Source organism: Hemibagrus wyckioides, linkage group LG02, assembly GCF_019097595.1.
Source record: "Hemibagrus wyckioides isolate EC202008001 linkage group LG02, SWU_Hwy_1.0, whole genome shotgun sequence".
Taxonomy (NCBI): Eukaryota; Metazoa; Chordata; class Actinopteri; order Siluriformes; family Bagridae; genus Hemibagrus; species Hemibagrus wyckioides.
In genome coordinates, this window is record NC_080711.1 from 8052790 (window position 1) to 8171427 (window position 118638).

The 118638-nt window shown below is 37.9% G+C and overlaps 3 protein-coding genes and 1 long non-coding RNA gene across 7 annotated transcripts; 3 read left to right on the forward strand and 1 right to left on the reverse strand.

Moving 5' to 3' along the window:
• Window positions 1-29462: 29462 nt before the first annotated feature.
• LOC131343995 (uncharacterized) lies at window positions 29463-52767 on the reverse strand. The gene is made up of 3 exons (XR_009203269.1): window positions 52641-52767; window positions 50342-51395; window positions 29463-30308 (listed from the first exon to the last, which is right to left on the reverse strand). It is a non-coding gene; the product is annotated as an uncharacterized LOC131343995 (long non-coding RNA).
• itga2b (integrin, alpha 2b) lies at window positions 39594-57453 on the forward strand. Of its 2 annotated transcripts, XM_058375892.1 has the most exons (30): window positions 39594-39866; window positions 40357-40475; window positions 40813-40910; window positions 41303-41468; window positions 41627-41676; window positions 43158-43203; window positions 43686-43808; window positions 43959-44003; window positions 44131-44174; window positions 44263-44334; window positions 44437-44489; window positions 45224-45435; window positions 46176-46355; window positions 46963-47008; window positions 47296-47397; window positions 48124-48179; window positions 48594-48739; window positions 49205-49309; window positions 49409-49476; window positions 49576-49723; window positions 50170-50262; window positions 50379-50458; window positions 50636-50716; window positions 50949-51054; window positions 52663-52815; window positions 53582-53710; window positions 55947-56060; window positions 56292-56393; window positions 56510-56632; window positions 56778-57453. In XM_058375892.1, exons 1-30 carry the CDS (start codon window positions 39703-39705, stop codon window positions 56886-56888), a joined length of 3135 nt encoding a protein of 1044 aa, XP_058231875.1. In that variant the 5' UTR covers window positions 39594-39702; the 3' UTR covers window positions 56889-57453. The 2 variants fall into 2 exon arrangements, with proteins under 2 accessions (XP_058231875.1, XP_058231882.1); XM_058375899.1 differs by lacking the exons at window positions 40357-40475; window positions 40813-40910 and having other exon boundaries at window positions 39735-39866; window positions 56778-57450.
• A 1159-nt stretch (window positions 57454-58612) lies between these two features.
• fam171a2a (family with sequence similarity 171 member A2a) lies at window positions 58613-99152 on the forward strand. The gene is made up of 8 exons (XM_058406224.1): window positions 58613-58841; window positions 74221-74448; window positions 79152-79244; window positions 88783-88941; window positions 91022-91201; window positions 94544-94657; window positions 94946-95072; window positions 95494-99152. Exons 1-8 carry the CDS (start codon window positions 58751-58753, stop codon window positions 96986-96988), a joined length of 2487 nt encoding a protein of 828 aa, XP_058262207.1. The 5' UTR covers window positions 58613-58750; the 3' UTR covers window positions 96989-99152.
• Window positions 99153-100939: 1787 nt separating this feature from the next.
• On the forward strand, window positions 100940-117949 carry syngr1a (synaptogyrin 1a). 3 transcript variants are annotated; one of them, XM_058406254.1, is made up of 5 exons: window positions 100940-101221; window positions 102540-102657; window positions 109913-110150; window positions 111525-111670; window positions 113167-115354. In XM_058406254.1, the coding sequence occupies exons 2-5, from the start codon at window positions 102562-102564 to the stop codon at window positions 113266-113268; spliced, it is 582 nt and encodes a 193-aa protein (XP_058262237.1). In that variant the 5' UTR covers window positions 100940-101221; window positions 102540-102561; the 3' UTR covers window positions 113269-115354. The 3 variants fall into 3 exon arrangements, with proteins under 3 accessions (XP_058262237.1, XP_058262228.1, XP_058262219.1); XM_058406245.1 differs by lacking the exon at window positions 113167-115354 and adding an exon at window positions 115361-117949 and having other exon boundaries at window positions 100941-101300; XM_058406236.1 differs by lacking the exon at window positions 113167-115354 and adding an exon at window positions 115361-117949 and having other exon boundaries at window positions 100943-101221.
• The last annotated feature ends 689 nt before the right edge of the window (window positions 117950-118638 follow it).

Genomic DNA, 118638 nt, shown 5'->3' on the forward strand with positions numbered 1-118638 from the left:
ATGTTGGTGTTATTTAAAGAATAGACCTGCAGGCTGAAGTGAAAGGCCAAAAGTCGGTCTAATTACAGTGATTACAGTAAGTGGCAATCAAAAAGCAACCTTTCAGCTAATGCGTGTTCCTCTACCTCCCAATAGCCACACCTACAGTACACATGCCCAAGCACTTCAGGCGACATTCACACTCGGGGTGTGTAAGTACTGCTAATGGGTGTCTACACATCGGGACAGTGTCGTGACAACAGGGAACACAAACCACACACGCGCATACACACAGACACACACACACAGCCTTAGATTAGCTCATTGCTCATGTCACATTAAATCTGCTGTTGGCCACAAACATCCATCAGTGTCTTCTGACTGCAGGATTCACCCACACCATGCTAATCTGTTACAGTTCTTTACATCTTTTAACATGCCATGATATATGAAAGAGAGGTTGATTTTTACAGTATAAATGAATAATTTTTGATGTATTAGAAGCCTAGCACATTGGCATTTGAGTAAGGACACACACATGTGCATAACAAACTGACTTCTCAGCTACGGCAACTGTCGTTTTCTGCTGAAGACAAAGTGCTAGCTCTTAGAGGAAACCTTTTCATCTTGCATTATTTATGGTGCCATGTTAACAACGGCACACAATTGACAGGCCACCATTTTGTCCATCCAAACCACAAGGCTTTTCTCCATCTAACTGAGCTCCAAATATGAAAAACTGCTTTATTCTGAGCTGGTGTAAGAGGGCACGTGTGCAAATTTCCAACTCAAACTCGTACAGATCCAATAATAATAGAGGTGACAACATTTACGCTTCAGCCATTTAGCATTTACATACATTTGTTGAAGCTGCATTGCCTGATTCACTGCATCATGGTTCCCATAGCGACAAGCACCATGTGCTCAGGTTTGATTAGGGGTTTTGTTGTAGTCCTGTCTATGTCTCTGTCCTGTCACTGGTTTGTTATATGACTGTGTTCACCTGTTTCATGTTACTTTTGGATTACTTTGTCTCTTTATGGATTATTTTGATTATTTTGTCGTGTCTAAATATTTTCATATTATGTTTTATGTCTAAAACAGTGCCCTGTTTATTTGTTCTGTAATCCCGGTTTTGACTGCTTTTATGATTCAGGATTATTAGGTGATTCACTGAAGAGGAAATGACACAGGAAATGAACGATGCTTCCACTAGCAATTACATTCGCTTGGTTTTGATTTTGGTTTATTAAAAAAAAAAATTGTCCAGTGAATTTTGAGATGGTTGGTTTTGTAAACCAGTAGAAAACAAGACGATGCCCTGTCTGTGGCCTCTGTTTAGTAAAAGCACATGGACAAATGAGCTGTTTATCATTTGTGCTGTTTATTCATGCCGTTAGCATGGAGTCATCCTATTCAACAACATACGCTAGGCTTTTTGTGGTAAACGTCTGCTTTTTTCCTCTCTTGCTGCCTGCATAGATTTTCTCTGTAGTCATCATTGTCTGAACCTGCTAAAGGTAAATACTCTTTACAATTTAGAGCTGGATGAGCATTTGTGTAGGGATTATATATATAGCACATAGACTTGTCATGATTGTTGCTAAAGGCTAGATCGTTGTTTGCTTGTGGGTTTATCTTTGAAGGAATTCAGTATGGCTTATTGTCTTACTGTTGTTAATGACATTCATGTATTCAAAAGCCTTAAAGAAAATGTATTATTTTTAGTGGGTGTTTTTTGGTTTGTTTGTTTTGTTTTTCGCTTCAGGTCATTCGAAGTAAAGACAGATGTCTGAGTTTTGATTGGAGAGGAAATTATACTAGTGCTCTTGTCAAACTAAGTGATAAAACAGGGCACTGTTAGAGAATTTATAACACGCAGAGAACAGGACATAGGCAATGTTAATGTGAGGTAAGCTCTGCTATGCTTCCTCAGTATCACGGTAGGAGGGTTAAATTCTTTGTGCTACTAAATGTTTTAGTATCATGCAAACAATTTCTGCACAATTAACAGCACTATTTAAAGTGTCTGCAAGGTACTAAATTGTTGTTATGAACTAGTACAGACTCCGTTTCACCACCGCCAACAAATATGGCCGCCACAGACCACAACGCTCACCAACTACCAGCACTCGGCCGTTTACAGTCGCCAGCCTTTTAATTGTTTTCACCCGTGTTCAATTATATATGTTTTGGATTGAAGCATGTTGTTTTTAAATCCTCATTGTAAGACATATGTTTGGTTCCATTGCTTTTACTAATTACATTACTAACCCTGTTTAATAATTCGAGTGAATATCCAATTCATGACTCTGTTTGGTTTCTCAATTTTGCTCCGTTTTAAGTATGATATACATGTTTGATCCTGTTAATGTTTTTGGATTGTTCTGATTTTGACCTGTTCCTGTTTTGTGACTGTCCTGATACTTTCGCCCTGTTCCTCTTTTTATGCCTGTTCTGATACTTTTAGCCTGCCCCTACTTTTTGTGGCATTTATCATTACATTGCCCTTCTGTTAATCTCTGTGAGTGATATATTGACACATTACTAGTACAGTAGTCATTCCTAAATGGCTTATAATTTGAAATGATCATGTTTCTTATTTTTAAAACACGAGCTAGGTGTGTAACTCCTGTATTGGATTGAAAGCATCATCATTTTTTGGATGATTTTTGGGGAGTGAACAGATCAGTATTCAGTAAAGGGCTGTAAAATGAAAAAGGGATGCCCTTATAAGCCTTTTTTTTTATTATGCTTTAATTACACAGTGTATATTTAAATAGGGCACAAGCAAGGTTAATTAGTAGAGGTACTGATATTATTAATAATGGTAAATTAGTAGAACTAGCAGGCAAATAAACATTCATAACATTTGAAGGTAGGAAGAGTCTGTAGCTCACTTCACTTTAACATCATGAAACTCAGTCAATTTTCTGTAATTAGCAGATATATGTCAGTTCATCGAGCCCCTGCTGTAATTATGTGTCTTTCCCTTCATCAGTTTGTCATCATAATGTGAAAACTGCAATTCAGCATCATTAGAGATGGATCACGCTGCCAAAATGCAACCTCAGGAAACCAGTTCTGCTTAAAAAAACTTTTCGAGTTTAGCTGCTGAACCAAGCTCATGAATCATATTTGTGCCATAATGACAGTGAGAAGCCTTTTTGTGCCATAGTAAAAGAGCTCAGCCTAAGTGGCAAAAATGCACGTTTAGAAGCTGCAACACTGCATGCTTTGATGAACATGGACATGCTGGATATGAAACAAATTACCGACCCACCTGCTGGAACAGCTCTCAACTATTACTGACATTTTCCAGGTGATGTCTGTGTGAGAAATTTGAGAACTTTATTTTCTACATGTCAAGTTTGGTGGTATAAACTGTCATGAGATACACTATATTGCCAAAAGTATTTGCTCACCCATCCAAATAATCAGAATCAGGTGTTCCAATCACTTCCATGGCCACAGGTGTATAAAATCAAGCACCTAGGCATGCAGACTGTTTTTACAAACATTTGTGAAAGAATGGGTCGCTCTCAGGAGCTCAGTGAATTCCAGCGTGGAACTGTGATAGGATGCCACCTGTGCAACAAATCCAGTCGTGAAATTTCCTCGCTCCTAAATATTCCACAGTCAACTGTCAGCTGTATTATAAGAACGTGGAAGTGTTTGGGAACGACAGCAACTCAGCCACGAAGTGGTAGGCCACGTAAACTGACGGAGCGGGGTCAGCGGATGCTGAGGCGCATAGTGCGAAGAGGTCGCCAACTTTCTGCAGAGTCAATCGCTACAGAACTCCAAACTTCATGTGGCCTTCAGATTAGCTCAAGAACAGTGCGCAGAGAGCTTCATGGAATGGGTTTCCATGGCCGAGCAGCTGCATCCAAGCCATACATCACCAAGTGCAATGCAAAGCGTCGGATGCAGTGGTGTAAAGCACGCCGCCACTGGACTCTAGAGCAGTGGAGACGCGTTCTCTGGAGTGACGAATCGCGCTTCTCCATCTGGCAATCTGATGGACGAGTCTGGGTTTGGCGGTTGCCAGGAGAACGGTACTTGTCTGACTGCATTGTGCCAAGTGTAAAGTTTGGTGGAGGGGGGATTATGGTGTGGGGTTGTTTTTCAGGAGCTGGGCTTGGCCCCTTAGTTCCAGTGAAAGGAAATCTGAATGCTTCAGCATACCAAGACATTTTGGACAATTCCATGCTCCCAACTTTGTGGGAACAGTTTGGAGCTGGCCCCTTCCTCTTCCAACATGACTGTGCACCAGTACACAAAGCAAGGTCCATAAAGACATGGATGACAGAGTCTGGTGTGGATGAACTTGACTGGCCTGCACAGAGTCCTGACCTCAACCCGACAGAACACCTTTGGGATGAATTAGAGTGGAGCCTGAGAGCCAGGCCTTCTCGTCCAACATCAGTGTGTGACCTCACAAATGCGCTTCTGGAAGAATGGTCAAAAATTCCCATAAACACACTCCTAAACCTTGTGGACAGACTTCCCAGAAGAGTTGAAGCTGTTATAGCTGCAAAGGGTGGACCGACGTCATATTGAACCCTATGGATTAGGAATGGGATGTCACTTAAGTTCATATGCAAGTCAAGGCAGGTGAGCGAATACTTTTGGCAATATAGTGTATCTCCTTGGGGTTTTGCCATTCTGTTGTTAAACATGCTTGTGGTCATCTCTCTACTGAATGAGTGCAAGAATAGGCTTCAGCATCGGTTCTGGATTTCTTCAGGTATGATGTTTCATTCAGATGTTCATGTGGGTCATGATGGGTTTGAGGTCACTCACTGATGGAATAAACATTGGTGTTGATTGTTTATTATTTAAAAAAAGAATCAATTTATACCTAGAACTTAATGTCACATTCCCCATAACACCTCACATACTGCTTACACACCTATATTCATACACTCACACCACAGTTTATAAGGATCTGTTAGTCACTGTGGTGTTTATCACCAATTGATAATCACCTGTCTTTGTGTTTGATCATCTTTATTTTGACCTCACTTCTGTTTTCCACATTTTGCCTAGCTCTCATATTGTTGTTTGCCGATCACCTGATCTGTCCCTTTCCTTGACCTTGATTTTTTTTTTCCTCATGTTTTGGATGTCTGCCTTAACTTCATTAAAACTGCTTTTGCACCCTCTCAGTCTTTTCTTACCTGATGCTTGCTTTGTTAAAGTAATCTAATGTGTATTGAATGTATGAATGCATTAATGTCGCTTAGGAAATGTAACTACAAAGTATTACCACTTATGGAATAAACATGCTAAAGATATCTGTTAACATTTTGTGATGGTGCACACCATTATGATTATGATTTGACAAACAACAAAACGGTTGGGCAATATTTAGGAATGTGAGGCAAGCTAAAGGGGAGGGATTAGCAACCACACATAAACTCACCATCTCCATGTACTTAATTTTAGAAGAAGAAGCCTTGATTTGTCACATATACATGCACATATGCATGCTTTTCTTTATATGTCTTAGCTCAGCATACCTGGAGCAGAGAGTGTTAAGGGCCATGCTCAAAGGCCCAAGAGTGGCAGCATGAACCCCCAACATTTCGATCAGGAACCCAGATCCTTAATCGTCTGCCCTGGTGTGCCCACTGTAGTCTCAAATCTGCATGTGTCCTTCTACTATTCTAGTCTTTAGGGTTCAGCATGTTATGTATTTTGACATGCTTTTCTGCTCACCTCAGTTGTAAATAATGGTTACTGGAGTTACTGTAGCTTTCATGTCACCTAGAATCTTGAACATTGTCTTCTGACAAAATGTTTCCTCAGACAAAACTGCAAGATGTTTTTGTTTCATCACACCATTTTGTCTACTCTAGAGTGACAATTCCAGGAGATCAGCATCAACCATGTCACAGAGTTCACAGAGATCACATTCTTTCCTGATTCTGATGTCCGATATAAGCATTACCTGAAGCTGTTCAGTAGTCTCTGCTTGCCGGAAGGTGGGTTGGCTACGCTAAATTACTCCTAGATGGAAACTGATGATGAAACTAGTCTAAAAAAACAACCAAAAAAAGAACGCTCACTATTTGTGCTCCCATTCTCTGTGCATGCTCCAGTCCACACGTAACGAGAGCTAAATGGGTGCCAGTAAGTGCAGCTCATGCTAATGCATGTCAGTGTGTGAGGATTATGTGCATGTTTATGGTACAATTTTGGAAGAAAACATGGAGGAAAGTGGAGCATTTATTCACTTATATGAATGACATACACCAGATGGGGCTTTAACCATCTGCTCTGCATTGCAGTAAAAAGAGAATCTCCTGAATAATGCCGACTGGGAAGGTTTCTCTAATAAAATATAGATACTACTAGAATATTTTCCTTTCCGTTAGCTTGCCTGCTCTTATTCCATTCTGTCTTAACACCTTTGATTGTGACTGTGTGAATTTTTCACATTTTTTTTCAGCGAAGTCAGCGCTCTGATGAGGTTGCCAGATTCAACAGTTCAAGCAGAATTCACCTTTTTTTTTTTTTTTTTGAACATGATGGATGCTTATTTTATGATACATGAGATGCTGAGAACAAGATCATATTCTGGACCACTTAGGAAGAAATAACAGAGAATGTTCCATCGCACTTTCTCAAGTTTAAAAGAACACAGTTCCACACCAGACAAAACAAGTGCCTGTGATCATAATGTTATCAAGCGTGCATAACCTTCACGATAAGTCAGCTTCAGATCTCTGTGGGATCCCACATCATTCGGATTAGTTCAGGGGTCCATGTACAAACCCGAGGCATACTTTCAGTGTACTGTACATCATCTCCACCCATGTCTCTTTTTTTTTTGTTGGTTTTGGATGATTCCTTGCTTGACACTGTGCTACTTGTATGCAGGATACATATGCTTACAGACTCATTTCTGAACTCCATTCTGTTATATTTTTGTTCCATCTACAGTGTTTGTCTACAGTAGAGGCAAACAAATCTACAAAAAACCCTTATTAAACTTGCAGGGTTTTGTATTGAAGCCAAGTTAAATCATGCCAGATCATTCTCTACCCTTAATCTGATTCAGCTTTTGCATGTCACAAGACCATGTCACACATCCCATGGATCACTCATACCTGTTTCATGTTATTTCCCATTAGCAGTCCTATTTAACTCTATGTTTTTTTTTTTTTGTTGTTGTTGTTGTTGATGATGTATCATATGTGCCATGATCTTTCTTATAGTCTGGATGTTGCATAGTGTCTTCTTTTTTGACCATATGGTTACCTACACTTTACTATATAAAAAGATCTGCACTTGCATCTGCCTCCTTTACAATTCCTGACAATAGACTATTACAGAGCCACTGAGGTAGTTGACATTGTAGTTATTTTTAATAAAGGATTATTGTGAATAAATATATTAACTCTTTTTTTTTTATCAGAGATCCAAAAATAAGTAAATAAATAAAATTTGTTTGTTTTCTTTATTCCTTTGTCCATGTCTCCACAGTGGTGGTTAATTGCTCAAATGAAACTCAGACACTCAGGGCTTTACGAATTTGTCACTTTTTCATAAGTGTTTCTGGTAGCTTACTAGGGTAAAAAAAATTCTCATAGAAAAGTTCCAAAAAAGGTAAATGGTGATATCAAACCCATTCCTGCTCTCTGCTCTCTCAAGTGCTTGTTCATCTAAAAGCATCTTAGATTTTTCATAAGCATCTAAAATTGTTCATAAGCACCTAAAATAACTGAAGGCGTTATCTTCAGCTACTAAAATTCTAAGGTTATCCAACAGAGGGAAAAAACACACGTCTCACACTGAAATCACTCATTTTATATCAGACTTGCGGCCATTCATTTGTTTGTACTGATTGAATACAACATATAATAATATGTCGATTTCCATTCCAAAAAAAGGTCAAGGCCACAAAATACTTAACTCTTTACAGCGATTGTATTTTAAAAATGAGTGAGACTAAACTGAATGAGACTACTCTGGCCTCAGAAGCATAAACATGGGGACTGAGAATTATTTCAAAATGGTACATAAAAGAATAAGGTGATCATTGAACGCTATTTATAGTATAAAACTCAGATGTTAATGTGTACATTTTGTTATTTCCTGGCTCGAGTAAGTATTATGTAAGCATTACCAAGTTACTAAAGTATTAATATATGGATGCTTGGGGAATACAAAGTAAAGTTTTACTTATATTTTCGGAAGATTTAGAACAGAAAAGGATACGCTCTTGAGTTACCCGAGTAGTAATTACATAAAGGATGCTTTAAACCCTGTTTCACGGATAGGGAAAAAAAAAAATCCTTCGTGTTTGGAGCTAAATATTTCATTGGTTTCAGTTGTTCCATTTGTAGATTTCTTCTTCGGAGAATTGCACAGATGTAGGAGGGGATTTGATTTTTTTTTACATACTCTAGTCAAATGATATAAATACTTCATATTCATGTATTTAATGTCAGTCAAATGCCTAACATCTTTGTCAGCCCAACATATTCACTACATTTCCTTTCTTTTCTTTCATCATTTCCTGAAAGTGTAATAAGGACATTAGAGAAATGTGATGGTCTGATGGTCTCAATTCTGTCATCCTGGCATTGAGAACTTCCTAAGCAAGACTGCAAGCACTAATTTGTTGCTGGCAGTGGAGACGTTTGTTTGTCATAATATGATGACAGAGAAATGGAATGGGGATAATGAAGGACACATTTGGTATTGTATATGTGCTCTGTTCCTCTAACCATATGACCACATACTGGGTCAGATACTCTATCTCTTAAACCAGTGTGCATATTTTTGCATGGATTTTAAAACCATCGCTGGAAATTGCGTTTAGCTTTTCTTGATGGAAATTCAGCCTGTAGGGAATTGTGCAATTATGCATTTGGGTGAACGTTTGAATGAGTTTCCGTTCACTACAAATCAAAACTGTTACTATCATGTCTTCTGACTGTGTCCTAACATTTGGCATTCCCCAAAGCTTCAGTCTAGCACTACTGACATTTCATCATTGTCAATACCTGGCCATCTCAAGCACTTTATTCTAATCACTTAATTATCATTTCCAAAAAGATTATACTACTGAACTTGAAAGATAGAACTCAAAGTGCTCTAAAACACTGGCTATAAAATATAATATAAAATAAAATAAAAATAAATAAATAAACAAACCAACAGATAGATAGATAGATAGATAGATAGATAGATAGATAGATAGATAGATAGATAGATAGATAGATAGATAGATAGATAGATAGATAGATAGATAATTGTGGGTGTGTGTTTGTGTGCGTGTTTTATGAGGTTGATACGTAAGTTAAAGTGGCTTCAGAAAAACATTAGGTGCAAAATGGTCTTCAGCAGCAGAAATGAATCTTAATAAATAAACAAATAGATAAATAAATAAATAAATAAATAATTGCCTGGTCTTGCTTCTTATAGTAGCTATAGATCAAAAACTATATATATATATATATGTATATATATATATATATATATATATATATATATATATATATATATAACTTTTTAATTGTCATCATCCTCAAATATTAATAATCTTTCATTTTGCTTCTCTCTCTCTCTCTCTCTCTCTCTCTCTCTCTTCTCTCTCTCTCTCTCTCTCTCTCTCTCATAGCTTTGTAGATAAATCAAATTATCTGAATTCTTTTTTATTATTCAAATATCAAAACCATGCCCTTGTTGAATATCAATTGTGCATTCAAATGAGCAGAACTCAAACTGTTCCTCCGGCCCAACTCATCCCTGGAAATTGAACAGTAAATCATTAATTTTTCCAATGCCTGGTCATGCTTCTTACAGTACATCAAATGCCAAGAACTAAGTACTTTTTCCACACTTTCTGTAGGTGAAATATTTTTAATATAAATTGTTATCTATCCCCATCTTCAAATAGTCAGTGTGTGCATTTGTCTCTTTTTTTTCTGCTTCTCTATTCTGTTACTGCCATTTCTTTTCCTTTATGTTCTGTATAATCTCTCTCCTCTTGTGCAGCTTTGTGGATTATTCTAATTATCTGAATACTTTTTTTTATATAAAATATCAAAACTATACCCTTCAAGGTAAAGAAAAAAAACACAAGTAAACTTGATCAATAACAGCAAGGGAATACAAAGGGATGGACTTATGAGAAACAAGGGCACAAGCCTAAATTATTGTGGAATCATCCAAGACGTTGCCAAGACCCAAACAAAGGAGTATATATACACTGACTGGAATAGAAAGAAAATCAGGTACAGGTGAGAAGAAACTGGCTACACGTGCGATCAAGGCCTGTGGTTGAGGCTGAGGCAAAGCAGAACCTGTGGAAAAACAGTAGACCAACAGAAGGTTTTCATGACACCCAGGCCTGCAGTTCTCCACTTCATATGCAGATAAGCCAGTCCTGTGACACCACAGTAAAACAGGAGCAGATGGACCAGGAAACAAAAACAACTTCACATCCATTCTTACATGCAAGTATGCATCATTTATTATGTGATATTTTCTTCACTTATTCATTTACAATTCATAGTTGTTCACTGACAACGCACTGGGTATTAAGCAGTCATGGCCAAACACAATTATTATAAAAACAATTCAGTTAAGTTTATATTAAGATTAGTCAACCCTTGAGAACTTACTCATACTATGTAGTATATATCAGTATTTTTATTTCAACAGTATTATATGCAGTTGGAGCTGGATGTTACTGTTTTATTCTTAGTATAAATATAGCTTTGGTTATATATTATATTCCATATTGTTTTTTCACCCTGTAGTTTCTAGGACCTGTACAGAATGCAATCACGTAATCTGTAATAGAAATTTATATGTGCCTCCTGTTTTTATTCCATGATTTATTTATTTTATTCCCTCTATGTTAAAGTTCAAATAATACAAGTTTTTTTTTTCCTGCACTCAATATTTTGTGCATTCTGAGATGCTTTACTGCTCACCAGGTTTGGAAAGAATCTGAATTCCTGTTGCCTTCCTACCAGCTTGAACCATGCTGGTCATTCACCCCTGACCTGTCTTAGCAACATGATGTTTCTGCATGCTGATGATGTTCACCTGCTGCATCTTGCATGTCTTTGTTTTTTTTTTGCAGCACTCTGTGTAGAGACTAGAGATCGTTGTGCATCAAAAAAAAAGACAGACAGTTTATGAAACTCAATCACCAACCTCCAAGTCATCAACCTCAAAACCAAACGAGGCAGAATAACAGCTTATTTCTTTAATTTGCATGTCTAGTTGGGCTTAAGAGACCTTTAAGATGATGAATTGAACCATAATCTGAGAGTTTAAGGGATGAAGATCCATTATCTGTCTATTTCATTTGTTTAGTAAAGCCAGAAATGTAGCTCCCAAAAAAAAAAAAAAGACAAATGCTAAGCCATAGACAAAATTATTGCATTGTTGTCACCATAAATAATGTGATTTGAGGCACAGGGTTTGTGTGTGTGTAACATGAGGTCCATTACAGATTTGACATGTACAAACTCTTTAAGTCTTCAGTCATTTAAACCAGTGTACTTCCTAGTATTCCTGCATTAGGATTTGTAAATGTCCCGAATATGCATGCAGAGATCCTGTAAACAGTGCTGTTCTTTTTTAGTCAACTTCCAACATTGCATCAGTGGTATTACTTCAGCATAATAAAACAATTTTTCCTTGTTTATCTGTTTATCATCCATGATCACAGGCCAAGAGCCAAGTGCGAGACTCTTGAGAACACAAAATGGGTCTTTGTAATTCTTTGGGTTTGGTTGGAGGAAGATTTCCAAAATTGTTGCAGCTTTGTTCTTATGGGTGGTGGTACCTTAAGTTGTTAAGGCTCTGGGTTTTCGATCAGAAGATCAGGGTTCAAGACCCAGTACTGCCAAGCTGCCACTATTTAGGCCCTTGAGCAAGGTCAAGAGCCAAGTGCGAGACTCTTGAGAACACATAACGGGTCTTTTTACTACGGTGACGTTTGGTTTGGGGGGAAAAAGATCCGATTGATCCTGGGATGCTGCATCATGGCTGACCCTGAGGTGAAAGAATCGTGAAGAAAGAATTTCACTGTGCAGTAATGCATACTGTATGTGTCAAATAAAGGCTACTTTACTTTATCTGCTTTTAGACAGTGGGAATAATATTTTAAAATATATAAAGTATTTTTAACTGATTCCAACCCAAACACAACAGACAGAAATGATCATAGATGCATGCATACAGTAGAATTATATACTCAGTGACTGTTCCTACTTCCTTTCCCTCTGTGTCTGGATCTCTACAGCTCCATGCAGCGGATCTGCCTCTGAAGCATTAACCCGTGAACTCAAGGTCCACACATATCTCTGAATGATTCCATATTTTCTCAAATGATATGTCGTCCCTTCATGCTTGAAGTGTGCTTGAAAAAAAAAAGCTGTCATCTTTCGCAGCAGTATTCATGAGGGTTAGTCAAGCACAGACCTTGAGGCACAGGATGCAATCTAACATTGTTTTAAGGCCCTGAGAGTGGAAATCAGGTCCGATTTTGTTGTATATAACACTCAACAACATGTTTCCATTTGTACTCATGCTTCATAGTTTCTTGGGTCTGTAATGCTGAAAGAGACAATATTTCCAACTCCCAGATCCTACCTACCATGATGCATGAATTTTAACACAGGTCTCTGAAACCTTTTGGAACTTCTGCTCAAGCTGCATCAGAGACTACAGTCAGTAAGTGTTGCTTTCATTGACATGGGAGACCATAACACCATCCCCTCCACCCAGAAAGCATAAGCAGTTGTATTCTATTGTATTCATTACCGGAGGTGGCTGAGGCATCATGATTTGATGTTGAGCTCTCCCCATGATAGGAGTTAATGATTTCCTGTTTCACCATTTGGGAGACTAAAAACAAATTTTTTTATAGGAGATTAGACAGTGAATTTTGCCCAGGAACAGCAATGAACTCTGTTTAGACCTACAGATCTTAAATTGGGTCTATGAAGCATTGCCAGGGGGTCCATAATCTTGTTATAGTAGTGGAAATCATAACCTATCAAAATCATCATTATGAAAGTTATTATGCCTATAAATAATGTCAACATTGTTAGGGCAACCTAAGCCATGAACTCCAACTGCCAACATGCACCGTGGCCTACAAGCATGGCCATACCGGACTCCAAGAATACACACACACACACTGCCTCTCTCTAAAGGTGCAGTCACAGTACACTTTCTATTCCACTGACTTAATTCATACACATGTGAATGCTGGAGACCGGAAACACAAGAAGTTTTGCTTTTCACTGCATTCCATAGTTCAAGTTTGCTGAACTCTGACCTGCAAATTCTATCATGTGAAGATGTGTGGTTATAGCTGTGCCACCCCATCTTGTTTTATTTTCATTTCTTTGTCTGTACCGCTTATCCTTATGCCTATCTCAGGCGTCATCGGGCATCAAGGCAGGATACACCCTGGACGGAGTGCCAACCCATCGCAGGGCACACACACCATCCTTTTTGATATGACACAAATTTAAAACAATATAAATTAAACATAAAAAGTGAAGCCGTGTGGTTTGTGGTGCCACTGTGTATGGGAAGAGATGGGGGTCTGATTTCTACCTATAGTTTCCAGTGTTTTCGACTGCCGCTGTTTATCCTGTTTGCCGATCGCCTGACCTGTGCCTGTTCATTAGACTTCGAGTTTGCCTTGTGTTTTGGATTGTTTGCTCAACTTTATTAAATCTGAGCACTTCCATTCTTCTCATCCTCCATCTTCTGACACTAATGACAAATGGTTCTAACTTTAATTAACAAGTTAAGAAATAAGGGAACACCTCTGTGGTTCCAGTAAATAGCTAAAATATTATTGTATGTTTTTAGATCATGCTCCTGTATTGTATTGAGTGGGCCTGAAATGTCTTTTTAAAATGTTCCAGACTCTAAACCATCTGATAAACCTTGGTTTAGATCATTAGATACCGGTTTCAGCAAATGCCAATGAAACCAGGGAAATAAACAAAATATATCTGTTTAATCTCGTATGTTAAGCAAATGAATGAATTAATATATAAATTAATTGTTTGCTAATTAATTATGGTTATGCTTATATATACTTGTCTGTAATGCAAATTGCTGGGTCTAATATTATTTGACTCTTTTCATGAGTGGTGTTAGACAGAAAAGTATTATTCCTCACAATCAGGTAATCAATACTCGTTCTCAATCAGCTTCTATCAAAACAACAAGGGCAACGTTTTTGGCCATGAAAGCACCCCATCAAAAAATCTTTTTTTTTGTTTGTTTGTTTTTAAAAATCATCCAACAAATGGTGGCTAGTGAACAGCATCACAATGTTTAATTATTTTCACCTTTATAGTGAAAGATTTCTATTTCAAAATTTCAACAATGCAAATTTCAGTGCAAATTGTTAAACCATGTGATACCTGCAAATTATACCGTGGCACCTTGTGAAGCAGAAATCATCTCTTAGGCGACAAAGATGGCTGCAGCTACCTGTAATGCTTTTATTAAAGTTACCAAACAATGAACAAATCTGAGACTTGGTTTACACTTGGTCAATGACAGCCAGAAGGTCAAGTGATTTATAACCAGGCAAAGGTGAAATCTCAAAACAAACAAACAAACAAAAAAAAAAACAGGAAGACAGACCGGTTTAAAAACCATTAACGAGAACACTGAAACAAAGGTTTGTACGTTAGATGTAAAAACATAGAAGTGAGAAGGTACTTCACAAGAGTGAGCATATGGAGCATGCTTATATAGGTGATTGGTAATCTGGTGTCCATGAACATGACACTGAATGAGAGATCTCCTCTTTTTAGGTTTACTTTGAGGACAGGGCCTCAACCTCTGGGTGGCAGACATGGTTATCGCTTAAGAGAAGGTGATGAAGCAGTTTGCATGACTTTGCTCTCATCACAGCCTTTGTGATTTCAAATGCTGTAGTAGACTTGGTAAGGGGAACAGTCAGAGTCACTCAGTCATTTCACCGGACAATGATAATTGACCCTGGGGGCATTGTGGGATTGGCAATGGTACTAGTTTTGGCTTGGGTTTTCCTATTGGGACAGGCCTCAGGGTCTTGAAGCCGATAACCTACTAACAAATGTCCCGAAACTGAGAAAGTTGTTATCTCATTATTTTCTCAGTATTAAATATTGTTATCTCAGTATTAAAATAATGACCTCATTGTGCCTCATCGATCATTATTTTAATAAAGTTATGTGTTAAGCAAAACCAAACTAAAAATGGCATTCAGTGATTCCCACAAAGCTCCCTAAAAGTGCACAGAAGCCTGGAAACACAAACTGACTAGAAAATATGAACAAATTAGCATGATTACTTTGCCTAATCTAATTAGTTCATTTGTATATCACTAATTCTTTTGATTATGATTTTTTTCATTAGCAAACTCATCTAATCTAATAGTAATTCTTTGTTCAGTAATGTTGTGTTGGTTGAGGCTGTGATTTGTAGTTTGTGATGATTGTGTTGATCATTGTTAAGCATGGTTCTGTTCATTTGCGCTCTTTTTAATTTAATTGTAAATAAAGTAGTTTTGTTTGGGGGAAAAACCTGTGTTCCATACAGTTTGACTGTTTGGTTCCTCACATTTACATTAGTCTCCTTATATGTAAATCTCCTTATATGCAAATAAAAAAAAACTAATTATGAATAAATCCATTCATATCCCGCTTGATCAATGAAGCCCAATGAGTCAGAATCAGATCTAGTACCAGTCCAGATTCTTAAATTCCAGTCTAGATTTTCCCTCTCACTTTCATATTGATTTTATACACCTGTTCCCCATCTTGGTTCATTAAGACTGTGATTACTTTAAATGAAACATCACTCTCCTACACTCCTTGAGAGATTGTGCCAATTCTCCCTTGAGCATTTCGTTTCCAGTATTTGAGTCCCATTTGTCTGCAGTGCTTCTTCTAATTCTCTTTACTACATCTTTCCTACACTCAGTGGGCACTTTATTAGAAACACTTAATATATATCACTGAGTAGATCCTCCCTTTGCTATAAAACAATTCTTCATGGCATGGATTCCTCAAAGATGTTGGAAACAACGTCTCTCCCTCTCCTACACTCTGATGATTGACATGAAGCTGCTGGGTTATATCTGTTTGATTCTATGCACAGCACTGCTGCCATGCGATTGGCTGATTGCAGAGATGTGTAGGTGTACAGGTGTTGCTAACTTTTTTCATCCATTTTCTACTGTATAGTTCTGAAAACTGCAGAAATTCTGAACTGAACTGAAATTTCATTCCTCTTTTTGGCTTTCAGTAGAGTTTTATTGAAGCATTTCAAAGTCTGTTAAGTGAAAAAGAAAGAAAAATGTATTTAAAGATTTTAATACGTTTGCCTGTGGCAATGGATGAACTGAACCGAAGTCAGCTAATGACAATTTCGCCATGTAGCTAGGCGACGGACTGTTTTTAGCTAAAACGTTGCTTAAACTAGCTCCTTACACAACATGACCTTTATAGGAAAACAAGCTAAGCAATACTAAAACGTCTAAATAAACACATCTCTGTTCTTTCAGCTGAAATACTGCATATTTACAGATTCATATAAAAGTGTCAAAACATGTTATAGGTTATTTTTTTTGTTTTTGTCAGTGATAGCCAACAGGTTTTCCAAATCGGTCATGCATGTCATATCTTTTCTTGCTTGATTCCCAAGACGTGACCTCAGTGACTAGGAGAATTAAAACTGCCAAATGTTACTCAGCACTTTTCTGAAACTTTCTGACAGAAATATGCCGGTGACAGCACTTTTTAAAAGGCAGACTTATTCTGCTCACCTTTCAGCTGCTTCCCATTAGATTAAATGTTAAACATCTAGCAGCTGAGGAAAAAATGTCACATGTTGAAGCAACCTAACAGATATGGGGGAAAAGCTTAGAAAAAGGCCATGAATGTAGTATAAAAAGAAAATAAAAAGAGACAATAACCACATGAGAGGTACACTATATTGCCAAAAGTATTCGCTCACCTGCCTTGACTCGCATATGAACTTAAGTGACATCCCATTCCTAATCCATAGGGTTCAATATGACGTCGGTCCACCCTTTGCAGCTATAACAGCTTCAACTCTTCTGGGAAGGCCGTCCACAAGGTTTAGGAGTGTGTTTATGGGAATTTTTGACCATTCTTCCAGAAGCACATTTGTGAGGTCACACACTGATGTTGGACGAGAAGGCCTGGCTCTCAGTCTCCGCTCTAATTCATCCCAAAGGTGTTCTATCGGGTTGAGGTCAGGACTCTGTGCAGGCCAGTCAAGTTCATCCACACCAGACTCTGTCATCCATGTCTTTATGGACCTTGCTTTGTGCACTGGTGCACAGTCATGTTGGAAGAGGAAGGGGCCAGCTCCAAACTGTTCCCACAAAGTTGGGAGCATGGAATTGTCCAAAATGTCTTGGTATGCTGAAGCATTCAGAGTTCCTTTCACTGGAACTAAGGGGCCAAGCCCAGCTCCTGAAAAACAACCCCACACCATAATCCCCCCTCCACCAAACTTTACACTTGGCACAATGCAGTCAGACAAGTACCGTTCTCCTGGCAACCGCCAAACCCAGACTCGTCCATCAGATTGCCAGATGGAGAAGCGCGATTCGTCACTCCAGAGAACGCGTCTCCACTGCTCTAGAGTCCAGTGGCGGCGTGCTTTACACCACTGCATCCGACGCTTTGCATTGCACTTGGTGATGTAGGGCTTGGATGCAGCTGCTCTGCCATGGAAACCCATTTCATGAAGCTCTCTGCGCACTGTTCTTGAGCTAATCTGAAGACCACATGAAGTTTGGAGGTCTGTAGCGATTGACTCTGCAGAAAGTTGGCGACCTCTTCGCACTATGCGCCTCAGCATCCGCTGACCCCGCTCCGTCAGTTTACGTGGCCTACCACTTCGTGGCTGAGTTGCTGTCGTTCCCAAACACTTCCACGTTCTTATAATACAGCTGACAGTTGACTGTGGAATATTTAGGAGCGAGGAAATTTCACGACTGGATTTGTTGCACAGGTGGCATCCTATCACAGTTCCACGCTGGAATTCACTGAGCTCCTGAGAGCGACCCATTCTTTCACAAATGTTTGTAAAAACAGTCTGCATGCCTAGGTGCTTGATTTTATACACCTGTGGCCATGGAAGTGATTGGAACACCTGATTCTGATTATTTGGATGGGTGAGCGAATACTTTTGGCAATATAGTGTAGCTAGCTAACTACCTGATGTCCGGTAGCAAGCTGATTTTCTTTCTTTCTTTCTTATAAATATCAGTTATCAGCTGTAGTGAGATAAATTAAGACTTAAACATTACCATGATATCAGTGAAGATAGAACTCTATTGTAAATGGTAGGAAGATTGGAGAATTCCATTGTAAATGGTAGGAAGTTATGTTTACTGTTGCTGGCGCCCTTGAGAGAAGTAGATCTCCAGCTCCATGGGAATGTGAATTAAAAACCCTGCATGTCCAGATGTAGCACATGCACTTCCTGCTCAATAACACAGTATGAAGGAGCAGTAAAAGTGCCAGATCACAAACTGGGAACAGTTCTTCTGGCACAAGAGTGATTGAAGGTTCCAGCAGAATTATGTGGTAAATGTTATTTGTGTTTATTCACACCAAGACCACAACTCATTCTTATTCTACTGCAGTAAGAGTGCCGTGTACTGATGATGCTGATATTCATATCCATCTGAATCTGTTCTGTACTGGATAGTGCTACTTTCAACATAGGGCTTGATGTTAGCAATACAATAATCAACATTGGGGTGGTGTGATGCTGCTTAAGGCAAAGAAGACTCAACCACAGAGAGTATGACATGTAGCGACATGCGTTATCAACTGTCTGCATCAATAAAATAGAATCAATCAATAAAAAGAAATAAAAAAGAATAAAAATATACAAAGAATAGAATTTTGATAAAAGTACCAATAAAATTTAATTTACACCATTAAAAATATAATTTTCGAAATATAATTTACACAATTTAAAGAAGATAATTTACACAATAAAAATAATAAAATTATTTTTATTAATTAAAATAAAATTTACAAATCAAATGTACATAATAAAAATAAATAACAAATAGAATTTACATCTAACAAAAAATAATTTATACAAAAAATGCACAATTAAAAATAAAAATAAAATTTTATCCAAACTCCCGATAAAAGTTTCTCTACAGCAATTATTTATGGAAATATATTTTAAAATTAAAAAACTATATTAAAATTACATTCATACAAACTGTGATTTGCAGAACTGATGTTAGTAACTGATTAAGGTTAGTAACCGAGTAATAAATGGCTCAGCTAATAATATTATACTTAGTGAATGAGCAATATTCTGTTCTTTTAACTATGCAGGAAAGAAATCTGGGAATTTTATGAGTTTTTTTTTTTTTTTTTTGTTCAGCATAAATTCCACACTTTTTTCTACGCATCAAATTTTCTATGGTCCTGTAGTTAGAGCATCTGCATTGTGTGTTGCAGGTGTTTTAATAACTCTGCTGATTGTGCTGTGGACAAGCAGACAGAGCAGAAAGCATCGAGTGCAGACAGGAGTGAAAAGATCACTGAGAATGCCAAATAGTCGCACTGACAAATAGACTATTCTGCAGTTGTTCAGGAAATGTGACATAATGAACATCTTAATTTAATCTTAATTTAATTTAATCTTCACATTTTATTCAAAAAGCATTTTGTGTGTAATTTTGCTGTCAAATATGAGGCAAATATGTGGAACACAGTGGAGGCAACATGAGCTAAACTTGTCCACAGAGCTTAGAATAGCCTTCCTTCTTTCCTTCCTTCCTTCCTTCCTTCCTTCCTTCCTTCCTTCCTTCCTTCCTTCCTTCCTTCCTTCTATAGAATAATGTTATTTTTAATGGATTCGGCTGTATGTCAGGTTTGTCAGAGGCTTCACTTATGTATCTATACAAATTTTATCAGATGGGTGTGTGTGTGTGTGTTTGTTTTATGGGGTTGATACATAAGTTAACCTTTCAAGACCCAAGCTTTAGTTTTGTATGATTTATTTATTTATTTTATATATATATATATAGGTGTTTGGGGTTAGTTAGACCTAATAAGTATAAAAATATAAGCAGTGTCTTTGAACAGGAAAAAGTTTTTGAAAAAAATGATGTCCTCGTTTGGGGACATTAGGTTTATTTTACTGCATAAGACAATAATAAGACAATAGTGGCTTTGGAAAAAACATTAGGTGCAAAATGGTCTTCAGTAGCAGAAATTAATCTTGTTCATAAATAAATAAATAAATAAGAAATTATATAATAATAATAATAATAATAATAATAATAATAATAATAATAATAATAAGTAAATGGAAAGTAACTAAAAAAAACAAGTAAGCAAATTAAACATTGTATTTAGTTTGAATTTTGGTGAAGTGGCCTATTTATCTATTTATAATGAAGGATCAGACAAAAAAAACCACACACAGACACACACACACACACACATACACAAACACACAATCCTGAAACCTGAAAAGGCTGATTAAGTTTCTGCATGGGCTCAGGTGAGTTAAAAATATTGTTATATGCTTGTGGCTGCAGTATATTGGGACAGTAACATGCAGTTTTACCAAAGAATATCTTTTAAACTAACTTGTGTCCTCGCTATGCTCATTCATGACCACAAAAATAAAAGTATAATGCAAATGGAGGGGAAAATGGCTTGTGCCCAACTAAAATAGCACTAGAGTGGCATTAACCAGCTAATTACTCTCTCAATTGTATGAAAACAGAGCCTCAAGCTGTTAAGCCCTTATGAGCTTTTCCAGTAAAATATATATAATACATGTGTAACATATACATACAGCAGCACAGCATGCAGCAGTCCAAAATACTTCTTTAATAACATTTAAATTGACATTACATACAGATAGGAAAAAAATGTGAGACATTATGTGTGACATTGTTAGATAAGATTAGATTAGATTAGATTCAACTTTACTGTCACTGCACATGTGGGTACAAGGCAATGAAATACAGTTAGCATCTAACCAGAAGTGCATTTTCTCAGTGCAAATAATTAGCATATATAATCAATATATAAACAATAAATAATTTGCATATATGAACAATATATAAAAATATATAATTTGCATATATAAACACTATATAAATAGTATACAGAGCGAGGTAAATACAATGAGTGCAAATGAGCAAATGATTATAGGTGGTGCAATAAAGAAGGTATACCATGAAAATAATTTAATATGTAAACAGTATTCAGAGAAGGAGTTATGTACAATGAGTGCAATGATTTAAATGTATGCAGTGAGGAAGATATTATATACCATGATAAATATTTGCATATGTAAACTGTACACAGAAAGGGTTATATACAGAAAAGGTTATATACACTGATAATGTGCTCAGTCAATGTGTGTGTCCCAGAAGGCAGGAGGGCAAAGAGCCTATTGGCAGGGTGAGAGACGTCCTTTATGATTTTGCGTGCTCTACTGAGACAATGCTTCCTGTAAATGTCCTCGATCTTAGGAAGTGGAACTCCTACGATGCGTTGGGCAGTTTTCACCACCCTCTGCAGCGCTTTCTGGGCTGACACAGTGCAGTTCCCATACCAGACAGTGATACGGTCAGGATGCTCTCGATGGTGCAACAGTAGAAGTTCACCAGGATGTCTGAAGAGAGATGGTTCTTCCTCAGAGCCCTCAGGAAGAAGAGGCGCTGGTGAGCCTTCTTGACCAGACTGGAGCTGTTGGTAGTTCAGGAGAGATCCTCGGAGATGTGGATACCCAGGAATTTGAAGCTAGTGACATGGTCCACCACCTCTCCATTGACATGAATGGGTGTGTGTGTGTCATCTTTCTCCTTCCTGAAGTCCACTATGAGCTCCTTGGTCTTCGTAGTGTTGAGCAGCAGGTTGTTGTCAGCGAACCACGCAGCTAGATGGTCTACCTCCTCTCTATACACTGACTCATCGTTGTCTTTGATGAGTGCAATCACCGTGGTGCAATCTGCAAACATTATGTAATATACATTGCACTTGTGTTATCTTGTCTTCATCCTGCCTGTGTGTGTGTGTATCAGACATGTACACGTATGAGATTGTGTATTTGCGTACATATCAGACGTGTGAAAATATCAGACTTGCGTACATATCAGATGTGTGTATGTATCAGACATGTGAAAGCATCAGACATCCGTATGTATCAAGTATGTGTAGGTATCAGATGTGTGTATGTGTGTGTATCAGACATGTGTGTGTATCAGACATGTGTATGTATCAGACATGTGTATGTATCAGATGTGTGTATGTATCAGACATGTGTATGTATCAGATGTGTGTATGTATCAGACATGTGTATGTATCAGATGTGTGTATGTATCAGACATGTGTATGTATCAGATGTGTGTATGTATCAGACATTTCTATGTATCAGATGTGTGTATGTATCAGATGTGTGTATGTATCAGATGTGTGTATGTATCAGACATGTGTATGTATCAGATGTGTGTATGTATCAGACATTTCTATGTATCAGATGTGTGTATGTATCAGATGTGTGTATGTATCAGATGTGTGTGTATCAGACATGTGTATGTATCAGATGTGTGTATGTATCAGACATTTCTATGTATCAGATGTGTGTATGTATCAGACATTTCTATGTATCAGATGTGTGTATGTATCAGACATTTCTATGTATCAGATGTGTGTATGTATCAGACATTTCTATGTATCAGATGTGTGTATGTATCAGACATTTCTATGTATCAGATGTGTGTATGTATCAGACATTTCTATGTATCAGATGTGTGTATGTATCAGACATTTCTATGTACCAGATGTGTGTATGTATCAGACATTTCTATGTACCAGATGTGTGTATGTATCAGACATTTCTATGTACCAGATGTGTGTATGTATCAGACATTTCTATGTACCAGATGTGTGTATGTATCAGACATTTCTATGTACCAGATGTGTGTATGTATCAGACATTTCTATGTACCAGATGTGTGTATGTATCAGACATTTCTATGTACCAGATGTGTGTATGTATCAGACATTTCTATGTATCAGATGTGTGTATGTATCAGACATTTCTATGTACCAGATGTGTGTATGTATCAGACATTTCTATGTACCAGATGTGTGTATGTATCAGACATTTCTATGTATCAGATGTGTGTATGTATCAGACATCTCTGTGTATCAGATGTGTGTATGTATCAGACATTTCTATGTACCAGATGTGTGTATGTATCAGACATTTCTATGTACCAGATGTGTGTATGTATCAGACATTTCTATGTACCAGATGTGTGTATGTATCAGACATTTCTATGTACCAGATGTGTGTATGTATCAGACATTTCTATGTATCAGATGTGTGTATGTATCAGACATTTCTATGTACCAGATGTGTGTATGTATCAGACATTTCTATGTACCAGATGTGTGTATGTATCAGACATTTCTATGTATCAGATGTGTGTATGTATCAGACATTTCTATGTATCAGATGTGTGTATGTATCAGACATTTCTATGTATCAGATGTGTGTATGTATCAGACATTTCTATGTATCAGATGTGTGTATGTATCAGACATTTCTATGTATCAGATGTGTGTATGTATCAGACATTTCTATGTATCAGATGTGTGTATGTATCAGACATTTCTATGTATCAGATGTGTGTATGTATCAGACATTTCTATGTACCAGATGTGTGTATGTATCAGACATTTCTATGTACCAGATGTGTGTATGTATCAGACATTTCTATGTATCAGATGTGTGTATGTATCAGACATTTCTATGTACCAGATGTGTGTATGTATCAGACATTTCTATGTACCAGATGTGTGTATGTATCAGACATTTCTATGTACCAGATGTGTGTATGTATCAGACATTTCTATGTATCAGATGTGTGTATGTATCAGACATTTCTATGTATCAGATGTGTGTATGTATCAGACATTTCTATGTACCAGATGTGTGTATGTATCAGACATTTCTATGTATCAGATGTGTGTATGTATCAGACATTTCTATGTATCAGATGTGTGTATGTATCAGACATTTCTATGTACCAGATGTGTGTATGTATCAGACATTTCTATGTATCAGATGTGTGTATGTATCAGACATTTCTATGTACCAGATGTGTGTATGTATCAGACATTTCTATGTACTAGATGTGTGTATGTATCAGACATTTCTATGTACCAGATGTGTGTATGTATCAGACATTTCTATGTATCAGATGTGTGTATGTATCAGACATTTCTATGTATCAGATGTGTGTATGTATCAGACATTTCTATGTACCAGATGTGTGTATGTATCAGACATTTCTATGTATCAGATGTGTGTATGTATCAGACATTTCTATGTACCAGATGTGTGTATGTATCAGACATTTCTATGTACCAGATGTGTGTATGTATCAGACATTTCTATGTACCAGATGTGTGTATGTATCAGACATTTCTATGTATCAGATGTGTGTATGTATCAGACATTTCTATGTACCAGATGTGTGTATGTATCAGACATTTCTATGTACCAGATGTGTGTATGTATCAGACATTTCTATGTATCAGATGTGTGTATGTATCAGACATTTCTATGTACCAGATGTGTGTATGTATCAGACATTTCTATGTACCAGATGTGTGTATGTATCAGACATTTCTATGTATCAGATGTGTGTATGTATCAGACATTTCTATGTATCAGATGTGTGTATGTATCAGACATTTCTATGTACCAGATGTGTGTATGTATCAGACATTTCTATGTACCAGATGTGTGTATGTATCAGACATTTCTATGTATCAGATGTGTGTATGTATCAGACATTTCTATGTATCAGATGTGTGTATGTATCAGACATTTCTATGTATCAGATGTGTGTATGTATCAGACATTTCTATGTATCAGATGTGTGTATGTATCAGACATTTCTATGTATCAGATGTGTGTATGTATCAGACATTTCTATGTATCAGATGTGTGTATGTATCAGACATTTCTATGTATCAGATGTGTGTATGTATCAGACATTTCTATGTATCAGATGTGTGTATGTATCAGACTTGTACTTGTTCCTGATTCACTATAATGAAGTGACTCTCGAACTCTTGCCCCTCAGTTCTGCCCTTGAGGCTTGAAAATGGTTTACTGTGAAACTGACCATGTATCTAAGAGCAAATCACTGGAAAATGGAGTCAAGGAGACATTCAATAGCTAAAAAATGGATATCTGCAATGACTTCATGTGAAACAACAATATGACACAATAAACTGTTTGTCTAGTGACTTTTGACAGGTAATATTTCTTTTAATAAAAGACTAAAGGTCAGAAAGACTGTAGATGTAGAATAAATGGTTGTGACTGCAGCTGACAACCGTGCTAATGTTAGCCATCAATATTTAGTGTATATATCGAGCTACATCATGTACACAAGGCATATGTCCTTAAGTCATAAAGTGTTTAATTCATTTATTGCTGCACTAAGCTGAAGTATTGAAGTTGACCCCTGTGTGTCATTTTAAATTTTGTTAGGTCGGTTTATTAAAAATTGAGTTCTTTCATGGATTGACATTTTAATTTCCAGGCCATATATTTGGTTATAATTATTTAATTATTTCTGGAGTCCTTAAATCTCCTCTGCTTGCTCTTTTACAAAGGACATACAGTATATATATATATATATATATATATATATATATATATATATATATATATATATATATATATTGCCTCACACCTCCAGCGTCCTGGGTCTTGCTCCCGCTCACTGTGTGTGTGGAGTTTGCATGTTCTCCCTGTGCTTGATGGGTTTCCTCCAGGTGCCCTGGTTTCCTCCCACAGTCCAAAGACATGCTTCTCGGCTGATTGGAGTCTCTAAATTACCTGTAGTGTGTGTGCCCTGCAGTGGGTTGGCACTCCGTCCAGGGTGTGTCCTGCCTTGATGCCTGTTGACACCTGAGATAGGCACAGGCTCCCTGTGACCCGAGGATAGATCAGATAAGCGGTACAGACAATGAAATGAAATGCCACTGATGCACTTCTGTTTAGATGCTAACTGCATTTCATTGGCTTTGTACGTGAACTTTGCACAATGACAAAAAAGTTGAATCGAATTTAATCTAATCTAAAAATTATGCTATTTTAAATGTGAATACCACAAAGATGTAATGATGGACATGAGTGTGTGAGACACAAACAAGTAAGCTTAGTATATCTATACACTCCAGGTTGTATTAAATGAGCTGATTCATTATGAGATTAATCTAAACAGAAAGATGAACATTTTATGCACTTTATGGGAAAATGACACCTTAATGAGGGGAAAGGTTTATTTTTTTTTTTTATCTTTACTTTTTTTTATAATATCATTTTTAACGTCAGAGCAAACACCCTCCAGCACCAGCAGTATACTAACAAGGCTTTACTGGCATCTTGGGCTTAGTAAGCAGCAGAAAACTGGAAATTATTACATGATCAAGCACTTTTACTGGCTTCTCTCTAACACAAAGCTAAATTCTGCTCTATTCTTCAGGAGTCACTCTGACTACAACTTATAATGATTGCATTCTTGACGCATTGCTTTGCAGCATGTCTGCGTGATCATTTGCACCTTTCTGTCAGTGGGTGTGGATGGTGTAAGTGTGAAGCACCTGGTGTGTGGCTTCTTGGTCAAACTCATGAGTCATCCAGTCGTTATTGGAAACTACATGGTCCAAAACTAATTAGCAGCAATAAGCATGTACTCGAAAAATAAACATTGTGCAAAGAGAGCCATGAAATGTTTGTATTGTTTTGTGTGTTCGTTATAATTCACTACTGTATACCTCTAAGAGTTTTTATTCGACAGTATTGTTCTGCCTAACAGCTGTTTTGGACTATTCGTCAAAAGCTGCCTCGATTTAAGTACAGCAATTATAGTTAGATGAATTAGCTACAATCATTGTAGCTACTCTTGTTAATCAGAAATCAGGCTATGAAGTTGAATCATCTGCCCATTACCATCTTCTGCCTAGAAATGAATGCTCTTGACTTTTAATAATTATACACTAGGACTGCAAATCTTTTTAAACTGCTTTGTTTTAGAGTTCTCAAATGCAATCAAAGTCATGGACATGATAATTGAAGTTCATATGGTGTACATATTTACTTTAATATCGACCAATGCTCTCTTGGCCATGTTGGATTAGTTCAACAGGAAGAAAGAATAATACATTTCCACAAAATGGCGACCATTGAGAAGGTGAAGGATTGCATAAGGTTCATATTAAATGTAATACAGAGTTTGTTAAATGGTTTACGAGTATGAAGTGGTAGCCAGGACACATTTTTAAAGGACAAAGTTGTAAAACAAAATATTCACCGCTTATGCAGAGTGCTTCGAAAGTCTGAGATCGCTACTAAACATGCTGGCATTCTTTTTCAATTTAGCACATAGGTTTTTGCTACAAATGATATTATCTAGTGAAAAGTAGAATCTTTGAAATGTTTATCTAAATTTCTTACTTGGTACATCCATATTTTTTGCTTTAACTTTGTTTTTACCAGAGGGTTAAAAATGGAATTTGCACCAGTTTTGTTATGTCTGTGTTCAGCAATGAATTTCTTTGTCATGTCACACTCCACAGTGGTGATTAATGGAAATATGAAAGTAGACATACAGCACTTCACCAAGATTTTTATCATCAGTATTATTGTTTTTACCTAGCCTACTAGGGGTAATATATTCATAGAAGAGTTCCAGAAAAAGTAAATTACTATCTTCAAATTAAATGCTGATATCAAAACCCATTTCTGCTCTCCGAGATGCCCCCAAGTGCTTGTTCATAAGCATCTCAAATTTGAAGCTATTATCTTCAACCACTAAAATTCTGAGTAAGGTTATCCAACAGAAGGAAAAACACACGTCTCACACTGAAAGCCAACAGAGTCCTGACTCATTTTATATCAGACTTGCGGCCAGAAAATAATTCATTTGTTAACACTGTTTGAAAAAGTCTGGCAGATGTCATGGACTCCACAAGTTTATACAAAACCTTATGATCCATTTTAGTTCAAATCCACCAGCGTGAGCACATGCTTCAATTGAAGGGTTAAAACTCACAAAAAAACAACAGCAAAAAAGAAGTTAACATGGCCAAAACCAACGAGTGTTGCAAATCTTTCTGGTCTATCAAAAACACTGCAGTTTCACCAGAAGCAAGATGACTGAAGAAAGATACACAGAAAGATGATTTGACAATCCAAAATAGTCAACTTTTATATGGAGTTGCACAAGCAAAGAGCACACTTCAGACCGTATAGATAATACTTGAGGCTAAGTGAAAGACGGAAAAACATGAACAATGACAAAAACATCATGACAAGTGAATAAAAGACAGATGCGTCTACATCATAAGTCAGCAAAGATCCCATTTAGTTGATCTTAACTGATTAAATCATGTACCTTTCATTACATAATCAAGTAAAAATAGAAATAAATTCCATAGTCGAGGCCCTCCTTTCCCTTTGGATTAATCTAAAATCATCCATTACAGCAAGATTAAACTTTCTTTACTTATTGTACATATTATCTCCACTATAACCAATGGCTAGGTGATTATCCATGGATGGCGGATGGTGATTATCCATCTACATGGACCTAGAAACTTTACAGCATCTTGAATATTGAATATACAGTTTTTACAGTTTTGAAACTTTCTGTTTATTTCTACAACTTGAAGTGATTATGGTTTTTATTGGCATTTCGTGTTTCCACTTATGGATGTGAAACACTGTGGATTCTGAACAGATGAGAAAACTATTTCGAGTTTGGCCCAGAAAGAATAAATTCATATTTCTCGGTCCAATCATGTTTAAACATCAGGGTCTTTTGTTTTCTTTTAAAAGACTATGAAGGCAGAGAGAAGGAAAATAAGATGAAAAATCTATGACAAAAAATCTTTACTAATGCTTAGTAGTGCTGAGAATTTTTTGTTTCTTTTTGTGCAGCGTGATTAAGGTAGATATTTATGGCTACTGGCTTCATCGAGAGCAAGCGTAGAAAACAAAATGACACATTTAGGAATGCATTCTGGACATTATCTAGTGCGTGTCCTGTTGAATGTTATTGTTATTATTCCAAGGCATAGACTTTTAGTGTGACATGGACATTTTAGCACGAGGAACATTTCAGAGTAGTAAATCTGTTGCTTTGCGGGCCTGGAACACTTACCAAAAAGCTTTGGACATGTTGGGATTTCAGCTAATTTATTTATTTATTTATTTATTTATTTATTTATTTATTTATTTATTTATTTATTTATTTATTTATTTATTCATTTTTCTGAGAACCCATCAAGTCATGTTGCACAACACAGAGACTGTGACAGAAGGGAGGTGAGGCCTGGATTGTCACCCAAAATAAATAGTGTTTTATGGTGTTTGGTTTGGTTTCTACACTGCAACATGTTTTAATACAGCAATTTCTTTTGTGTCATTCCAGTAGCAGGGTACTACTGAGGATATGGACATGGACAGTTTAAAAGGCAGCAATTTTCTGATGAATTTCTGAATTTCCTGATGAAGATTTGTGCAGTGTCAGTATCTTCTCAAGCAGCTTCAAAAGGGAGCTTCACCGGGGATTAAAAAAATAAGCCACATGACATCTACTAAAGTTAATTGAAAGCTTTATTCTTTTAATGGGGGAAGTTGTTTGTTTGTTTGTTTGTGGTCATTATATTGTAAATCTATTTTGATTTGGCTCATGATTGCGTGATTGATATTAAAGAAAACCAAAAAAAAAAAAACCTCGCAATTCCAATCATTTATTTATAAAGCCCATTTGTCGGCTAAATGAACTATTTTAATGTCCTCAAATTGTAAACAAAGGTGTAATTAAAAGTCTTACACTGTCATGAAGCGCTAGACAAATTTTAGAACTTTCTTGGTAAAATGACATAACATCAAGACCTTAACCATTTTGAACTAAGCCCTTTAGTACGTCTTAAAAATTAAACCTGATTTTTCACAATTTACCAAAATTGAATGCAAGTAAACATGCTAAGAAAACACGAAGCTAGTAATGAGCACATACTACTGCTTTTTAAGAAGTAGCACAGCCGAAAATAACAAGGCTTTTTATTATTATTATAGATTGATCATTTACTTTCAATCTATAATTTTAAAGAATGGCAGTGCAGACGATTCTCTTTTGCTGGTCTTCAGGAAACTCCCTTGACTTCCTGCTGACTTCCTGTTGACTTCCATGAGCTAAATGGACCCTGAAATGAATGCAAGCATAATACAAATTTGAATCACTTTGGATTTTAGGAATTATATTTCAAGGTCACATGTAGTTATAGGGGTCTTGGAGAGGACATAGTGCTGTTTTCTGTAGAAGTGTTCTAGGTTTAAATCATTGATCTGAGACATTTTATTTGTAAATATAAAATCAATTGGACATAAATGGCACCCTAATCATGGATTCACCTCATTACTGCTATTGGATTATCTGCAATAATTTAAAAAACAACCCTCATCATAGATATAACATATAAGCTTCTGATAAGACAGGATTGTTTTTGTAATGTTTTATTGCCATTGGATGAAATGCCCTTTGGACAACTTTTATCTTCTTTTCAAAATGGTAAAATAGAGCTGCACGATAGTGGAGTCAGGGCATTAGCATAGCATAAGCACCAGCAGTTCAATCTACACACTGCTGTATGCATTTGTATGCATGTGTGTTTCCTCCTTGTAGACACCAGATGCCCATAGAATGGTCGAATAATAATGAAAATACCGCACTGAGGACAATTTGCTGGTCTTCTCCATGATTTGTGGAGTTCCAGGGCTTGCCCATGTGGCACAAATCACTTTTTATCGCGTGAAATTCTCCAGATTCCCTCCCCGCACTAATCCCACAGTAAATTCAGACCGTCAGCACTAAACGTATGACTGCCGCAAACACACGCCTCATGTGTAAGTAGAGCCTGCCACTTTATCCTGTCTCTTTATATTATGTCATATTATATCCAGTATCTCGACCGTCTTCTCTCAGGTTGCTTCTCAGCAGGTGGTTCTCCAGTGTTAATGGCTACAGATGTTCCAAGGCAGCATGAGTGTTACCAGTTATGAACCCACTAGTAGCATTTTCTGCAGGAATTGTATGTGAGACAGTGCTCTAATCATCTTCTTATTTGATCAGATCAATCTTCCACAAAGCTAATGGTCCAAATCTCCAGAGCTCCAAGCAGGCAGGTGCTCAGCTGGGTTCATCGTCTCCGATCAATGTTCATCTACAAACAATGTCCAGAGAAGAATCTGTTGACAAATTCCTCCTGTTTGTGTGTGCCACGTTTCCCAGTACTCTGAGTGCTGCTTTGCTGTTTGTTCTTTGTTCTACATGTGCTTTTGTTTTTGTTACGGCCATGCACCTTTGTTTCTGGCTTCAGTCATTTCCCTTACTCCTTTCTTATCATTCGTCTGTTATTCTGATGTGTGTCACATGGATTATTTTCCTTATTTATGACCTGTTGTGTCTGTTTCTGATTAAGTCTTCGTTGCCAATGATCCCTGTGCTTTGTTTCTTGTTGTACTTCTTGGTTTTGACCATCGCCTGTTTCCCTCAGTTCTGATGATAGGGTGCCTTGTGTTGCCCAGATGCACCCAGTGGACACTGACTACGGTGCTTGGGTCTCGACTGTCATGCTGAGTTTATCTTATGCACTTGCTTGCTATGTTATTTAAATGAGATGTGTTTCACCTATAAGGAGTGCTTTGAATTATTCCTAGTGCCACTGGAGCATGTGTAATGCTGCAATGTTGCCATCTTGTGAGTCAAAATTGAAACTGCAAATGAGAATTGGGAAGCATATACAGTATTTTTTACATAATTAGACAATTTTTATTAGTTTATACCTTTGTTTTTCTTATAAGAAACATATTGTACATGTCAAATATCCATTTTATGCCCCCACTCAGTGCTTCCTCGTGTCTTCTTTTTTGTCCGTGAGACTTTTTATATTCACAGGAGCTCCAGTGTTACGACTGAATAAATCTTTTATGCATGCCATCAGCTGACCATTAACAAGCACCCAAGCATATTTTCTGCATGCCTTTCAGAACAATGCCTATCTAGCAAGCAGACATTTGAGTCTTTAAGTCTTTCAGCCAGAGTGGGAAACAGACTCAAGGTCAAACAGTCAGCAAATGACACATATCTGACCGTTCATCATTGTGACACATGTTTCACAAGACATGAGCGATGTTCAGAGAGCCGGGGTGTGAAAACTGATCTGTCATCACTTTCGATCATCACTGAGACTCTTGTGTGCAGGATTATCCTCTCTACCCATTATTTCAGCTGTAACTCAGAGTACAAATTTGATGAGAAGAATGTTCTATAGTGAATGAGGTTCTTCATTTCTCAGTATTTCAGAAGAATAATTTTCGGAAATCTGAATGTCAAATATAGGACAACGCTGTTGGATATTAGTGGTTCCAGGTGCATGGTTTATATTAATGCTCTGGTTCTAATACATTACTGTTTCTATAGGAATAACATCACAACACAGTGACTTGTATGGTGCACACTAATCAGATCAAAAAAAAATGTGTACAATGATGTTTTTTATGAGGATACAATTAGCATTTCTAAAAATTTTACAGTTCTTCTCTTAGATAAGAAAGACAGCATTTTGTTTTGTTATTAAAAGGTTATTAAAGACACTCACCAAAAACTGTTTAGCAACAGTTTCCTAAAGAAAACTGCAAGAAGACCAGGTGATTTTTTCTCTAATCTTCTCCTGTCCATGTTGGGTGAGTCTGAGTTGCTATATCTTTCCTGGCAGCTCGATCACTGACACTCTGTCCATTTTTTTTCTCAGTCCTCCCTTATCAACATGGCGTTTTCACCCGCTTTACTGTTGCTCACTCGATGTTTTTGTTTTTTTGCATAATTCTGTCTAAACAGATTATTCTGTGTGAAATTCCCAGAAGATTATGAAATACTCAAAACAGCCCATCTGGTAGCAACGACCATGCCATGATGCCTCTAAAGTCACAGAGATCACACTTTTTCTTCATTCTGATGTTTGATGGGGAACATTTACTGATTTACTCATTTACTCTTGATCTGTGTTTGTATTCATTTATACAGTGTGCTGCTGCCACATGATTGGCTGATTAGATAACAGCATGAACATGGAGGTGTTCCTAATAAAAAGGATGTTGAAGGTATACTGCCAACCTGGTAGAGTAAAAGGTTTTCTCCTCATGTGATCTACTGAGTGGGCAAATGGATTTTTGAGAAAGTGAGATATTATTTAGAATCATTTGATTATGAGTTTATTCACATTTGAAACAAAATAAGTTCTAAAGCATGGTGAGAATTTAGTGAACCTTATATTCAGGAGTTTCATGCCTCACAACAACCCAACAACCAGTAAGCAAAACCTAATGCTTCCATTTCCAGTGTATTACTGATACAAAACATTTAACACAGTTCAGTTCGATCACTGAGGTCTCACTGAAATATTTAGCTTCATTTCTTCTTTTGTGATGTTCAGTTATATGTGCCAGTTGGAATTTGTGCACACTTCCTTATGCCAGTTAAGTCAGAGAAAACAAATTCATTATAAATCCTTCATTTTGTCTACACTTTATTGATTCATCTTCTATATTTTGTTACACAAGTCTCCTTTCTTTTCCAAGCTGCCAATCCCCCAATCTAACCTTCAAACAACCTTCTTCCACGTCTCTTACAATTACCAGCACACAGTAGCAGAATGGGGTAATATATTAGGCCTTGATCATCACTTGTGCCATATCACCGTTGTAACCTTGTGACATTATGAAAATATAAATTTTCTTGCAGTCAAGACTTTAACTCTATGGCCATTATTACCGCCATTATTATCTAGATTGTGCTGTAAAAGACTTTTTTATTTTTTTCGGTCCAGTTCTGGGTTAAAAATTGATTTCTTTATCAACCTCATTTCTGACACACTTAAAACATTGCAGGCCATTTTATTTCTGTGTAATGGATTTTTTCCAGTAGGAATGATCATGTTTCATGGCTTCCTTTGTCAGGTATGGAAGATCAGAAGTCTGGATAAGAGTTAAGTAATCCCCACTCAGCTTTATCACCTAGAATCTTGGCTTTCACAGTTTAAGAGACTAAAACGAACATTAGCTGTTTGACACTCTTTAATCCCTCTCAGGCTTCAGTATCTGGGAGCGAGCTCAATTTGAGAAAGAGCACTAAATTGCATCAGACCTTTGGCATGCCGCCACTTGATGCTTAAATCAAGTGAGATGCTGCTCACTGAGATTTCAGAATAAGAGAGAAAGAGCTGACATGAAGTTAACCTTAGTTATCATCTTGAAGGACACTTTCAGTGAATTTGTGTGCAATGTGTTTTAGTTATTTAGCTTTGCTTTTTTTTTTTGCTGTTGCCAGATTTAAGACCTACCCTCTGAGGATTAGTGGCACATCTGCCGTGTGCCATGGTGGCATGTGGCATACTGGAGGGTATGGTGGCATGTGGCATGCTGAACCATGTGCTATGAGGGCAGGAATGAGACAGGAGCCACCTCCTTCTTTTCCAAGCTACATTTAGTTGGAAAAACTATTGTTTTAATTGACATCAGACAAAAACGCAATATAATGCATTCAGCAGAGTCCAAAACTCTTTCAAGAAACTGTTTTTAAATAATTGTTCAATTATTATAAAAAATTGCTTCCAATCTGGAAGAAGTAGGAATCAAAACTCATATTGACATGCAGTTTATCTAATCAGCCAATTATGTAACAGCAGCACCATGCTTAAAATCGTGCAGGTCAAAGGTTTCAGGTAATGATCTCATCAAACATCATAATCTTTGGATTTTATAAAGACACATTTACTTCACTAAATCTCTGCACACTGCACACTGTACTGTAACTCACCTGCATGTTAATATATCCTTTTCCATTCTGTAATGTTTGCACATTCTAAGCTGGTACTACATGTAACATAAATTCTACATCATATTATTACATTATATGTATACATAACATTCTAGGGTTAGGGAACATTACATTCTAATACCTATTTTTCTTTATTATTTGCATTCATACCTGATGTTTATTTCTTTCTACATTGTAAAACAATGCTGGAGGCGGCCGAAATACACAACAATGTCCTTTGAACAGTTGATATTGAGATATGTCTGCTACTGATGCTCTGTAAATCCTTCATAACGGCTCTAATCTGAGGTGCTGTTAATTGGTGATTTCTGAGGCTGGTCACTCTAAATGAACTTCTCCTCTGCAGCAGAGTCTTGCTTCATGTGAGCCAGTTTCATCATGGTGCTTGATGGGTTTTGCAAATGCACTTGACAATACTGTTCTTGCAAGAACTATTCCAGAACACCTGACCTTCGTGTCTTAAAATAACAACTGACTGTTTTTTGTTGTCATTACATATGGATTACTTAAGTCCATGTGTGTTATTTCATAGTTTTGAAATCTCCAGTATTGTTCTAGAATGTGGAAAATAAATCCCTAAACAAAAAACATTGAATTAAAAGGTGTGTCCAAACTTTTGACTGGTAGTGTATCTATACATTTGTTTTATCAGAGGAACTAATGAGGAACTATTGCTATGGCAGAAACCTTTTGCCTTCCTGTTTATGTTTCTTTGTGATTGCATTATCTCAATTGCATTATCTCAACAGTGAAAACTAGGCTTGTCTTTATCATATGCCTGTTATCAACATGATGAATCCAATTTTCCCTGAATTAATTAGACCTAGTTATGTAGCCTAATATAATAGTTCAAGTGATTTTAACTAGCTTGACATTTAGCCTAAGAGTGTAATTATGTTATGGCCATTTAGTTCACAATATTCAAGAAGACCCACATGCGTTACAGTAACATGTACAATTAAAGTCATGTTCATGAACAGGACTATATCCTGTCCTACATTTTGACCTGTTTCTTGTTTTTTCACAGGTGAACCTGCATCTGAAGGCATTTTTAAGAACCACACAAATGAGTCTGTTAGAAAAACCTGACAATCTCTAGGATGTGTGGCATGAGCAGACAGTGTGAGGATGGACTACCTGGGCATGTGGAGCAGTATTGGCAAGTGTGATAATCAGAAAAGTGTATGGGGAAACTGTAAGCGTAAAGCACCAAGATCTGCATGTTTAGTTTCATGTACAGTATCTCACAAAAGTGAGTACACCCCTCACATTTTTATAAATATTTTATTATATCTTTTCATGTGACAACACTGAAGAAATGACACTCTGCTACAGTGTAAAGTAGTGCGTGTACAGCCTGTATAACAGTGTAAATTTGCTGTCCCCTCAGAATAACTCAACACGCAGCCATTAATGTCTAAACTGTTGGCAACAAAAGTGAGTACACCCCTAAGTGGAACTGTCCAAATTGGGCCCAAAGTGTCAATATTTTGTGTGGCCACCATTATTTTCCAGCACTGCCTTAACCCTCTTGGGCATGGAGTTCACCAGAGCTTCACAGGTTGCCACTGGAGTCCTCTTCTACTCCTCCATGTTGACATCACCGAGCTGGTGGAGGTTAGAGACCTTGCGCTCCCCCACCTTATGTTTGAGGATGCCCCACAGATGGGTTTAGGTCTAGAGACATGCTTGGCCAGTCCATCACCTTTACCCTCAGCTTCTTTAGCAAGGCAGTGGTCGTCTTGGAGGTGTGTTTGGGGTCATTATCATGTTGGAATACTGCCCTGTGGCCCAGTCTCCGAAGGGAGGGGATAATGCTCTGCTTCACTATGTCACAGTACATGTTGGCATTCATGGTTCCCTCAATGAACTGTAGCTCCCCAGTGCTGGCAGCACTCATGCAGGCCCAGACCATGACACTCCCACCACCATGCTTGACTGTAGGTAAGACACACTTGTCTTTGTACTCCTCACCTGGTTGCCGCCACACACGCTTGACACCATCTGAACCAAATAAGGTTAGGTTGGTCTCATTGGACCACAGGACATGGTTCCAGTAATCCATGTCCTTAGTCTGCTTGTCTTCAGAAAATTGTATGCAGGTTTTCTTGTGCATCATCTTTAGTAGAGGCTTCCTTCTGGGACGACAGCCATGCAGACCAGTTTGATGCAGTGTGCAGCGTATGGTCTGAGCACTGACAGGCTGACCCCCCACCCCTTCACCCTCTGCAGTAATGCTGGCAGCACTCATAGGCTAAGTCACTCATTGTCTTTTTTCCAAAGACAACCTCCGGATATAACGCTGAGCACGTGCACTCAACTTCTTTGGTGGACCATGGTGAGGCCTGTTCTGAGTGGAACCTGTCCTGTAAAACCGCTGTATGGTCTTGCCCACCGTGCTTCAGCTCAGTTTCAGGGTCTTGGCAATCTTCTTATAGCCTAGGCCATCTTTATGTAGAGCAACATTTCTTTTTTTCAGATCTTTGCCATGAGGTGCCATGTTGAACTTCCAGTGACCAGTATGAGAGAGTGTGAGAGCGATAACACCAAATTTAACACACCTGCTCCCCATTCACACCTGAGATCTTGTAACACTAACGAGTCAAATGACACCGGGGAAGGTAAATGGCTAACTGGGCCCAATTTGGACATTTCCACTTAGGGGTATAGTCACTTTTGTTGCCAAAGGTTTAGACATTAATGTCTGTGTGTTGAGTTATTCTGAGGGGACAGCAAATTTACACTGTTATACAGGCTGTACACTCACTACTTTACACTGTAGCAGAGTGTGATTTCTTCAGTGTTGTCACATGAAAAGATATAATAAAATATTTACAAAAATGTGAGGGGTGTACTCACTTTTGTGAGATACTGTATTATACTAGGGTATACACTTCAGTCCCGAGTCAAATTAACTTAGGGTAGGGGTAAGATGCCTCTGTTTTCCATAACACTTTCTCATGCATGAGCACCAGCCTCTTATTAATGAATTAATTCATGCAAGATGAGACAAACCACCAGCCACATGAGTGTATTCTCTCTCTCTCTCTCTCTCCCTCTCTCAGGTCAGTCTATCCTCACACTCTCTATTAATGGAGCGATTTAAATGCCACAGAGTTTTGAACTATTTTCAGGTCATTTCAATGAATATTCTGCTCAGAAATTTGTGTGAAACTCCTACATAGCACTGAGTCTGAACCTTCTGAATCTACTCTCATATCTTTGCAAATGGAATATGGACCGTGAACTCAGTCTGAAGTGTAAATAGTGCTCTTAGGAAGAACCAATCTTAGATGGAACCAAAGCCAGACTTATATTTTCACTTTGTCTTGATGTCCTGATCTCTTTCTGCTTCTCTGTGTCCTCCCTCTCTTTCTCAAACCAGAGCACTACTCTCAAATCTTCTGCCTGAAACTTTTCTTTTTTTCTCTCGTTTCTTTTCTTCTCTGCTCTTCTTTTCTCTTCTCTACACTGTCCATTGAAACCCTTACTCTATATTCCATCTGATAAAACCATCAATACTTTACAGAAATTGTTCTAAAATAGTTGGAAATTATGCCATGGTATCACTTTCATCTATTTTCTTCACCACAGCCTCCACCTCATTGTTGTTGTCTCACTGTTGATCTGGAGCTTGTGTCTTCCTCTATCTGTTTCTTCTTGATGATATTCTTTCTGGAGCTTCTAAAAGCTCTGAATGTGTGGGTAGGATTTTCTGTTTCTTATTAACTTTGTTTTGCTCTTCCATCACCTCAGGCTCCTTCAAATCTGCTTCCTTTTAAAGTTCTTCTGCAGTTCTTTTCAGGTTCTCAGTCTCCTCCAGCATTTATTTATAGAACCTTCTGCAACATTTCATCCCTCTCCTTTGCCTGAACCTCCATCTGTGACCTTAGCTTCTCTGGCCTTGCTTTCTCTCAGCTGGAGCTTAAAACTCTTTTTCTTTTCTCCATATTCCCCCATTCTTCCTTAGGTTTGAGCACCAGGCTTTCATTGTCTTCCTGTCTTCTAGATTATCAATACAAGCTAATGTATGCAACATTATATGAATTGTATTAAACGTCATGGAAAATGAATATATTTGCATTGTTTCATATAAAATAGACCATTTGTGTCCAGTTCATGTATATAACACCACTCTGTATGAATTTTCAGTGATACAGGAAATGATACAGTTCCTGTTGGTTTTTGTTTAACACCAAGAACACAATTCTAGTCTAGTGGTCTGGGTTAATCTCTAAGCAGCAGGGGATCTCATCTTCCTTCCCAGCTCAACACTAGAAAGCGCAACACATTCAAACACTACATGCTCTTAATAATGTTAATATAATGTACTAGCTACTATATGTATATTATTTATTTATTTATTTATATTTATTTATTTATTTACTTAGTTATTTATTTATTCTTATTCTTATTCTTTTTTTCATTATTATGTCATTGCCTGTTAAAGCATTGCACAGAGGCATGGACTGTACACTGGGTCACTTTTAACTACAGGAAGCAGATTGACACATACAGGAAAATGAGGCTAGCACTATTTTCTGCCTGAAATGCCCAATATATTCATCATTCCTTTCAACATGGTGAAACCTTTTATCGGATTAAAGCAGCAGATATTACACAAGTACATACAAAACATATCACAATGAGGAAGCTTCTCCCACTCAAACACAATTGCCTGTAATGAGCAGAAAGCATTTGTAATGGAGGGAATCATTTTCATCTTTGCTATATGTCTCACAGCCAGTGTTCTCCCACAGCAGGGCTATTGTTTTAATTTGGATCTGGATAATTACACAGAGCTTTCAGGGCCAGATGGGAGTTACTTTGGCTTTTCTGTGGACTTTATTCAAACAAGGAGCCAAGGGTAAGTAGACATGTTATTCATAGTGTTTCTGTCATTGCAGTGTAAAAAATTAGACACACATTATTGGGATTATATATAAGACTGAAAATAAACAATTGCTTGAATACGGTTCATGATGTTGTTTTGCACTTAATACAATCCTAGGCTTTAACCTGCCCAGTAAGCAAATGGAAAAAGTGGCTACAGATTTGATATTAAAGCTTATTCCATCAATGATATTCAGTACTTTACAAATAGTCTGCAAGAAATTGTACAATTCAATTCTCCATGTGGTTATACACACTCCCAGGGTTAGTGCTACACTGTAAACTATAAACTGTACCCTTTCTTGTCACCTTTTGTACCTTAATTAATAATCTTCTAGCTAAATATGTGTATATGCTGTACTGCATCTATCTTAAGGTACAAAGAACATGGCTACAATCACAGCAAGAAAAAAAGGAAGGAAATTTGACCTTTTCTGTAAAACATATTGTAATTTGTTGTAAAGTGTCATAGTCGGTGCTCCAAGACACGATGTAGGACCTTCAAGAGGCGGCTCTGTCTTCCTCTGTCCCTGGAATTCATCCAAACGAGTTGAATGTCAAAAAATGAACTTCGACCAAACAGGTCAACTTTGGCTTTACATAACATTAAAATGATTGATTATTAATTTCAAACTGTAACACATCTGAAACTTTTCCATAGGTTTTTACATAAAGGTTTCTGTGTAAAAAATAATTTTTGTGTCTTGCTATTTGTGCTATAGTTTTTCTTTTATATGTCTGTAACGCTGTTTAGAGACAATGTGCTTCGTTTATGAAGCTGGATATTTATTTGATTTAATTTATTTTTTGTGTAATTCAGAATGATCTTAATATATACGTGAAACATTTCTAAGTAACAATGCACACTGTACAGTGTCTATATTAATTGTAAGCTTTTGGTGTATATTGATTTTTCATAGATGATGTAAACATCACATATCTCAATATATATTTCGTAAGCCATAAATCTAACCAGTGGTTTGGAGCCATGGTACGGGCCTACAACGACTTTGTCCTGGTGAGCAGAAAAAAAAAATTTTAGCACTCAGTTTCGGTTACAACCATTTCTCCCGCTTTCCTCATAATGACATTTCTCCAATCCCAGTTTCCACAGCACCCATGCTGACCTTGAAATTATGCTAGTTTCAATCAAAAATCAACAATTATCTTAACAATATAGAAAATCACACAATTTAATGAATGCTAATGTATTTAAAGAGATGGTTATGCTGAAACAGTTTTATTTCCAGTAAAGGGAAATTTCAAAGACATGCTATACAATTGTGTGCAATAGTTTTAGAAAGAACCACATATAGGTGTCAGATGTCCATAAATATTTAGCCATATAGTGTATATATTTTAATGGCTGAACATTATAGTACTAATCTGTGTTTTATTTTTCCTAAACAGGCTTGTGCTCCATTATTCCACTGGAATGTGTATATGGACAATGATGAGGCCATGAACACACCAGTGGGAAACTGTCAGCTATTGAACATGCTAACTGGAGAGATAGCTAACTATGCCCCCTGTAGGGGAACAGAAGTGGAGAATATTTACAACGCTAGGAAAAATTGTAAGAACATGTAAAGATCACACCACTTTTAACAGGTTACCACTTTGTGTCCTTTGTTCATGGGACCAAATGCTAACGATGGAGGCTACACTACATCTATACAACATCCTCCACTCCATATTTCTGAGAACACTAAGTTGTTCTTTCATCTGTTCCAGTTAATGACAGACGTTACTGTGAAGCAGGATTTAGCTCGGACATCACAGAGGTACAAATTCCATGTAAAAATATGAATTCTCTTTCAAGGGAACTCAACGCTGAATGCTTAAATGAGAAAGTTGTGTCTGAAGCTGTGTGTGCACACACCATTTTAATGACTTCAGATAGGACACATAAGGAGCTATTCAGTGACGCAATGAGCATTGTCATCAACAGGCACCAGGAGGTAAAGCGCCAGTCTGCATCATTCAGAGAATTTATTCCTCACCTCAGTGAGCAGCTCTGGGCCTGGTCCCTGAGGGGGACCAGTTCCTGGAGGCAGGCCTCTCATCTGAGGTAGTGGAGACTCTGTTGAACACAATGGCTCCCTCCACTAGAAAGCTGTACAATCTGAAGTAGAGGCTTTTTTCACCTCTGAGTCAATCAACACTGTCAGGACCCAGTTCATTGCCTGGTCTGTACAGTGCTGCAGTTTCTGCAGTTTCACCTTCTCGGGGACTGTCCCCCTCTACTTTAAAAGTGTACATGGCTGGTACTGCTGCGAACCACGGACCTGTCTTCTGGGCCTCCTTGGGTAGGCACCCTCTGGTATCTCATTTTCTGCATGGTGCCAGGAGGCTGAGGTCATCCTGCATACCCTGCCTCCCCTCCTGGGACTTCTCTGTGGTCTTGATGGGCTGCTGGAAGCTTCTTTTGAGTTTCTGACCCCAAAGACAGCTCTGCTCTTAGCCTTGGCCTCCCTTAAGAGGCTAGGAGATTTGTAGGCTCTATCAGTTGCTTAGAATTTGCTCCTGGTATGTCCAAGTCTATCCTGTGTGGTATAGTCCCCAAGGTGCCCAGGATGGCCGGTCACCCAGTCATCATGCAGGCCTTCTGTCCTACGCCCCAGGAGAGGATGCACTTGCTTTGCCTGAGATGTTGTCCACCTCTCAAGTTCTCCTCCCTGAACAGAAATTTGTGCTGCAGCAGGCTGGTCCTCTCTGCACACCTTTATCAGGTTCTATAACCTGGACCTGGACCACACTCCAGGTTCCCATGTCCTTCAGGACTAATCAATGTTCTATTCCCGGTTCAGACATTGACTGGTGTGTGGCGGCGTGGGTATTGACGTTCCCATAGCGGCAACCATGACGCAGCATTGAGTTCCTTCGAAAGGGACTTGTTGGCACATATTCCCTTTGTCACGTGTACTATCCGAGCCATTAGTGTGGTGTTTGTGCACACAGAGCTTCAGACACAACTTTCTCAATGGACCCATAGTGTCAGCCATGATGCAGTGTCTCGCTCCCTTCTCAGGGAACCAGGTTACATACATAACCTGGTCTAGTTTTATAGAATATTCTAGATTTGAGATAAAAGTCATGAATTATTAATCATTTCATGATTTTATTAAGGATTCATGGCTAGTCATATCCTTAATATTAATAGCTTAATGTTAGAGTTCTAGCACAATTCTACTTTGATGGATTTATTAAAGCAAAACATGTTAAATAAATTCAATACAGATTTCATTTTTTTTTTCTGCTTTAGCATGGAAGAGTGATTCTTGGTGCTCCTGGAGGATATTTCTTCCAAGGTAAAATGCATTTCAGATGATGTAAAAGACAAATTTTGTCCAAATAATCATCTGCAGCTGGTTCTGGTTTGATCGTTAATGTAGTGTTTCCTGTTCATGTTAAATAGAGGTTCTGATTTGCCAGTGACAGTTATACAGTTATATTAGTTTTAACACACAAAACAACGTGGCTTAAATGTATGTGGAGCATCACATATGCATCAACTTTACTTAGGATTGACTTTATATCCTGACTTACAGTTGAACGTACATTCAAATAGTACTGGCGTATTATGAATTTCATCCAGAACAACTATAATCATACATAAATGTACTGAGAAAACCAGAAAAATGAACATTGGATTATTTTAAATGTTAATATCTCAGTCTGTTGATTAGATTGATTGATGACTGGTTATGTTCTCTGAACTAAGATATGATTCTGAAATAACTCATACTTGAGCACAGTGTAAAAGTTGTAAAGAAGCTAGATTGTGTTCCAGGTCAGATCATTACTACATCTCTTCAGAACATCATGTCCAGTGGTAGGACATTCAGTCCAATCCACAGTATGAAAGATGAGCAAGCATCATATGAATTGCCGAACAAGTATGATATTTATCTGGGTAAGACATCGAAAACAAAAATGGCACCTATGTAATATTCCATTAATTGCACATTAGTGTTGCTTTGCTGCATTGACCGAAACTAAAGTTTCAATAAATTCCATTTCTTGGTTAGTTTAGTTATAAAATTTTTGTATGTTTCATTCCCAGGCTACTCTGTGGCAGTAGGTCATTTAACTGCAGACAACGTCCCAGGTAAGAACTACGATTATGAAATATGCTTTTAAGACCATTACCTTCTTCACAGAAAGTTGTCCATTGGCTGTTTTAAAAGTCCCCATGATATCCAGGAAGATGTTTTATGATTCATTTTTGTTTGTAGACTATGTAGCTAGCGCCCCACTTGACCAAAATGCAGCAGGTTCTGTAAGTACATGCCAATTCATTCTTGCAGATTTGTCATTTTTTCCTAATTAATATCAAACTGTCTGATTCCTAACTTTCTTTTTTGAAGGTCAAAATCTATGATGGAGCTTATGCACTTAGATATAACTTCAGATCCATTATGACTCTAATGGGCTCTCAAGTAAGCACATTTTCCAACTTATTACTTTAATATTTTTTAGAGCTGATCTTTTCTGAGCAGCTTAAATAGTGAAATTGTATGGTTTTTGTATGTCCTCCACAGGTAGCTTCCTATTTTGGCCACTGTGTTGCTGTGACTGATGTAAACAGTGATGGGTAAATGACATTTACTGTGTGTCAGCAGGCATTCTTAAATAAGGAACATTAAATTGTTTTGTATATTATAAACTAATATGGATTTTTTTTTTTCTTTTGTAAAATATTGCAATATTTAATTCATTTTACCTGATACATAATTTTAATATATTATGTAACATGTATTGTATAAACATATATTTTTCAATATTTATTCATTATTTGATCAATTACTCATCAATTTTTAAGCAACTAGTACTTCAGCAGTACACCAGTAGTACTTCAGTACACTATGCCTAAAGGAACACTGTAATGAATGCCCTGAAGCCAAGGATCTAGGATCCATGAGTGGATCTTAATAACGAGCAAAATCTAGAGCAAACAGTATCCAAATCGTAATCCAAAAGCAGGGTTAAAGAACAGGGTTAAAAACGAGCAAAGAGAAAATCATAGTCAAGGGATTAACAAACAGGGCCATACACAATAAAACTAGACAAAATCAAACGGCTTGGTATGTAACACTAGGAAATGATACTTTGCGTAGAAAGCAGCGTGCATGCCGCGTAAATGTTTATGCAACCAGGAAGTGGCTCAATATTCGGGCAAGGGTTCCTTATGGCAGTCGGGAGATGCTGAAGTGGTTTGGGATATTAGACACTCTTACACCTTAATATTTACGTAGTTGATTTTAAGATCTTTTTTAGCATTGGATGGTAATATTCAATTGAAACTTGTGTAATTTTGTGTTAATGCAGGAGGGATGATATCCTGGTAGGTGCTCCACTCTTCATGGAGCACTTGTCCACACATAAGCTGCGTGAGGTGGGCCAGGTGTATGTTTACCTCCAGAAGGAAGGTTATCGCTTCTCCCAAAAGCCTGATCAGACCTTATCAGGCACACACAGTTATGGACACTTTGGCATTACCATTGCTCCTTTGGGAGACATTAACTATGATGGCTTCAATGGTAAGGAGCTACTGCTAACTGTATAGTGCTAGAAAATTGCATAGCAGAGGGCAGCAGCTTGTGACCGTATATTTTTGTGGGGCAGGATGACATTAATAAGGCTATCAAACAAAATTATCTTCAAAATTTAACTACCCCTTATTGATGAGCTGCCACTTTTTTGCAGAAATTTAATATTCATCACTTACCAATATTCATTCATCAGTTACCAATTCATTGCACACTGCACTTATTACAATGTTCACAGGAATAATATGAGGTAAAAACGCCTAGTCTTTAGGCTCTGTAGAAATGCTCTGTACAAATTCTACAGCTCGAAATTCATTTGGCATTCCAGCAGCTCATTTTTCCTCCTTACACATATTATCATATCCACTGGACAAAAAGGACTTCTTCAATGATCTCATTTTTCTCACTTTCAGGTAACCACAAGTGTATATGTAATAAGCAGGGTTTCAGATGTTCAACTCTCTGTGCCAACAAGATGCAATTCAGAAACTGCATGCTTTCCTCATCATCTGCAATTATTGATTTGGTGAAACATAAATCAGAAAAACCACATGGGAACATTAAACTAAATAAAATCTACATATCATGAATAATATTTTTTTTTTTTTAAAAAAGCATCTTAAAGTGTGGACACGGGCACGGTGTAGGAAAGTCATTAAAAGTGCTTTAAGTGTCTTAACTGAAAGGTCAGCTGTGAAAAACTCTAAATAACTGAAATGATCTGATTGCAGATGTGGCTGTGGGGGCACCAGGTGCAGGTGATGGTGGTTTGGTGTTCATCTATATGGGACAGAGTCATGGTTTGAACCCACAGTATGGGCAAGTCATCAAGAGCCCTTTCCAGTCTCTTGCACCAGCTTTTGGTTTTAGCATAAGAGGAGGCACAGACATCGACAACAATGGATATCCAGGTTTCTATTCTATTCTGAATCCCCCCCTCTAAATTTGTGTATTCAATTTTGGGTTCTTTAAATTAAACAGTAACTCAACCATCTATTTTCTTCTCTTGGCAAGTCATTTTAAAGCTGTATTTTCAGCAAATTATTCTCTTATAATGCAACTTTTATCTTCATCTAGTCCAGTATACCTTTACTTATTATTCCATTGCTATTCAACCATCCAACCAAGCTAGAAGCAGTCACCATGCTTTACTATAGTTCCCTGCTCTACTTAGGGTCAAATTCTACAGAAGTCACAGCTGAATGCAGTTTCCAATAAAAGCTTGTTTCCATCTGTCTCATGGGAAACACTGATAGTGGTTTGAGCAACTGGTGGAAAAGAGACAAGTATTAGAAAAGACCATGACCCTCAGTTGTGCCTCTTGGGCTTGCAATGGACACAACAATGCTTTCTGACAGACAGCACTTTTGTCTCAGGAGAGCTATTCTTGAGAGTTAGCAGAGAGTTGTCCATTAGACACACTTGTTTACTTATAAAAAAACAAACTGGACTGAAGTTGTTTTGCTGAGATCGAACTGTTTTGTCTAGATTTTCACTTCAGCTTTCTTTGCTCTGTAGATGTTATTGTTGGTGCATGGGGAGCAGATAAAGTGGCTATATACAGGTAGGGGGAAAAAAACAACTGAAAAAAGGTTGGGACTGTTTATTAAGAGGCACAGTATTAATTATCTGATTTAATAATTACACAAGTACATAATGTACATCTTCTCAACTCATTGTGGGTTTCCTTGATGTTCTTCAGTTTTGGCCTACCTCCCTGTGTGTGTGTGTGTGTGTGTGTGTGTCCTGACATCCTGGTTACTGCATACATAAATAAGTAATTGTGTCACAGAAAGGTCCTCACAAGGAAAGTATGTCATATGTGTGTGTGTGTGTGTCTGTCTTTAACAGGTCAAAAGCAGTAGTGATGACCAAAGCCCAGCTTTCCTTCCTCCCTGATTTCCTACAGCCTGATGAAAAATCCTGTCAGCTGCAAGGCAGTCCTGTCTCCTGGTAACCATTTAGTACATATTAAGCCTTTTCACACTGTGCTCAACCCCCAGGTTATGGTTGTTCTAAACCCGGCATTTAACCCCTGTTCGAGGAACAATTCACACTTGTGATTTAGAGGCGGGGTTAACACCACTTATTACCTAAGGTTATGAAACATTGCTCTGAAGCAGACTTAATTGAACAGTGAATACCTTATATCACACGAAAACCATGATGTAGCAATACTTAACAAAATCAGCATGGTAACATCATGGAGCAAAACACTAAATATCAGATAAGCGTGCGCTGTAGCGCGAGGGAAATACGTCACACTGAAAATTTGAGAAAATTGTGTATCAACGAACACCTATTCAAGTAAGTGACAAACTTAAAGACCAAAAACAGTTAGAAATGGACCATGATTTTGGTGATATTGAGGTAGAATGCTTTCATCATTTACATATGAAAAGGATTTTTTGCCAAACTTTTTGCTAGTCAATACCAGGACCCTGAGTGTTGTCCTTTTCTAGTTCCCAGTCCATGTACTTAGCACATGCAGCATTTGACATTGCAGTTCTGTGTGTCAAGGGTAGAAATTGAGCCACTATAACCACTCTATACATCTTTACCTGACAAGTGAGACAAAATTTATAACTCAGGCTTTTTGTTGTTAGGCTCATTTACATAATGAAAGTTTAACGATTCTCAATCTGCCATTTGCAATTCTGTCTCTTTTTCTTCTTTCAGCTTTAAAATCATAATGTGCATTAGTGTCTCTGGGTACAGAATACCAGAAGAAATCGGTAAGAATGTCATGTTCTACATTCTCACTCCTGTAAATCTAGCTTCCTGCATAATTATGTGCAATACAGCTGAAAGCTGAGAGCAAATGTAGCAAATTAGGAATGAATTGAATCTCTTTATGGCTGTAGGAGGAGTATTGGTTACAGCGCTAATAGAGTTTCTGGAGTTATTTTATATCAATCGTTTTGATTTATTTGAGAAATTCGCATTAGTACTGCTTACAGAAGTATCAGCATGTATGATATGCTCTACCTATATGCTCATTTGCTCTACCTATTCATCATCGGCCTAATTTAACCATGCTAAATACAATGCAGTAGATAGAACAGTCTTAAAATTAAGTATTAAAATAAAGGACTTTCACTACTGTATTCAAGTCTTATTAAATTTCTTTGTAAATTGCCTTCTTCCAGTATTGAATGTAGAGCTCCAGCTGGATAAACTGAAGCCAAATGTGGCAAGACGGACCCTCCTTCTCGACTCTCATCAGCCATACAGCCACTTTCAGCTCACTATCAGGAGAGAGACATTTTGTAAGAACCTCACTGCATACTTGCTGGTAGGTTTACTCCAACATATCTGATTTTTTATTTTGTATGAACTTTTTCCAGTCTAGTGTTCAAAATAGTCAAGGTGGCCCATTAAGGGTATTAAATTTCTTTCAATTCTTACCTTTTTTTTTACTTCCTAATCTTTTATTCAAACTCTTGATGATTTTTTTCTGTTGCATCACATTTGTGTGTGATTGTAAGGCCATCCTTAGCTACAAAATTAACACTAGGCTACAAAACTTGTATTGCCAATGAATTTTTAAACAGCCATTGGGCCATAAGGAAGAGAGATCTGCTTATAAAAAGCGAAACTTTATTTACTCATATAGTTCCACTGAATTCCTGATGAATTCATGAATAACTTCTATTTTGTTGTTTGTTAGAAACTTAATATTTAATTCGGCCTGAATTGATTTGAGTCTTTCACATCTGCAAAAAGTCTCTTTAAGTATTTATTTTTTATATAACTTCAGCCAGACTTCAAGGACAAGCTGAGTCCTATCTTGATGTCAATGAGCTACAGCCTGGTGAACACCCATGAAGCAATGCTACAAGGACAGAATGTTGTAGTTGGCCAGGTGGGAAATGCAAGTCTTATAGAACAGAAATATTCTTCTTATTTTAGGTACAGAAAAAAAATATCTCTTACACACACACACACACTCTTTCCCTCTCAGACACAGATAGTTCTTGACTGTGGTGAAGATAACATCTGCATCCCTGAACTAAAGCTTGCAGCCAAGGCGTAAGCATTAAAACCTCTTTCAAATGAACACTATTACAGTACTAATTTTATTTCCATGATGAAAGTTATCCTTACTTTGGTCCTGATCTACACTGACAGGCGAACAGATCCTCTCCTGATTGGGGATGAGAACCCGGCTCTCCTGATCGTCACTGCTGAGAATCGTGGTGAAGGAGCGTATGAGACAGAACTGTATGTCCAGCTTCCACCTCAAACCCATTATCATGGTGTGTTAAGTGATGAGGAGGTGAGGGCTGTTTCTCTCACTGCTGAAGTGCACTTGGCTGTACACATAATTAATGGAAGGAAATACATGAGAAATGTTTTACTTAACCTTCACATTGCGTTTGGGCTCCTAAAAATACCTGACTTCTATACCACAGTTTCCATGGTTTAAAATTGTAAATGGTTTTATTGTAAATTTTGTTATCTGTGACTTATGTTATAACAGCTGTAAACAGCCCTTCCATCGACACGCATTCGTTTTCTCTCTTCTTTTAAGTGACTGAGACAAAAAAGAAAGCTTGTCATATTGCTAAGAAGCCACAAAGTCTTCAGTCCTGAAGAATTCATGTCAGAAAACACTTGCTGTTTTCAAAGCACTGATACTGAAGACTCTTTTCATAAAACTCCTGTAAACTTTCTATAAAACCTAAAACACAGCAAATTCTGATATTTTGGTTCATTTTGCAGGGCTTTAGTCGTCTTCTTTGTGGTCCAAAGAAAGACAATGGTTCTGTCATTGTGATTTGTGAACTGGGCAACCCAATGAAAGCTAATCAGAAGGTAAGAAAAACAGGGCTCATGCTGAGATACACATACTTTTTCCCCCAAATCATTTTACCATACACTTACTGGAACTTACTGTCAATTCTTTAGTGTCTCTTTGAACTCTTTTGTAGATCATGGCCGGTCTGTATTTCAGCATGGGTGGACTGGAGGAGGTCGAGACCCATGTGTCCTTCCATTTACAAATTAAAAGGCAAGAGCATCCTTTATGCACCATGTTGCTTGGTTTTCTGACGTGAATTCTTCATAGTAATTATCTTGCTTCCTTCCCAGTAGTCTGTTATCTTGACATTGTTGTGCTAATAATTTTTTTTTCCCGAAGATCATAGCAGCAATGCTTGAATGTTTGTTCTCCTTCATTAATCATTAGCAAGAACAGTCTGAAACCAGACAGCAACAGAGTGGAAGTGAAGATCAATGTTCAGGCTGTGGCTTTGCTGGAGATGCGGGGGTGAGTGAGCTTAGTTTGAACTTCTTGTTCTTCAAGCTGCGTTTTTGTTTTTGTTGTTGTTGCACCTAGCCCTGCAGTTCAATGTATGATATTCACTGCACAAGTGTATTAATTAATGTGAATGTTATTATTAATATGACTGTTAAGAATCTTATCTATGAATGCTTTGCTGGTATAGGTAGCAGATTGTAGTTAAGAAGCATTTTAATTTTATTTATCTTCTTAATTGCAGAGCCTCCTCTCCTTCCGAGAGCGTCATGCCAATTGCCAAATGGGAACCAAAAGATTCCCCAAAGGATTTGGAAGATGTGGGCCCCCTTGTAGAGCATGTTTATGAGGTGCCAAAGAATGTGCAGTACAATATCTTTTTTCCTTTTAGCAAATCTGTTCAGTCTTGCATGGCCGTTTATCGTCACCAACAAGAATTTCAAAACCAAAAAATCTGGTTTCTACAATGTCAAACATGTTTACTCCAAATCTCAGGGTTCCTTTGGGTTCTACGTTCACCTCTTACCTGACAAATACACAACAGAGGATGGATTGACTAGGTGTGAATGTTTGTGTGAATGTCTGTGTGCCTGTGGTAGACAGGAATCCCATCAGCACTCTATTCTCCACTGTTTCTTCAAATCTGATAGATTCCAAATCCACCTTTCCCCAGACCAGCATGAAGTGGTTCCTGAAGATGAATGAATAAACATGTTCAAAATTTTAGAAACAGTTTTAAGATGCGTAGTAAATATCCTGTGACACTGATACTCTGGTAGTCAGTTCAATACCAAGAACTAGCAGATTATAATTCTTATAATGCTCCAGGACTCCCATAAACTCTTGGAAAAAGATGTTCCTGTCTGCGCCCTGATGGGTTCTTTGGTTTATCTTTTCCTTAATTTGTTCTATGAAGAACTATACAACAGGCAGAGTCTTTTCAGTAACACATTCTTCAGTGGGTCTTTGGATAGTTATCTTTCTAACATGGGGATACAATTTGAACCTTTTCTAATCAATTATAATACTGTAAAAAAAAAAAAAGATAATATTCTATATTGAATTTTACAGTTCTACAGTTCTGCAACACTTACAGTTCTACATTTTTTGTTTTTCAAGAATGTTGAAATGCTGTAGATTCGCCTGTAGATAAGTCGTTTACCAATGTGAACCTAGTTAATGAGACAAAGATTGTAAAAGGTCATTGAGGGATCGTTCTGGATAAGGGCATCTGTCAAATACTATGAATGTAAATGTGAGCTGATTATATAAGCCTAATGAGTTATGTTTATACAAATGGATTCGAAGTAATTGCAAATAGTCAACATACCATCCATCCATCCATTGTCTATACCCGCTTATTCCTAATTAGGGTCACGGGGGTCTGCTGGAGCCTATCCCAGCGCACATAGGGCAAAAGGCAGGGGTACACCCTGGACAGGTCGCCAGTCCCTCGCAGGGCCACATATAGATAGATAACCACACACACCTTTTTAATTTAGAATTACCGATCAACCTGATGTACATGTTTTTGGACTGTGGGAGGAAACCGGAGTACCCCCATGCAGAACATGCAAACTCCACACAGACAGGCCCCTGCCTGTTCAAACCCAGGACCTTCTTGCTGTAAGGCAACAGTGCTAACCACTAAGCCACCCTAGTCAACATGCCCTCTAGGATTTTAAGGAAACCATTTTGAGGTGCAACATTTTGACACGTTTTTCACCCGCCTTTCAAAGGAGAACTGGTTTGCTCATGACTGTTACTTGAAGAACGTTTTGATTCAGAATGGAAACTCTGACTCCAGCTTCCTGCCTAGTCAAATGTGAACAGATAATAATACGGATTCTGCCCTATGGCTAAGTTAAGGCAAAGTGTTGTTAGTGTTGATATCGTTGTGTGTGCTGTGACATTTAAAGAAATTTAAAGAACTTACCCATGCTCCTTTGTGCTGTTAGTTGAGGAACAAAGGGCCAAGTACAGTCAAGGTGAAGCTGGAGCTACATTTCCCAGTACAACAGAATGGCTCTTATGTGCTCTATGTGTTCAGCAACGCCTCAGAGGAGCTTCTAACATGCAGCACAGACCCTTCTGAGATCGATCGCCTCGGGGTGAGAATGCCACCTGCTGGCCAAAGCTTATGATGCATTATACATTTCCCATCAATTCAAATATTTTCTATTTATTATAATTACAGTGTATTGCAATTTAAATTCCTTTTTGACTCGATATTTTGATATAAGTTTGTATTAACACATTGCATTTTCTGACAAATATTTAATTTTTCCCATTTTGGAATCTTAATTTCATATCTAGACATCCAAACATGCTTTACATTGGGGTGATTTTCTTTCTTTCTTTCTTTCTTTCTTTCTTTCTTTCTTTCTTTCTTTCTTTCTTTCTTTCTTTCTTTCTATTACATGACTGTAGATTACCGGAGAGAAAAAAATTTATAGTATTGACTCCATGTCAGTGTGAAAAGCAATCACATCTGTGAAAAAATGAAAGAGAATAGACATATTTCTTTCATTAGTGACAGGCAATGTGCCACAAAGAGAAACAAAGCTCATCTTATGTCATTTGATCTCCTTTATTAAATAAATAAATAAATAAATAAATAAATAAATAAATAAATAAATAAATAAATAAATAAATAAATGAATGGAAGAAAAGAAAACAATCAGGGATCTGGGATCAAATTTAAGTGAAAATAACAATCCATGAATCTCATGTCTGACACCAATGCTGCCACAAACGACAATACAATTATATATCTACACATTCTCTGTATGCTAGAACATCTGTAACAGGCACAGAACTGAATAATTTTAGTTTCTTGTTGATTCCTTAATGCATTTTTCCTGTTCTTATCCATAGCTTGTGAAGCCAGACTTTATTAATACATCTGTGGTTCCTGTTCATCATTTTAACAAACGGGAGGCGGAGGCAGAGGAGCAGGAGGAGCAGGAGGTGCCTGAACAGCATCACCAAGCAACCGTGCATGTGGTAAGGACTTGTTAACCTTAGACACATTGGAAAGTACAATTTTGGATGACTGAGTTGTAGTTATAAATCTATACCATCAGAGGGGGCTGTTGTCTAAAACATAAAAATGACATGTCACGTAGCATACCAAACATTGTGGATAAAACTAAGAATGTTATGTATTTGCTTTTAAGATTATGTTAAGTGCTTATTTGTATGTTAAGACGACCAGTACTGGGAACAATAAATATCAGTTTTTTGTTCCCTGTGGGAGAGCCTATGCCAGGTTAAACATGCACTACAGCTCGTGTTTTAATGTAAAATGACTGAAAATAGACTGAAAGTTCTGTATAGAACTATATATTGTTTACAAACAATACAAAAAGGCACTCTGCTCAAATTTAAAATTTAAAATTTAAAATAATATAAAATAATACATTTTTACATGCAAATAATATCCAGCTGCAGGTCCAGGCAAGTTTCAACTTGCAAACTAAGCCTCATTATTGTCAAAGACCCCTGCTGAGCAAAAGTCCTGTGATGGACATAGAGCCTGGTAGAGCAGAAACCACTGATTTGGCAAATCCCATGGGTGAATTAAAGCTTCCAACTAGGCAAAGTTCCAGGCACCACTTCTGGGCAAAGCCCTATATAAAACAGAAGCTCTTGTTGGGAAATGTCCTATTTGGGCAAATGCAAAAGCCTCCTGTTGGGCAAAGTCCCATGATGGGTTTTAGCCTGCTTCTGGCAACGGCCCAGTGTGGCTAAGGCCTTGTGCTGCGCAAAGCCCAATTTAGAGCTTCCTGCTGGCTAAAGTCCTATGTAGAGCAGAAGACCTTTTTTGGGCATTGTCTGGTTGCTAAAATCCCATGCTGGTCATAGTCTGCTGCTAGCCAAAAGTCATATGGTAAACCAGGGACAAATGCTGGTTTCTCTAAGTATGAATGCCCCTGGTAGGGCAGAAGCCTCCTAATGGGCACAGTCTTGTATTGCACAGGAGCCCCCAGCTGGAAAGGGCCCCATTTTAAGTATAGGCCCTGGTTGACCAAAGGCCTCCCAGTGGGCAAAGCCCTACTGGACAAAAGTATTAAATGATTTTAAGGAGTATTAGAGAATACCCACAGTAGACCCCACAGGAGAGCAATTTGCAAATATCCAAAACAAACCATAGGAGACTTTTTAGATGCCCCTTGTGGTTGGATATTGCAAGTTTGAATCCTGTTGACGTGATAGCCGTCTGTGTCCAAGAGAGCAAAACTGGGTATGCTCTTTGGGTGGAGGGATGACAACTTTCTCCCCTGTCAATTACAGCAACACTAGCAACTCATGGGCATCTGTGAACTCTTGCAAGTAAAAGAGGGCAAATTCCTCTGAGGGTTATGCTGCCCTATGATGCAGCATAAGCAGCAGTTGTGGTTGCCTGGCTTCACATGTCTCCAGAGAAGCATATGTTAACCCTTACCCTCCCTGGTTAGTAGCTGTTGAGTGATAGGGAAAAGCTGACTGGACCAATTTAGGGAGACAGTGGAAAAAAAGCTTTATTTATTTATTTATTTATTTATTTATTTATTTGTAATGTCCATAGCATTTGAAAGATCATTTTGAACAATCATTTTGATACTGAATTATTTAAAAAATAATTCAATATGTTTCAATATCAATATTCAAATTAATATCTGTTAATATATTTTTTTGTATATACACTTTTATATTTGTTACTTGTAATAATGAAGGGGCATCTGAATACTTACATTAAATTTTAAATCATTTCGATAAAGGCATGTGAACTATTGTATACAATTGTATAACTCTTTTTACCAGAGGCCAAAAAAATGGCACCTGTTTCAGGGTGTCGATATTCAGCATTGAATTTCATTGACATGTCACACTCCACAGTGGTGGGTAATGGCTCATATGAGAGCAGACACTAAGGGTTAAGCACATGTTTATATTTTCAAAGTAAATGGTGTTCATTAGCATCTAAAACTTGAAGGCATTACCTTCAACCATTAAAATCCTATGTAAGGTTATCCCAACAGAGGTACAAAAAGTCTCACCCTGGACACCAACAGTGTCCTGACTAATTTTATACCAGACTTGCTGCGATAAATTAATTCATTTGTTTATACTGATAGAAAATGTCTGATAAGTTGATTTCCATTCCGCTGGCAGACTGGGACGCCAGTGTACTGGTAAATGAAGGTGGAAATTGCTTGTGTAAGGTCCAGTAAGTAGCTGTATTTTTGTCTCGGTTCAGAATTGCTCCACTGAGCCTTGTTTGGTGTTCAGCTGTGAAACTACAGAACTACAGAGAGATGCCAGAGCCATTGTGAGAGTGGCGGCACGCTTATGGGTTAAAACCTTCTTACAGGTGAGGAAACGAAAAGTAATTTCACATCAGTTTTAGTTTCAGTTCTGGTATGTTGATTCATTTTTAATAAAAGCTGCTCTGAGAGTGCTGCTCAGGTTCATGTTCGAATGAATGCACTTATTCTAATACTGGGCTGTTGATTATAGCTAAAAAAATTATTAAGATGATACAGTTTTAATGATAAAAAAATCAAAAAATGGATTTATGAATTATTCACTTAATTTTTTTCAGAGCCCTAATGTGAACTACGTCCTCGTGTCCACTGCTCACTATGAGGTAGTAAGCATGCTGTCCAAGATCCAACCAAGTGTCTTGCCTAGTGGACAAGCAGAGGTAAGCATGTATAACACTAAGTACACACTAAATATATTCATATTTTCAGTAAAGACAAACTTATCTCCCAATCTTCAATGAAAAGAATGTAAGAAAAGACCTGTGCTCTGTATTAGACAAACACCAGTGTGGTTTGGAGGCGTCCTGGTGGCCTGGAGGCAGTGCCAGTGGGGTGGATTGTGGTGTCCATAATTGCTGGCCTCCTGCTCCTGGCTTTGCTGAGCTTCATCTTCTGGAAGGTACATGTATGATGTAAACACTAGAGAGCATCTTGTGATCACTTTGCATGCCACACAGTAACAACATATGGAGAGATGGTTCCTTTTTATGAATACGTATGTCCTGCGGTTCGAGATGGTGTCCTAAGGTGCATCTGTTTTGCAGATTGGATTTTTCAAACGCAACCGTCCACCAACTGATGATGACAGCAATGAGACATGTCATGAGCTGAATGAAGAAGAATCACAGTATGCAGATGTCTCACTTAAAGACTAGTCCTGAAATAATTACAGCAAACACAAAGCATATACCAAATGATATGTTTTTATTGTGTAATGTGTGCCCTACTATTCAAAAGTGTGTGAACACCTGTATGTTGTCAAGTTGTTGTTTTTTTCCCCAACAATATTGTTGAATTCTCAATTGGTCAAAATGTGTTAATTCAATTTCTATCGCCTCAGCTCGGACAGTAGACCTAACTTCAAGGCAAATCACAGATTTGTATCAATGCGCTTATTCTAACGTTGCAATATTAACAACATAAACACGATTCGTAGGTGGAAACAGACTGTAACTGTTATGTAACTGTAGATATATTGAAGTTGTTTGTGAGGAGACATTTCGTTTTTATTATGTTTTTGAGTCTGAAGTAAGTCAGAGGCTAAACTAGTTAGTGTGGGCAAACTGATGGTGGTGTAAAAGGAATGAAACACTTCAGGTTGTGATGTTATTGGAAAATAAGCTTAATAAACTTCAGGGTGGTAACAGTACCTCTTCTCACAGAATAACAAATAAAACAATATTAAACAAAAAGTCTTTGTATTAATTGATGGGTTCATGGGTTAATTGATGGGTTCCCTTCTGAGCCTGGGGTTCCTCTCTCTCTCTCTCTCTCTCTCTCTCTCTCTCTCTATATATATATATATATATATATATATATATCCCTATATATATATATATATATATATATATATATATATATATGTTACTGCTGATCCTGCTGTTAATCCAGTCTTGGTACTGAGATGTTCTGGTGTACACATCGGGACTTTTTCACTTCTTGTTCTTGAATTTTATTATATTAGTGTATGTGTGTGTCTGATTTGCATCTTCATATAAAGTTTCAGGATTGTAACTGATGCTGTAGGTTATTTATTCAAATCTTCTTCAACTTGAAGCCCAAGGACACTTAAATGTTTCACAGTAATTTACTGGCCACCGGACCACATTGTTCTACTAGCCTGCACTGATTCAATAAAATCTTTAAGTGCAAGTTAATTCAGTGGATGAAGTGGCTTGTAATAGCTAGTTGAGCTAGAGCCTCAGTTTAATTACAGAGGAGAAGGTTATCCCTATATATATATATATATATATATATATATGTTACTGCTGATCCTGCTGTTAATCCAGTCTTGGTACTGAGATGTTCTGGTGTACACATCGGGGAAATTGGGTAAAATGCAGCCATTGCCAATGCTCAAAATCCCACCCTGAATCCTGACTCCACTGACCTTGACCACGAGTGCACCTCCAGAATCACCCTGCATGGACAACAAGCTGTTAGCTACATATCTGATTGTTCTATTTTCTTTGACACTGTACTGTGAGCAGAAATATTATGACCTTTCTTAAGTTGAGTTTCTTACCTGTATAAAATTTTTTTCCTTCTCTGTTTCTCTGCTTCTGTAAAGCTGCTTTGAGAGACAATGTCCATTATACAAATAAATTGAATTGAATTGAAAATTGCCCTTCAAGTTGGCCAAGGCTTATAGATTTAAATAGATCTGATTAGTTTTACTGTGGCAATTTAAAATAATTCACATTAATTTTATGTCAAAAATAATTTCACGTAAGAGAAATGAATAAATCAGATAATGAGGCTCTATAATAGCTTTAGGTGTAACAGCAGAGGGCGCGTGAGCGCTCCGCACCAGTACGGGAGCGCGCCTGCCTGCGCCTGAACCGCCTGCGCGCGCACAACCTCCCTCCCTGCACAGGACAATAGAGGCGCGGAGAAGGGAAGGGAAGAGAAGGGGGCAGAGTGGGCATCTCCGGATCAGCACTTCTCTGTGCTTCATCCAGAGCAGTAAACATGGACGAAAGGGCGCCTCGGGCACTTCTGTGATGTTGCTGTAAGAATGCCGCCGCCGCGGATTTCCCGAGTCTTCGCCTTTTCGCTTCTGTTGTGCGGCGTTTGGCTGAAATCCGCAGCGGAGCGAGGAGCAGTTGGTGAGTTGTTCAGCTGCACTTTATGGCATTTCGGGGCTTGTAGCATCGATAACGCGGTGTGCGCGCGCTAGTTTTTAATCTTGAACCCAGGAATTACGAAGGAACTTTGTTGCGGGTTAAAGAAAGATCAAGATCTCTTCTGGCTCGGAGTTTAAACAGGGTTCAGGATGTTCACCTTCTGAGCTTCTGGGTGAGGGTCACATTTTTCCTGATCAGCTATCACAGATATGATTTCGTAAAACTTACTGAACCCTAGATATACTCCAGAGGCAACTATAAATGGTACAGCAAACAGCTGTTACATATTCACAGTAAAGTACTGTGAGATCATAGTTACACATCTGTACATAGTACAAAAGAACGCATAAGCCGGTAGATCTGATCATTTGGCTAACACTTTTTCATGCAGTACAGCTAATGTGAAGCTTAAGGACCCAAACATGGCAGATTGGTGGTGTTGGGATTGGAACACATAACCTTCTCCTCTGTAATTAAACTGAGGCTCTAGCTCAACTAGCTATTACAAGCCACTTCATCCACTGAATTAACTTGCACTTAAAGATTTTATTGAATCAGTGCAGGCTAGTAGAACAATGTGGTCCGGTGGCCAGTAAATTACTGTGAAACATTTAAGTGTCCTTGGGCTTCAAGTTGAAGAAGATTTGAATAAATAACCTACAGCATCAGTTACAATCCTGAAACTTTATATGAAGATGCAAATCAGACACACACATACACTAATATAATAAAATTCAAGAACAAGAAGTGAAAAAGTCCAAAATCAAGCAAACTTCTTCACAAAACATATAGTTCTCCGGGATGCATTCAACTCAGTCGAAAATCTGTGGTTAAAAGTGTGACATGGTTAAATGTCTCAACTTGTGCTTTGATTTAACATCATCCACCATGTTCATATCCGAACACGTACATGTACACTTAACGGATCAAAAAACGTGCAATATTTTATCGTGTCTATTATTCCGACACACTGGAATTCAGTTCCAGACAAACATTATTGCCACTTTATCTGCATCCACCGTTGAACAGCTGCCTCGAAAAGTCACACCCAGTCCATCCATACCTCTGGATTGATTCCTGACCAGTTTTCTGTCCAGATCTGTTATAATAATAATAAAAAAATCTTCATCAATGCTTTGATAAAGTTTTGTAAAGTTTAATCTCCGTCCAAAAATTTCACATTTTCACTAAACATTGCAGCGTGTCAGATGATCATATCCATTGTATTATATTATGGTAATGCAGCAATAATACTGATGCTGATGAACAGATACCCTGGGAAGGACAATGGGTAATATTTAGCTAAATAAAATATCTAGTATCTATTATGCTTCATGTTGCTTTAATCATTAAGCACTAAGTTTAGGGAATCATTTTTTGAGGCGCTGGCCCCCCAGTTCAGTCCGTTGGAGTTGTTTGTGTAAACTGTTTGCAGGAACTCTTTACTTCCGCAGGGACATTAGGGGAATATTAATGTGATCTGTGAGCCTTTCCTCTGCCTCCACTCTGTTTCTCTCTCTCCATGAGCTTATGGCAAGCGACGCTTCTGTGACTCATTTGCTTGCGGTTGCACATGCCACAAAGTAACCACCGGCTCTTCCTAAACGCAGGGCTCTCAGCCTCAGATATTTTGTCCTAATCCTTTGAAATCTTTTCTGGTTTTTAGGCATTACGTGAATCTTTCTTGTTATAAACTTGTAATTGTTAGTTTATTATTTCAAACAGTTTCTAAAAAAAAAAAAAAATCTGGACGTAGAGAAATTTGGACCACTGAAGAAAAGTGAAAACTAAAAAAACGCCATTTGTAGGCAATTAAATATTTTAATAACAAACAGACGAGGATGTTGAATTTTCTAGGTTAAATAAGAGTTATAGGTGTTACACAGTACAGAGTAGTTGCTTTCTTTTATGAATCCAAGGAATTAGTTCTTAGCTGCCTCAGACATTTCAGCCCTGTTCTTTTTTTCTGAGTTTTACTGGTGAAACTACTGAATTTTGGCTGCAGTTTTGGATAACGTTATCTTTTAATCTTTCTTTGTGTCACTGTGGGCATAAAATGCTGCTTGATCAGTTCCTCCAGGATTTTGCAGTCACAGAATTAAGCACAAAATCAACCAAACTCCGCAATATCCCGAGAAGCTTGCAATTTTTTCCGTAGGTTTGGTCCAAGACCAGTCGTGTGGCGTCTTTACAACTCAAATTCAGCTAAAAATCTGTTCCATTCATGTGCGTCAGATATAAGTACAGCTATCATAGAAAGTTATTGCGTAAATTTCTGCAAAAAAATAAAAAAGGATGCATCACGTATAGAATATTCTTTAACATTTCTTTTGAAATTCTTTGGAAAAGAAAGCAGCTGCATGCTGCTGATGGTATAAAGCCATGTTGTAAGTTCGGAAATGTTCTGTTGAAAATAAACCTTTCTGAATACACACGATTTTAATAAAGCGTAGAGCGACAGCAGTTTTTGGAAACCATTTCCGGATAAGCGTTGTCATATCAGCTCCCAGGAGCCCCACTGGTGCATATTTAGTCACGGGTACATGCCTTCTGCAGCTTTAATGACATGATGCCCTGTTTAATTTGGCCAGGAAGCAGCCATGTGCATGCGCACAGTGAGGGAACATTATTATTATTGTAATGTAAATCAGCAGAAAAGCTCATTATTTTATTAGCACTAGGACTGGGTCTTAATTGATTTTCTCTTCTGGTGGGAAAAGAAAAGATATGGCATCATAATACTGAGCTAATTAATGTTATGGATGTTTGAAAACGCAGATATTGTGTATGTAGACATTATTGTGCATTTTTATTTACGGCATTTGGCAGATGCTCTTATCCACAGCGACTTAGACATTTGTCTAATTTATACAGCTAAAACATTTAAGGGTTTAAAGGATTAAGGGCCTACCTCAGGGGCCCAGCATTGGCAGCCCCGGGATTTGAACTCACAACCACTCAGCCCCCAGTTAGAGCTTGTAATTATTAACTTCTGTTACTTGCAATACTTGAAAAGTTTAGCTTAGTAATGAATTTGTAGGGTTAGCTAAACTGCTTTTTCTAGTAGACAGAGAAGTCATTATTTGTCATATATACATTACAGCTCAGTGAAAATCTTTCTTTGCTTATCTCATTCTTGGAGGTTGGGGGCAGAACACAGGGTCAGCCATGATAGGGTCAGAAAGGAATTTTATCTGGAACTAAATTATAAGGGCATAAATGTTGTGCATGGTTTTCTAATCATATGCAACACATAGGCTCATCCATTGACAAATTTACAATCATTTTTGATTGTGTTAATTTTCATTATAAATTTTTCTAGCTTCAGTATAAACTTCCATAAAATTTAATTACTTACATACATTTTTCTTGGTCATCAGACGACACATATATATGTATACACACTCACACCCCAAACAAACATTAATACCACACAAACAACTTGGCTGTTAGTCTTAGACATGATGCAGCATCCTTGGAGCAGGGAGGGTTAAGGGCCTTGCTCAGGGGCCCAACAGTGATAGCTTAGTAATGTTGGGGCTTGAACCCTGACCTTCTGATTAACAAAACAGAACCTTAAACACTTGAGCTACAACCACCCCCTACAGTTAGTTAAGCATGTGTACTGTCTAGTATTACTAGGATTCATGTTATAAAAACATTATTAAACCATGATTAAACAAAATGAAATCTGCTGTTGCTTTATCTCATCTGTTTAGTCAGGGCTTTTCGATGTCAGGTGAATTATTATTATTATTTATTTTATTTTTTTGCAAGGTCTTATGCAGATGCAAGGTGCCTGAGTCATCTGGCAAAGTGTGAAACTGGGTTATTCTTGGCTTTTTTGTCATCTCAGGGCAAGCAAATGGCCATCCTTAATCGTGCTGATGCCCAATGCAGCCTCCTCTGTGTTCTGTGTTTTCACGAAAGGCTACAGAGGAAAAGCTAGGACTGGACTAATGCAAAGTATCTGCATTGGATTTCAGCTTGTTTAGCACTGCCTCAGGCCTGCTCAACTGTGCCACTGACTCCAAAGTTGTATTATTATTATTATTATTATTATTATTATTATTATTATTATTACATTAACAGTTTTGCGGTTTGCCATGGTTGAGAATCAGCTGCTAAAAAGCAAAACAGATTCGTGATCACGAATTTGAGAGATGAAGGTCTACACCAAAGTTTTTTCTGCAAGCTCTAATTCACTCTAGTTGCACATGGCAGAATTCACATTAAGAGCAAACATTTTTAAGTCTTCACTTTTACTGCTCTCAATAAAAAGGAACAAGTGAGCTGTCAAGATTTAAGTACAAATTTTTAGTATACATATAAATGTTATGCTTCTCTACAAAACTTATACTAAACTTATAGAGTGAGCAGGATCCATTCATGCAGTATTACCGAAAACCACCAGGACGTTGGTGCTAATGGGAGCTACACTATAACTATAGTATTAAATTTAGGCAGGTATCCATGTGTTTTAGAATAGTGCAGTGGTAATGCGTCTGCTACAGCACACCAGTGTTGTGGGTTTGCATCTGTGAGTTGGATGGTTGATTTTATTTTATTTATGAAAATACACCCTTATATCATGTTGGTTGTATGGAAACTACTTGTGTTACTGCTACTCAATTCATTCACACGGACCGAACATACACACTGAATGGGGACGTGGTAGCTTATTTTCTTAGGTTGTGAGTTTGACTCCCAGGGCCACCACACTGTCACTGCTTGCTCTTTGCTCAGTTATATAAAAATGAAATAAATTTTAAATTGCTCTCAATAAGGGCTCTGTGAAATGCCAGAAATGTAATTAAGTACATTTTTTACAATTTTTTTGCAGTGTGAATTTAGAAGTGCAAATGTTTTTTCATCAGAGGGGGTTATCACTGTTTCTAGCAACTACATGGAGACTGAAGGAAGATTAGAATTTAAATGCTGGATGTAGGAAAGTGTGATAATGGGTTGAAGCGTCTTTCACCGTGTTTCATCTTCCGCTGGACCGAAAGGCTGAATTTATGTGACTCCATCAGAATTGGTTCTGGATATTGAGTATGTCTTGCAGATCCATGTTCAGCAATAACCTTCTGTAGGACAACTACGTCACCTCTATCCCCAGGGATCCGCTCAATTAGCACTATTTTTAGTGATTGAGTCTCATTGTGTACTTCATCCAGGACTAATTCCTCTGTCTGATTGACTGGTCGATGGGAAGTTCATAAGCCTTGTCCCAGAGGTCAGTGTTCAAGACTGTGTCAGGCCAGTGGATGTTGAGGAGAGACTTCTGATTGAGAGCATTCTAAACCTTTCAGGTACACTGAATTTTGTCTTCACACTGAGGTCAAAATGGCTGAATTTTTAGCTTTTAACATGTATGAACGAATGCTAGCTAAAGATCATGCCTACCTTGTGTCCATGATGAAGAATATTATGGATATTATGGTATGGTATTTTCTGCTAGTATTATGTGTTATTGGCATCCAGCCCAGTGTCATTTCCATCACTGCTGTAGAGTGGGACATATTTTTGCCACTAACAGCCTGAAAACATGGCCATAAACCATCTATCCACAGGCTTAACCACTGCTCCTGGCACAACTTACCCAGACCTCAGAGTGACAGATTGGAGCATAGTGTATGTTATTAAGTCACCACTGCTAGTGGTGCTTATTTTTGTGAATGGAGCAACATAGCATGAAGTTTCAAATGGGAGAGGGACAGGGTCAGTAACAAATATATACATATATATATATATATATATATATATATATATATATATATATATATATATATATTGGTCACCATTCATTTCGGTATCAAGCCAGTCCATTTGTTGGAGTGTTTGATGGTGTGTCTGGGGTTGCATAGCTGATTTTACCGTCAGCACGCAGACTGATATGCAGAGATTTCAGAAATATTGGTCTCTAGTTTTGATCTTTATATTCTGTTTATTAGTTTGATTTTTTTAGTATAGAATACTAAATGTTCCCAATAACACACATTAGCTTAACTACAGGTTTTTTTTACCTTTACATTTAAAATATCTGGTGCATTTGGGTCATTTTTGGTGCCATTTTTGCCTCCATCCCCTGTTAATTTTCAACCCTGGAATATTTACACATCAGCTCATGACTGAAAAGAATAAACCCTCTGACAGGATTCACTGTCTGACTAGGACTAGTACTATATTCCGTTCGTGTTGCTACATTTTTGCATATGGCAATAAAAACACTGGCGACTTTTTGCTGTGACTCTGTTATTTATCCTGCATTGTTTTGACCGAAATGATTTCCATTTGCAAGATTATGTGGATGCAATGATTCATCAAAAAAACCCACAGAAGGCCACATCTGGAACACATGAAGTTGGTTAGTACATTCACAACTAAACAGTTACTGATTAGTTTGATTTTCATATTACATCTCCAGTCTTGGCCAGTTTGCTCAGGTTTCTAGTGGTGTCCAGTTTTACCCCGCTATGTACAGCAATATGTATTTCAGATAAACATTTTGCTGTCACTTTTATCCAAATTATCTTACAGCTGATGCAGGATAAAAGTAAGCAGGTGATGCTTAAGGACCTTCCCCAAAGGCTCAGCAACGGTACCTTGGTGGTTCTGGGATTTAAACTTTCCTCCTCATTATCAGAAAAACCAAACAACTGAGCCACCACTGCCCCTGCATCTACGACATGGCTAAATACAGTTTGGCATACAAAAAGGTGGTTCCTTGTCAACCGAGTGTCAGACTAGAAAGAATGGGATATGTAATTCCTACTTCTGTCATTGGGTCATTGATGATTAAAAGTTTCAGACCCACTTACATGGAATAGAGGAACAATAATTCAAATATTTGACTTTAGTTTACGTTCCTAAATAATGAAATCGCGACTAATGGCATTGCTCATTTAATGAAAACCAAAAGAAGTACAAATGTGCAGTGAGGAAATGTCACAGCCTTCCTCGGGTTCTCATGTCCTGTTGGCACGATGTGCAGATGTTTCAAACCTCGAGGCAGATGCTGCTGACTCAACCTGCTGCTGGGACTCATTTCCTCCCAGAGGAACTGTAAACCCTTTTATGAAGCCTGGAAATCTCTCCACTCAGCGACCCCGTATCCACACCTTCCGAATGAATAGTCAGAGAAGACTGTGTGACATTTTCATTAAGTGATCATGAATAGAATGGACAAAACTGAAAGCCTTGGGCAAAGAACACTTGCTGGAGCAGTTTGGCATAAAGAAAAACTAAATTGTGCATCATTTAATAAAGCTGAAGGTATTCTGTCCCACAAAAGAGACTCAGTAGAAATTTACCTTTACTGCTAATAGAGTATTGTCATCTGTGACCGTATAAAAAGTCAGATCAGAGGCAATGTATAGCTAGTAACTTCCTGTTTTAAGGCTCTAGGCATTTTGTTTATGATAAACAATAAAAATTTATTTAGCAAGATACAGTGGAACCTCTGCATACAAATGCCCTCTGTTACAAATTTTCGCCTTAAGAATTGAAACATTGAAAGAAATTTGCATCGGCATACGAAGCGTTTTTGGCATATGAACAGACCCGAATGGCGGCTAAGTTGCGTGTAGCCAGGGAGCCGCTCAAAACTCGTCAGTGGAAAGCCAAGCAAAGCCAGCCGAAGTGAGTTTATGAATTTTACGAATTTGTTTTAGTCAGCTAAATCTGTTTTGAAAGAGTCAACCCACGATACCAACGATGCTTTTGGCATGTGTTCAAAAGCTATGTGATTTTTCCGCGCGTTTTTTGTTGACAGATTGGTCGTGGGATCTGGTCTATTTTTAGCCCAAGCTTGGTGGCACGACTTCCTGTGAGGACCCTTGACATGGAATGATTGGCTTGGGTCAGTTCTTGGTAAGCAGCCATACAGTTTACACAGGCTTCGTATTGGTAAAATTGGTAATGTTTTTGGGTGGCTGGAACAGATTATCTGCATTTATATTATTTCCTATGGGAAAATTCGTTTCGCAGTATAAATTTTCACCTTAAGAACTCTTATTATTTTCATTTGAATTTTCATTGGAATTATTTTCATATGGTGAGGTTCCACTGTATTTCAGCCTAAAATCTAATTTAGAGATGAAGTCTTGAATTGGAATTCAAGTCTTGAAAAGATTTGCAATTTTTCATGCACAAAGGAGAACTTATATGAACAACTTTGCATGAGGGAATCTATAGAGTGCTGCAGTAAGGATGTATTTTTGGCAGCATCACCTCGCTTTCCTCTGTAAAAAACGTTCCTTGATAAGGATCCACTGTGCTATTTTTGTGGATGAATCTGAATGAATGAAAAGTTTGAGTTAATACTTTACAGAGTTTGAGGAATACTTTACAGAGAGTCACTATAAAAACCTACACTTAGTAGACAAATTTTCCTGTGCGGCATAATAGATAGATAGATATACTTTATTGATCCCATGAGAGAAATTCTTGTGTTACAGCAGCTTAGTTAGTAACAAGATACAACACACACACAAAATATATAATGTAATATTATATATATATATATATATATATATATATATATATATATATATATATATATATATATATATATATACATATAATACATATAATACATATATATATATATATATTCGTTTTATTTATCTTTCTGTGTTAAACACATACCTTATTTCAGGCATTTAACAAAAACACCAATTCAAAACACTTACTGACTTTGGAACGATGGAACCTGAAGTGCATAAAGGCTTACTCATTCCTGCAGGCCTTTTTTCCACATGCAGTCACACCTGTAGCAGTTTAAGAAGTCTTGGCATTTTCTTTGACAGAGTCTTTAAGAAATGCCAACCGATGGAATGTACTATGATTGCTGCCAGTTTAAGCTTCCTGAAGCATTAGACTGAACTGTGTTAACTGTCTAACTCTGCTGTTCAGTGGCAGGATGGGTTTAAAACACTGTCTGAGTTCAAGAATTCATTTATATAGGTTACTGAAGTCTCAAATCTGATGAATTATCTAGAACAGCATGGCTGTAAGGCAAATGACAGGAATATTAACTCGTTTCTATAGTAGATTCAGTAGAAATTCATTGCTACCTTACACATCTGAGGGTACGAGTAAAGTAAGCATCAAGACTCTTCTCTGATCTGTCACCAAGCTGGTGGAATGAACTTCCCCTGGATGTCAGAACAGCTGAATCACTGGATATCTTCAAACAGCATCTATACATCTACCTCTACTTAAACTAGCACTTAAAAACTTTTAAATCTGCATTTGTTATCTCACAGCAAAGTTTTTAGACTGAAGGTATTCTTAGTGACATAGTGTACCAGTATTGTTGTATTCATGGAAAGCTCTTGTTAACTTGCTCTGGATAAGGACATCTGCCAAATAACATAAATGTAAATGTCTAAATATGTTTGCTGAAAGGAGTCTCCAGTGTATGCGCTTGATGTTTCTTTAAGTTTTCCAGCATGGAAGATCTTCTGCAAATTTAACATAAAAGAGAGAAAAGCATGGCTTCTGAGTGGATGATTGTTTATAGCTTTTATCATGTAAGGAATTTAACTTGTTTCTTGGACATTCCACAGCATTAAATGTGAAAATAAATGGATAGAAAAGTATGTGACGTGATTATCTGTTTATATATAAATTGCTGGGGTGTAAAAGAAATAACAAGTTCGCTCTTATTATACTATACTAGATCATTGTTGATTATTTTCCTATAACGGTGATTTATTCCATGCTCTTAATTCTGCCTGGGCTTCTGCTATAATTTCAGGGTCCAGTGCAGCAGTGAGACTCTGATTGCTCTGATTTACTGGAGTAAATCACTGACTTGTATTTGAAGATCAGTTCTTTAAAAACATGTCCAGGTGTGGCTCTGTTTGTTTTTTTCCCCCATGTGGTACAAAGATGTTCCTGATACTCCCTTCCCTCAGCGCACTTCTCCTCCTCAGTGAAAGCTGGATTAGTGAGTGTTGCTGAACTGGAGCTGATGGCTTCCAGCTGGAGCAAAAGTGCTATGAGAAGGCAATCAGGGGATTTATCTGTTGCATGCTCTCCTCCAGGCCCTCCCAAAGAAGAGACGAAAGAATTGGGCTTTGTGAACAGTATGTCCTAAGTATCATTATGAGCTAGGATGAACATTGCTTAACAGGTGTGGTACTGTAATAGCTTGCATAGTGATGACAGTAGGGAAAAAAACGACTTCAACTAACAGACAAGAAGCTCCACCGAGCAATGGTGTAGGATTCATAGACTGTGAATTGCTTTATTTTATCGATGGAGCATGGATGGACAAATCATTAGCCTGAATGCCCAGAACAAGCAGATCTCTGAGCTACAGTTTTTGGGGGTTTGTTTTTGTTTATTTGCCCAGCAGACAAGTAGGTTCAACAACCAAAGCAAAAAATTTGAATTTCTGAATTGTGAACAACATTCAGGTTTAAGATATAAAATAAAGACATTATTTGATTTAAACCTGAGGTTGAGTTGAGGTCGTAACCTACAGAACACAGCCTACAGACAAACATTGGCCAAGGATGCGCTGTCTTTTTTCGAGGTCATAAACATGTGCTACATTAAAAAATTTGTTAGCAGAAGATTTTTTTTAAAAAAGCATACATTTGTTTATTGAGTCTGTATTGATGCCCATAATAAGCATCCTAGCTCACTTTGCTTCCTCTTGCCTGGTGGGCTAGCCAAAATCTAAAAATATAGGGTCGATTACGATAACAGTGTAGCTTTTATCTCTGCTCTCTACAAGGCTGTAAAACAATTTGAGATTTATATACTCCAAGTGAAGACGTGGCATGGAAAAAATCCGGACATTTACAGACGTTTTCACTAAATTGGTTAGACTTTCATTACTGACAATTCCTCATATAATAGTTAATAGTTCAGTGACTCTGAAGGGTTTTTGGATTTTCACATAAAGCAAGCAGATTTGATGCATCAGAAATAAAAGAAAGTACTAACATATTGGTGGGATCAGAGAGAGCAAACGTGCTCCAGTATCTCTTGTAGTCTTCTGAATACGTCTTGCTTCAGTATGTATGGCCATGCTGTCTGTGTGTGGTCAGTGGCTGCGTCCTTCATGATTAAAGATGCTCTGCTACCTGAACAAACAAGAACATATCTTTCACTTGACCTATGATGCTTTGAACAACTGTTGGCAGGCAGGTACAGGTAATATGTAATGATAGCTTTTAGTGTAGATCAAACTATTAGTGCATTGAAGTGATTATGGTTACTCACCAACATCTGGTAATCCACACTGCCAAAACAAGGACACAGTAGAAAGTTAAAACGTCTTGTATGTTGGTAGATTGTTTTGTTTGAATCATTATGAAATTATCATCAACACATTTCATATATAACACAATTCAAACTACACTGTATGGTCAAAAGTTTGTGGAACCATAAAACCTGTGTGCTTCTTCAACATCCTGTTCCAGATTTAGTTTACTTTGCTGTTATTATAAACTCCACTCTTCTGGAAAGATTTCACTAGACCCTGGGGCATGGCTGTGAGGATTCGGGATCATTCAGCCAAAAGAGTATTCATTGCTTAGATTGGGCACTGATGTTAGGTGAGAAGGTCTGAGGTGCAGTTGGCATTCCAGTTCATACCAAAGGTGTTCAGTGGGGTTGAGGTCAGGGTTCTGTGCAGGACACTTGAGTTCCATGTGTTCATGGAGCTCACTTGGTGTACAGAGGCTTTGTCATGCTGGAATTTTTTCCAACCTCTTAGGGCAATCAGAATTATTTTACAGTAGACTGGTGTATAGTATACAATATACAGCATTTAACATTTACATTTATGCAGTTTGGCAGACGACCTTTTCCAGAGCGACTTATAGAAGTGCTTTTGAAGTCAGTCAATGAATACATCGATACTGGTTCACTAGGTCACAGACTAAGAATACCATCAGTACAAAACTGGTGGGAGGAAATACAACAAGAACAAAGCTAGTTGTCAGGAAGAAGTATGTCTTTAGACAGCTCAGCTGGACTTCTTGGAGAAGTTCATTACACCACCTAATTGCCAAGACTGAGAAGAGTGTTGATGCGTACCTTCCTTTGGTTGGATCAATCGAGCAGTGCTGGAGGCTCTGAGGCAGCATGGTACAGTGCAGGGACTGATAATACATGTGCCATAGGATTATAGGATATAATTTTCTTACACAACAGTACAGTTTACCTGCTTGTCCATTTTTTCCTTTTCCTTTTATCTTTATTTTGTTCAGAATTTGGTCTGCAATGTAAGCAAAATATGTCAGTTGTGAACTGTTGTTTCAATATTGACCTTAGCTGTGCTTATATCACAGATATCTTCAGTACGAGTCCTCTAATTAATTATCAGAGGGTTTGTTGTGCACTCTGAGACTCCTGAACAACCGTGCTTGCTCCTGGTGAGAGTCTCTCCTGGTGTAATCTAACATGGTCCAACAGACACTTATTTTATGTCACATCAAAGATTCAGCAATAAGTTTTTAATAAATTGGAAACCATTCCATACTTATTATAGTGGAGTATTACAAATATAAGTGCATTATAGCGTATTGTCTAGATTGGACAGAATGTAAGCAAAACAGGAGCTGATCTTCATGTAAAAGAAGGATCTTGGGAATAACGTGACCCTGGATGATTCAAATAGTGGATGGGAAGTGGATTTATATACAGGAAACTCTGGCTGTGAACGTCATTACAATGAACATTCTTTGAATTCTGCCTTCCTTCCTCTTTATCTGTAAGCAACACGAAAAGCAGCACTGATATCATTGTGTGTAGTTGGTTAATGGTTAAATTCTTTATAATGATGTGCCAATATTCAACAAATCAATGAAAAGGTAGTACATTCGGCTAAGTCACAACAGTAGCCTAGCTAAGATGAAAACAAATGCTAGCCAGCTAACACAACACCCCAAAAATTTTCACTGTGAGTGAAAGTAAAAACCATATTTTATAGCTAATTTAAAGTTTTGCTTCATACAACCATTAGCTATTATTAATAGATTAATAGATAAACTTAGGTCTCATTTAATACTTATTCAAGTTCTACAAAGTAGCAATAGCTGAGCTTTAATTAAAGTAATGTTCTAGATAACTAGTAGATTACTTTTGGCAGATTTCTCATGCGCATAACTATGTTAACTAAATATGTTTATTTTGTTTTCTGTTGTTTATGCTGTTAGCATGGAGTTTTTTGAGGTAAAATTCTTTGCCTCCTAGCTGCTTTCTAGCATGTTCTTGTTGGACCCGAGTATATGAGAATATATAAGATTAAAAAAATATTGAGTAATAAGCTAGACGTGTGGAGGGTTAACATAATATACGTGAAAGTCGACAGTTGCTCTGATCTTTATTTTTATTCAAAGATCAATTGTAAGCCAAGAATCAGGCACAAAAGTGGATGCAGCCGCAACAATGTGCTTTTATTAAAAAGAACAGAATAGCAAACAGGATGTAAACACAAGCAGAGAGAAAAACAGGCTAGGTTTCAGCCAATCAGCAAACAGATGAACAGTGGGGCAGATGAACTGGAATAGGGGATTAAAGTACAAACCAGAACAGTGATAACAATATAAGGCGTCAGGAGAAAGGTTCACTTAACTATACGTCGCGATTTCTGTGAATTTGGAGTCTGTTATTATATCACGTGAGATGTTAGAATCAGGAGTTGGAAGCTGGGTGCTGTAATCTAAGTTTGTACTGAATTTGCAGTATGGGAAGTGGTGTCTGTTGCCAATTCCAGCATTAACTTGAGACCAGGTACGCAGTTTATTACAGTGGCAATAGTCTGCATACCTACTATAATGGTACTTATGTTTCAGCTAATGCACAGTTTACGTGATTTCCTCTCGTGAGACTAAAGAGAGCCAGTAGCAATGAATAATCTTTCTCAGAGTTTGAATAATGAACTCATATTTATTTACTGTTTAAAACAGGTACAATGATCATACTTCTGTCTGTAGGATTATGTAGTCAAAATGTATGAAACTCATACCTGTAGGCTCTTTTTACAAAAGCATTTTGACCTCTAATCGATGCTGGTATAAATCAATAACATCCACCAAAAGGCCAGGGGCAAAGAAATCATCAGCAGTGATCTTGCACACCAGAGTTATTTTTATTTTCCAGTCTATTTCTTGGATTTATACAAGCAGCATGCCTGCTGACTCCATTCGTCTCACTACAGGTTTGAGATCACTATTAACAACGTTGCAAAAAAATAAAAATAAAAAAATGGACCTTTTCTCCATTTGCATTTATTGATTGGGAATGGGCAATGGTGCAGTTTTACTTGCTACTTGCATAAAGACTTATAAAGCTTCTGATTCCTTCAGGGCATTGGAAGAGTACTTCACATGGAGAGTATTTTGATTTGAATAAGTCACCTTCCGAAGCAGAACTGTTCAAACTGTGTATGATAGTCTTCCTAGGGATCTTCTAGGGGAGAACGTTACTTGAAAAACAGTGAAAACAAGCAAATCAGACTTAATCAGACCTAGCTGTGTTTACACCGGGTTGGTCATATCTGACAGAGTAGGGCCCACTTCAGGTGCGATCCACACTGTGTGATCCTCTCATTGTAAACAAGGCATTATTCTTCAATATCCTGCACAGTGAGAAGGTGTCTAAACAGAGAGGCCAGGGAGATGCATTAAGCTTCTTTGCCAAGAAGATTAATGATGAGATATTATGCTCCAATAGTTAGCCTGCTTCGAAATGATGTGATCAAAACATTTTCTTTGTGACTAGTAGACATATGTATTATGTGTACACTATAAGATATTATGTCCAATATTTTTAGTAAGGATTTCAGAATGTCACTAGCAAATGTAATTAATATAATGTAGCCTGATAGGCAATGTATGTCATTTTGGATGTATATATGTATGGATGGATGGATACAGTGAACAGGGGGTAGCTGAAGGGGTGGGATTGTCAATGGATGAATGAATGAGTGGATGGATGAATGAGTGGATGGATGGATGGATAATGAGTGGATGAGCTGTGTGATATGGATGGATGGGTGGATGGATGGACAGTGAGTGATTAGAGTGCCGTGGTGACTGAATGGGTGAGTAGGAAGATGGATGTTGGTTGGATGGATGGTTGATGCATGAACAGTGATTGGTACAGATGATGAATGGATGCGGAACTGTTGGATGGATTGATGGGTGAATAATGGAAGGATAAGCATGCAAATGGTTGGATGAGGTACTGGTGGATTAGCTCTGGGATACTAATTCAGAAAGATGGGCAGAGGGTTGGATTAATAGGATTTTAATCTCATTTGAAATTTATATTAAAGTTATATTGGTTATGTTTAGTACCCTAACAATTGTCTATTTCTTTCTCTATCCCACAGAAGTGTTGATTAAAGTACAGATCTTTGACAACAGTGACCTTTCATCTCTGAAAGAAGCTGCAGTTCAGGTGCATGGGAACCAGTCCATCTTGGCATCTGGCCTCACAGGGGAGAATGGTATTGTCACGGTTAACTTCCTGTACCGCCCAGGAACTTGGGTCATTGTCTCAGCCTCCAAGCATGGATTTGTGACCAACTCCGCTCCTTGGCATGCCAATCGCATCCCCTGTAAGTGCCACTTCTTATTACTATTACACTCTTTCTGGGTTATCACTTTAACTATTCATTACCAAGCATGTATCAGCTTACCTGAGCTATATTTTAGAGCAAGTTAAAATTGTTAGTATTGATATGTTAAAGTTTCACATCTAGGAGATGGAAGGACCTACACAATCACTCAAAAACAGGCAAAGTTATAGCTTAAGTGTGATGTAGTGAGGCTCCTCTGTAAAAACAGTGCTTCAGTTACATGAATCATCTTCACGTGATGCCCATAGGGTACTTAAACTGAACATGTTTTTTTATTGTGTAACTTAAGGATCCCAACATACTGCATGCACTTGGAATGACCTCTTCTGCTGTATCTATGTCTTTCTGTTTACACACTAAAAGTTCCCAGTTAAGATGTACAACCCAGAAAAGGTTATGGAATCTGAGCTTTGTACCTAAACAGGCTTGTTAACAGCACTCTTGTTTTAATGTTGTGAACCCTACCAGCTGTCGTTAGCCTCTCTTTTGTCCAACATTGGCTTTCATGATCGTTAGTCTTTGGCCCATGGGCTGTCCATTTTTTAAAATCTTAAAGGGTGCAGTCCATTTGAATGTCCACACTTTCATGGATTCACGCTGGCTTTGTGTGAAATGGAAAGCAAACTTCTAAATACTTCTAAGTACCATGCCAAATTCTTTAGACCACACTATAATTAATGGATTAAAGTGCTTATGGAGACCAACTTTAAACCGGCTGGCATCATTAATTTTGTTAGTCAATGACAACGTCTCGAATGTTTAGAAAATATATATCAGACTCTAGTTAAAGCTAGATGTCTGGCTTAAAATTCTACCTGATCACTTACTGAGCTCATATTTATATTGAGTTACAGCTGAATTAGGATTTTTGGCAAGTTGAGAATACTTAAATAATAGATATAGGTTTATTAAAGTATATTAAACGAAATATATTTAATGTACATATAAGGTATGTATGTAGGGTATTATACTATTGTCTGAATACTGACAAGGTCATCTTTGCTTCATCTCCATCTAGATTTGACTCCACCCACACTGTGTTCATACCCCATGCCTCTTAAGCAGCTAAATCAGGCCTGGGTTCAGAGCTGTCTACACCACCAGCTGGAGGCCATTTAGTTATACATACTCCACTTTTAGCGGCAGCTAAAAATGCGGCCCACCCTCACAAGTTGGTGTTGGTATAGCCCGGCTGCTGTGTACAAGCATGTCCACTATGGCTGTATTCCCTTGTGGGAAAATTGCACACATTCCCAACTCTAATTTCCACTTCAGTCATGCCACATTAAGCAGTGATGGCCTCAAATGGACATAATGACCACAGGTGGACAAGAGGTTTTTGTAATGTTGGTTGTTTTGGGACTACATGGAAACTGTAGTCTCATTGTAGAAGTTCTAAATGTAATGCTGTCAAATGGTCTAGTGTCATGATGTGTTTTGATCAGATTTGTTTACAGTTAAGAATGCTGATATCCAATATTCATGTGCATATCTGCTGATATGTCAACATAAATGGAACTATATCCAGCTTGATTAACACTACAGATAGATATTTGTTAAACATTTTCATTTTGCAGGCCAACCATTAGTCTGCTTTTAACATTCAGATCCATTTCCAATCCAGGAGCCTGAATCCAGCCCAGACTTTATAACACTCACACTCACCTGACTTCTAGTACATCTGCTTCCTGTTTTCTCTCTCAATCAGTTACTGAAACCGCTTATTCATCAGTATTCTTTTGCAAGCTTTTATCATCTTCTCTGCACGCACCTCTGATTTATTATTTTCCTGATTGCTTACGTGCTTATGGCTTTACTGTATTTTTCCTTTCCTATTTTGAAAAGCAGACCTAGAGGACTGCAGTACAGATGTGTCAATTGGCTGTGTGGCTGCCTGAAAAAATCTCAGTGGGTCGAACTGAACACGTCATCTGCCTTTTGTGGTCTAACTGAACTTCTAAGTAATGCTTATTAGGACACCGTGCTAGAAGTGGATATGACAAGAAATCATGATTCTTGAAGTTTTCCTATATGCACAAGAGATTTACTCACAAACTACCTGCAGTTTACTAATGTTTATTTAGTTTATTAAAAAAAAGGTTATATTTAATAAGCAATGCTATTTTAATCAACATATTAATATAAAATACATACAAGATATATAAATACATAATATAAAAGTATTATCAGATCATGTAAAAATGACTGTTCTGTCTATTTATACTGTATACATATATACAAGAGGTATATTTTTACTGTTTTTTAAGTGTCAACTGCTTCACTTAAAATGTAATTATTAATAAATAAAAACCGGAAAAAAAAAGATTCTTAGAAATTCTCATATCTCAGAATAATAGTATTGTGACAATTTCAGTATTATATCATATTGCCCAGGCCCACAGTCTACCTTTTTCCTTTATTCTCTCTGTGTTTACTTGCTAATTGCCACCCACCCGGTCAGCTCTCCCCTGTTATACAACAGGTTTTTTTCAAGGAGCGTGAAAATGTTTTCCTCAAGACACCTTGAAGCCTGTTGACCACATTTGTTACATCTGCTGCTACTGCTGATTCACATGGCAGCAAAACAGAGCCAGACAAAAGCACCCTATACCCTCTTCCACATACATGAGCTCACAGATGCACATGATTGGCTACCATAGTTCTGACAGGGGAGAAAGAGTAACGCAATCACTCTCACCCAGAAAACATGTCCTGTCTTTCTCCCTTGGCTCTTGGCCGAGGATGATTGTGGCGTGATCTGGATTCAAACTCCTGATGATCAAGCAAATGCTTCTGTTTCATCACTGAGCTACTGTGTACTATATGTAAGTCCATCTAGGCACGACTGAACATAACGTGTTAATTCATGACTGGGAAGTTTTCTGTACCATTAAATGAAAGCCAGCTTCATTTCCAAAGTGGAGTCCTTTTATCTGACGCCCTATTGTTCATCTGCGTGCCACATGTTGGTGTCTGTCAGCTTGATTGTGTCAGCGAATAGCAATGTGCTTTCTGTATTAAAGACTGTTATGATTTGGAAGAATGTGTTGCACTTAAAGCTGCCGTTTCCATGGCAAGATGAACACAGAGAGCCACTGTTGGGGCCGGGATGGTGCAGAGGCAAAAATGGGACAGTGAGTCAGCTGTTCAGAGGGCAGCTTTTTCAGGCTACGTATTTGCACAGGGACACGTGGAGATGCTGCCACCTGCCCTCCTTCTCTTGTCTTTTATTGATGATAGTGGAGGCGGAGTCCTGAAGTGTCCCAATGTCCTAAAGCCTGGAAGGTTCTCCTGCTGTTCTGCAAATCTGTGCATGTCACGCAAAGCCAGGGAGTGAGTCATGCTCAAAGAGGAGGCTTTGCTCACAGAGCTCACTGTTCAGCGAGATCTGATCCCGAGAGCTTTGTTTTAAAGACATGTTTCAACAATAGCATTTCTCCCTTTCTAAGATTGAGGTCCTCTGTGTCATCGGTTCAGTTTCACTTGCCTTCCCTGTTGGTTTTGGAGAACATTTTGTCCTCCCACATCTTGTCTGCCATCCCCCAAAAGCTCTCAGGTTCCTCACTTTGTCTCCTAAGTATCATTCCTGGTTTAGCTAGCCTCAGGTCAGCTTTCTTAATGTCTAATGTTGTATTTCTATTACAGTCTCCCAGTGTACCCACTGAGCATGTTATCGAAGGCAGCACACTCCCTCCTGATAGTAGCATCTGTGCCGTGTGTGTGTGTGTGTGTGTTTGTAACCCATGTCCTGAAGCATAGCTTTAATATCCAAAGTGAAGAAGGTCTTATAAAAAAGAAGGTCTTTTTAACTATTTATTATTTTTAGAATCAAGATGTTATGCAAAGTTTTTTTTTTTTTTTAGATACTGAGGTTTGAATTAAACCCATTTCCGAATCACCCACACAGAGTCTGACTGTGAACATGACTTTAAATATTCCTCGAAAATTATCCCTTTAATATCCCTTGAAATTTGCCTTTTAAATGATTCCTCGATATGATTTTAAAGTGGTTTCCTGTTCTGATGAAATGAACAAGATTGGGAGTTGACTGTCTAGTGAACAGTCTAGTGATTTTAGGTTTCTAGGTTTCTAGACCCGGTGGATGGTGGCTTAGTGGTACGCATGTTTGTCTCACCGGTTTGGGGTTGGGGGTTCGGTTCCTTCTGCTCTGTGTGCACAGAGTTTGCATGCTTTCCTGGGGTTTCCTCCAGGTACTCCAGATTCCTTCCCAGGCTAAAGGCACCTGCTGCTTTACTTGTGTGTTTGTATTTGTGTACGAGTGGTTCATCCGGGTTGTCCCTGAGTCCCCTAGGATATACTCCTGGTTCCCTGCAAGTGGGATAGGATATGGTTTCCTATGTAGGTTAAGCAGTACAGAAAATGGATGAATAGTCTCAGATCAGAAGATGTTGCTGGTTTCAGCTCTCACACAACACATCACAATATTTTACCCATTTGCATGATTCCCAAAACAGTACAAAGTCTCTGTGTTAGCTGTTACTATAGAAACAATCATTTCTAAAAGAAGTGCTTTAATCTAAAACTATGATTTGCCTTGCAGCTAACACAACTGTCAGAGCTGCTGTTATAGTAATTGAATCAACATCATATGACCAATCAAAAAAGAAAATACTAGGTAAAAATGGTTCCCTAATCGTTGTTTCTCTGTATCTGCTGTCTAGTGTATGCTTCAGTGAGCCTGTATCTGCTTCCCCAAAGACCAGCTACACTGCTTCTCTATGATGATGTGGTGCAGCTCCTGCTTGGTTCTCCAGGTGAGTAAAAACCTCCATCTGATGCTCCTTATGTTTCAGTGCTCCAAACTACTCAGATTCCCGTTCTTGGCCACATAGTGTGCATTTTGTGATGCTTTTCAGCTTACCACGAATGTAAAGAGTGGCTATTTAAGTTGGTCTGGTCATTCTCCTCTGAACTCTCTCATCAGCAAGGCATTCACGCCTAAACAACTGCTGCTCACTTTGATTTCCACAGCATTCTTGATGGTTGTACATGACAGATTAGATCAATCTGATGGGAAGATCAAATTTTCTTCTTTCTGATGTTTAATATGAGCGTGAATTTAAGCTCTTGGCTGTATCTGCATGTTTTGATGTGTTGCACTGCTGCCACACGATTCCACATTTCATTTTGGAATTTATTTGTATATAAAGAGGAAAACAGCATGCATATTTTTGCCCTTCGCTCTAGCTTACGCTGCGTTCCAAATGGGACAAACCTATCAAGGAAACACACATATGCTGTGCAGAAACAGCTGTCCACCTAAGCAGTTGTCTCCCTCCTGGAATAAAAGGGGTAGTGGCGATAACAGTGTTGTGAATATCATAGTGTACCACGTTACCGATTCTTTAGCACAGGCAGCGAACCGAGCTTTTCTGGAATCATGTCGATTAGCAAGCAGGGAGTTCTCGAAAAATTATTACTGCTGCTGCTGCTGCTTTGTGAGCATTGCTGATGTGTCCCTCTCATGCAATAAACACCTCACTCTCATCTCTTTCCAGAAGTGCTCATGGCTGTATGCAGGGGGAAAAAAACGAGGTGTGCAATTAATGTGGTGTGAATGAGGCGATCTGGAAAGCATTTTCAGGCTTCTAAGCACAATGAATGTCCTGTTAAATTTACACTCATTATCAAACTGTCTAAGCTTCGCATGCTTTAGCACGCAGTTGTGAGGTATAAAAAAAGGCTAGGAAGCCTTTCCCTGTGAGTTTTGTGCTTGTAAAACAGCCTGAGTGGCTTTGATGGTTTTAGTCCATGGCTAGGCTGCTGCTCTGTGATTGGAGTTATGGAGGGAATTATGGCTGTGTGATAATGCTAGGGTTTATTGAATGGTGTGGGTTTTTTTTAGCTGGAGGTCTAAAATAGAGCTCAAGCAAGAAAACATTCTAGAGTTAATATAATTTTCAGTGTATGTGTTTATTACTGCATGATTTTTCTGATGGCTCTTTTTCCCATTATTAAACACGATGTCATCGCTTTGCAAAGGAAATGAAACTGTTCTTCCCATCACCTCACCCTCGGCCTCTTCCTACTGACACAGCTTCTTTTTGTCCGATTTTTATCTGTTTAACAAGCCTCTCTCCACATGCTGCTGAATAGCTGCTGGAGCTCTGGGGCCTGAGTAATCGAGGCTGTTTTGCCTGATTGCACCGACTGCTGTTCATTGATTATAGTCAGACTCGTTTTAAAGAGAGCACTGTGTTCACTCATTATTCTGAATGACAGCTCTCCACTCTTCTTTTAAGAGGGCCTTTCGGTTGAAAATGACAAACAACTGTCACGCAGTATTATGAAGAAGCCATTTGTACTGTTTAAATGTCTTTCTAGATGTACAATAATGAAAAGATTCGGAAGAGAACTTTAAAAGACACTACTTCACAACATTGCAAGCTAATGGAGCTGTTTTATTTGTTAAAATCAGGCTGCTGTTTACATTTTGTTTCTGGGCCAGATATTAGCCCTAACTGATGCCAGAACTGAGGAACATTAATCACTTTATTTACATTGTCAATGTCAATAGTGCACAGTGAATATCTTGATATGCTCCATACAGTACTAATATTTGCCTTTCTGTACTTAGCAAGCAAAATAAGTTTGACTTAGACGGTATAAGATTTCTGGTGTAATGATGGCGCACATCTGTAGTAATTATGATCAGTCCATACAGGATAAGCTATCTCTGGAAGTGAAGGTAGTGTCATACATTTGAGAACAAACTGATTGTTCTTGTAGTTCACTGGAACAGTAATCTGTCTTAGACCATAACATGAATTATACATGTCCGAAAGTTTGTGAACACCTCACCATGACACTCATAAGCTATTTGAACATCCAGTTATGGGTGTAGTCCTCTTCTGGACCTTTCAGAAAGTAGATTTTGGAGCATCCCTGTAGGGATTTGCCCATTCAGCCACAAGAGCATTGGTGTCAGGGGAGGAGGTCCGGGGTGTTCCAGTTCTTCTCAGTGGTATCCAGTGGCGTTGAGTTCATGGATTTATGCAGGACATTCAATTTGTTCCACACCAGCGTTGACAAACCATGCCTCCATGAATCTTGCTTTGCACAGGAGCATTGTCATGCTGGAATATGTTTGGGTCCATTAGTTCCAGTCAAAGGAAATTGTAATGCTACAGCATAAAAAGGCATTCTGTACAACTTTCTGGTAACTTTCTTTCTTAGTGAAGACCTACATACAGGTGTGGTTATGTTCCAATAAACCTTATAGAATGTATATTTGATTTGTACAGAACATAATCTTTTCAAATGTATACATGCACAGTCTGACAGTCTGTTTTCAGCCTGAAAAAAATTGTAAAAATCCCAGAGAAACTCTGGGTTAATAAATGTCCCCATGTAAAACTAGTCAAATCTGAATAAAGTTACAGCTATTGCTTAGCTACGTTATGTTGCATAGTTACATTGCTGTTTATATGGATAGAGCTGTACGGAAAGGGTGTAATAGGTTTTCTCTGGATGGATCCAGATTTTAGATTGAATGGAGAGACCGGAGCCCTCTCTAACTATTCTCACATTGAAATCCATTTCCATGGCAACTTTGGCACGGAAAGGCGCATGTTGCAGAAGAGTGAGGCTGAAGAGAGGCCTGTTAAAATGCAGCACATCTCCACTGTGGGGGCGGAAGCTGATTCTGGTGTGTTGAACCAGCCTGAACTCCTGCATCCATGACATTTTTGGATCTCTGTGTTCTCTGTGTGTATTCTGACAACTCTGTGTTAGAGTGATGGAAAGATTTGTGATAATTGCAGGTTATGAGCAGACACACCTGTCCCGGTCATATACACCTTCTGATGCAATGGAGTGCCATGGTTCTGCCAGGGTTTGCTCAATGCCGTTTCCATCAAATGTACAATATTATAATGAAATATTGATAAGGAGCAGATGCAGACAGACATAGCTGGCCTTGATTAGTGGCTGCTGGATGAGTGGATGAGTTTTGTTTCTGTTTTTGAGCCAACAGAAATGATAAGGACAATACTATTAAGTATATATATATATATATATATATATATATATATATATATATATATATATATATATATATATGTATATATAACTACAGTTATTGCAGCGAAGTATATGTTATCCATTGGGGCCCTGGGCAAGTATATTTCTAGGCTATGTCTGGGATAGTTTTATATTTGTAGTTGTTCAGCAGTTAAGTAGATTCAGCAAGACACTAAACACTACTCCCTTTTCAATTTTGCACAACAAAAGTTTGGTATTTGCCTTTAAAAGTTAGTGTGATGATGTAACTATATGGCACGGTTACAAATTTCTATACGATTGTTTAGATGATCATTACAAAAGCAACAACATTGCCTTGGTGCTACATCCTGTCCTAATCACTAACAGGTAGGGACAGCAGAAAGGATGCAAGTGGAGTATGAAGGTTTAATACAGAAATAGGCAGGCAAATCCAAAACAGTTTTCAAAATCATAATCCATGAACAGAGTTCTGGCAATTAGCAAACATCAATAATGGGGCAAAATCCAGAATCAAACAAGGCAATAGAAAAGAATAACAAGGCTTGGTAAGTTCAAGCATGGAAACACTGAGTGTTAATTAGCAGTGGGTAATTGCGAGTACAGGTATGTGTGATTGTGTACAGGTGTGTGTGTGTGTGATTAGTAATTAAGCGACTGTAAACATGACAAGGTTCATGGTTGTTGGAGAGTGTTGTCTTGAGCAGCCATGTTTCTAGGCTGTGGGGTACTCTGGAAACATAGTTGGTGGTACATGTATTTGCAGGTCTGTTTCCTAAAAGGCGAACTGTAATTTAAGTAAGTTACTGTAAGTAAGTAGTGTCTGTTAATATAGTAGCATCACACCCTCAAATGAGTGCATGAGTATATCTGTGTATGCTACTTGCTCCTTTTTACTAGCCTACTGAGCTACCATTAGAACTTTTTCCATATATGGTGGTGTAATGGCCTTGATTCTTCCATCCCCTATCATTCTGTGCTGGGTCAGTTCAGTGCTCCTGTTGCTCAGTGGAAGAAAATCGACAGGCCTGAGCACTGTACCCTGAGGAACCCATCAGCCCTTGTTGAGAATTTGGGGATTTTACATTGCTGACGCTCAGTATGGCCATGTATTATTCATGCATAATATACTGAGTGGAACATTGTCAAGTTAAATGATGATAGTTGTCGATGTCTAGGTTTAGGGTTTCTAATCCCACCTTGAATCTACAACTATCCTAAAATTCACATTTCATCTCTGCCATGTTCTCATCTCTTGGCTTGTAGTGTGAGCCGAGCCACCTGGCTCTTCTCTCAGATGCAGAATCAAGGAACAGGTTGTACTAGGCACTCCCTGACACCAGCCAGAGCCCTTTAATTCTTTTTAGCACAGACATGTAGCTTTGCTTCACCTGTAGCAGTGAGGAATGCAGATAAGGTATGATTCCCAGAAGAGTAATAGAGAGAAAGCTAGACCAAAAATAAGGAATACTGAATCTATCCAGCTTGCTGAACCCCAGAAAGATGCTTAGCTGGTCAGATGCCAAGCATATGCCTCACTGATGTGATGAAATGCACAAGGATAAGGTACACAAAACTCTGAAAGGACATCGTACCTATTAACCCCCACTGACCTCCTGATGCTAGAACTTTTGACTTGAGCTTTTGGCTAAATTCCAGCAGGGTTTATATAATGAAGCCAACTTGGCAGTAGTCCCACACATTAGCACAGAGGTTCATGGTTTATCTTAAGTAAGGTAAGCAGTGATGTAGGCAGAAAAAGAATGTCCTGTTCCTTAATGAAAAACAATTAATATTATGAGAATAGCATTTGAATAAATTTGCAGCAACTGCGTTTTTAAACATATTTAGCATATTTTGCTTCCCTATTAAAAGACAAGGGCATTCTCTTAAGCAAGGTTGCTGTACAAAGGCCATTAAAAATGTAAACATAGAGGTCAGTTTAAGGGCATCAACTCAAGAGGCAAGCGGTGAATAAGCCAGAGTGTTGGGGGCTGAACAAAAACGTGCCATATTGATCTTTCCATGCATTTGAGACAGTCAGATATAAAGTCGGGAACTGCTTGCTGGCAGTGACAGTTGTGAAAACTCCCCTGGCTGGTGGACTGTTTACCATGCTATAATAAAACTCCTGCTGCCAGTTAGTGTTTGAACATGATAAACATTTTTTAATTTTTTTTAGGTCACAATCTTTGTCTTTTTTTGTCTTTAAGACGGAAAAGGAAAGTGCTATTTTTGACCTTTTTTGCCTAATAGTTTTTCAGTGGCATTGCTGATACATATGTTTAACATTGTTAAATGTTAATATTATTCCACATTAATGAACACAGAACATTCTCCTTTTGAAGAAGAAGGATAGGGATAGGGATCTAGGATAGGGATTTCACATGCAATCGGCTCATCTCCTGTTTTACTGAGGCAAAAAAAGACTGCTCTTTTGGCATATTGAGTGATGACTTGTACTAGCATACACCTACGTTAAATTGCAGAGATCCCAAGAAAAAGGCATAAGGTTGGCATGTTTGAAAGTGTAAATATAGTCTTAATAAACATCACTGAATCCGAAGAATCAAACCGTTATATCACCTAAGCCTAGGATCGTGTCAAGGCCCAGAAATTTGTGGAATATCCCTGACTTGAATATCACTTACAGAGACAAAGATTGGAATACAAGCAAAGGGTTCAGCCAACTGTTCTGCGACCGCGTAAAATATTGCGTCTACCTCCACTCTCCGACTCTTCATTTCACGGTGCACTCAACTGTGCTGTCATTCTGAGAACAGATGGGACGCTTCCATTCACCTTTGACCTAAAGCTTACCCTTTCCTCAAGAGCGTCCCTCAGCGGCATTAGACTAAACACAGAGCACTTCCACTTATTCATCTCCTCCAACAGCATGGCTCCCATATTAGCAATCTGCACTTGTTTTCTCCAAGTAATGATTCTACCATTCCTGCTACAGAGGCACCATTAATGCTAATAATGATAGTTGTGTTAGAAATGATGATGATTTGGCTGGTTGAATTGAAGAGAGTGCACTTTTGTGATTAATGTGAGTGCCCTGAGTCCCAGGGGCATAGTAATTAACATTTGGGAGACAGATATTGCACTGTCAGTTGGGGCTTTTTTTTTTTTCAAGGGTTTAATTGTTCACTTCCACCAGAATATTAAGTCATTATGATTTTTGATAGAAAATTATTGCAGCTATTCACAGCTGTTCCCACCATTTTATATGGAGGTATATTTAACCTCTGTCTATTCCGAAGCATAAAAACAAACTTAAAGAGCACTAAAGATGTTCAGGGCTGAAATGTTTTTGATCCATTGTGTCTTGACTTGCCAGGACCAGCTCAATATGGCTCTGTTCCTGTTGCAGACAGACAAGCTCTGTTCAGTGGCAGAAACAGAGGAGGCCTGAGAACTGGGCCCTGAGGAACCCCTTAACCCCAATAAGCTTCTTGTTTTCTGCATCACTGAGTACAAACACACAGGCAGAGTCTAGCACAGCTGATGGCAAGAAATGTGGAGGGTTGGGGTGACACTTTGGTGAAAACTAACTGTTTTTGCATGATATCAGGGACTTTTAAATCATGGTAATGATTTAATGGTAATTGTTGTGGTGCTTGTAAGGTAACCTTGATAAAGATAGATCATTAGAAAAACTGTTCAGTAATTAATTAATGTTGTTGTTGTTGTTGTTGTTGTGTATTGCCATCACCATGACTGTTGAACAGTAGCAAGAAAAATTAGCCTAAGAATACCTAAGAAAAATTAAGTAAGGAATAATACGTGACATGCTATTCTGATATAGAACAATAATCAACCATCCCAAGTGTTTTATTCCTCATATATCAGATCAAGTTGCCAATGATTGCATTTATACACAAAAATATTCATCTGAAATAAAATACATTCTTTTTATCTGTTTATAGTCATTTTTTGCTAAAAATTGTCTGCTATATCAGTTACGAACACTTCCTTTACATTTTATGAGAGTTAATAAGGCTCCTGCCCAACATAACATCCTTTTTCCACAGACTTTCCTGTTATGGAAAACTAACCTCACCTACATGTGTTGCATAGCTCTGACACTGGAGACTCCTTACAAAGAAGTTCAATAAACCTCAGTCTAAAATCAGTTTATTGCACTAATATGTACAAACCTTGTGTATTAGCTGTTACAATAGAAGCGATAACATATTACAACAAGTGCTTTAATATAAACCTGATTTGAATCACAGCTAGAGCTACTGTCAGAGCAGTTATTAAAATTGAGTCAACCTTTTGACCAATGAAGAATGAACAATACATTTACAGGTATGGCACTTGGCAGACACCCTCATCCAGAGCAACTTACATGTTTTATGTCATTTTATACAACTGAGGGTTGAGGGCCTTGCTCAAGGGTGGACAATTGGTGGATCTTTTAATCAGTGGTCCAACACCTTAACCACTAAGCTACCACATATCAACGATTTCCCAGATTATTTTGTTAACACAAGACAAATGTTTCCAATAGGTGAATAATGAATCCAGGTGTATTAGTGACGTAGGGCTGTGCGTTCCCGTAAAGAAATTCATATGATTTCTCCGTATGTTTACCCATATGGAGAGAACCAGAAGAGCATCTGTGCCATTTCAGACAGCAGACATCCCCAGCTCTGGACCCAAGCCACACTGCTTCCCCAGTGTGAAGTGGATTCTGTGCTGCTGCTGTGTGTGAAATAGCCAAGCTCTTCAGGAACCTAGCCAGCTTGGCAGACTACCAATCACAGATAGACTTTTCTGTTCTTTCCCCACATAATCACACTTTTCTATGTCAACCTCACTATGGCTGAGTCAAATGTGGGACAGTTTTTCCCTCTCTGTGAATCACTGTTACAGTAATGAGATGAGTGAAAGAGACCCAAAGAAGTAGCAGAACTACATATCAAATTACTGTCAGGCTTCTTATAGCCTAATTAAATCTGATACCACTATCTTGAATCAGCCGTTGTCTGTTTGTTTTGTCTGAGCTCTTGACGTTATTAGATTCCGCCTGTGCACAGTTGAATGTTTAAAGTCTATCGTGAGTTATATGGAAAGATAAAGACGAAACAGTGACTGTATAGAGTGTCGAGAGTTAACTATCCTATTGGATGCCTACGGTTAAGAGTCAATAATAATGCTTGCATTTCAATAATTTAATTTAATTAAACTTGTTCCTGAATGTCCAAATATATAATTCAACATTTTGGGGCAAAAATGGTGTGTGATGTGACATAAATATCATATCTCTGTAGAAATTTCTAAAATGTATAACAATAAATAAGTTTAAAAATTTTTGTTGTTCTTTTTAATAAAACTGTGTTGTGTTTGATATCCATGAGCGCAGATTTATATATACAGAGTATATATAATAATATACCGAGAGAGTATTTTGTGATTTCTTTTCTTTTTAGAGACAATTTTTAAAGCCTTTTTTTGCTCATACTGCATATATTCCTTAGGCTTCAACTGTAGTCAAAATTGGGCCTAATCCAGTAGTGAACATTAGTGATGCTCAGACAGCATAGATATGGAAATTTTCTCAAATGTACAGAATTTTATTTATGAAACATATTACAGAAGCTTCGTGGCCTAACTGAGACAAGTTGATGCATTTCTGATTTATTTAATGCAAACTACATTGGTGTCAATCATTTTCAATTATTTACGGTCTGAAATGGAATAAATTCATCCTTGATCCTTAAAAGCCTGTGTTGACCCCAGTGTCCTCCACTACTGTTGACACGCTTGATATGTGTGTGTGTGTGTGTGTTTGCTATGGCTGAGTGAATATGATGGACATAAAAAAAAATAAATGAATAAAAAGAGAGTGATGTAGAGAGAGGTATAGTGTGCCAGTGGATCAGCCTGTCTGAGCCCATCAGTAGCTAGCTATCCCAATGCTAATCAAAACAGACATCCCAAATCAGACAGACACGGGTGCTTTAGGTTTTTCAATTTTGCTTTAGGATAGCTGTTTAGTGGGGCATATTCACAGTACTCTACAACTATGTTATGGTTGTTGGATTTAAACAGATATGTTTAATAACAAGGACATGAGTGAGTGATAATAACAAGTTCTTGTATACTTAATCTTATAATGAGGCTCAGATTTGAGGTCTCTTAAAAATCATCTCGAAATGATGAGACGAAAATCTCCTCAGATTTCCCCGGTTATACAGATTAGTGTTGAAGTAATATAAGATGTATAAACTTTGGTACTTTACTGTAGCATTGTGTAATGTGTTGTATTATGTATTGTAGGTTCCAGAAGTCATCCATGGGTACAGCTCCAGAGAAAAGCCATTGGACCCGCAATCAACGCCTCCCAAGTCACTCTCTCAGCCATGCTCACCTCCACAAGGACCCAGTACGAGCTTGGTGGCTTCCCCTACCCCCTCGGCCTGGAGAACAACAGCACAGGTGATTTCAGATAGATTCTTTCATGGAGTTCATTTAAAAATGATGAGGTTACATATACCACATAATCAGACCTACACACTGTAAATGAAACAGAAACATTGAAATTCCCCTTAAATTTTAACCACAGCAGACCTTCCACTCTTATTATTCCATTTTATCATAGGAACATGGTACTCGCTCTTTGACAACTGGTACTCCGAGTTATCATATTTGTTTCTGGAACGATTAACAGTCATGTTGAACTTTCTGATATTAAGTGACATGAACTAGAAACCCCGCCTTATTCTCCATCTCAGTTTTGGAATCATACACAACAGCTATCAAACACAAACAACATGGTGTTGGTGAAGAGAAATAAACAAAATAATGATCTGGTTTTCGCCTGGTTATCTTTTTTTCTTTCACCAAAAATAGTCAAAAACAGAACTTAGGTTGTAAAAATAAAACTCAGCCTACAATCAGCACACATGCATTCATACAGTTTGAGCAGGAGGTCAGCAGTGACAAATGTTGGCCATTTCAGTCCTGGATTCAGTGAATTTGTAAAATATCAAAACTCTAATGTGTACAGTAGGTTACTATATTATACATCATATTGTTACTTTATTCCTATTATATTAATTATACATTACTGCTCCTTATTCCACTCCAGGGCTGCTACAGTAGCTCAGTCTGTATGATCACACCCCCTAGTCTCTGCAGTGCTGGGCAATCTGCCCCTTTATTTGGTCATGCATTATACACACTGCCCAAACCCCTTGGTTATTTTCATGTCCCATGCTTTGCGTTTAGAGACTGATCTGTCTCCTCCCCCCACCTTTAGTGTCAGTGTTCCAGCATGAGCCAGCGCCTCTCAGCACAAACACTTAATGCTAGGTTACAATATGTCCTTTGTTGCGTCTCTCCGGTCCAGACTTGTCTCTCTTTTTCACTGCTTTATTCTCTTTTGTAAAGGCCAGAGGCTGACTTAAGTGAAGTTAGGGCAGGAAGGGACAGATAACAAAGAATTATCTCCATCCTGTTTTTATTCACGTCACATTTACAACACAAATAAGCAAACGACAAGAACGCACAATTCCAAAGCGCAGTCAGACAGGGTGGAGGATTTAAGGACATTTGTGAATTCAGAGACAATGAGAGCTCTGACCATGTAAATATTTTAACTGGTTTAGTTTTATTAATCATTGCAGTAGTCAGCTCAGGAGAGACACTGGCATGAAAGGAATAAAACACGGTGAATTATTTTTCACACCACATCCTGAAGTGTTTCATTCCTCTCACACTACGCCAATTTATTCATTTTTAACCATTTAATATTACGGAACATTCACAATGTTAAATTACATCTTGACATATCCTTAATTTTATCTTTCCTGAAGTTAATAAGCCCAAAAGCCCAAACCAACTTAAGCTTGACCAGGACCAAGAAATCGGCGAGAACTGTTCTGACACTGGAGACTCCTTCCATAGATATTAAATAAAATAAAATCTTCACAATATCAGTATCATTTCGTTTTTCTTTCATAAATAACATCATTTTAAAATTCATTTTTTTAGTAGAGTTTGATTTATGTAACATCCACCATATAAGTCCCTATGATTAAGCTGTTGCTGTGGAAATGAAGATGTATCAGAGGGAGTACACTATTATTAAAGCTAACATTGAAGTTACAGCATGAGCTACTGTCAGAGCCACGGTTCCAGAAAATTCTCTCAAGGTCTCAAATTTGAGAATTTAACAGGTCTGTGTGTATAATAAAGCGTAGTGAGCATCGTGGTGACGTTTCTTGATTGTAGATTAATCCAGTTGCATAAAACAGCATTTAAGACAGCAAAAACTATTTCAAAACAGTAAAATGCTGTCTTTGTTCTCAAAAATACTATGAGCACACAGACAGAATAAATATAGAGAATATGGAGAATATAATCAAAATAAGCATGTAATGTCTAAGAATGTAAGAGATACTTCAGGAAAGGAACTTGAGCCACTCCTTCCTGCAGAGTATTTTAAGCTTCTTTATTTTCTTCATTTCTCTCTCTCTCTCTCTCTCTCTCTCTCTCTCTCTCTGTCTGCCCTCAGGCTTGAACAGTAGCTGGGTAGAGCTGACTGCATTGGCGGCAGTTTGTGCCACGCTCACTGGACCCAATGGCACTGAGGTGCAGGTCTCAGAACCCATCCATGTTTCCGTCCCCCTTCCTTCAGATTCACCCCTCAAATCTGCCACCAGTGTCCCCATCTGGAGGTTTGAGGACAGGACAGGTAAACAACCATGTGACACATTTCACTGTAATGAGCAGCATATCAAATTTTCATTCAGTCACAGCTGAAAATCAGATTTCACACTTGACATTGCAAGCTCTCAGTGTGTTTGGACCAGCAGGATGTGGACAGGACTAGAAAATGGTGGGTTTCGATTAAGTTAATAACCAGAGTAGTCCATAAATACATTTAGTGTAAGTGTGTAATTGTTAATATGCTTAAGTTTTCTTTGAAGAGATGATTATTTAGTGTTTATAGCTGGAGGCTTTAGTGTCTTCATGATTTCACAACTGCTTTCAGGACACATCAACACTGATTATTGTCCTATAACAGCAAATCCCTAAGTGTTATAGTGTCAGACCTCTTGCATATGACAAATCTCTAGTGAACAGTAATGGGGACTATTTTCCTCAGTATAAGTCATCTTTAATTCCGAATGATAAACACACGCTGCAGTCAGTGTAAGAGTGCTTGAGTAAAAGAAGGGATTCATCTGCTGCAGCTGTTGGAGGTTAGAAGATCTCAGGTCATGATGGCAATGCTGCTTTGGAGATGGACTGTTACACAAGAGAGAGAGAGAGATACAGAAAGGCCCATTTGCAACCTTAGATGCAGGCATTCTTTTAAAGCACAGAGGACAAGGACTGCACAGTTTGTGCTGGTTGCCGGGGGAACCTACATTATTTGGAGACATAACCCACACAGTATTTTTGTTATGCATCCATTTGAAGGGATTTTCAGCAGGACTTCATCTTCATCTGGTTATTTTTTTTTTTTATAAAGAGGATTCATGAAATAAAAATCAGTCTAATCTAGTTATCTTGAATTTATTGCCAAGATCGGCTTAAAAAAGAGCTGAGGGACTGTGAGCTTGTGCACTGAATACAGAAAAGCTGGCTAAAGTTGTGTTGCACGACTATATAGGATGTAGGGTGCAGGTTTCAGAGCCTGGACATTATTAGAATTTGACTTTGTACTATTTTACTGCAACTTATAGCTCACTTGCCTTAGCTTTGTTGCATGGCTCTGTTTGTTTGTTTGCTTGCTAGTTGTTTTTAACTGAAGGGCCCGTAGATTTTGATAGTTTTGATAGCCATAGCTGATTTTAGAACTAGCAAGCTAGCTCAATATTACCTGTCACTTATCAACGGATGCTGGCTTTATACTGTATGAGTTTCAACCCTGTTGTCCCACCATACATTGTAAAAGGTTGTGAGATGTTTGGCCTTGAGCTGAGGTCGGGCAATTCGTCTTAGATGGCATAAGTTACCTTTAATGCTGACATTACCAGCTTATCATACCTGTCCCTTTGTACAATGAGTTGCAAAGCTATTGCATGCTAATAGATAGAAAAAATATCTATCTATCATAACTTCTCTTCTTTGCCAATTATTTGCCATTTAAACCAAATTTTCCACCATTTACATTTTGTCCATTGAACCAGGATCATGCTGATTGATAAATTATGTATTAATTTAATTGCAGGTTTATCATTAGCGGATCTTTGCGTAATTTGATATGGAGTAATACATTATCTCACAGTCTGTTATAGAAATTTTTGCAGTTTATGGGGATCATCTCATACTGTGTGACAAGTAATAGCTTTAAATGAAAGTCTCACACTGGCTTTAGATAGCTTTGTCCATTCTCATCAAGATTGTTTCTTTGGAACCACAAGACTGTCCTACGACTGTGTGGTCAGTCATATGTTGGAGAAGAACAACTTTAGGCCACTTATTGTGTTCTTGTATATCGAGTATAACATAACTTAAGGTAAAAAAAAAAAAGTCTAATTCAATTTGGCCTGCTTTCATGCAAACAGCTTTGATTTAATGGGAACCTGCAATAGTGTTGACTTAAAAGTCTGATCATGGATTAGGTAATAGATCACACTGGATTAGATGATACAGCATGTAATGGAGGTCTCGGTCCATCTGGTTGTTAAGCGACAGCTTAGTAATGCGAGCTGAGGAAGAATGGATATGAATATGCAGCATGCGTGGGAGGGCAGAATGTACTGAGGTTTTGAAAACAAAAGTATGAATAAATGGTCAGGCGCAGCCATGTCTTGTGGGTGTGTGTACAAGCATGAGTCTAAGAGAACAGTCTCGCTTTGAAGCCTATTTGTTTTACAGACAGTAGAGAGCTTAGCCTCTAATGTGAAGGAAGCAGGGTTATGTGACCTGTTCTGGGAAAGCCCCCTATTTCAGGCTTTCAGCAAATGGTTGCAGGATTTTAGAGCATATATTGCACCCTAGTGGCCAGACCTTAGCATGGCAGCTGTGCTGGATCTTTTTATATTGCCTCTAAGGACTTGATAAATGGACTGCTGGAGCTTTCAATGTATAAATTATAGCACAGCATGTAGCTGCAAAATGGCCAGCAGGGTTTGAAAATAAGTTGGCTGTATATAACTGGGACAAGGCAATATATTTGCCAAGTGTGAGAAATTGACAAAGCATAAAGGGAAATTTATAAAACCAGAGCAGTTTTGACTTGACCCTTAGCAGTGTGAACTGACTGCTTCAGGAGGTTTAAGATAATTACTCTAGCTGCATGTATTGTGCAACATGAAAAAACGGTGTAGACGTTTCTTATTGTGTTGTTTTGACTGGTTTTATTTAGGTGTCACCACTGAACCCATTTCTTGCTGTCTTATATACTTTAAATTGTGTTTTTAATTTAAGTAAAAAATCAGAATTATTTCCCAAATGAACCGATTTTAGTTACTGATGGTAAATTGGTGCCCTGTTTAACAAAGAACCAAGGAACATGGGAAAGATTATTCCCAATCTTTCAAATGTTAGCTAACATAATTATTCTGACGATACACACACACTAGCTATAAACTGCCTTGATAAATACATTACAGTGATGGGTTTTAGTTTCAACTCCCACTGTCACGTGTTGAAGAGATTTCTTTAGATTTTTGATTGACTCAATAAAGCTGTCTCATGGTTTTGGAGTAATCTAGCGATGTTTGACATTGTAGTGGGTAGAATGAGTCCAGAATGAGTTCCGGTACTACAGAAAATTGTAGTACAGGAACATTGGTACTTTTGCAGTCAGTGGTCACTATTTGGGTTGTATCCTATTATACTCACTATGTTTTGAAGTAATGTCTTAACTTTTGGTATTAAACTAAATAAATAAATTAAAAAAACACAGATGTAATTATTGTACCCCTAGTACTTGATACATCATCCTAGTATAAAATGATGACTAGAATAACAACTTTCTAGTTTTATATACTAACTGCTAGATGCTTTGTTCAGCCTAAGATTTCAACTTCTATATTAAATTGGATCTCATTGTGTTTATTCATGTGTGGTTGTCCTACAGGTCTTTGGGTTAGAAGTGGTGTGGGCTACATTAAAAAAGATGGGTCTCACATGACCTGCAGTTTTGTGGCTTCACATTTAGGATACTGGCTTGCAGCTTTTCCATCAGTTGGAGGTGAGCTCTGTTTTGCTCTATACAATGGCATACACTACCTTTCAAAGTGACAAAAAAAATCTTTGTTTTCTCTAATACTATTTAAAATGTTAGTGTTACTAAAATGCCATTGTTTAATAAATCAGCCTTGCCACAAAATCGGCAAGCTAGTCAGGGCACTTGAGATTCATATTAAGCTGATGAGGTAAATTATGACATTATATCCTAATATCCTAAAGATGTCATGTTCTAAAATTTTGTAACTCAGATGTTAACAACAATTGTTGTATTTTCATATTTCTGTTTCAGGCAAACTGCTGAACAATTCTGGCCTCAGAGATATCACTACGTACCACACCATCTTCCTTCTGACAATTCTGGGTTTTATGGCCTTACTGGTTCTCGTCCTGCTCTGCATGTTGCTCTACTACTGCAGGTATCTGGATTCCAATGTCCATTCTGAACAGATCAAACCACATAAGCCAAATCAGATTAATGGATTTTTTTTACTGGGGGTGACCTTTAACTAGCTGTGAGGCCACCTGTACTATAGTGTAGCTGTGGGACTAATGTGGATGCAGTGCTAATAGCTCAAGGCCTCTTTTTAAAAAGACTAAAGAATATGCAGACAATTGACTGTCACACTCAAATGTGGGCCACTAATCTTTTGCCACAAGGATGGGAACTAACAATTGTCTAGAAAACCCAATTCAGTATTAATGGTTTTGGAGAAGAATGTTTAGCAAGAAAAAATAGGTGTGATAGTCCGGTGTGAACATACTGTTAGCAATATAGTGTTTATTCAGATTCATTAGTAATTTATCTCATGTTCATCTCAAACATTCTTTATCTGTCAGGAGGAGATGTCTGAAACCCAGGCAACATCGCCGTAAAATGTATATCTCATCTACTCTGGAGAGTGCCAAAAGGGACCAGGGTACGTCCACTTCTCATCTTAACCTCATCAGTGGAGGACATTTGGAGACAGCTTCCTCGGCTGGAGATGGTGTGAAATCAGACCTTTCCTCTACAAGGGACTTGCACAGCTCAAGGGAAGACTTTTTCAGGCGAAAGCAGCGCCATTCCAAAGGGAACAACAAGCAAGGCGAGAGCTTCCCACTGCACATCACCTGTTCCACCAATACCAACAACTTAGATCTCCTACTGCGAGATGACCATGGCAGGAGTTATAGTTCAACAGATGATTCTGATGATCGTAGGAACCATCGTCATCCCCATAATGCCAAGGACAACAAAGGTTATACATCTGATCCTCCTTCTCCCCCACGGTTGCTCCCATTTACTGGTCAATACCAGGAGCAAAGACGGGACAGCAAGCCTCCAGAGTACTCTGCCTCTCAGGCTACAGATAACTTGAACAGACCTGTCTCCATGAATGCACAGCCAGGCCAGCTCATCTTCTGCCATTCCATGGAGCAAATGAAGGACAGCATGTACCACAGTGTTGTTCCCACTTTAGTCATCCCAGCACATTACATGCGCCTCTCCACAGATCTGTCATCCATGGAACAGGCTGTGGAAAGGCAGCAGCAGCTGCAGCATGATATGGAGGCCATTCAGGTAAGCATGACATTACCTCGCCAGCAGAGTCAACAGCAGCAGCAGGAAGCCAAGCTGCAGAACGAGACAGAAAAAGCCAGCCAGCAGGGGGAGGGGTCAGAGGCTCAGAACTGGAATTCAGATGCCACCACCAGCCCAGTCCACATCCCTGTGCTTTTCAACGAATCTACCATGACACAGATGAATGGAGAGCTGAAGGCTCTCACAGAGAAGAAGCTACTTGAACTGGGCGTAAAGCCTCATCCCCTGGCCTGGTTTGTGTCCCTTGATGGCCGAGCCAATTCACTTGTCCGGCACTCCTACATCGAGCTGGGCAATGAGCCTCTACGGGCACCCCAAGAGCACCATGCCGAAACATACCCTGGGAACTCAGGAAGGTCCTCCCAGAGAAGAAGCAAAGAGGAAAGAAAGGCAAGGGAAGGAGGTGAACGAAAGACCCATGGCAAGATCTACTCTAAGCTCCCAGTCATTGACAACACCAAGCCCAGCACCAGTAGTGAGAGCCACACAGCTCCCTACTCACCAGAGGATGGCTCCATGGCACCACTACTTGATGACACTCCAGAGTCCCGGGGTGGAACATTTCCACGTAAAGGACGCAGCCGAGACTACAGTGCCCACAGCAGTAACACAGAAGAGCGAAGAGACTTGGAGGCCAGCCCTGACAATGATGACAATGATGGAGATGACAAGGACGATGAAGGCGAGAATAAGAAGAGCCCATGGCAGAGGCGTGAAGAGAGACCACTCATGGTGTTCAACGTCAAGTAGTCCCCACAAGCATTCCGCCATGGACTCTTCCAGTTTTCTTGTCTGGTACTTCTACATTACGTAGAGCAACATAATATTGCAGTCAAGGATTATCATGGAACTTTGTCTACACTGTTGACTCTCATTGTGAGTCTTCTGACTCACTCGTCAACAAAAAATGGAGGCACTGTTGCTGTCTTGTGGACCAGTTTACAGAAGACGTAGTCAGAGGTGTATCAACCCACCAGTAGAGACAAAATGATTTTAAAAGTGACTTGCCTCTACTTGCCAGCTACTACTCAATGCTAATTCTCTTGAATGCCCTGCATATGGAGTATTTTCTAGGATGTAAACACCACTAAAACAGACTATGCTATTTTTTAAGCCTAGTTGATTTCTTGTAATAAATTGATGTGTTTAACTTTCAATGTGACTACCCTGAAAACAATATTTCTTCTTTACCAGTGACTTCTGCACTGTACTGGGAATGACTATGAGCCATTTTTAAACCATTTTTAATCTATGGGCCTTAAAGAATTTCTCAAAGGAGAGCGAGCGCCCAAAAAAGTATGAAATGTTGAAAAGACATATGGACTGATTTGTAGAAGTTCTGGATATGTTCAGGCTTTCATGAAGGTTTGGTTCTTATATAATTGGTAATAAAATCGAGATACGTGTGTTTGCGTTTGAATGAAACAACACAAAGAAGAGGAAAATGTGTCTGGGTTAATGTGTTTACTCTAAATATGACTTTAAAAATTGAATGCCCCTGAATTTGCCCTTGTAGAACTTTGCCCTTGTAACCTGATGTTTGTAATCAATTATTCAATTCTAGAAAGCTTTCGTTTTTTTTTTTTTTGCATCTTTACTGAGTTTTATTCTCTCACATCTTTGCGAATCAATATAAGAATGCTTGGAGCCCTATAGAAAAATAGTTTTTCAATTCCTTTGAAAGAGTAACGATCTATCTAAAGGGTTCTGTTTTAGGAGTTTACATTGAACTTTTAACACTATATGTCCACTTGCATCCTAGCTCTGCTGCATTTGCACCGGGTTTTTTGGTCTCCTTTCAAAATCGGATATTTTACTGTCCAATAACTCTATGCTATGCCAGGCCATAATATATAGTCCAGATATATAATATTTTCACATCCTCCAGAATCATCCAGATATTGGATCACAATAACTGTGGATGACATAAAGCCTGTATCCATGGTCTAATAGAGCCTCAGATAGACATACTACACACAATAGCTTTGTTTATTACAATCACTGATGTGCTGAAATATACATACTATCTTATTTTCCCAACGGTTATGTGACATTTATTGCCGATTAAGTATGTGATATAGTAGGATTCTTATTTCCCCCCCCTTAAAACTCCTTGCTGGTATAGTGTTAAGCTGGTCCAAATCAAGTATAGACATGCTTGTACCTGGCTGTGGTTCTTGCACTTGGCATCAAAAGACACTTGTAATGCACAACTAGGCTTCTTCTACTGTCAAGATGCGTTCGCCCAGTTTTGCATTTCCATTTGGAATGGTGATGCATGAATGATTTTACACTAGAGGAAATTTATCAGGTATTTTTTAACATGTTTAAGTATTGCTTAGTCAAGCGTGCTTACTAAAAATTTGTGAACCACTTGTTTAATAACACTGTAGTAAACATATAGTTTTACTTTTGCTCTCATGTGTTAATTTGTCTGTTTCCTGATCATGACATTATCTAACTTGCAAGATGTACTATTCTCTGTTTCAATTTTTTTTTTTTTGTTGTTTTCGTCTTCAAATATCATTTGTTTTAGAATATAAATCAATAAATGCTACCCATAGCATGCCAAAGCTTATAGTAAATGAAGTACAAATGTTGTACTAACACCCTGTCATCTTTCCTGTCACACTCTGTTTCTCTTGCTGCCTATAAAGTGCCTTTCTGTGTCAGACTCAGCCCAAATCTTGCTGATTTCACATAACTGTGTTATTCAAAATGACAATCTGACATACAGGGCCAATTTTCCACATACAAATATGACAAGACTTCTGCCCTCTTTCTTTTCGCATCACTAAGGTATATCCTGTGTCTAATAAACCAACCTGAAGATATTTTTATTTTATATTTCTGGCCTATTTTTGTTTTATTCAATAACTGCTGTAATAAATCAGATCCCATTGCAGGACACTGAGCACTCTTTTGGCCTTTGGTTTTTTTTTTTGCTCATGGAGTAGCTTGATAAGGTTGCAACATCTCTTAAATCTCTTGATTGATCTTTATTTGTGATCGTTTTGCTACACACAAGTCATATTCAGGCATAATTAACTACTGTGTATATGCATTTTATAACAAAGTCAATTTTCCAGTTTTAAGACTTGACTTTTTGACAATGACTATTTGAACTGTTGCACTTGCACTGTATCAAAGCTTTAGCCTTATAGCTTAGCCTTAAAGCATGGCGTGTTTGTAGCTTGAGGATGTTTTACAATAATTAGAGATTCTTTTGCACTTATAGACGTCTCTCTGGATAGCAGCATCTGCAAAACACTGCAAAAATAAATGTAGTCAGAACAGAAAAATATACTGAAAACTTGTTTCATATCCTTGTTTACATCGATGACATCTATTAAAAAACTAATATAATATGGGCACTATAATATAATAAGAATATACACCGATCAGACAAAACATTATGAGCAGGGACAGGTGAAGTGAATAACACTGATTATCTCCTCATCATGGCACCTGTTAGTGGGTGGGATATATTAGGCAGCAAGTCAACATTTTCTCCTCAAAGTTGATGTGTTAGAAGCAGGAAAAATGAGCAAGCATAAGGATTTGAGCGAGTTTGACAAGGGCCAAATTGTGATGGCTAGATGACTGGATCAGAGCAACTGCAGCTCTTGTGGGGTGTTCCCAGTCTGCAGTGGTCAGTATCTATCAAAAGTATCCTTTAATACATGTAACTATACTGTAAGTCCTGTAAGTTGCAAGGTGGGGCCCATGGAGGCCATGAAGGCTTACTGAGGCTCCACCTCACAACTTGAAGGATCTGCTGCTAACATCTTGGTGCCAAATACCACAGCACACCTTCAGGGATCTAGTGGAGTCCATGCCTCAACAGGTAAGGGCTGTTTTGGCAGCAAAGGGGGACCGATACAGTATTAGACAGGTGGTCATAATGTTATGCCCGATTGGTGTACACCAATATAATAGTTTTATTATTTATTTATTAGGATAATATTAAACAGAAAATAATTATAGCAATTGAAAACAACCTTTTTTTACTTCTAAAAGTACTAAAAGTAAGATCATCACTTTGCCTGAATATCATTTAATCCTTGTGTCTTAAAGTATTTAATATTCAGTTGAAAATGGCTGAATTTGACTTGCCATTTAGCCAATTATGTTAGCGACTGGAAGTAATACTAGTCTAACTTGGCATCAGTACTGTAAATAGGCTAGCAAATCAACAAAACTTCAGTACTTCAGAGTAGACAGAGTTGCTTTTTAGGTAGGCAAAGGAGACACCTAATTTTATACACCTTTGCTTACTGCAGCAAATTGAAGCATTTTATTGAGGTAAGGCCGAGGCGCTAATCCTTAAAGTCCTCAATGCAGTCATTAGACTTAGATTTTTTTTGTTGAATGCTAAACTGATATTTAAAACAAAGTGAATTTCAGTTATTGAATGAATGATAGAAAAGGAGGTAGGGATATTGAAGGTCTAAATAAAAATGACAGATAAAAATAGTTTAGAAACAATAGTGTTCCACCCCTGCCAATGAAAAAAAACAAACAAAAACATAATACTAATGCTACAAACATATCAAGACACTAGGAACATCATAGCTTTATCACTACAGTATTTTTTTTACCCAGTGTATTTTATTTATATACCTCCCGCCAGATGGCGCAACATTTTCCTCACAAATTAGTTTAATCGGATTGGGTTCATTGAGCTCATCCATGTTGAATGAATGCAAGGCTAAAACGATGTTTTGCACTAATCCACACTTGTTTTATGGCGAAAATTCGCTGTTTGGCTAAAGACTGATGATTTTCTGTCCATATCCTTTTACTGAGGGAGAAAACGCACGAGTTTTGGTGGCACTCGCACGCGCAAGCAGTCACGCGGATGCGCTCTCGTGCTGCTCTTCCTGCCCATGAAGCGAGAGAGAGAGAGAGAGAGAGAGAGAGACTTTAGGCTAAGGGGAAGCACAGCTCTGGGACAGGAGTAAACGAGGATTCGATTCGAGGGTCAGTTTTTTGGCTTGTTTGTTTGTTTGTTTGTTTGTTTACAGCATATCAGTCCGTGTGAGCTGTGGCATTTGAGCTGGTAGTATTACCTCTATAATAACTTGTGTCATTTATTAGTATTACCTCTATAATAACTTGTGTCATTTATTAGTATTACCTCTATAATAACTTGTGGCATTTATTAGTATTACCTCTATAATAACTTGTGTCATTTATTAGTATTACCTCTATAATAACTTGTGTCATTTATTAGTATTACCTCTTTAATAACTTGTGTCATTTATTAGTATTACCTCTATAATAACTTGTGTCATTTATTAGTATTACCTCTATAATAACTTGTGTCATTTATTAGTATTACCTCTATAATAACCTGTGGCATTTATTAGTATTACCTCTATAATAACCTGTGTCATTAATTAGTATTACCTCTATAATAACTTGTGTCATTTATTAGTATTACCTCTATAATAACTTGTGTCATTTATTAGTATTACCTCTTTAATAACTTGTGTCATTTATTAGTATTACCTCTATAATAACTTGTGTCATTTATTAGTATTACCTCTATAATAACTTGTGTCATTTATTAGTATTACCTCTATAATAACTTGTGTCATTTATTAGTATTACCTCTATAATAACTTGTGTCATTTATTAGTATTACCTCTATAATAACCTGTGGCATTTATTAGTATTACCTCTATAATAACCTGTGTCATTAATTAGTATTACCTCTATAATAACTTGTGTCATTTATTAGTATTACCTCTATAATAACCTGTGGTATTTATTAGTATTACCTCTATAATAACCGGTGGCATTAATTAGTATTACCTCTATAATAACCTGTGTCATTAATTAGTATTACCTCTATAATAACTTGTGGCATTTATTAGTATTACCTCTATAATAACCTGTGGTATTTATTAGTATTACCTCTATAATAACCGGTGGCATTAATTAGTATTACCTCTATAATAACGTGTGGCATTTATTAGTATTACCTCTATAATAACCAGTGGCATTAATTAGTATTACCTGTATAATAACCGGTGGCATTTATTAGTATTACCTCTATAATAACCGGTGGTGCTTGAGCTTTTAGTGTTACCTTCATAATAACCTGTGGCACTTGAGATATTAGTGGTACCTGTATAATAACCTGTGATGTTCAAGCTGTTAGTATTACCTGTATAATTACCTGTGGCATATATTAGTGTTACATGTGGCACTTGAGATATTAGTGTTACCTTCATAATAAACCTGTGGTGTTCGAGCTGTTAGTGTAACCTGTACAATAATCTGTGGGAAGCAGAGCGGCACTGGACTGCAGGAGGATGGAGCAAGCATACGGGGCAGGAAAAGCTGGAGGAGCCTTCGATCCAGTAGCGTTCATCAGGCAGCCACAGCCTATCCTCCGCATTGTGTCCTGGGTGAGTAAGAGTCCTTACTTTATGGTTACTATACACTGAATAAAACTTATTAAAAAAAATACAATTAGTTTGCTATATGTTGACTAATTGCTGTGGTATAAGAGGAATGAAACGCTTGTGCATGCTCTGTGCTTCTGCCCTGTCGTTGTTTATTATTATTTTATAACCTCATATGCCTCAGAGTTTTTTTTTGTTTTGTTTTTTTTTAATTCCTGTGTTTCGTTATGTCAAAATCCAATCTTCAGCTGTCCAGTTTGTGCAAGCCTGTGTAGATTTCTGTTTGGACTGGAACCCAGTGTGATCTTCTACTCTTGTAACTCAGGATTCGTGTTTTGAGATGCTTTTCTGCTCACCACAGTTAACCATCCATCCATCCATCTATCCATCCACTGATTGTCTATACCTGCTTATTCCTAATTAGGGTCACAGGGGTCTGCTGGAGCCTATCCCAGCGCACACAGGGCGAAAGGCAGGGGTACACCCTGGACAGGTCCACAGTTAACCAAAGATAGGTTATTTGTAGTACCGTGCTTTTCCTGTCAGCTCCAACCACTCTGGATGTTTTATTATTACTATCTATACGAACGTGATAGAGAGACTTAATGATATATTACTCTGGTATAAATCAAATAAATCTTTGTGGGATGTGCTTGTTGTTGGAAAATAAGCAACTTTAAGGTTGGAACAGTAGAGATGTTTTTGCGCCCTGCCATTTTGCAGCTTATCATAGTTGATTATTTTCCTTAAACAGCACGTCCTGTTGTGCTTACACAAAACACAGAAAATTACATTCTATGGTTTTTTTTTTTTTGTAAAACCATTATAACTTTCCCTAAGATCTAAAAGCTTCGGGTTTAGGCTTATTTTTGTAGCATCTGGTATGTTTGTTTTTGCATGTGTGTGTTAAAAAGAAAGGGAGAGGCACAATCTGCTAAATGTTGCGTCGGGTATTTGAACACATGGTGAGAGGGTTGGGAAAGAGAGATTACAGATGGATGAGAAAGAGAGAGAGAGAGAGAGAGAGAGAGCAGGTTGGGGGAAGGGAAGGCAGGTGGCTTTAGAGGTTACTATAGTCTACAACTGTCCTGACTGTCATCACTCATCATTTACGTTTTGCTTCTTTTTTGCATGAAAAGATATTCGATGCATGTCATAGAAAATATAATAGTGCAATATTTATTGTCTAGTATTCTGTGTTTAAGTAAGGATTTCAATCTTAAACCTTTTCTTCAAATACATAGCCATATTTACGTATATGTAGGCATATATAGCGTCCACTTTATTAGTAACAACTATACAACTGCACATTCATGCGGTTAATAATCAGCCAGTTATGTGGCAGCAGCACAATACATAATGCATCATGCAGATACAAGTCAAGAGCTTCACTTCACCTCAAACAACAGAATGAACAGAATGGTGCAAAAAAAGCTCAGGAGTTTTGATTAGTTTTCTTTAACAGCAGATTATTATAATATGTTACTGTTTCAATGTAGTAACAGTGTACACAAGGACTTGTATAGTAGACACCATAAAAAAAAACATATATAGTTGTTAAGGAGTCTCCGGTGTCAGTAGTGTGTAACAGTCAGTAACAGTGAGTTAACTCTATAAGGGAAGACTGGTGAGGGAAAGTATTTAAGGAAACATTTTTTTCCTTTTTATTATTAACATCAAGAGAAAGAAAGGAAGAAAAGCCAGGCTATTGATGAATCTAAGTGACAACAGGAAATAACCAATTTTACAAAATATCTAACATAACTATCAAGAAGGAAATGCAATTGCTGCCCAATTGTTGTGGGATATGAGGAATAAGACATATTGACATGTGGTGTTCTAAGCCAGCTACCATACGTTACGCTGTGCCTTTGTTCTGAAACACATTATCATTTTATGAATCTATGTCTGATATCTCATTATCACCCAGTAGATCTTAGCATGACATTCTGTCCATGCTCCTATTGACAATAAAAGTTTCACTGAATATGGTACGATATTCATTCATAATTTACACAGTACCCTGAGGATGTGATGTTTGTTTGTGATTATACAAGGACATATTTGCCAATAGTGAAGCCTTGTAGGAAGGCGTTTTGCATATTCAGAATCAACCATTCACATTTTACGAGATACTAAATTATATGAACGTTTGTTGGAAAAATGTCGGAATATTCCTAGCGAGTTCCCATGTGTGTTGCATGACACTTTTTCCACTTTCCCATCCACGCCATCTGCTCTCAGGTCCATTCAAAGTAAATAAATAAATAAAACTAAATAGCTGAAGGTCATAAATATTCCGTCTTTATGAGCAGGGAATGTTAGGTGAAGAGATCGCTTGTGCCAGTTATTGTTTCCCAGTCAGGCTGAGTACACTGTTTAAGTTGCAGTTTCTGTAGCATGTTAGTAGAAATACCTCCTGATGCTGGCCAAACCCTTCAATATATCCCTGATTTAATCACCTCTGATCAAGCTAAATGTGAAGCAATAATATGAAATTTCAGAATAAGTTTGTGTGTGTGTGTGAATGTGGAAGCTTCAGGATAAATGAGAGCTTTCTCCATCTGATAATGCCCCTAATAGTCTGAATAAGAGCTGCTGTGTTGGCATGGTAACCATCTGAGATGACTGTGTGCATATGGAGAACGTGCATGATAAATATCTAATTCTTGCATTTTTCTTTTTGACTTGGTGCATACGTTTTGAGATACTACACAATATTTTCCAGTATCCCACGTAGCCACAGCCTTTCACTCTGCATTGTGATATCTTCATTAATCATTATATTGTGGAGGGTTGCACAGTACATTTTTCTGACCCTCCCAGTGCCAGATTTTACAATACTACTAATCAGGAAAGCTCGGGCGCTGGTGGCTCAGTGGAAGGTTTCTCGCCTACCATGTGGAAGGCCTGGGTTCGATTCCCAGCCACTGGATGCAGTGCTGGTCCCAAGCCCGGCTAGAATGGGAGGGTTGCATCAGGAAGGGCATCCGGCGTAAAACCTGTGCCAAGTTGTTGTGCGGTCCAGTTGGTCTGCTTTGGCAACCCCTCATCCACGTAGGGAGCAGCTGAAAGATCAACAACTAATAGGGAATACTTGCATTAAGCCCTCTTTAACTTTTAAAATGAGTTTATTGTGAGTGTCCTGATCAGTGTTTATGCACTTATTCAAACTTACCCAGGATCAGTGGGTGCTTTTAGAGATAAAAAAAATCTTTGTAGATTTGCATTTACATTGATTAATCTTTCTGAAGTATGGATTAATGCAATTCCATATCTCACTTTTGTACACACAGGTTTGCATCATTTTGCTGTATTTTATTTATTTATTTATTTATTTATTTATTTTTGTATTATTATTTTTGTCCTGTGGTACCAATACTCAAGTGGTAAAAAAAAAATAACACTTTGAATGCATAGCTTGTCATTATGCAGAAGTACCTGCAAACAAGGAGCTGTTCTTATATAAGTAGCTTTCATGCCAAGCAGGCTAGCATGAGACATGCAGTTTTGCAATGCTTTTGTGCAGGCACCACAAAGGTAAGCAGATTACAGTGCTCCAGTCCTATGAAAATCTGGTTATATATAACAATAACCATAATATCCCTTACTCTGATAGTAGAGTTAGGAAACAGGATGTAAGACAATCATGTTACTTGGCTTAAAACGGCAAGAGAAGACAGCCTTCAAGTCTGATGTTGAATGCATTATAGTTTTAATTGAAGCAAACTGTCATTTTCATGAGGATTAGGGATCTATATATATTCTTGTCTTGAAAATGGTTCAGCAGTTACTCTGGGTTCGAGCAGCCCCAAATAAAAAAAAAGGACATTGTAGTTGCTAATTCACCTACCAGCATGCTTTTTGGTGTCAGGAGGAAACCAGAGAACCCAGAAGAATCCCACACGAACGCTGGAAGAACATGAGAAATAAACAGGCAGTAACCTTGGCTTAGAATTGAATTTAGGATCTTGGAGCTGTGAAAGGCAGATGCGCAATATCATTTTTTTTATCATCCAGTACTAATACCAAGACTGGTAAGCTGATAACATTGTGGTAGCTTAGTGGTACCTACTGTTTGGAAGAGTTTGAATCCCAGGTCCACCAAAACTACCACGGTTGGGCCCCTGAGCAAGGCCCTTAATGCTCAGTTGTGAAAAATGAAATAAAATAGTAAGTCACTCTGGATAAGGGTGTCTGCCAAACGCCTGAAATGTGAGTGACAATACACTGATAGATCTGTTTCTAGTCTAGTCTATACATAGGAGAAATTTGCCTTATAATTATTACATAAGATATATACATTTAGTTTGTAAACTTTCAAAACTTCCAGTCTCATTTGTTTCTGCCTGCATGACTGTGTAAGTGTGTGTAAGAGTATCACAGTTCTTTTAATAGGATTGATATGATTGCATCATATAGGATGTGTTGCTCAATGATCTAAAATCAGCATCTGTTTGATATACTTTAGATAATGTGTTTTTATCATTGTTATTTCTTGATAAAGGTATTTTGACTAGTGAATTTTCCTCTGTTCCTCTAAGTCTAAGTCAGACTCTCTCTCTTTCTCATGCCTTGGCTCTGAGCACTAGGTCAGGGAGATTAAATGGAAGGATTTATGGTGGAGGGGGTGGTGCAGACAGACAGGCCATGAACATACAGCGAGAGAGAGAGAAATTAATAACTATAGAGTAAACTTTTACCTCCTGACTCAAGGAAGGGTCTCATTGAAATCACATGGCACTTTAATGTATGCATGTATAAAAAGCAGTTTCATTACAGGCGCATGTTAGAGGATGCATTTGTGAAACTTTTGTGTGTTGAGTGACCTTGACATTATCCTGTGTTTGTTAAGTATACTAAGGTTTCAAGCACCAAAGCACAACTTGAATGAATATCCACCTGAGTAGTTTTTTTTTCTGGGGATATATATGTATCGGATGTGGAGTAAATATTATAAATGGAGGCTTAATGAAAATATTTATATATGGTAATTGGACATGAAACTGAAACACTGGCAATATAGAGTTGGCAGCTTCTCACCTACATATGTGTGGCCTTGTGGCAGATCTTGATTTCACAGTCCATAAGTAAGAGCAGAGTGTGAAGGTTGATTTAGCACAACTGTACATGACATATTGCAATCCACACAAGAGGCATATCAGAGTTCAAAAGAGGACAGATTTTTGGTGCACAGCTCACTGGCGCAACCGTAACCAGGACAGTCTTTGTGATGTATCCAAGGTCAGGGTATCCAGGGTAATGTCAGCATACCACCATGAAGGACGAACCACATCCAGCAGTAGCTGTCGACTCAGGAGGAAGCTGTCTGATGGGGATGTCCGTGTACTAACCCAGATTGTATACAAAAAAACATAACAGCTGCCAATCTCACTGCAGAATTACATGTGCACATCGACTCTCCTGTTTCCGACAAAACTGTTAGTCAGGAGCTTTGCAGGGTCAATATTCATTGCCAGGCAGCTATAGCCAAACCTTGTCACTGGTGCCAATGCCAAACAGTATCAATGGTGATAGCAGCAGAAATCTTGGGCTGTGGACAACGTGAAAAATATATTGTTCTCTGATGAGACCACCTTCTCTGTTTTTCACACATTTGCAAGAGTTACAGTGTGGCAAAGCCCCAAAGAAGCTTATGACCTGCTTTGTAGCGTGCATAGGGGTGGATCAGTAATGGTTTGGGCTGCAATGTAATGGCAGAGAGAGAGAGAGAGAGAGAGAGAGACAGAGAGAGAGAGAGAGAGAGAGAGAGAGAGGGAAGTGCAGTCATTGGAAAATAATTAACCTTTGGTTGATATGAGTAAGTCAGCCATGAATCATGCATCACCATATTGTTGATTGTTTTCCTATAACAGCATATTCATTCTTTGCACATTTTTAGCTACATAGCATTAAAAAAAACCCCAAATGGCTGGACATGCGAATCCTCATCAGTGATTCTAGGTGTAGTGCTGTAACATTCTTTAAACACAAGTCGATGGTGTGTTCTGTGATATGAGGTGTACATTGACATACGTTTTTGGACCGAAGTAGACTACATGTTAGATCTCTCAGTAACATAGTCTTGTGATATGCACCATATTTCTGAAACACTAAACGTACACATACACTGTTAGGCTAGGATATGGAGCATGAAAGAAAGGCTCTACTGCCGACGATCACAAGATCAGGACCCCACGTGCTGCTTCAAACAAAGCCTGCTTTTATGAGCTCATGAGGCGCAGGAGCCTTGTGATCTAGCTCACTACTTAAGGCCCTAGACAGAAAGGTTGCACTCAGGGGAGCTGTGTGGAGGTTGCTGGAGTTATAATATCATAACAGATTTCACTGGTTCTATTATCCTATGCATTTTCTCCCTAATCATTTAGATGTAGGACCGCTTTAATAGAAACTATATTTAGAAACTATGTTACATAACCAGATTTAAGTGTTAATATGGGGTAGATGTGTGAATATTTTCGAAAGGAATCTCCAGTTTCAGTGATCATGGAAATATTGTAACTCTTTTCACAAATGGATCTCGAAATTTAGCGTAAATATAAGCGGCAGTGTCATTCTGTAGTATATAAAAAACAATGTTAGTAAATTGCTGTAAGTATAGAATGTGTTTTATATGCTTTATGTTTCATAAGGGGAAAAATAATAAAAGATTATGAAATAATCATATAATATTATTCAGTTCTATTCTTTAACTCTATTAAATCACTACAGTCAACAATTTTTTAGTTATCTATTAAGGAAGCTGAAAAAAAACTCCCAAAGAACTGATGATGAAAAAGAGGGTAGACATTTGTCAATTCTAGTTTGTTGGCTCTCTAAAAAGATGGTTGGCAAAGCTCCCGGTGCTCTCTCTCTCTCTCTCTCTCTCTCTCTCTCTCTCATGTGTATGTGTGTTTTCAGCTTCAGCAGAGCAACCTAATCTGACTCTGACTGAAACACAGTTAGCAAGCTAAATTCTGCATCTGGATTTAAAACAGGCATTGGGATAAAGAGATTTAGAAAATTCAATGTGGTCTGTATTTATAAATGAACTTGGATGCTCAGCTGTGCCCCACCCCTACTTTTCAGTCCTCATCACTGTTCTTTTAGTTTCTTTTATTCCAGTTGTTTTATTCTACTAGAAATAACCAAGAATAACAAGAAATGAACGTTTCATTTTCTCCATAACATTCTCCCTTATCATGTTCTACACTAAGGCAATTTTCAATCTTTGTTTCTCCTCTCCATCCTCTTCTAGATCTTCTCCATAGTAGTTTTCGGGTGTATTGCCAACGAGGGCTATGTGAACCGACCTGAGGAAGACGAGGAGTACTGCATCTTTAACCGTAACCAGAATGCCTGTAACTACGGTGTGACTATGGGCTCTCTGGCCTTTCTCACTTGTCTTGCCTTTTTGGCCTTGGACGCCTATTTTCCACAGATCAGTGGAGTCAAAGACCGTAAGAAAGCCGTTTTGGCAGACGTCAGCATCTCAGGTGAGATGCCCATCATCTTGGGTTTCATTTTCTGTAGTGTTAAATCCTGACTGACACCACTGTATCAAAGTTTTACTTTAATATTCTCCTGAACACCAAATTAAATGGTAAGCATACGATAAGAATATGTAGATTTTGGTGTAATAGCTGGTTGTATGGCTGTATAGCCATATATACACATATGCATTATGCATATTTCATATTTAGCAAGAGAAAATCACATTCTAAAACATATTACCCAAAATAAATAATACAAATATAGATTTATGGATACAATTAATGTTAATGTCAATCTTTTTTGTTCTTCTTCAGCTTTGTACTTTTCAGCAAATGCTGCGTGTTTGTTTTGGAAATGTCTTTCCACGTTAAATTTTTTGTTGCTTGTTATTTCTCACCACATATCAAGCATACAGGTCAACCAGCATCATTAAAGCAGTAAAGGCAAATGAGTCTGTCCATGTAGCATCAAATGCTCTATTTTCTTTTTTGGATTTATCCATAGTTAGCTTACCAGGGGTCAAAAAAATCTAAATTATTCATCTGGTATGTTTAATCAACTTTTTATTTTAATGTAACAAGATCACTTCGATCTGTAAAAGAGGTATTCCATTGAAAAAAAACACAATAGAACACAATAAAAGTCTTTATTTATTCCCATAATTTTTTTTCAAAGCCACTGCAGGAGGTTGAAAGAGCCACATGCAGCTCTGGAGCCATGCAAATAAACACATAAACAAATAACCAACAGCAACAATAATAATAATAATAATAATAATAATAATAATAATAATTAATAATAATATTTTAGAAGGCATTATTCTGTGTAAAACAGCTTTACAGTCTCACACACTACATAGAATTGCAAATTTATATTAAAAAGCAATCCAGCATTTTTATATTTGTGTAAAATGCATATATTTATTGTTCCAGAAGAATTCACACGGAAGATGTGGCTTGTTTATGAAAAGGCTTGGGCTTACTGTGATCTTGCCATATGTTCTTCTAGCCATGCCAAGCCTTTCCTAAGCCCAGAATATTTGCATAGCTGGAGTTTGCTAGTTTATTAAACCCAGAAGGTCCTAAATAAATGAATATTGTTTAATTCAATATGTAAGCTAATGTAAAAATGCCCTGCCTTTAAATGGTCTGACTTTAGAGTTTTAAGAGGAAAGCTATTAATGTAGTCTGTGAACCGAATGCGAGGGCTTGCTGCTCTCTGTTGGCTAACTGTGATACTGCAAGGTCCCTGTGTGTGAGTTTGCAGTGGGTTTGTACCACAAATGGTAACCCAGACCGTGTATTTCAATATACACTTTCGATGCAATGTTGATCTGATCAAAGTGCTTTCTTTCTGTTTTTCCTCCTGTTTCTCAGCGGTCTGGGCCTTTCTGTGGTTTGTTGGCTTCTGTTTCCTGACCAATCAGTGGCAGGCGACTAATCCTGAAGACAACCCCCTAAACGAGGGTGCAGACGCAGCAAGAGCAGCCATCACGTTTTCCTTCTTCTCCATCTTTACCTGGGTAAGTACTACTATTTTCACAGTCTCTGATTCCAAGCTACAGCAAAGCATTTTTTTTTACTCAGATTCATCATTTAAAACTCAGTAGACTTCTACCAATCTGTTATAGTTGAAACTGATGTTTTTTTGTGCTGAATCAATAAATCAATTACATGTGAGTCACAGTTACCACCATTCTTGAAGCGTTTTATTCCTCATAAATCACAGCAATTTGGCAATGTTAAAAAAAAAAGGCATCATACTTTTCATCCAAACCTCTGTGACGCAAGTTAGTTCCTGCTATTAAGATTAACACTTTTCCATTGAAAGTTTTATATTTATGTACATTACAGAGCACCTAAACTGGAGACTCCTTCTAAAACTGCTGCATCTTGTCACTGAAATTTTTTCTCTAGGTTTAACTGCAGAAATGATGACATATTCATATAAACAAGTGATTTGTCTCGCAGTCTACACTATTATCAGAGCTGCTGATTTATAAAATTAGTCAGCACCTTCTGACCAATCAGATTTAAGATTTTAACAATTCTGCGATATAAAGAATTACAGCCATGCTGCCACAATGTGCTTTAAAGTAACATCTTCCCATGTGCTGTGTGTGCTTTGCTTTCTCACTCTTTAGGTTCAGCACTAATTTACCATGTTAGGGTTTAATGGCTATACATTTTACAATGGATATAGTCTACACACCCTGATTAAATGGAAAGTTTTTGTAAAAATATAAAAAATATATACATATATAAATATAATATAAAAAATATAAAAAATATATACATATATAAATATAATATAAAAAATATATGTATATAAAACCAAGGTAAATCATGTCTCGGGGTTACAAAATATGCAATTAATTTATTTATGTTAAGTTTTTATTTTTCCTTTTTTTTCCCCCCACCAAACTGGTTTTCACTTAATTTTTTTTTATTAATGTTGTTCTTTCACAATGAGTGTGGGAAAAGGTCTGACATGATTTATCTTGGTTTAATTTTCTACATTACAAAAACCTGCCATTTTATCAGCGGTGTATAGAATTTTCATATCCACTGCAAATGTGCTTATGTCTAAACGTGACTGTTTAAGAGTCTCTGCTAACCTTATGCTGTATTAGTGTGAATGCTGATCTTAAAATTCAACTAACCCTATATTCTCTTTTCGTTCATCATCAGTGCCTGACCACTGTTCTGAGGAAAACACATTTAACACACTGATCCTCTTTCTTTATGATGCATGTGGTCTTGTTCTGACTCTTTTTTCAACATCTTTAACACAAATTCTCTTGCCAGAGTCTATAAACGTTTCTTTCTACTCCTTTTTTTTTGTAGCATGATTTACTCTGATTAAAACACTTTCATTGTTCTGTCTACATTTTCATCTAGATTGATCAATACTGAAGAATCAGTACAGTTAACTTACTAGGATTTAATGGAAACAATTTCTTTGCCCCGTGTCTGTCATCGTAATGCTCAATGCGCCGGTCATTTTGTCCTTCTCTAGGGTGCGCTAACGTTTCTTGCCGTGGAGCGTATGAAGAGAGTTTCATTTGAAGAGGAGTACAACAAACTGTTCACCCCTCAGCCTCCTCCCCCATTTGTCTAACATGCTACAAACTTATACAAGCACAGGCAACAGGTGCTGATGTCCATCTACTGAGAAGCCATTTCTCTCTCTCTCTCTCTCTCTCTCTCTCTCTGTGATGACGGAAATACTGTGAAAGAAAATTCCATTTGCACAGAATACCAGTGTTGACCATGAGCATGGTGTTTTTATTCTTAAAGGCGCAAATGACATGTAAATATAATCATATATTATACATTTGCTGGTCACTTTAATAGGAACACCTATACACCTGTCATTTCGTGCAAGCAGCAGATCATGTGGCAGCAGCACAAGTCATAAAATAAGACACATCACTTGGACTTCTTATTAATGGGCCTGCCCTCAATGTGACCTCAGATTCCTGAACTTGGCTGCCAGATGTGGTCTTCTGCTGAAGTAGCTCATCCACCTTAGTGTTTGGCGGGTTGTGTATTCTGAGATGCTTTCCCGCTCAGCACAGTTATTATTTGAATTATAATCCTGTCAGCTCGAACACGTCTGGCCATTCTCCTCTGATCTGTCTCATTAACAAGGGTTTTTTACCTATCACTCACTCTAGATACTGCTTTGCACAACAAACCCAGGGGATCTGAAAGATCTGAAAGATAAGTCCATCTGGCACCAGCAAGGATGCTATGGTTAAAGTCACTGAAATCACATTTGTTCTGCTGTATGATGCGTGATGTGATTGTAACCTTTGACCTGTACCTACTTGTTCATGCATTGCTCTGCTGCCAGTTTTAAATATAATAACTATATCTCTGACTGCACCTTCATACTTGCCTTCAACACAGTTTTCACATTCAGATCTGACATTTTTCTGTAGAGTTTCAAAAGAGGGTGCGTATTTACAAATATCGTAAAATGTGACAGATCGATTTTCAGCTTGTGTGTAACTTTGTGCCAGGTAATGGAGCATAAAGTGCCTTTTAATGTCCGTCATCTTCTAAGCAGTGACGTATTGTGATGTAATGAAGAAATGTACACCGCTGCCTGTTCTGCAAAGATTCACTGTGTCAAATGACTAATTCAGTGATTTCCCTCACTAAGCAAAATAAGCTGGACCTGTGGAATTTAAGAACAAAAGTGTTTTCACTTTTCAGCCTTCATTTAAATACACCAGGGAATTGATCTTTTTGTGTGTATTTACACTTTGTTTGTGTATTTACATGTGTGGTCTAGCAGGCACTATTTATTCAGGATATTCCTGCTACAACAGGAGTTTAGCCCCAAAAATACCTGCTTATTTTTAATTGGGTAGTGGTTTTAAAGTATTTTATTTGAACTGTATTTTATTATAGTGACTACAGTGACACGAGATATAACTGGATGTTTAAGGCATTAATGATGTGCAAACATGTTTGTGGGATACAATTTAGAAAACTCAGCATTCCTTTTTTTTTGTAGGATAATTTGATTTTTAAGTCTTAGACTACAGATAGATACTTAAGTTGCATAATTTGATTGTGGTTATATCATCTATTGAATTATTGTATATTGAGCTGTAACAACAACAAAAATGTTATTTTCGCTGAGCCTGCATAAAGGATTTTAGGGCTCAAGCTGGCGTTCATTCACATGTGCAACTCAATGCAGTTGGGTTCATTAAAGCTGTCATTATGAAACTGTCCCTTTACTAGATCTCTCCGATTAAAGAAATGTAATTCATTCCTTGTCCGAGTGCTTCAAGTTCTTCCTAGCGTTAGTATTAATCAGATATACCTATTGTTATACACACTTTGTGATATTTTCTTTTTATTAAATCACTTTTTTTCATTGTGACTAGTTTGCTTTAATAAACTAACATGCCTGATAACCTGTAACTAACCAAATTAATATTTCTCTCTCCCCCTTTCTCTCTCTCTCTCTCTCTCTCTCTCTATCTCTCTTTCTCTCTCTCACATGACTACGCTACTCTTTCACCCAACCTTTATTTTTATATCTTTATGCACTGAATTTCTGGTCATTTATTCATTTTCTCTCCTGCCCTAATAACATCATTACACCACTTTCCACATCTAATTCTTTCCATTTCATTTCCTCGCATTTTCCTCACCAATAATTTCTCTGCTCGATCACTCACATCCTTCAGGCTGGTCAGGCTTTACTGGCGTTTCAGAGGTACAAGCTCGGAGCAAGTTCCAGTCTCTTCTCGCAGAACTACTCTGACCCAACCGAGGATGCAGCAGCACGATCTGAAGGCACGGAATACACGGGTTACACAGGAGACATGGAGGCACCGGGCAGTATGCAGCCCAACTATGGTGGATCTGCTGGTTACCAGAGCCAAGAGTACTGAGGAGCCTTGCGATCAGCCCAAAGTTTATCGTAAGAGCCATGGTGGGCATATATGTGAAATGAAGAACATTGCGCAAAGTGGAGTGAGATCATGAAACAGATGCTGGCTATCTTTTGGTGTTTCAGGAAGCAGTATGTGGTATTCATTGACTTCTCATTGAAGGGGTTTAATCTGGGTTAAATGGGTTGTACATGGGAGGGGAACTGTTGATGTGCAACAGTTCTGGTTAAAACATTTGTAAAATTCACAATATAGGTGTGTGTGAGTGCGTATGTGTGTGTGTTTCAACCATTTTGCCTTCAGCTAAAGAGAGCAAATAGCTGGTAGCTGGTTGAATTTAAACATTTTGAGTGTTTTGTTTTGTTTTGTTTTGTTTTTCTAAAGATCGACGCTTGTAGATTCCTAAAAGGGATCCCTTTTAAAATGAAAACCCTTTGCAGTAAGATTACATATTGTAGAACCCATACAGGTTTTTCACAAAGGGACAATCCAAAGAACTTTTTAGGATGATTGATGGAAACTCTTTGTTTTTGTTTTTTCTTTTTTTCCCAAACTGACAAGAATTACAGAAATGATAAAGTATGTTTGAAGCACATACATCTAATGTGGTGTTTATATGGACAAATTCATCTGATTTGGTCTATGTGTATATATAGGAAATGATCTGTACAAATTTGGAAGGAAACCGTTTCAACTGCATTCTTCTTTCTTGAACTATGCATTCAATTCTCCTATCATTAATCCCCTAAAGTGGCATACAGAAGTATTGAAACTGATCATATAACTTTCAGTAATCAGGTCCATAATATGCCGCAGTAATCTTGTAATATGAGTGTCATTAGTGAAGGAAGATTTTTCTGAATAGGACTACTAAATGTTATTTGATTTTTCTTTTTAAATACAGAGATCTTTGAATATAGAAAAACAATTAAGGAAACCAAAGCTTTTTACAGTCAGCACCAAAAGTATTTAATTCCTCTTATATCACAGCAATTTGCTGATTATTTATAATGACACATACACCAATCAGGCATAATATTACGACCAGCAGCCTAATATTGTTTTGGCTGTTGCCAAAACAGCCCTGACCCGTCGAGGCATGGACTCCACTAGATCCCTACAGGTGTGTTGTGGTATCTGGCACCAAGATGTTAGCAGCAGATCCTTTAAGTCATCGCAACTTACAGGACTTAAAGGACTCTTTTGATAGATACTGACCACTGCAGACCGGGAACACCCCACAAGAGCTGCAGTTTTGGAGATGATCTGATCCAGTGGTCTAGCCATCACAATTTGGCCGTTGTCAAACTCGCTCAAATCCTTACGCTTGCTTATTTCTCCTGATTCTAACACATCAACTTTAAGGACAAAATGCTCACTTGCTGTCTAATATATCCCACCCACTAACAGGTGCCATGATGAGGAGATAATCAGTGTTATTCACTTCACCTCTCACTGCTCATAATGTTATGCCTGATCGGTGTACATTTGATCCATTAATAGTTACATTTAAGTTAGTTCCTGTTATCTCTTATGTTTCAGCAGCTATATACAGTCACTCCCTCACCAGCCTTAATTTTGTCTCTAATGAATAAGGCAAAAAATGTCATGTTTGTGAGAAATGCATGTCAAAAAAACTCTATGCTCTGATGTATACAAAGCTCTGACACTCAGCACTCCTTACAAATATCGTTAATAAAATTCACACAGAAACTTCAACCTGTTCTAACCAATCAGGTCCGAGAATTCAACAGTGATTTGTCTTTGAGTACTGAAATAACTGCCAGTGATGTCTAATTAACATGGACACACCAGCCAATATTTGTCCTGTACACAGTAAAACTCACTTGGTAATTACACAGCATGCATTACTAAAACATTCTACACGTGTAGCACATGTACTACAGACCAAGCTAATTAAAACACTTGGCGTGACATGGTGTAACCTAAGAACCTGTTTCTATTTCACTTCACAAATTGTTGGTTGGTACAATTTTTATTAGTTCCTTTTTGTGTACTTGAAGTAATCATGGCTTTCATTGTCCTGTGTGTGATGTATACATCATGAAGCTGAAACATGTTTATACTGTAGGTGTCTTAAATAACTATAGACTGTTTTTTTTTGTTTTGTTTTGAAGTGTAGTACAAATCTGATTTTGGAGGCAATAAGAAAAAAAAAAAGACTGCATTTATACTGTTTATATGTATCAAGTGCAATATCTATGGTCTCAGCTGTGGAGTTGGTTACGTGTCATGTGATTAAATTAATAAGTACGATACTCTAAGAGGATATGTGTTTAATCATGTCTTATATTTTGTTGCGTTCTGATGTTACTGATGTGAGCTGGAGTGTTTTAGAGACAATAAACAATTGTTGTTTTATTCAAATCTTAAAGATGAGTGATTTCAGGACTGAGTAACTGGGTGCGTAAGCGGGCATTTCCCAGTGACGTAACAAATGATTGGATTTCTGATTCCAGAGCGTACAGTGTGCTGCGCTGTCAGAATGAGAGATGGTGACATCAGTTCTTGTATTTGACCCGTACGTCAGAAAGCATGCTGCAGTCAATGATCATAAGGTGTGTGTGTGTAACGTAAGTAGCTGGACATCCGAAACATCTGTCAGCAATGTAGTTAATCACACGAATGACTGGAGCTTACGTGTCACATAGACGTACACTGAGTCTTTCACTATACATACACTATGACTATTTCACTTTTAGTTTGCATGTGCACATTTACAGCTCATAGACATCTTAAAAAATGTGAATTATTTTTTGCCTTTTTTCTCTCAAATTGTAAAGAATGACATTGTGTGCTGTCTAAATAAAAAATGAGGAGCTTGTGTACAAATAAGTAATGATACAGAAAAGTACTACTCAGGATAAAATACAGCTCCTGACCACATCCATTTATTGTCTGATATTAGAAATACAACACTCGGGGATTTGGTGTTATAGTAAAATACTAATCAACATGGTGGTGTGATGTGGCCTAACACAAAACAGAGTTACTATTGCAGGCCTGAAATTGATTATTTTCCACTAAAATCACATCCAGAAGTGGCTCCT

Excerpts from the sequence above, each read along its gene's own strand:
- itga2b (XM_058375892.1), top strand. The coding sequence starts at position 39,703 with ATGGAGGGAATCATTTTCATCTTTGCTATATGTCTCACAGCCAGTGTT. Across the intron at positions 47,009-47,295 it reads GATAAAGTGGCTATATACAG|GTCAAAAGCAGTAGTGATGA; the intron begins GTAGGGGGAAAA and ends TGTCTTTAACAG. Across the intron at positions 48,180-48,593 it reads CAGAATACCAGAAGAAATCG|TATTGAATGTAGAGCTCCAG; the intron begins GTAAGAATGTCA and ends GCCTTCTTCCAG.
- fam171a2a (XM_058406224.1), top strand. The coding sequence starts at position 58,751 with ATGCCGCCGCCGCGGATTTCCCGAGTCTTCGCCTTTTCGCTTCTGTTG. Across the intron at positions 79,245-88,782 it reads GCTCCTGCTTGGTTCTCCAG|GTTCCAGAAGTCATCCATGG; the intron begins GTGAGTAAAAAC and ends TATGTATTGTAG. Across the intron at positions 88,942-91,021 it reads CCTGGAGAACAACAGCACAG|GCTTGAACAGTAGCTGGGTA; the intron begins GTGATTTCAGAT and ends GTCTGCCCTCAG.
- syngr1a (XM_058406245.1), top strand. The coding sequence starts at position 102,562 with ATGGAGCAAGCATACGGGGCAGGAAAAGCTGGAGGAGCCTTCGATCCA. Across the intron at positions 110,151-111,524 it reads GGCAGACGTCAGCATCTCAG|CGGTCTGGGCCTTTCTGTGG; the intron begins GTGAGATGCCCA and ends CCTGTTTCTCAG. Across the intron at positions 111,671-115,360 it reads TCTTCTCCATCTTTACCTGG|GCTGGTCAGGCTTTACTGGC; the intron begins GTAAGTACTACT and ends CACATCCTTCAG.